At 42.7% G+C, this 119,647-nt stretch overlaps 3 protein-coding genes and 1 long non-coding RNA gene across 8 annotated transcripts; 1 reads left to right on the top strand and 3 right to left on the bottom strand.

Moving 5' to 3' along the window:
* Positions 1-10,464: 10,464 nt before the first annotated feature.
* On the bottom strand, positions 10,465-32,887 carry pitx3 (paired-like homeodomain 3). The gene is made up of 4 exons (XM_049008800.1): positions 32,685-32,887; positions 22,922-23,048; positions 18,421-18,626; positions 10,465-11,833 (listed from the first exon to the last, which is right to left on the bottom strand). Exons 2-4 carry the CDS (start codon positions 23,028-23,030, stop codon positions 11,267-11,269), a joined length of 882 nt encoding a protein of 293 aa, XP_048864757.1. The 5' UTR covers positions 23,031-23,048; positions 32,685-32,887; the 3' UTR covers positions 10,465-11,266.
* Positions 32,888-38,365: 5,478 nt separating this feature from the next.
* Positions 38,366-97,470, top strand: gbf1 (golgi brefeldin A resistant guanine nucleotide exchange factor 1). 5 transcript variants are annotated; one of them, XM_049008756.1, is made up of 42 exons: positions 38,366-38,643; positions 42,588-42,691; positions 42,905-42,971; positions 68,193-68,324; positions 77,062-77,180; positions 77,266-77,374; positions 78,112-78,172; positions 79,315-79,369; positions 79,754-79,840; positions 80,551-80,580; positions 81,390-81,534; positions 81,637-81,848; positions 82,043-82,211; positions 82,435-82,646; positions 82,867-82,965; positions 83,270-83,464; positions 83,816-84,008; positions 84,197-84,328; positions 84,439-84,527; positions 84,600-84,802; positions 84,895-85,018; positions 85,119-85,244; positions 86,411-86,493; positions 86,651-86,887; positions 87,253-87,346; positions 87,651-87,827; positions 88,145-88,209; positions 88,321-88,444; positions 88,552-88,623; positions 88,707-88,801; positions 88,933-89,086; positions 91,097-91,319; positions 91,464-91,621; positions 92,148-92,394; positions 92,521-92,711; positions 93,410-93,560; positions 93,679-93,809; positions 94,534-94,635; positions 94,775-94,888; positions 94,979-95,156; positions 95,287-95,427; positions 95,537-97,470. In XM_049008756.1, exons 2-42 carry the CDS (start codon positions 42,596-42,598, stop codon positions 95,788-95,790), a joined length of 5,646 nt encoding a protein of 1,881 aa, XP_048864713.1. In that variant the 5' UTR covers positions 38,366-38,643; positions 42,588-42,595; the 3' UTR covers positions 95,791-97,470. The 5 variants fall into 5 exon arrangements, with proteins under 5 accessions (XP_048864713.1, XP_048864711.1, XP_048864709.1 ...); XM_049008754.1 differs by lacking the exon at positions 79,754-79,840 and having other exon boundaries at positions 80,551-80,586; XM_049008752.1 differs by lacking the exon at positions 79,754-79,840 and having other exon boundaries at positions 80,551-80,586; positions 92,521-92,723.
* Positions 64,296-68,165, bottom strand: LOC125739071 (uncharacterized). Its single transcript, XR_007397042.1, has 2 exons — positions 66,883-68,165; positions 64,296-66,424 (listed from the first exon to the last, which is right to left on the bottom strand). It is a non-coding gene; the product is annotated as an uncharacterized LOC125739071 (long non-coding RNA).
* A 236-nt stretch (positions 97,471-97,706) lies between the features above and the next one.
* Positions 97,707-107,818, bottom strand: LOC125739069 (core histone macro-H2A.2). Its single transcript, XM_049008799.1, has 9 exons — positions 107,618-107,818; positions 104,105-104,277; positions 103,549-103,655; positions 101,773-101,967; positions 101,545-101,652; positions 101,253-101,352; positions 100,955-101,044; positions 100,016-100,190; positions 97,707-98,246 (listed from the first exon to the last, which is right to left on the bottom strand). The coding sequence occupies exons 2-9, from the start codon at positions 104,274-104,276 to the stop codon at positions 98,081-98,083; spliced, it is 1,113 nt and encodes a 370-aa protein (XP_048864756.1). The 5' UTR covers position 104,277; positions 107,618-107,818; the 3' UTR covers positions 97,707-98,080.
* Between the last annotated feature and the right edge of the window lie 11,829 nt (positions 107,819-119,647).

Genomic DNA, 119,647 nt, shown 5'->3' with positions numbered 1-119,647 from the left:
TCCTCATGTCAACTATTGTCAGATCTACTGTCAATTGCAAATATAAAACGAGATTTGTTTGTATCTCTATTTGGTTGTATCTCTAGGACTAATCCATGTAATTTAAATCATTAAACCATTCACTCACGGCCAATTAAAGATTGTATGAAGGTGCTATGTTTTAGGTTTATTTTATAAAGTAGTTCCTGAGAAAATGCATTTTTTCACACTCCTGAGGAAACTAATTTTTGGAGATACCTGTTTTTCACTGGAGCGCAATATATGTTTGTGTGTTTTTGTGTTTGTGCATCTTTGTATGTAAGCGTGAGCTTGTGTGTATCTATATTTCTGTGCATGTGAATGTTTCTTTTGTGTGTTGGTGTTAAGTGCAAGACAGGGCAAGCAGAGAGGCCTGAAGGAGGAGAGAGGACGCCATTTGCCTGTTTTCTTGTCTGGCCGCTGGAATGTTAATCCTGCTACTGTATTACAGTCAGAGGGGAGGGTGGCAGTTCAGCTTGGACCTGGAGGGCGGCAGTGAGGTGCTTTGAATGACTGACAGCAGGGCTTTTACCCAGGATTGAGAATAATGTGCAGGAACTTTGGTGTGCCATTTAGGGATTTTTGTAAAGAACGCCATTTGTGTTGCCTGCATTTTCAGAGAACAAAAGGTCTGCTGTAAAGGGTCAGTGTTTAGACAGGTTCACCTAATTGAAAGCCATAGGAATGCCTATGTCATGGGCACATATGTGTGTGCTGTGAGCAGCAGGTGAAATCTCTGTGAATTATGTGCATTAACTCTGCCTTTCTTCTCCATGTAGCTGTGTGGTCTGCTGAGTCATGCCCTCCTCAGGCTCTGGCAGCTTGCAGACTCTCTATTGTTCAGTTGCTAAATGAACACAAGCATACAAAGACATTTCCATCAAACTGTTGTCTTCACAAGATTTATACTCACTGCCATTTCCTGAGGGCCCTGCAAGATAGCATCTTTGCAGACAGGCCAAAGCTTAACTGGATGGGCCTAACCCAGGCTGTGGAATCAGTTACCCCCTGACCAGAAACTGGCCCAGTGAAGCTGGCAGCATGTTGCATGTTTCCCTGAGTGCAGTCATAGCTGCCTATCCAGTGCACAGATATACCTGCAAGCCCCCTCCTTTCCTGTAGACAGATTCCAGTAATAATTTACTGGAATAGTGTAGTAGTACACTCTTACTTAATGTATTAATTAACCAAACACTCAGTGTTAGTTAAGTACTGATCCCATTTTCATTCTTCATTAATCAGTCATAACAGTTCATTTATCTCATGCAGTTTTTTGTCCATGATTTGCACTTGAGTTACTAAGTTATTTGTGCCCCCCTCAAGTAAAGTGTTACTAAGATTCCCACTCTATGTTCTGCTCTTATTTCCTCATGTGTCTTTTTGTCCCTGGGCTACTTCAGTTCTCTATGGGAAAACCAAACTGTGGGTGGCCTTCAAACAGTTTCAGTCCAGAGTTTGGAATTGTGGGAAGCTGGCTGGTATCTTCGCAGACAGGTTGTGAATCCTGTTTAGACAGCAGAAGGTGTTAAGTTGGAGTGAGAGGGGGCACCTAAGTGTTTGCGTAGATGTGGGGCCCAGTTCAGGTAGATCAGGAAGTCGGATGATTACCACAAAGCTGCAGGTAGTGATGTAGTCAAGACCAAGACCAAGAGTGTGCTGAGACAGAGACAAGACCAAGACCAAGGCAGGACTAGATCAAGTCAAGATGAGAAACAGACTGCATAAAACAACACATTATAAAATGTGAAGCATAGCCACCATCTTAGGGCTAGGCAGTGTGGCCTAAATTTTGTGACACAGTGTAATTTGTACCATGACATTTGACATTTTTTCTTGAAAATTTGTATAAATGTATGGAGCACTGACGGGACCTGTGCAAAAAAATTAAATGCTCTTTGTGCACACGATAAAGTAAGAGCATTTTATTTAAATAAAGTGCATGTTATTGGTTGCATTTGAACTTTGAAGCAGGATGTTTTCCACTCAATCACAGCACTGTGTTAACCCTTTGAACCCTATACATTTTTGATCATTTTTCTGTCCCTTTGATTTTAGGCTTATTACATAGTATGTACATGAGTCAGCCACATGTGCTTTACGGTTTTGTTTTCTGGACATTCTGGGCTACTCAGATAATTTGATGTGTAAATTCTGACACAGTCCTGATATCATCCTTGTCATGAGGAAAAACTACTTGTGCCTGTTGAAATGTTGCAATTTTTAGTCTCTAATAAAAAAATAATTACAGAAATTGCAGGCACTACAACTATGTTCTATATGTTGAAATATGTTGAGATTAGAGTCTACATATGGTTAGTCCCAGATGGAAAGGATTATCTTTGATTTTTGCATTCATTTGATAACTTGAATTTCTCAGACAGCAATGCATAGCTTTATATGATATATATATATGTGCACACTGCTCTATATATATATCTCCATCCATTTTCTGAAACTGCTTAATCCCAACTGGGGTCACTGGGAACAACGGATGCAGGTGGGAACCAACCCTGGGCAGTCGCCAACACACTGCACACTGGAGCCCCCAGTGCGGGGGGGGGGGGGAGGGTGAACTCCACACAGAAAGGCCCCGGGATCGGGGGGTCGGCACACTTTAAATTGCACCGCAGAATGTTTCTCAGTGCAGGAGTTCCAGGCATGATGAGCGTGATGGGGAAGACAGTTCAGGTGGTAAGTGCTCCTGTGATAAGCAAACTCCTTCCTGCATAAAGTGCAAATGACAGCATTTTTGTTAATACTTCCATCTGGAAGTTTCTTATATTTAAATTTCCCATCCACCAGCGTAGTGCAAAACATGTTGGGGCTAGCGCGCAGGTTGGTAACGTAGCACTTTATCTTGAACTGTTGATCTGTTTACGCTCGTATTTTTGGCCAAGGATATTTGAGGGAGTTTTTAACTGAAATGGGATTGTTTGGTTTTTCTGGTTTTTCATACACGATGTTTGAAAAATGGGAACAGCTGTCAATCAGTACTCTGGCATTTTTGGTCAAAATTTCCTGTGTTCTGAAAACAGTTTGCTATGTGTTCTGTGCTCATCTAATGGTCTGTGTAGTAGACTGATGGGAAAATAAACAAGACTTTGAAGTTTAAGCTTATGTATATCGATTCATTCATCAACCAAACATAAATTTCTTATTTCTCGTGTCAAATATTGAAATGTGTTTTAAAATGTGATTAATTTCGATTAATTAATTACAAAGCTTATAATTAGATAAAATTTTGAAATTGCATTTCAAAAAATTATAAATTAGTTTACATCTTCATAAATGAAATATGTATTTGATCCCTTTGCAAAACTTGCTTTAGTACTTGGTGGCAAAACCTTTGTTGGCAATCACAGAGATTAGATGTGTCTTGTTCTTGTCCACAAGTTTTGCACACATCTCAGGGGGGGGAGGGGATTCTGTCCCACTCCTCTTTGCAGATCCTCTCCAAGTCATTAATGTTTCGTGGCTGATGTTTGGCAACTCGAACCTTCAGCTCCCTCCACAGATTTTCTATGGGATTAAGGTCTGGAGACTGACTAGGCCAATCCAAGACCTTAATATGCTTCTTCTTGAGCCAATCCTTTGTTGCCTTGGCCGTACATTTTGCATCCTTGTTATGCTGGAATACCCACCCATGACCCATTTCCAATGCCCTGGCTGAGGAAAGGAGGTTCTCACTGAAGATTTGACGATACATGGCTCCATCCATCCTCCCTTTGATGTGGTGTAGTTGTCCTGTCCCCTTGGCAGAAAAAACACCCCCAAAACATAATGATTCCACCTCCATGTTTGACGGTGGGGACGGTGTTCTTGGAGTCATAGGCAGCATTCCTCCTCCTCCAAACAGAGTGAGCTGCGTTGATGCCAAAGAGCTCGATTTTGGTCTCATCTGACCACAACACTTTCACCAAGTCCTCCTCTGAATCATTTAGATGTTCAGTGGCAAACTTCAAACGGACCTGTACTTTCTTGCGCAGGGGGACCTCGTGGGCACTGCAGGATTTCAGTCCTTCATGGCGTAGTGTGTTACCAACTGATTTCTTGTTGACTATGGTCCCAGCTGCCTTGAGATCATTGACAACTTCCTCCTGAGTAGTTCTGGGCATGTTTCACGCTGTTCTCATTATTATTGAAACTCCACGAGGTGAGACTTTGCGTGGAGCTCCAGACCGAGGGAGATTTGCAATTGTTTTATAGTTCCTCCATTTGCGAATAATTGCACCAACTGTTGTCACCATCTCACCCAGCTGCTTGGCGATGGTCTTGTAGCCCATTCCAGCCTTGTGTAGGTCCACAATCTTGTCCCTGACATCCTTGGAAAGCTCTTTGGTCTTGGCCATGCAGAGTTTGGAATCTGGATAGATTGATTGCTTCTATGGACAGGTATGTTTTATATAGGTAACGAGTTGAGAAGGCTCCCAATGTCACCTGTATAAAATAGCCAGAAATCTAGCTGATTGATAGGGGATCAAATACTTATTTCATTTATGAAAATGCAAATTAATTTGTAACTTTTTTGAAATGCATTTTTCTGGACTTTTTTGTTATTGTTCTATCGCTCACTATTCAGATAAACCTGCTATTGAAATTATAGACTGGTCCTTTCTTTGTTAGTGGGCAAACTTACAAAATCAGCAGCGGTTCAAATAATTTTTTCCCTGACTCTGTGTGTGTCATATATATATATATATATATATATATATATATATATATATATATATATATATATATATATATATATATATATATATATATATATATATATATCAAACCAATGCTATAGGACGTCATTGTGTTTACATGTAGGTGTACCAATTACACAATGGGCACATTCTATTTAAACTTTTGAGAAACACATGTACAAACTTTTGTGAATAAATATTGTGAAAATATAAAGCAAATGTCTTCCTAATAATAAATGCTGCATTTTGTTATTTCTAGTAAAACCAGCCCATTTCAGTCTTTTTTTCTATCCCTTGATTTATAGGTTTATAATAAATTCTAAAATACTTTGGTTCTTATGAAGTCTGTATTCATAAAGGGTAAACTATTATTATAAGTCATTATAAGATCCATAAAGTACTACGGACACAGCTATAAACATTTATAAAAAGGCATAACACATAGCCATGGTGTAGCGGAGTGGCGCGACTGATGCACTTCAACTAACAGGTGGAACAAACCACCAGAACAACCAACTATGCCACCCTGGGCCTTTCACCCAGGAATATTTGTGCAATCGCTCTCCTCTTAGCCTAACACTAGAGGCACACAGGTTCAGTGCACCAACAAGCAGGAGCAAAAACACACTTCCAGTACAAAAATAATTATTTTTAAAAGCAGTACACTGAATATGAGTCAGACTATGGTAGTGTGATAAAACTTATTAAAACTAGACTCCAGGTTCTGCCCCAACACTACATATTACTCAGGTTAATTTGTACCCATGGGAAGCACTAGTGGAAGAAAAACTACGAAAATAAATCAACAAAACCAAGTGTATGAGACACACATACAAATCACAGCACTGCAATCTAAACCATGCACAGTCCAAAATCCCACCATGACACCAGCCTCCCCAGGGTTCATCCCCTCATAGCTGGTAAAAGACAACCCCATACGTCAATTTAAGAGGTTACAATACACAACGAAAACTACGGATACAAGACATATTGCCCACTCACAGGTGATTTAACAGGACACTACATTAAATTATAGTCCAAAAGGCTTCTACAGTCACATACAGCAACTAAACAAAGGCTGTAGGAAGGCATGGTGATTCTCCAAGCTGGACAACAATCTTCAACTGATGATGTGTCCAGAACAGGAGATATATCCACACAAAAATCAGAGGCAAAAATAGCTGTGATATGTCCACTCCAAGAATAAAACATAACTGGGACTACAATTATCCTGAAAAATATAAAACACCAACTTCAATACTAAATCAATATTTAGCAACTGAAAACTGAAGAAAAACCCACCTCCACCCCATTTGCAGCAATAATAGTTGGGGATGTACCCAGTCAGCTACCCTCACTCCACCACACAATGGCTGATTAGGAAGTGCACCAATGAGAGACGCTAATATACATGACGAACAAAAGAGCAAACACGAGGCAGCTATGACTGGTTAACAGGAGGGCAGGAACAAGAGGTAAGACTAACGAGCCTGAGGTGTGGCTAGTTTAAAGAGTTTAAAATGAGAATATTAGACATGCGGGACATGCTGGACGTGACATCCGGGGAGTTTCTAGCTATTGAAGGATCAGGAGCTAAGTCAGATTTACCTGGGGCTTGACTTCTTTTCTTTTTTGAAGAAAGATTGGTATCGGTGCTAAAACATAGGGCTAGGCTTAAAATGCACAGAGTATAGCCCCAAGTGATCGGACCTAACGAGACCATCATTTATAATGCACTATGAATACCTTCATAATGCATAATAAGGGTCAGTATAACAAGGATGCTTTGTGCTCCATTATGAAGTTATTTATAATGCATTATAGATGAGACCTTCATAGAGCATTCAAAAGGCATAATACACATGACTATAATGTGTTATGCCTTTTTAGGAATAGTATGAATAGTTATAGCCGTATAGAATAGTTATATACTTTATGAATGTATTATAATGCATTATGAAGGTATGTAAAATGCAATGTAATGAGTCCTTTAAGTAAAGTGTTACCAATATTTTCTCCCAGAAGGATAGTGCATGGATCATTGCAGAAGAAAATATGTGCTTTGTTTTCCATCTAATGTGAATAATATCAATGTTTTATAGATTATTAGGGGTGCTTCTTCATGGAAAATGTTTAAAATATATGCCTCATTACACACAGGATTACTCTGGACTATTTTGCTGCAGAACACTGCAACTGGGACAACCAGATTGAGTAAATTCTCTCGATTGTGAAGATATGCGATTCATGTCTGCGTGTTATGCCTATTCAAATTTACAAGCCTGAAGTTAATGGGTTCGAAAATCAACGAATTTTGCATTTGTTGGGTTCTCAGGGATAACTAACCGATGAATAGTAAGCCATTGAGATAAATACTGAGACATTTTGAGGAGTGGTCTTGATTGGTCATGAAATAAAACTTCAAATCCTCTATGTCTGAGACCGAGACAAGACTAAGTCAAAGTAAAGTCAATTCCAAGACGAGACCTCGACCACAAGAAAGTGGTCTTGAGACCTAGACCAGTCTCGAGTACTACATCATTAGCTGCAGGGTAAGTGTGCTGGCTGTCACTGCAACACACACACTATAACTGAGGGTCAGCATAAGAACAGCACTTGCACAGTGTCCTAACGGCACAACACATGGTCACAGTCAAAGGGGTGTAATCGGTTAGCTGAGCTCCCATTCAGAAAGCCATGTCACCATAGATGTACTGGACCCCCGATAAGTCGAAAAAGTTTTAATTCCATTTTAAATTTATTCAGGTTTGCCAGGTCGTGCAAATAGCTCATGAACAGGGAATATATTAAGACATTTTCTTCAGCTCTCCTTCCGTCTGATTAATTTGTATTGTTAATAAGTTCTGAAAGCCTTTCCCCCAGTTTAATTTCTTTAATCCTCTTTTAGAACATATTGCAAAGAGCTCTCATTTTTTCCTCCTCTGTTTATATTTTTACTTCTAATTACTGTGAACAGACTCTCTACTCAAACTCCAGGTTCATTTATGAAGTTAAAATGTACACTTTTCCCCTATGAAAAACACAGTCAGAAGTGAATATTAATCAAGTCATTGTTTCAAGCAGTATGTGTAGAATTACTGTATTAGTTGGCATGCAGATGGAAAAGCAGGGACAATTATGAATAACTTAATGAGAGTTTGTATTTTTGAAATCAGTGCTGAAATTTGTGTACAGCATTATACCGATTTATTTGTGCATGTCATATTCATAAAGTAAAAATGTATGAAAAAAACAACTGGCAGGTGGGAATAAAGATTAGATCTAGTATTTGAATGTGATCTTCTGGAACAATGGTAACAGATGTCCTTAGAGCTGACATCACTTTGCCAATAATACTCTGGGCCAGATTCCTAGCAGTACACTGTCTTCAGTACCTTTGTTGCCCTTGGTTACCAGCAGTTGCACTGTTGGAGTGTCGTTAACCATGAAACTGTATCTTGACCAGAATTTGTTTGTAGCTCTTTAATTCAGTGTCCTGCTAATGTGTGACTGTAGTCGGCCATCTGTCAAGGGGAGATAAGCTCTGTGAAACGAGCAATGCTTTTGATCCTCCAAGGATGGACCTTATGTTGAGATTTCCAACACGCATATTCAGAAATGCCCGACACAGCAGCTTGCAAAGGTGTCAGGACTGTGAAAGCAATAATGTAAAGTGAAAAATGGTCACAGGAATAAAATGTGTTTCAAAAAGACAGTCACTGTGCAGTACGTCTCATCTTTGATCCCCTCTGGAGGTCCTTTGTGTTCCGGCTGATATGGGGATATAAAGTAAGCTGCCTGTTGTGGTGTGCCTCAGCCACTACTTGAATCCTTTTGATGGACAGCTTTTTAAACTGCAGACTCTCATTCTGCCTCTCTCTGTTGGCTTCTTTGGCTTATTTTAAAAGGCCCTGTTTCACTTTGTGCTTGTTTTTGCTGTCTCTGGGTTACATTATGAGTCACAAGATGATTTATTAGTTGTTTTTTTAATGTACCTGCATGCATGTGTTTATTACACTTTATTATGTGTACAATGGCTCTGTACAGTGAAGGCCTACGCAGACAGCATGCATACATTTTACACCTGGATGTTGTCTGTTTGAATCATTGTAGCAATTGCTGGGACTAAACAATTTGCAGTTGTTGATCTCAGGCAGTCTGCCTACATCCTCAGGGTCAGTCCTCGTAATGTCTATCATTTCCCCATTTATGTTCTTGTATTCCAGTATAGGTTTTTGTCTTTGTATCCTTGTTTCTGGTCATCCCTGGCTGTGTCTGGTATTGCAGTGATGTTTGATTTCGCATTTGTTCCAGTCCATAGTGTGTAATAAGTAATGACCCATATCTGTCCCTTATTTCACCCTTGTTACCTGTGCATTTAAGCGCCTGCCCTTACTCTGTTCCACGGCTGGTCATTGCGATTGTTTCCTGTACTTCCTGAAGGTGTCATTGTTGGATGTGTTACTTGTATGTGTTTAATTGTGTTTCCTGTGTTTTTAGTTTCTAGTTTCTGCAAGTTCTGCTTAACAATAAAATCTTCTTAAGCCGCACCTTAGATCATCCTTACTTCAAGCCCCCCTTCAACAAAGACCGTCAAAGTTCTTTCACATCTGAAAGTCAAAAAAATAATGTATAATTCTTGATGAATGAGAATGTAGACATATGGATTTGACAGCTGTGAGATTATATGGCCAAAAATATGCAACACCAGCTTGTCCAACATATTGTTCCAAAGCCAAGAGTATTAATATGAAGTGGGCTGGTCCAGCCTCTACTCTTCTGGGATGACATTCCATTAGATGTTTGAACATTGCTGGTGGGATCTGCTGCCATTCAGGTTGGGTATTGATGTTGGTTTATCAGGTCCTTTTCTGTGAGTTTGTGTTGCCGACCACTTCACACCTGAACTTGCTCCCAGACATTTTAACCTTCACAAATATTGTTGAAATCATGGTATGAACTGTCAGGATTAGACAGTAATGCAGAAATACATTTCATTTTTCACATGGTCACCTTAATAATGCTTTTCAGCTTTTATTTAATCTTTTGTTAACTGTGGCAACTATTTATATGGAAAACTGGATGGATATGCAAGAATACAGTAGATAAGTTTAAAAGTTCCATTAAAAATGAATTTAGTAGTGTGCTAACTTTTTATGGATAACATTACGTATGATGACAGACATGCTGAGAAGTATGCCCTGGTCTTTCTGCCTTAGGCTTTTATCCCCCAGTGACACCAGCAGTGTGTGCTTACATTATGTTTATGCAGCCCAGAATATTCCGAGGCTCCAGGGTACCAAGAGTGTTTCCCTGTGATGAGATAGCCCAATGTGTTATCTACAACAGTGTAGGTCAAAAGTATCAGTGACCAGCCAGAGTATGTCAGTCCATTACGTCAGGATTCAGTAGTACTAAGCCACTATAACTGTTGTTTTGATGGGGAAAGGGGAAACGGAATTTTATAAAAATCTCTGAATGCAATCAAGAACTTAAAAATGTCAAAAGTCTTGTATTTTTTTGGTTACTTATGATTAAGGTTAGGGCTGGGTAGCAGTTAAGGGTGTCATTGTTGGGATTAGGTTTTTTCCCATAGAAATCAATGGATGGTCCTCTAAAGATATGAACATAGACATGTGTATGTATGTGTGCACATGCGCATGTGAGATAGTTAGATAACTCTGAGGTCAGGGACCAGAAATAAAGACATCAGGAGGCCTGGTGACTTCTTCAGTAGTATTTTGAAATACATGTGCTATTAATAAAACAGATGTCTTATCTTTTAATGAGACAAAACAGACTACACCAGGAAAAGCATATTTTATGACAACTGCACTCTTACATACATTTTTACAGTCGCGTAGTCCCTTTTGGTAACACCACACAAATCTGTATATTGAATGGCTTTAGTTACTTATTTAAGGTCTGATGTGGAAAATGGTGTTTGTTTCTTTCTGTGGATTCGGTTTCAGAGGACAGTCCTTGGCAACATTCCTCTTTCCCTCTCAGTCACCTTTGACCTACTCGGGCAAATGGAAGTCACAACAAAGATCAAAATCCCTAACGGATGCACTCAGAGTATGTCAGTCTAGCTTCTGCTCTTGAAGAACATGCTTTTTCATCTTCAGAGTACTACTATATATACTTTATATCACATAGAAAACGAAGGAGTCCATTATATACATTGACTAGGCCATGGTATAACCAAAGGTCCCCTTTACATGGTTACAGTGGTGAAGGCACTCATGCCTCCGTTGACCACTAGCATCGTTAAATCATTCACTGTCTGGCCAGTTTGCTCTAGTCATTTTAGTGGATATTCTTTAGTAATCCTTTGTATCGGTTGGTCAGGCCAACAACGGTATCTTTTTGTTGAATTCCTTTGCAGTATGGTCCATCAGGATTCAGGCTTTGCGAAGAAGCCTATTTTTATTGTATGCATCACCTTTAAACAAACAAATAAACAAAGAAACAAACAAATGTGTTGTTAACCAATCCATGTTGACATGTGGTTACTCAAAGTCAGTGATCATGGCTGGAGAGGCTGGTGGAATTCTTCATACAGGCCGGTCCACTGCATATTGACAGGGGCTGAGGTTGGACACTGGGTTTTGCACAGTTGGGTATGCAAAGTTGGCGTGCTGTTTGGCCTTGAGCCGCAGGCTAGCTAGGCTGGAGTTGCACGTGTCCCGGTACATGTAGGGGCTGGCTGCCGCTGCGGCATATGGGCAGGCACTGGCAGACACGGCCGAGTTCAGGGAGGGGCTGTTTAGGTTGTTCAGATTGCCCAGGTTGTTAAGGCCAGAACCTGGAACGCCAGCCACAGCCGAGGGCACCATGGAGGACGCCATGTTCATGGAGGAGATGGAGCTGGGCGGGGAAAACATGGGTTGTGAGGACAGAGGGCTGACGTTCACAGAATTAAAGAAGGGGAAACTCTTAGCAGAGAGCGGGCTGCTGGCCAGGCCCTTAGTGGCCCAGTTATTGTAGGAGTAGCCTGAATACATGTCGTCATAGGGCTGCATGAGTCCATTGAACTGGGTGCCAAAGCCGTTTTTGCAGAGCTCAGCCTGCTGGTTCCGCTCTCTCTTCCTCCACTTGGCACGACGATTCTTAAACCATACCTGATGAAAGAAATGTAACAGTACACTTAGCCACAGACCCCAATGGTGGAAATCAGTATTATTTTCATTTTTTGTAATGGCATATTTCAAGGCAAAGCACTTTTTCTTGCTTTAAAATCCTGTCGAACTTTTTCATTTTACTGCTGAACGGGAGACACGGATTATAAGTAAGGGTTGATGCAGGACAAGCCATAGATCGCATGTTTTTAAATACACAACTGTGGAGGCGAAGAACTGCCTGAAAGTGCATTTTATGGTTGTCACTATGGATTATATCAATAATAAAGTTGTCTACTGATTTGAATCTGAGGATTTGTCAAGTAATACAATCTAATATAATTAGCATGAGGCATGAATCAATCAACCATTGCAGGATGCACACTCTTTTGGTCCCACCATTTTACTTAATTTGCATGGTTCTGCACACTGAAAGAAAACCGGAGGATTTGCAAGAAAACCACGAATACACAGGACAAACATGCAAACTACATACGGAAATCTGGGGGTCGCGGTGTAAGATGCGAGATGTTGATATCGACATGGCTTTTCATGCACGTGCGATCATCACATCGCAAGGACCGCAACAGGCTGTTTGGTTTAAACCATCAATCTGTTGTGCAAAAACTTTTACTCAGTCACTGGAAACAAAACTTAGCAAGCTTTACCATTTTAATGATGGTTCTTGTTCAAAATAATTTTGCATATGTTGAAAAAAAAAATCATGATCATACGATCATTCTCATCCTTGGACTCACTCATAGACTGTGTGGCGTGCTTGTGTAAAATTAAAGATAAGTGAAGACTGAAGAATGATTTGTTGGCACAACTCACGACAACAACAACTTATTTGACAGACTCTATTGGTAGACCATAAAAATTCAGTTTGGCTATATAGTTTCATATTTTTTCAATTCCTAAATATCGCCAACACTTAAATAGCAATTAGGATTTTTTGCAATACCATTCAGACCTAAAACGCAGAATATGTTAATATCCATATATAATAAATATTTTTTATGTACCGTATTATGTAACATGATGCAGCCAGGTGAAGGCACTAATCTGCGCTTTAGGAGCGATTATTTTCGACTCACAGTCGTAGAAAGTAGCCTATCCATCCATTTTCCAAACCGCTTATCCTACTGGGTCGCAGGGGGTCCAGAGCCTATCCCGGAAGCAATGGGCACAAGGCAGGGAACAACCCAGGATGGGGGGCCAGCCCATCGCAGGGCACACCCACACACCATTCACTCACACATGCACACCTACGGGCAATTTAGCAACTCCAGTTAGCCTCAGCATGTTTTTGGACTGCAGGGGGAAACCGGAGTACCCAGAGGAAATCCCACGACGATATGGGGGAGATCATGCAAACTCCGCACACATGTGACCCAGGCGGAGACTCAAACCCGGGTCCCAGAGGTGTGAGGCAACAGTGCTAACCACTGCACCACCATGGCGCCCCCAGAAAGTAGCCTAAATTAAGCAAAATAATTTAAGTGAATGCGATGACAAAGACATGCTAGGCTACTCCAACAGGCTAAATAGCACATATCTATGGGTAACCTCGCATTATTGGACAAGTCTGTCAAACACCTTGTCTCCTTTTACAATGTACAGATGCTCCTCTACTTACGAATGAGATATGTTCTGTACATTTCATAACTTCAAATGTTTGAAAGTCGTTATTCAACATCATTTTAAGGGTTTACGCAAGTACAAAAAACTAGGATGCTGGGAGTATGCGTGCTACGCTGCTGCGTGGCGGGAGTAGTGGCCAGAAGTCGTGCTAGGAGGAATTGGTGCGCAGAAAAAAAAATTTATGTTGCGGACAGGAAACGGGAGCCCAATGAACGCAATTTGGATGTACAGTCCACTTTATTTGTATTTCTGAGAGTTCGTTCACTATGATATACTTTTCTTTTTACAGAAACCAAAGATTTACAGCAAAGTGGTATCACAAGAGACCATTGATTTACAGAGAAGTGGTATCACAAGTGAGATATTACTGTACAGTTAAAATAATTCCTTTTTCTGTTCTGGATCATTTAAACTGTTGTCACTGTCAGCTGTGTGGCACCATGCCCTGTGTTACACTACACTGCACCTCATGGCTAATGTCAGTGCTGCTTTTTCTTCTAGTTTCTGCTAGTTTCACTGGACCAGCACCCATTTGTAATAGGACTTGTGGCTGTTCATCACCTCAGGAGTCCCACAATTTCATAGGGTCAATGCAAGTATGCGCCAAAGAGCCTAGGGCTATAAAACGGCAATCTGAACGACAAACAATCAAAGCTGCTTCTTGCTGACGTGCACTCAGCGCTCAGATTGCAGTAAGAGAAAAAAAAGAAAAGAAAAAAGTTGACTACAAACTCTAAAACAATTATTAAACTAACTTATTGAATATGGTTGCATTAAAACTAAAGTCATTTAAATTATGAACTCCTTCTGAAAGAAATGTCAAGTGAAAGCAGTTTGTCAATTTTAAGATCCTATTTTTAGAGGGAATAAAGGGGATTAAAGTTATAATGACAAATATAAAATGAAGACATTTAATTCAGTTCCCTTGGGCGAGGCGGAAGGTAGCGACTGTTATTTCTAATCTCCAAGTACACATTTAGGCAAAGGAGGAGTCTTCGGATTTTTGTGCAATCCAAGTAAAAATATATGGCTTCTATACATGTCTGAGTAAATTTTCTGCTAACTGAACAATACACTGGTACAAAGACGCACTAGATCGAAATTAACTGTGTTTGAAACAAGTCTTGTGTTTATGGTCTGTACTAGATAAATGGTTGATCTGAAGGTTATCTTACACAACTGTGGAATGACATCTGACCACATATTAACGTGATGACATATAAAGCAAAAATCAATGTACAGGATACTAATCTGTGCATTTTTGAAATTCAATATCAATATGTAGAACTGTTTCTTAAATGTCAGACTTTACATTTAATTACAGTTATACAATATTTACTGCCATACACAGCTCTGGAAAAAAAATTAAGAAACCACTCTATATTCTCAAACAAATCTGCATTTTTAAATCCTGGTTTAATGTTGGTTCAGCTGGCAGAAGTCTATACTGTGCGGCAGGTTGCTTTCAGGTTCAAAAATTCAAAGACAGCAGTACACAAGAATAAGGTGAAGCAGAAGATACTGGGAATGACCAGCCAGGTAGGGGGCGGAAGTCGCCTTTCTAATGGTAGAGATGACCGTCAGCTTACCTGACAGTTTCTCATCAATCGAGGGATGACCTTCAAAAGGAACAGGAAACATTTTGTGCAGGTGTGAAGTGCACTGCTAGGACAGTTCGTATCAGGCTCCTAGAAGCAGGACTGAAATCCCACAAAGCAAGGAAGAAGCCCTTTGTCACTGAGAAGCAGGATAGAACCAGGTTGCAGTTTGCAAAAAAATATATATTATGCACAGATACACACCCATAAATCGAGAAATTATTGAAACAAAAAATGTTCTCATGGTCTCATTTTTTTCCAGAGCTGTATTCACAGGTAATAGTTTTTTAGAAGCTGGTTGTGACCTTTATAATTTATAAGATGGCTATTTTTATATTTTAATGCACTGCATTATCAATCATTTTTGCAATATTGCTGATGAGATTTTTTTACACCGGTGAATATCTCTTTTAACAGTTATGATTGTAATGTTGACTTCTTACCACAAGAGGTAGCCAATGAGGCAACTTTTTACTACAATAATAGAATGTATTTTGTAATAGTACCCACATTAATAATTACAAAATCTAGTCTGCAATTTAACTATTAACCCTCCTTTCACGATAATATTGGGGATAATTGTGCTTATTTGTTGTTGAATTTCTTTTGAAATATCTTCGATTCTCATCTACACTGTTCAGCCACTAAAAGCAATACATCATGTAAGTCAGTAAAAAACTGTATAGATTAAAATCATTACCTTGTACATTTATCGATGTTGTACAGATATATTAGCTATGAGGAACAAAGGAAGATTGTTGTGGGGGTGTAAATCAGTTACACTATAGATCAAAAGCTGGCTACACTTAAACATAATGTAAATGAAAACAACGTTAAAAACCCAGGTGTCAGTGTAATTTGTGTAAAAAGCCCAGATTGTACTGACCATGCTTAGCATCCCATAACTCCAACTCAAAATTCCAGTTTGCCAAAACTATTTCTGCACTAGTTTGATTACAGGTCATGTACTGGGAGAGTGCAGTGCTCACGGGCATTTATTTATGCTGGTCTGAGGCTTCAGTACAGAATGGCTGCTCTCTGGCAATAGTTACATTGCATTTTCTAACTGCACTGTTGACCAGCGGTATAACGGTACACAAAAATCATGGTACCTTACTTTTGAAGTCACGGTTCAGTACGTTTTTGGTACAGCCAGGGTGAAAGAAACAAAACACAAATCGCTTGTTTTATTTATTTCTTTAAACAGTGGTTTACTGGGGAAGGTATGGTGGTGCAGTGGTTAGCACTGTCGCCTCACACCTCTGGGACCTGGATTCAAGTCTCTGCCGGGGTTCCGTGTGTGTGGAGTTTGCATGTTCTCCCTGTGTTGTTGTGGGGTTTCCTCCAAGTACTCTAGTTTCTCCCCACAGTCCAAGAAAAATATACTGAGGCTAATTGGAGTTCCCAAATTGCCGATAGGTGTGCATGTGGGAGTGAGTGAGGTGTAAGTGTGCCCTGCGATGGGCTGCCCCCCCATCCTGGGTTGTTCCCTGCTTTGTTTCTGTAGCCTCTGAGATAAACTCCAGACCCCCCCCCCATGACCTTGCATAGGACACGCAGTTTCAGACAATGGATGGATGGATGGATGGATGGATGGTGATTTACTTAACAAAGTACGACTGTACTAATAACAAACAAAAATTTACTTAAAAGTCAAAAAATATTCTGTCTATATAAATAAATTAAACATCCATTAAGATGCACATTTAGAAAATTGACTGTATCTGATCTGTATTGTATTCATATTAGCAGCTTTCAGCTTCCTATTCAAACTGTGCAACACAAATATTGTCTCAAAAAATGCAAGACAAAACAAAATAAATATCTATTATGGCGCATCTTTTTAAAAAATACCTGTGCACATTAGGACATACGCCCGCAAGCGTAGTGCCCCTTCATCTGCCCCTTTCCAAATGTTACTCGGGGGACACAAAGAAACACACAAAGGTTCTGGATTTGCTGCATTCCTTTGATACATATGTATACCGAACCGAAAGACCCGTACCGAAAACTTCGGTACAAACACGTGTACTTTTACACTCCTACTGTTGACTGATAACATTCTTCATCTTTGTGTGTCTTTGTTTTGTATTTTGTAGTTCCCCACTTCCCTTGCAAACAGCAAATTTAAAGTATATTTTGAATGATATGATTCTTTCAATGGTCTTTGAAGCAAACACTGAGTCATTTAATTAACTGTTTTATTTCTTTCAGTTGGAGATAAACTGGGGAAGTAGATTTTTCATCTTATTAAACTGTTTCTCCAAAAAACACAACAAATCTCATAATTCCACCCCTGGTCTATTGAGGCCACTGTTACTCAAGGTTTGAAAGTTCAATGAGGAAATTCTCATCCACTCTAAATTGCATAATTCAACCCAAAAGAACAGTATTGGGAATGCAGGGTTTATCCAGCCAATGCAACTTGATAAGTATGGAAAGCCTACTCAATTGACAATAGGAATCCAGAATCCTGCATTGTGTCGTCCTTTCAAAATAACAACTGAGACTTTAGTTATGTGACCTTTTATCTGGCCAACATAAATCTCATCCATCAGTTGTCAGGCAGACGGTGATTGCATTGTCCTCCACCACAATATTTTCCCCTGCTTCATGGAGCAGGTGTGTCCAAACCTCAGAACCGTAGTGGACTATTTCTGCGCACCACAGGAGCCTCGCAACGTCACTCCAAAGTGCACTGGCACGAAAAACATCCACTGCTGGTTTTACATCTGTAGCATGGCCAGGTTGGTGTGTTTTTCTTAATGCAAATAACAGATTTTCACTTTTCATGGTTTATGTTTCCACACAACCATAGTTTTAAATCAGAATTAATCAGCTGCACATGTGCTTGATGAAAATCTATCCCTGATAAGAAAATTAACTGACTTTTAGTGATGGGTAAACGGGAAATGATGCACTTCTGCTCTACAGCTAGAATGTATTTCATTACTGTAAAAAAAGGGATTTTGTCTGATTGTTAGGTGGCCTAAAGCAGGCTTAATGGCCTTTTATTTTGGTGATGATTTTCCCCAAGGTAACTGGATCTTCTTGTCTTTGCAGTAACCCAGTCTGACAGCATTGTGACCCTCATTAAGAAAAGCAACACGGAAACCTAAGTTTGAATCTAGACTAGTTGTTAGTGCCAATTAAATTAAAAACAGAATTTCACCCTGTAAACAGCAATAAAGTTAGCTTAACACACAGCTTTTAAATCTAAAAAATGTGGAAGATTATGAACCTTGCATTATTTGCTTGGTCTTGTGAATTGAAACCTTACTAAATGGTGCTTATGCACTTTAAGCTTGCCTAAATTACATCTTCATATTGCCAGTCTGCTCATCTTACCCTGACTCTGGCCTCCGTAAGGTTCGTCCACACTGCAATCTCCTCCCTGGTGCTCATGTCGGGGTAGCGGTTCCTCTGAAAGGTGGCTTCCAGCTCCTGTAACTGCTGGCTGGTGAAGTGTGTTCGCTGCCTCCGCTGCTTCTTCTTCAATGACCCGTCCTCGGCGTTTGATTCGTCCGTCTGATTCTGGTGGGATTTTTCGGTGTCTTCACAAATAAACGGATTTATTAAAAAAAATAAAATAAATGCCGTCACATTTTGGATCCTTTGTCCATTTTTTACTGTTAGGTGGGAATCGGGAAGTGTGTATAAATGAAAAATCACACCTTTGACGCATGCAGCTAGCAGATTAACCAGTCGTAAATTAGTAACCCAGGTTACTTATCAAAATTTTCATTCTTGGAATGGGGTGTACATTTGTAATTGAATGCAGTAGGACATATGTAGTCCTATGAATGCAAACAATTTGAGAAATCTACAACACTGACAGATTTTTCCCTATAAGACGAGCAAAAATAATCAATAATCCTAGATGCCCAAACAAGGCTGGAGTAAACACCTCGGCCAAACGGTAAATGTTATGTCTGCGAAATGCCTATCTCTCCTGATCCGAGCTCTGCAAATTGAAGACCCCACAGAAAGAGCTAAATTACTTCGGCACCTAATCCAGGGGATCAGGCATTTTTGACAGGATAGGTTTTGCACTGTTTGGCAGAGGCTTATCCCTTCTGGATGAGTTATAAGCGATTCGCGAGTTTAGATGGCTCTTCGGGGCCACCTGAAAGACCGATAACGTGCATGTCCTGGTTGTTATCGCCCGATAAACACTCTGACTCAGCATGGCCTTGAGCTAAAACGTTTGTTCATGTAAATTTTATTAGCATAGCAGGAAATAAAAGCGTATTCTGTAGAGATAACTGTCTTAATGGAGGATTGATAATACTATTTGATAACTCCTTCTGAAAGATTTCATAATTTTAAATGCTGTATATGGAACAAATCCTGCAGCTGGTTTTAAACGATGGATATGGATACAGGAACCTATACGTTTTTACAAGTGAATGCAATAATTTACATATTTTAGTTAAGCGAAATATGCCGAAAACGTTTATGATAGGCCTGATATTTATTTCTCATACGAATGTGCGTCCCAGTATCCAATGGACATAAAAAATATATTACGGCTATTACCGATGGGAAAACAGTAAAACAGTTATTTCAAGTAGTTTTAGGTAAATGCTTTCTTTATGAAGTTATTAGATTATCAGACTGTCGTCTTAATAGGGCTAGTAGTCGTTATCACCTCTCATTTATTTGTCATTTTGATTTCCCTGGTTAAAAAAATCCTTGTTAAACGGATGGGTAACTTGATTGATTTGTTATTTTTGATAGCATTAACGCATTCGTGATCTGACAAACTGCGCAGCAGTGAACACCCACGCGTGTCCGAGTAAATTTTATTTAAACATTTAATTCGGTCCCCGTTCTTCTAAGAAAATTTCACGCTGGAAGGAGTTTTTTTTCTGGTAAGATTCAAATCATTCCATACGTCCGCGACCCGTGCTGATGTGTAGAATAGTGGGCCAAATTATGTATTGCGAATTAATATACATTTTACATTAACGCATTTGTGGAAACAAAGAAAATGGGCTGCAATGGACTGGGGAAAGTAAATGCGGTAGTTAGATATGCTGTGTTTTTAGTAACTATATAAGTATTAGGATCGATACAGAATAAATTGTATTTAAAGATAATTAAATTAAGCTTTTTGATACAAGTTTTATTTTAAACGCAAAGTGCTGTACGTAGTTCTATCTTTATCTTGTAGTCGTTTCATAAATGTTAGGTATAAATGTACAAAATGTTATATAAAATGGTCTTTATATCGTATGCAACCCCACTCTGGACTGTAGGACTTTGCTTGAACATCACCTAAAGTATTGTTGTCCCATGAATTCTAACTGAGGTATAAGTAAACCACTATACAGATGATTATGAACAGGTGAGAACTGGATCACATTGTTAATCAAAATAATTAGTGAATAAAGTGAATAGGCTTCCTCTTTACAGTTAGATATACAGAGCTTGTTGTAAAGTGTTTTGACTGACATACTACGATGTTCTCGGCTCTGAATGTCTGAAGGCTCATTAGAAGTCGATTTACGAGCGCAGACCACGCGGCCAATCTCAGCTGGTTGTAATTAAACCTTAATTTATCAGCCTGAGCCTATGATACCGGTGTGTGGCAATATATTTTCAGGCACGAGCTGCAGTGAGGAATCCCTGGACTATATAAATGTTATGCTGATCTTGTGTAATTTTAGCACTTAATATTAAAATAGGTAGCATTAAAATGTACTTGACATAAAATTTACATTAAATAATCGCCAAGTCATGACTGATTATCAGATCTCCTGCCATATTGTGACATAGGCCTATAGATCTGTTTTTTTATTCAAGCAAGATATATGACAAACAGTGTTTACAAATAAGTGTTACAATTTAATTTCGACCAGTAGCCTATATATTTTTCCTCTGTCCATGTAATACTACACTGCTCGGCCCACAGGTGGCACACCTACTGACAACGGCTCTGCTATTTGTTTCTTATGTTTTAAACAACTAAACTGAAGTATTTTGACGGAGAGTAGTTTTACTGACTTTATCGTTTGTTTCCTCAGCTAAATGACATCCTGTCTTTAAATGATACACACTTACATCAATTACAGCATCAAATATTTTGCCCGTCCTTAATATTTAAAAACCAACAAGTACAATACAGTTGAACTTAACCTGTACTGACCTTTCGGTAACGAGAGTTATATACAGACAGCTACTTTCGTATATGCCTGTACTTTCCAGTTATTGGAGATTTAACCTATTCTCTCGGGACTGGAGACCTTTAAAACCAATAAAACTTGCACCTGATTTAGAAGCTTATCTCACAAAACTACGGAAATTAGAGAAAATATCTTAACTACCTTGGAAACCTTTTTTATTGCCCCATAATATTTTGTTTCTGCACCTCGTTATCATTCCATGTCGCTTATATCTAATCCCCAGTGCACATTCCCACATTCCCATGAAGCTGGCGAGCACATTTATAACTGTTCTTTTTGTACTCAGTTTACATTAGTCACACGTCTAAGGTTTGAAGGCGTCGTTTGGTTCTATGAAATGTCATCAGTTAGTTCGCAGGAACATTATAAATGTTTGCTCTTTCCCCTTTCGACTCAATTTGTCTTGTAGACAGACAGTTTTACAGACGGAAGATGTGATTTGGCAGTCATATGGGCAGAAGCCACAATGCGGCCCGTAGCCACCTTTCTGCTCTGGGTGAATACGTAGCGCATCGTGTATACATGTAGGCCAATAATAAACTACATTAGGCTACTGCACAATTTGCGGGATGACCTAGACTTAATTTCTTCAGAGCGAGGGAGCTGTTTTTAGTGGATACATTGCAACTACGTTGTCCACACTTATATCCGAAGCAGGGTTATGGTAAAACATTGAACATCCGTCTGTACACACATTTATTGGCAGATATTTGGCAATGTAAGAAAAATTTATCAGTAAGGCCTTTAATTAGTTTGATATCATTTGTTAAAATGAAATCAATAGATTCATTTCTGTTATTCATCATAAATGCCTCATTTGTCATAAAAAACATTTTGCTTTTTAGATGTTTTAAATGGGAAACGCTACAAATTTAACCGTAACCAAAAGTCAAAGCATTGCGTGATATTGTAATATCATACCCTGCTGCAGGCAAGTAATATAGACAAAGTTTTGGAGATATTGCCATATGAATGTACCCGCCATTTGACAGTTCGTTAATTCTGTTCAAGCGTAATCCATGAGCTGAGTACGAATACTTAATCAACCTTTCACGACTCCCGTCACTTTATAAATGCTCAGCATCTTCCATGAAGTCTATTTATTATTCCGTTTTAATTAATATGTCTATGACTTATTTGTTTAATGCAGGATAGACCATGTTTAGGAATTCCAGAAACGTAGTTTGTCGAGTAAATTGTGTAGCCTGATTTTTTTTTTACGTTATTGAAATACAGCATATTTTAGAGACATCCCGTTATAAATTCATAAACTTACTTATTGCATTATTTCCATGTATAATATTATGATACTTGTATCAAGTGGTTGTATTCAAGATTTATTTGTATGAAGCTAAGTGGGACGCTACCCAGCTCATTTCTACATAAATAATCCGTAATAAACCTGTTTGAAAAGCAAATTCTGAAGATGACAGTGTTACAAGAATACCAACTTAAAATGTCTCTCATTATTTAGAGTGCTCCAATAATAATAAATAATACTAATAATTAGTAGCAGTAGTAGTAGTAGTATACTTGTTACTGCTGTTACTATATAGCTAATGATCCCTGTTGGATAAAGCCTAGCAGTGGAGTCATTTCAAGTAGCCACAATGTAGTGTCCAGTATAAATCCAGTATAATAGTCCTGGCTAGAGTACTGACCGCTGTTTTCCTGGCCCTTGCATCCCTGGTCATGCTGGGGGGTCCCAGTGTCCGAGAGTGACAGCGCTGGGCTGCGGGTCTCGCTGTCAGTCAGCAGGTTAAAATCCATAACCCTGACCGCCAGGCTCTGTGGACAACAAAGCAACGTTTTCAGTGTCTGTGTGAAACAGCACAGAGTGACAGGGTGCAATCCGGGACACTAGATGGTCCAGTCTATGAAATCAGCATGGTTGATTCAGCTGAGGAAGTGTGTATGATCAACAGGGTTAAATCAGTCCTGAGAGAGGCTATATGATAAGTACAGTTCAATCAGATCGGAGGAAGTACATATGACCAGCCGAGCTGGTTGCCAGTAAGCGGCTGTATATGACTAGTACAGTTAAGTCAACTGAAGGGACATATACGCTTATTATTTAAACCAGCTTCGATGTTCTTGCCAGTTTTTCTCTGTAGTTTGCACAATGAGTCAGACACATATATTAACCCCCCGACTTCAATTTTCCACTCTAATTCACCTTGACAGTGTTTCTAATTATGGGGTAATTTGTTATTGGCAGGTTTCAGACCCACTGCCCATAATCTGGCCCTGAGGTGAGTGATATACCTTTATTCAACAACTCTGAATGATCACATTCCATTTGCAAGTGATGGTTTCTCATTTATTCACAATATTATTATATATGAACTTTAGTCATTGAGCAGAAAAAAAACTGCATTTCAGAGAATATAAATGGTATATATGCACAGTTTTAAGCAATTTTCAGGGAAAAGCCAACCCCTTCAAATAATATGTATGGCAGAAGAATGGGAAGCACAAATACAGTACATCTTAATGTGAAGTGTGTCTGAAAAGGGCTCTCAGTGGTGTGTCAGCTAAGTCATGGACGAAAGTAGATATTTAAATTTTTGTACAGGCGATATCATTGTCTCAATGGTTATAGGCCCAACATGGGCCTAATCTCGCATGCTGATGTCATTTCGTTTGCTTCCTGACTGCCCTTGTGGTCATAGGATGTGGCCTTCAAGACAGCATGTGCTTTTATGCATGAAGAGGTGTTCACACAGTCTCCAGAATCATCCATTTAAATATCATTATCTGGACTATTTGTTTTCTCTCTAATCCCCCCATTTCATTATACATTTAGAAATATCTGGCCCAGGGTCACAGTAATTAACTTTATTATTATTATATTATTATTATTATTATTATTGCAGTTGTTTTTTTTTTTGAGATGCTAAAATGAACAAATGACCAGCAAGTCATTCAAGACCAAATCTGACCAAATTCTTTATTATAGTCTCTATGGCTTCGACAATTTAAAAATGATTTTTTTTTTTTTGCGGATTACAAAGGATTAAGTTCATTAAGGGGTAAAAACAACTGGCGTTATTTATCACTCTGATAAACAGAAGGTCATAAATAGCTACTTTTTGTATATATCAAGAATTATGTATGTGTGTGTACTATTTCTGTCGTTCGTGGTACGGTATGACATACTGTACAGGTGACACTTCAAAGCAAAATAGCATCATCACTATCGTAAACGCGGCTGATACGTAACGGAGCCTAAAATAACAGGTCGTTTATTTATATAACCGCAGTTAACACCTCTAAGATACGGGGACACACACTCATTTAAAGCTTCTTAAGATTTATGATGCCGAGGCCAGGAGTGAGACCGCTATCCCAGTAACCCTATCTGACCAAGACCACCGAAACAACGCGTATTACTAGCAAATTGCAATATAACCATGTGTAACGGCGTCGTCAAACAACACGCCTACCTGGCGCTCCGTTCCTGTCCCTTAATAACAAAGAATAAATCGTTTTCTTGGCAGATCGATAAAAAAAAAATTAATTGACCTAAAAAAAGAAATGGTGATATTTCCCCGCTTCTGTTCGGAGGATTTCAATATGTTGTCGTTCTACACAGCCATCTTAAATTTCAACAGTCTTTTAAAACCAGTTATATGGTGCAGCAACGAATAATAATTTCTGCGTATGTCTTGTAAAACTCTGCTAGTAAAGAATATGTTATTATCGAATAATATCCCTTTTTTAAAATATGCAATTCAATAAAACAATTCCCCACTTTTACTGAATCATTTGGCTTAATATAAGCATATGTATGATGTTAAGAAAAATAACGCTATACAGATATTACTGTTTGTTATTATGTTAAAATTTTTACAATTTGTAAAAGATATATGGCATTTTCCCCAGAACTAAGTTGAATTTAAAAACTAGACGCAATTAAAACGTCATTGAACAAAGGGTTCTGTATGTCAGTTCAGCAAAAAAAGATAATTATATCACTGAGTAGTGTATTCACAAACACGTCGTTCATACGCCAAGGTATTTATTTATTTATTGTCGGAATATTAATCTTGATTTAAACTGAATTATTAAAGGATTGATTTTTCAAGGTTATAGGCGATGCTACAAAATAAAAACGTGTGTCCAGCGGATGCGAGATTCTCACAGAAATTTTAACTTAGTCCAGTGCTTTTAGTGGGCCAGTTATCACCGGTATGCAGTACCGGTACAATCTAATTTTTTTTTCAAAGTACCGAGAACGTTTCCGGCGTACTTGCACGTCTCGTATAGTCTACCGTTAATGAATAACGAAATAAATACTGGCACCTGCTTTTTCACACTTCAAGCATTGACTTGTCGTTTACTGGTGTAACAAATATTCATGTATAATTTAATTGATTGTTTATAAAAGTTATGATTAAATAGGCCTATAATAATGTCTTTTTAGTACAGGAATACGGCAATAGGTATTTTATAGACGCAAGAATCAAAACAACGCCAGTTACCTGAATGTTTAACGGTATAGGAGTAACGGCCAAACGTCGGAGACTGAAGAAGCTTTCTAAAGTGAAATTAATTCCGTGAAAAACAGATAAAGTGTGGTTAGACGAGAGATGTGATTAGTTTAGTATTGTCACCGTGCTCGAATTTTGCTATGAACTAGAAGTTGCGCAAAACCTAATTTCTGCATAAATGAACGTACAGAATTATAAGAAGCTCCAAAGAGCATTTGTGCTCTACTTGGCTCATCTCCATTTGTCAAAATCAAACCCGGGTCCGAAAGAGAGCCCTGAGTCTCCAAGGTAAGAAAATGGAGCAGCCCTCCAATAAAAAGTGTGCTGGGCTTGAATAAAATAAGGAGGTGAACGTATTAATGGTATTGCTTATTTTGCGTTTATCCACGCATTATAAAGGTTGTCAAAAGCCCTTTCCAGTAATAATAGTCTATTATGGTATTTTTCTTTACACGAAATACACCCTGAATATACCATCATTACAAAAGCAAAACAATGGTCTATACATTTCTGGGTACCACTTTACAATTAGGCTCCCTTTTGCCACTTGTAAATGGTAGTAACTCATTAATAAGAAGAAAACTGTGTTATAACTAGCTTAAAGTTGTCTATTAATAATTTACAAAGTCTTACAACCTAATTAATAACCAAATTATAAACCATTTATAAACCCTTTATATTGGTGGCCTTATTGTAAAGTGGCACCCATTTCTGATGGATGTGTATTAATGGGTATAAACAAATTTAAAAATATAAATTAAAAAAGCTTCACAAGTAGTTAACCAGTTATCAGAAGTTACAAATAGTTCAACTGAAAAAAATATGGTTTGCACAAAACTGTCTTATATCTTCGGGTTATTAATTTGATCTCTTGTATTAATTAATGTTTAATATAAATGGTCGTATTTGCATATAACATACATCGTTCCTTAAAGACAATTCAAATTTATACTTTAAAACAAGCAGCCTCCTTCAATGAGATATATCAGAAGTGACTGAGGCAGCGATCCAGAAGATCGTATTCTTTCCAGTCTTGTGTAAGCATGTCATCCAGGGCAAATGAGAAAACACACACAGGAAGTGTTATGCACTTTCATGCGAGTGTGACTGGACTAAATAAAGTAAAACTGCTGTTTCAGTACTACATTTATTATAGTAACAGTTACATTCTTTAGGGCTAATATTTACAAGCAGATCGACAGCTTTGTGGCAGATCCTGGATACTTTTGTTTATCTAACAGGAGCAGTAAACAAACATCTTACACAGGGACTGCTTTGGCTTTTCAGACTGTTTCCATTGCTTGATGCCTGACTGTAACTGTGCTGCAGAATAAATACTATTATAAAACACAAATTATGATTTTTGACATGTACTATAGGTGTTGTCTGTCTTTTATTGTGATGCACGAATTAGTAAGTTAGGAAAGCTTGATAAAGATTCAAACCCTAATTTCAGCAAAAAAATATTAAAAAATGCAGATTCAAACACATAGGTTATGACGCAATTTATTTTAAGTAGTTTGAATCTGTTACATAATGCTATGTCCCTTGATGCCATTTAGCTGGATCCCAAATTACTCTGGCCCTGTACCGCCAAACTCACTTTATTTTTTAAAAACGTCATTATTGTGCATGTGCTTAGGAAGTGAAATAGGCCACTTTGCAGTTTTCTCTGGCCATGAGCATATATGCAACAGCAACAGGGCTCCATTTATATTGCTATTAAGCATGCACTGCGGCGAAGGCTGCGCAGGCAGCTGGTTATATCCACACCGTGGGAGCACCATTCCATTTCACAGCCCAAATCATTCTGAAAGAGAATGCAGACAACTTCTGAGCAGGAAGCAAAGCTGTTAACATTGATAACCAGCTATTAGGAAACCTGTCAAAGGGACGACCTGCAGTTTAAGCCTGCAGACGTTCTGGTTCCACCTGCAGCTGCAGATTTTTTCAGCCACAAGGTCAACGGGGCCTATTACAGCAGGCCATCGTACGGTGGTACCACATGAAACAGCAAACACCTTAACTGCAAACATTATGATGATACCTGAATATACAAGTTGTTTGACATTATTATTATTATTATTATTATTATTATTATTAATAATAATATTATTTCACTATATGTAACTATAAATATCAAACTCAAAGAATCTTTTATTGTCAACTTCAGACATGATGTATAGGGTAATATACTATATGGTGAAATTTCATTCACAATGGGCAATGTTCAAATGTGAAAGTAATAAACAAACTATAGATACTGAGACATATAATCAGTATAAACCAGACATTTTAAGACAAAAGTATTAAGACATAGACCAGAAATGCATTGAAACATTGAGGTGTACATTTAGTAACGTTATTTGTCTTATATTACAAAGCAAGCAAAGCTTAGATTTCCGCGCAAATAATTTATTTAAAATCACATTAGAATTAAATTACAATCAAATTAGATATAATTTTACTTAATATCTATTTTTTGGCTTACACTACAATGACTTTCGAATACATTTTATTTAAAAGATTGCCCAAGCGTTGTACGTCTTTTTGTGTGTATTTTTGCTGCTGTTTTTATTTATTTTCTGGATTTACTACAATATTTTTACACAGCTTCCTAAATTGCGAACAAATTATTCTGGAGTCCTTTTAGGAATTATATTGATTATTGACGGAGTATGTGTGCGTGTATTTGTGTGTGTGCGTGGGTAGCGCGATTATGTGTGAAGATTATGTGCTGAAATGAACCAAGATTTGATTTTGTCTCTGTCGGCTACACGATGTAATGAAATCTGCTCGAATCCTAACATCTGTTAAATCACTACAAATGTGTTTTAACGGAAACAAAAAAACTAGAGCTTAGTTCTGAGGTTCTCTCATATATATGAAGCCGCTATCCTTTTATTTTTTGGGAGGCAGACGAATCCATCTGCTGGCTGGCCTGAAGGGTACTGCTTACTTTTCCTTGGGTTCAAGCATTATGTCTGGAATTATTCATAAACGCGTCGCGAATTAATTCATTGGATTAAGAGTTGATTAAGATGTGTGTCACTTTGCTGTCTGAGAATTTATTAAGGACCTCCTTGAGAAGGCGGCAGATGGAATTTCTGCTCAGTGTTTGAAGATGTTAATTTTTCCTCCTCTTACACCAATTTGCATACGATTGCGTGTGTCAGAGAGAGATTTTTCATTTATTTTATGCGCCGCATAAACACGTTGTATGGATTCCACCCCTTGCATTTCTGTTCTTGCGCAAACCTGAAAATCCAATCACAGACACATTTTATATGGATATATACATTTTTGATCCATTTGTATTTAAATATACCTAAATAACAGACCTGTTTATAATGAATTACCATATTTCATGGATATTGTGTTTTTCATAGCGAAGTAGTTCGCTTATTATATGGAGCCATGATACAAGTAATTAACGTTTAATAATGATTTTGCTACATTCTTTAAAATACTGAATAGTATTAGATGCATTAATCACAAAATTCGAAGAAGACTTCTGTTTTGTGGGTTGTGTATAAAATTTAACTAGAAACAAATTGGCCAACTAAGAAGGACATTTTTATTCGCTTAGTTTTTTAAGTTAACAATGAGCGAATTAAATATTTTGAGTGGGAAAACCTTGCCAGTTTGTTCCTATTTATATAATTAGTAAAAGAACTAATTAGACATATGGGACATTTTAGACCACTGAAAAATATATAATTAACGTTAAATGAAGAGAAACGAAATTAACATGGTAAGACGGGTACACAGAGGAACAAATTAGACCACACGAATAAATAATCTGCTGGCGTGTAGTCAGAGTATGGCATAGTCTTCCTACTAGTGTAGCGCTAGCTAAAACCCTGGGTTCCTTTAAATCAGAGCTAGATAAGATTAAATCTGAGCTATTAGTTAAGTTCTCCCCAAACGAGCTTGATGGGCCGAATGGCCTCCTTTCGTTTGTAAATTTCTTATGTTCTTATGACTTGTACAAACATGTTTAAGAATAACCTAGGCCCTGCATTCAATGTAGTTATTGCTTTACCACCTTTTAATCAGATATATTCTTCGGTATTCACGAGCGCAAACCTATTATGTGCTAATTAAAATTGGGATAATTCGGTAATACATTACCTGTATTTCAGGATTTACATCAGGACAAGGGAAAGTCCCTCGCGCCCGCTACCATTCTATAGCGTATACACACAAACTTAAATCAACGACGCAGAAATCAGAAATAATAATAATAATAAAGTTGTTTCATTCTTTGTCACATAATTGTGCAATCTATGGCGCCTGAAACAAGAAGGGATATTGTCATTTTGAGTAGTCGAGTCTGTTATGAATGATGTCCCAGCGTATAGTTAAAAGATGGCCTATTTGTGGAAATAAACGGACTAAGGTATGACATCAGGAGACGTAGTCCTAATGTTTGCATTGCCAAAGAAATTTCTGTCCACTGCCTCCGGTTTATGATGTTTGCTTAACCATAACGTGTATATGCAAACTCTTTTATTTTGTTTCCTGTGTTACTAGGTATTTTGTCCAAACCGCGACAAGGGACTGAACTGTCAAATAACCACCATGAAAAGAATCATCGTTAATTCAAGGGGGAATTTTAAATATACCTATTCTTCAGTTATTTTACAGGCGTATTTACTTATCTTGCTATTTAATCTAAATGTGTTATAATACCTATTATTCCCGTCTTTATTTTGTTCTATGTATAACCCACAGGATTCAGTCTTAGCAGAGCTTATTACTGTTTCTTTCTGGTGGCGCGATTACATCTTTCCAACCGAGTTATTTTGTGAAATGTAACGGCATTTTAATTTACGTAAAACATTACTTCCGTTTTATTTTTTAACAATTGTGTAAATAAAAACCGCCCCGTTGATTTGGTGTTTGGCCAGACCAGAGAAATCGCTTAAATAAATTTGAATCCGTTTTTTATGTGCACGTGTCCGGCAAAAATGGATGTTTCGAGCTAAATGCACTCCGATGCGAATACTATAGTCACAAGGCACTGGGCGTCGTGTTTATATTTTCCTTAAAAGTATATACCCAATATTTACGTTTGCTGCTTGGAAATCGAACTGTTTATATTTTGCAAGATACACACTAAAACACAGGACAGAAGTAGCCTATTTAACTAACCTCATGTACAAAATATCGAATACGTACTGAACTACTAAATATTCTTTAAAGAAACTTTTAGATTTGGAAACTACAAAAAGTAAACGTAGCTTTTACATCGTTAAGAAAGAAGCACACAGTGTATCTTCGAACAGAAGCCTATCTGGAAACTGTTCAGAAGTGTTTTAAACGATATTATCAGAGTAGAGTTAAAAGTAAATATTCTAGGAAAATCACTTTTTCTTAACAGTAGCCTACGTTTTATGCCTGCGCATTACTAACACAAGAAAATAATATATCATAAAATATATAAATCATTTATGTGGTTTTGCCTATTATTTAATTGATATTCGACCTATTAGAAATGAAGACCACTTGGGCATTTTTATATGGGTTATATTGTTTGTATGGTTATACACAATAAAAAAAATCAAGTCTTTTTAAGATCGTTTTCCTGTGACACCGTGTTTTTATTGTAATTTTTTAAGTGGTACTTAGAAATGTGCTACACACACATATAATATAATATAATATAATATAATATAATATAATATAATATAATATAATATAATAAAAGCAGTAAGAAGGAGGGAGCTGGTAGTTCTGTTTTTCACACAGTATAGCTAGTCTCCTGTGGCTCCGGAGCACCTGCTACCTATCAGTTTAGAGCAGATCCTCAAAAGTCTTACCTCTACAATGCTCTTTGCCGGCGGCTTTACAAACACACACACACACACATACAAACACACACACACAACTACGCGTCGCGGCCTCAGGAAGACTACTAAGCAATTTATATATGTGCAGTTACATTCCCAGCAAAGGCACGGCACGGCTTAGCTGTTACACAGGTCTAAGACTGACGACCGTTTATCCAGTCTAGGATAGTATCCTCTTCCATAACTGTGTGTACTACTGGAAACTTAGTCGCCTCTGAATGTAGGCCTACGACGTAGTGAAAGTACTTAACTCGCCAGGATGTCCGTATAGTATAGGCCTGACACCTTTAGATTTACGTAGGTCCTTTTATATTCCATTTAAATGGTCATAAAAGTTCCTTCTTAAAATATAAAGTCTTAAGGCTAAAAGTTCGAACTGGGACTCGAAAATGTTTAAATTATCACCCAATAATTTGCATATCTTTACCTTACTAGGTACCGGAAACCTAAATGGACCAAAAAGCTCAAACCGCGAGCGAACCGCACGGAAGGCATATCACTAAACCGTGTGATTATGTCATGTTTTTCTGTTTCCTCCCCACATACTTTATTCCATTTCTAAAATTCATATGAAATAATTAGTGCGTAACAGTGCCCTTTGTCACTTTTGATCAGTTCAACCCTAACCTGGCATCAGTCGAGTGGCCTACTTCTTTAATCGCCGCATACACTGCTATACGGACTTTATTGTGCTATTAAAAGAGTGTTTATCTGACAGTGAATGTAATGGACATGCATTGTCCACTTTTAAATTAATTAATCGCTTGAAGTAGTGCAAGTAAATGAGCAAAAGTTATACTTCACCCCCAAAGCGCACACACAAACCTGCCAAAAATACGCCCGATGATTAAGGGACACATTTCATTAGGCTACTGATGCTTAAGAATTGATTCGAGTTAGTTGACCAATTGGGCAGTACATCATGTGAGCACACAAAATGGTTGATAACAGCATAGTTAAGATGTACATATCTGATGAAGCACAAAATAACGTTTCTCTAATTTTCACCGTCTTTCGCTGAAAATGGACATATATCCACAGTAAGCGTTTGAGAGTGACAGAGTCTAGTAACTTACGTTAAATCCGAGTTAGAATAATCCTCGTAAACGATAAGACTTGTAGTTATAAGGCTGTCCTGTACAGTTGATGGTGTCGGAAAGTTCCCTTTTTGGTTATAAAAGAAAATATAATATGGACAGTTTCCTTCTTTCGCTGTTGTCTGGCATAAAGAGAGCCGAAGAGTGAGACCATAAGAGATCCCCATGCAGAGGGGATTGACTTTATGCTAAATATCTTGTGCGACAGGTTCGTCGGAGAGAAGGACTGCCCACTTCACGGCTCTCACTAACCCCACACCCCGCTCTCTTACCCCGTTTTTCTTTGCAGCCGTCCGTTGTTACTGAGCTGTTCTTAGGACAATTGCCGAGATATTCACTACTCGGTTTATTGCGGCAACTATGCGTGGGATACCTCACATCTGTAATTTCAGGTACCCTGACCGCCAGTTTGACCTGTCCTATTCATTGTGATTTACGAATTTAAACTACTGTGTGATTTAAATGCCAAAAGACATACGATTGTTAAATATAGACAGAGCAATCCTACCTATGAATGCTGAAGACGGGGATCGCTTTCAAACTCGTCGCAATAATATCCAAAGGGAAACAAAGAGAGAGTACTGTTACAGAGCACCCCAGTGATTCCCCAGTAGGGGCCAGTTACACACATGTATGCAGCTGTGCGAGAGAGGACAAGGTCGCGATCATTTACCTGACAGAACTGCCTAGAAACATAACGAGTCATCTGTGTCTTTTCGGATGACTTGGGTCCCGAAGTATAAATTAGGTGTAGGCTATACTTAACGTCAGTGATCATAATGTCTAATCATGCCAGGTAACATTAAAGGTACCTTGGTCAACAAGTATTAACCTGCACAATGCTACTGGATTATTAGTTTTATTATATATATATATATATATATTGGGGGGGGGTGAAGTTCTTTATGAACTTCTCCCATTGTTTTGTATTTGTATTTTGTATTTTCATAGATGAACCTCGAAGTATCATTCAACAGAACAGGACAACAGCACCGTGTCTCCCGGATGTGTGCTTTTGGACAGTGGTTCTCAACCAATTTTCACCACGACGCAGTTTTACTATGCCAGCTCACCCGCGACACTATATATCGCGTATCGGTTTTAATTAATTAATTAATGATTGCACTCTATTTACGCCAATCAATGCCTATCACACACATCTGATTGGATGTGCCCGTGAATTTTAAATGAATCATCTGTGGTTTGGCTTCTTGGATTGGTTGAGTGTTCACTAGTTTTGCCCTAAGCATTTGCAGACAAAAGACCCGTTTATTCTGGATAATTCTATAGCATTGGAGCTGGGAGATCTGATCGTGGATTAGCATTGGAGCCTGCTGGTTTTAAAATGCTTACATTTCCAACTCTGCCTCTCGACTCTTTCAGAACTTGCCGCGACCCAAATTTGGTTCGCGACCCATGGGTTGAGAGTCGCTGCTTTAGGACCGGTGTGGTGCACAGTTTCTGTTTTTTAAGCGTCCTTTCAGTCTTTAAACATATAACACTATGTCCATTTCTCGTCGATTCCCCGTGTTACGAAAGAAACACATGTAAAACGGAAGTAAATCAAATTCCCTGCACATTGTTTTGCAATGATACGTCAGGAAATTTCATGTTCGGTTTTTCAGTACAAAGAGTGGAACAGATTTTTGTAATGACTGTATATAGATCGTCTGGTGTTTATGATACCGATTTCAGAGAACAAATTATCTATTAGCAAATAAATTGTTTATAAATCAATTATAGAAATATAAACTGATGGTTACACTATAGTGATTGAGTGATTTATTAGTTAGCTAGCATACTGAGTCTTAATACTAATTTAGGATTTTAAAACCTCTAACATTTTGACATTTTTTTTGTTTGAAAGCCTTTGTACAGCATAGCTATATAGCCTAATTGTCACAGTTTTAGCCAGTATGACAAATTATGTATTTCTTTATTCAAACTTATGAATAATGATGAATGCTAATGATGTGTTGTGCAAAAATTATGGAGTGAGTTATGCAAAGAAAGTTATTATGAAATGAATTTGCGAATAAACAGCAAATAACCAATGTTTAAAAATTGGATGCACTACTGTAAAGTAAACACTTCTTATTAAGATAAAATAAATGTAATCAGCATAACCCCACATGTTCACAGTTTGGGAGATGCAGTCTGACAGACACGCTACAGCTGTCCAGAAAATATTTCTCTTCCGGCCAAAATTATGGAGTAAAACAAACGACCGCACAAAGCAATAGCATGCATTTGTCCAGCACTTTGGTGTTAAACCAATCTTCCTTCGTATTTTTCTGTCGTGTTTGAAATTTGTCACTTTGAGTAAGTCTGCTTTCAGGATGAAATGGGCAGTCACCCAAAATCGGTGAAACCCAGATTAAAATCAAAACAGGTTACAAACTGCTTATTGAACAGGGCCAGATTGCCCGATAACGGTGATTCCTAGCATCTTACGAAGACTCAAAAGATTTATCTTACGAAAGGTACTTCTTTTTCTACGTATGTTTCCCGAACAATCTCTTACGAGTTTGCTCAAGGGGGAGCTTCTTAAGTGCGACCTTAATAAGCGCAGAAACACCTGATTGGTTGACATCGATGACTCGAGAATTGATTATTTCCTACATGAAGCAATTGTTTGACTGCCGCGAGAGAGAAAGTGGTGCTCTTTATAAATTTAATACTGCAGGAATCCTTCAACATATTCCATTAATCAGAACTAGGGAGAAACTAAGAATAAAATACAGAATTTGCAAATTGGATCATCTAACCGTAAATATGATTTACACTGATTGCATGCGCTAACCCGCCTGCCTAGATTGTAGTATCACCATTTTATTTTTATTTGTTCAATAAAACAGCTGCGTAAACCAATATGTGTGTATGTCATTGGTATTGGGACGAGCAATGGCACAATAGCCAAAACAAAAGTTGCCATACTGTCGAAACATAAGAGAATGTCAGATGTGCTTCAATGCTGACTACTAAGGACTATTCCAGAACGCCTTTTGGGGAAAAGTATATTAGTCTCACATGTAGATGAACCTGCAATGTCGACTGTTTTCAACCTCATGAACCAAAGTTTTGATATACTGTAAATTTGGCACATTTACAGAGGTGTGTGCAATCCAGGGCCTTCTGAAATATGGGGAACCCCCCCCTTTCCTTCCCAGTTAATAAATAAATAGGCCTACATAATCAACACCGTGTTCCTTATCTTTCAATATGAATCCATTCGTTACTGAGGCCAATTCACTGCTCATTCAGAGTGCAAGGAGAAAACTTTATGGATCAGTATCCTTATCGATGTTAGTCTAATTTTAAACGAGCAGTATGAGTCGACAACAAGAAACAACTATGAGAGGCTCAGACCTGGCTTACGAAAGAACATCTTATAGAAAATATACTTAACTTGTTTTGGGAAACACGTTGGAGGGTTAAGAGACAACTTAAGGTGGAATTTAGGAACAACGTAGTTAAGAAGGTTTCAGGAAGACCGGGCACTGTACTTTTGATACTCATGTGGTAAGCATTTGGTAAAAAATTGTATTGAAATATGTTTTAATGAAATGAAACCCAATAAGATCAGCACTATGTCCATAAATGTATAAAATATTTATTTTTTTTAGAATCTGTGTACAAGCATGCGAAACAATTGCAGACTAACTTTGCACTTGATTTTTAAATACCATTTTATTGATAAGTACTTGGTTTGCACCAATTCCTTGTTATCCTGTGAAATGCCACAGTATCCAGAGCAAAAATATCCTCCCTTCCATCCATCCATCCATCCCTGCATCCATCACCACTTATTCAGTGGATGAGCCTAGAGCCTTTCCTTGAAAGCACAGGGCACAAGACATGGGGCAGGCTGGATAGTGTGCCAATCTATCATTTGGTCCACAGACACACATACACAACTGTGAGGCATCAGTTCACCGAAACCTTCGAACATGGGAAGAAACTGTCACACTAGAGAAGTAGGAGAAGGAGCTGCAGAATCGAGAAACGAGGGATTTATTGGGCAAACAGCAAGGCACACGGGGCAAAACAGGTATCAACATCAATGACAGGACTGGGGAAAGACTAACAGGGAAGCACTTAAATACCCGGACTCAATTAGACATGACTCAGAATAGCTGGTAACACGGGGATTCCACACAAGGTTAATGAGGGAGCATGGCCCACAAGAAGAGTGGCAAAATCAGGAAGTGATAGAAACCCACATAATCAATCATGGGGGGAACATGCAAAGTCACAGGCACACACATGGCCTGGCAAGAATTAAACCCACATTAAAAATGTACAGTAATATTTGAAAAATGCAATAGTACCAGGGCCAGAATTTGGGGGGCCAGTTGCAATTTGTGTGCAGTTTGTTTATGGTTGCATCACAGGATTCAAGATTGTTGAAAAAAAAAAGATATAGTTGGTATTACATGTCCATTCATGTTAAAAGTTGCATTTACCACTAAAGTCTCGTTATACAACAAGATATTAATTGAAAGGGGCCCTGGAGCGCCCCCCTCCCCCCAAGACTAAACATTTGCTCTGCCCACGAATGGTACCTTTGCATCTAAAATATTCTTACCAGCCAATAGATATACTATGCTTTTAGTTGCAAAAGGAAATCTGCACACCCCCACCCCAAAAGTCAAACCATGATTTCAGAGTGATAGCTTCTCATGTTTATCATTTGGCTAAGTCTTATGTATTTATATAGTTTTATGTGGCTGGAGGTCTGCTCTCTAGGGGAGAAACACACTAGATACCGAGTGTAGAGATAGTAATGCCTTTACAGTATGATATGGCTTGCTTTGATTTTTTTTTTCATTCCTGTCACTGCACATGCATGAGATAGCTTTAGTCTGTTTAGTATTGGCGTGCCTTTATTTGCAAATGGAATGTTGCAATTACAAACCCAGCAGGTGATCAAACAGTTTATAGAAAAGTAAATACAGGTTTATGATTGGGTTTACTTTCTACTGAGAATTTTAAACAAAATACAATATATTGTAAAGTTAAACGATGAATAGGATCTGTGTTATGGATATTACTGAAACCGATAAGAATTGTAAATGCAAAGCCTTTGAAGTTCCACACTTCAAACTATTTCATGACATCGGGTGAAATATGACATTTTCAATGCTCTGTCACAAGACATTACATATCTTCCAACAATATGTCAATCCATCCATCCTGGTTAGGGTCGAGCCTATCCCAGGCAGCATAACACGCAAGGCAGTGATACACTGGATGAAGACATTCCACATTAATTGAAAAATTCATCCGAAAACATACAAAATAGCGACGTATAATCTGAAAAAAGGTTTAATACCTCGCTGGAGGTATATGTCTTATAGTATGTCTAGTTTACATCTGCAGGAGGACTGCGCTGTGGCTCCCGTGAGATAGCCTTGTGTGCCTAGTACAGATCTTGCTTCCGGTTGTCTACGCTTCAACCTAAAGTGATAGCTGCAGTTCCTATGCCCCCCACTCGGCTTGACCGCATAGCACTTTGAGTTCCCCCGCCGTCTTTCCTGTTCTATATAACGTGTATCAACGCCGAGGCGTTTGAACCCGATCACGAGTCTTCCCGACGTTAAATAGACATTTGAAGCAGGGCGGGGGGGAGTGGCTAAGGGTGCCATGAGTCTCTTTCCGCCTCATGTTTGGTTGCGTCTCATCCACTTCTCCACGTCAGTGAGTTTGCGAAGCGCCGGCGTCAGAGATTCACTTCATCCAAACCTTACCTTTCAGCCCTGGCCTCGCGTGTTTGTCAGCGGCTGAAATGTGGTTGATCATTATCCATACTGGCGTGCATTAATCGCGTTTGTTTGCCCGTATGCAGTAATTAAACCATTTGTATTTTGCCTGGTGCTGGCTAGCGTAGGTCAGTGGGAATTGAACGAGCAGCCATCTTGGATTCTCCCCATCCCAGGTAGGGCTACAAGGAGCTGGGCGGTTTTGCTTGTTTTACCTACGCCGTGCAAAGTGACAGTTCGCTCTCGTTGCCCGTCACTGTCCTCGGTATCTTTCCGAGTAAAAGTAAGAAGGTTGTCAGTCTTTTTGGCCGGGTAAAAAGAGAAAAGGCACCGCACCGACCTGTGCGAAACGACCGAGCACTGGGCCGGCTCGTTAGCCTCGAAGCTAACAGGCGGCACTCTGCTCTCTGAAGGCTCCTGTCGCTCTGTGTTTACCCGCATTTCAGTTTTAATGTACCACTTTTAAATGCGTTTGTTATTAAGTAGGTGGTGCTTCAGGCTGGAATCCTGTTTTAGTAACGTTGGGGAACTGTTTACGAAAGACTGCTACCTCCTTAAAGGACCCCAGGGAGCTCTTCTAAAAGGGGCCTGCATCGATGTACATCTCTGCCCCCGCGGTGGTCTCTAATTTACAGTCTGTCATGGAAATCGTTAGTTACCAATGGTAATGGGCAAAGTTGGTCATGAAGGCGTGTGTCATTGATGGGGGAAACTGTGTCAGGTATCAGCATTGGACTGAAATGGTCGGGCCGCGCATTTGGCTCATTTTCATGACCAAAATATCCAGTTGACATTCAGGTTATCCATCCCAGTGTAATTCAAAAGAGCTCAAGAGCTCAAAAGAAAATGTTTATTTTGGATAACCAAAACATTTAGATATTATAATTCAGTACTGATTTTTAGTGCACACATTATTATAATTTTTTTTTTGCAGGAAGTATCCTTCAGTATCCAGTAAACTAACCGAAGTTACATCACTGGCCATGTTTAATGACCTGCTCATAGTTCAGTTATAGGCTCATTTCCCACTTTGGATCTGCATGTGTTGCATGCTCTCCCTGGGTTTTATGTGGACTTCATCCAGGAGCTGTAGTTTCCTTCCTTAATCTAAAGGCACTATTTAGATGTATTGTTATTATGAAACTGAGTTTAGTGTATGCATGTACACCTATGATATACTGGCCTCCTGTCCAAGGTGTTACCAGCTCATATACTGTTACTTTAATTATACTGAACAAAAATAAAAATGCAACCCTCAACCAGTTCAAAGATTTTATTTAAAAGAAATTAATAAATGGAAATGCATGAAGTAGGCTTTCTTGGGCATAGATACCCAGAAAAACAAGGTGGGTCTTGGTAATGAATTCCCTCATTTGTATCTCATGTGACCACTGTTTGTCTGTAGCAGCGACAGAACTTAGAGTTGATCAGGTTGGAGCTTGTGGCCTGTGGAATGTTGTCCCACTGTTTAACTTCAGGTGATGTTGTCTGATATTGTTGTACCTATCCAGAGCATCCCAAAGATGCTTAATGAGTGACATGTCTGGTGAGCATGCAGGCCATGTGGTCTGAAATTTTGGCGCTGGCTTGATGTACTCCCAGAAGCAGAAGTGCCTTATGGTAGAGAAATGGACATGTATGGTTAGTAGACAATCCGGTACCCAGCATGGCAGTGGTGCGGTCCTGCAGAACCTGAGGCTTCTGGGACATTGTGCCTTATTTGACCCCATAATAAAGAGCACCTATGTAGTGATGATGCTGCACACTCAGCGTATTGATCTGCCACACCTGACCAATGGATGGATAGGTACAGGGCTCCAGACTAACTTTTCCACTGGTAGCATTGCTACTACCAGCTCGGTCGCAACAGCATATGATGTGGTCTCTCCCTTCTTTTTGGTGCAGCATGATATTAATAAGGGACCTTGCATGCTGATGAATAGTTGTCCTACATTGCATACCCTGGTTTTTATTTTGTTGAATGATTGACAGTGACCCAAGACTTGATATAGTGTTGTTCTTGCAAAATATTTTAACCTGAACTCTCATTATCACTTGGGTCTGTCTTGGGGTCTCTCTTTGGCACTTCCCCCTCACCAGCCTCATCCTCTTTCTTCTCATTTTGTTTATTATAATCACCTATAGACTGCTTCCTTTTTGTAACACGTTAACACCACAGTTAAAGGGATTGTTCAGTGTGTTTCATCATTAGTGCGCATGGCTCCCGCGGGCAGGTAGGGAGAGACCAACTTGGCAAAACAAAAGACACACTGAACCAGGGAAATAGAAAAAAAAAACAACTTTCAATCAGAATTCATTAATGCAGCACTCATGCAGGAGCAAAACATCCCGATGATTATTATACACTGACACAGATGCAACCAAGTGAATTTTTAACTGGCCTACTCTCAATAAAAGGTCGCATATGTGTTTTGGTTGCAGTTTGGAGCCACTTTATTATTGATCCTGAAGGGAATTGTAGGTGTATAGTAACCTACGATACCTTTACACAATAAATAACATTTAGATGTTACTATTAACTTATAATTGACAATTTACAAGAAATTCTCTAGTAACAGCTCAAATAAATTCCACATTGAGTTGTCAGCAGACGAATGAATGAATGATGAATGAAGGGATATCGATGCATTAAAAAGAATGAAAATGATTTGGCAATGCTTGAAAGACATGCTCATTGTATTCTACAAAAACTAGAATTTTTCATACTGAGAAATGTGAGTAAAACCAAAAAAATCACATTTATATTTAATTTATTTTATTCAGTATTCATAGAAATTGCCAGCTTTATATTGAGAGTGGAAAAAAAATGTAAAATTGTTTTGGATTTATATCGCTAAAAAGAATTTCAGATGCAAATGATGCTTTCAAATAAGACACTTGTGATCTATATTTTGCCTGTATGTAGTTGTGCAGTACTACGTCTGCTGGGTCCATCAGTGTTGTATTGCTTTGTGAATTCAGCTGCCCTCTCATTATTTATGTTTGCACTTAGATTACATTCCATGTTGGTTTCCAGATACCTCCTGTAAAAATAACCAAATACATAAACTATTATATGGTTGGTGCATATTGGCTATATATTCTATTAGTGGATAATGTTATAGGCGTTAAACACAAGATAAAACTTATGGGGCTTAGTTTTCTCAGCTAGGGAGTTGTATATTAATCACTGCCTTACTTTTCCATGCCTGCAGGTTGGCATTTGGGGGCTAGATTGTGTGGGCTAGACACATCAGGATCTTTGGCCATGTTATATAAATTATTGCGTTCATGCTCCATCTGGGCTTACATGAGCCCAAGGACTCGATTGGAATTTAAGTTTCTGTTAAAGCTAGGTCCGCTTGATTATGCCAAAAATCATAATCATGGTGTTTTTTAGTCCATTTTGAGATTACAATTATTAGCACAATTACTCATTGACTTTGGGCATCCATCCATCAATCCATCCATCCATTTTCCAAACCGCTTATCCTACTGGGTCGCGGGGGGGTCCAGAGCCTGTCCCGGAAGCAATGGGCATGTCATGCATTAATTGATTTTTAAAAAATGTCTTTTTAACAGTGGATTTCCTTGAACTCTTAAATATAATTCAATGGAGAAATAAAAAGGAGTTGGAAAGGGGTCTGCTGGATTTATAACAAGACAAAATGGGGGCATCATTGTGAAATGAGATTTTGCACAACAATCGTTTTATCTTGACTTATTTTGATAATCATTGGAAGCCAAAATCCAGTTCAGAGTATAGAATTATAGAATATAACATGAGTGTTCCATGTGAAATCTAGGACTATGGGGGCATATCTTTCTCTCTTGCCTTGTTCGACAGGTTAATCCTCAATTTTCAGATGTGTTGCTCAATCCTTTTCAAATATTAAGTTGTTAAGATGATAATATTTTGTCAGTTCTATTTTCTGTCCAATGTGATACCTGGTATTATTCAGTTAGAGTAGTTTGGAATTGTACAATTTCCCATGTTTTATTTAAAACGTACATTCATTTATAACTGGCTTTTGTAGAACTGGGCGTAAAGTTTTCAGGTGTTGATACAGTGAAAATGTGACATTACTCATTTTTTATTCTTTCTTATCTTCCTCATTAGATTTCATCATGGTAGACAAGAATATATACATTGTTCAAGGTGAAATCTGTGCAGTCGTTGGAGCAATTAAGCGGAATTCCAGATGGAGCACACACACTCCCCTGGTATGCCTCTGTGCCTCATTTGTGAACTTTGGATTAGCATTAGCATGTTATCTCTTAGTTACATGTTCTTAAATATTTTGCTCTCAGAACACATGTTGTTAATTTGTTGCTTGCCAGTTAGATGGTATTTTGATGTTCCTGTCACACTGCTGTTTCTGTGAGGTTAGGGACACACTTCTTAAGGATTCTAATTTTTCTCTGCCATTTTATCAGGATGAAGAACAGGATCCTCTGCTGAACAGTTTCAGCCATTTGAAGGACCTGCTCAACACTATTAAAGGTGAGGCCTCTCACTCTGTGGCTGTGTTCTTTACACCATAACAGTCATTCGAACTTGGGTAATGGACCTGCTGCTTGGTGCTTTTGCTCACAGTGCTCTGCATGACCAGGCAGCTCTGTCTCCACAGTTCTAGGACATTTATGATTCAGATTTGTGTCTAGCACCATATTTTAGGGTTCATTTTTTGTCCCATCATCACATTGAGGCGATAAATCAGATTCAGGTGGGACCTCGGAATTAATACAGTCAGGGTGCCTCTGAGCTCGAGGTACCTTTTCTGTCCAGAGAAGGAGTGCATATTTAATCAGGTGTGCGAGAGATTTCCACAGAGAGAGGATGGCCTTTGGTGTCTGCCAATATTATCTTTCCGAAGTCTTACTGTTTGGGATTATTCAGTTTATCATAGGCAATCCCTGAGAAACTATATTAGTGTTTGTTCATCATTTAGTTAAATGCCTTGTAATGAGCGAGGAGGCCAAGATAAATGTTACGGTGTGTTCGCCAAGTGCGGGCCAACACTGTCGCATCAGGTCACTTCTTGTATCCACTGTTTGTTGTGCGACCATGAAATCAGCTGTCACACGGTGCCAGGTGTTATACTGGATGTGATATAGGGATTCATTCTCAACTGTATTATTTCTCTCTTTACATTGACACTGCAGCATGTTGTCGTTTTGTGCCTGAGAAAATGACAGCCTGTGAAATTTGCACCCCAATATACATATGTATTAGGTAGATAATAACACAAAGAAATGTACATTATTGATTGTATATCTAAGGAAACGTATAGGAGACACTCATTGGTGCCTGTGTCACGGGTGATGTATTGGTGACCATTGCTTAAGGGGTTTCGTTCCAACTGTCAACTGTACATTGTCTCTAACTGTAGCAGTTGACGTAATCAGGAGTTTGAAGCTTTGAGTGTCTGCTAGGATTTTGGGGAGGGAGCAGTACAGGGATCGCAGTAAAAATGTAGTTGCAGGTGTAAGTGCACTTGCAGGTGTAAATCACAAATGAAGCTCATTCTTCACCCCCTTACTGGAGGCTGCCTCTGATGTCAGGAGATGGAACATTGCAAGTTATGGGTAGCTTTCACTTCAGACATGGTGCCTACGGGTGTTAGCCGTGCTTGTTCATTTTAGAAGACCATGGGTTTGTTCCACAGAGGAGGATTTCTCAGTTGGAGAAGTTAGAGACTTCTAACTAAAGCTAGAAGTCATGATTGTCCAGTAGGGATCCTCCTTACATTAGCTCTTTTTGCACTATCATGACTTCTGGCTTGAGTTAACCCAGCTAACTGATAAATCCCCCTTTATGGAACACCCCCCTGCGCTCAGATAAGTATTTGTTACTGAAACATGAATGCAAAGGAAAGAAATATGGAGGTTATTGTGCTGCTCACATTATTCAGCTGTTTGCTTTTTTGAAGATCTGTAGAAATGCTGCTGATTTTATTGACAGGATTCGGAAGTTTTCAAAATAAATGTCCTTTTTATTTATAAATTGGTTAGCTTCAGCCAATCCTTGTGAAGAGGTAGGAGACAATTGGTGTGTGGTTAGAGCAGTAGCTAGTCAGTCTGTGCTTTTTGCCGCTGTTTTGAGCACATGGAGTGCCTTGCATACCCCACCATTCTGCCGGTCTTTGTAGTGCCCTCCAGGGAGCAACTCTAAGATGGACAGACGCGGCTGGCTGTGATGGGGGAGCAATCAGCTATGCTTTTTTTTCTTGTCTTGGTCATCTTCCAAAGACCTGGTTAGTCATTTGAATTCAAGAAGGAAGAATTGGTTCTTGTGCTTTTCCCCCTTACCTGTTATGTTTTGGTTGGTGTTCGCTGCTTTAATGTTTGGTTGAAATTGGCCTCAACCCCTCCTCAGATTTATTTTGGTTCCACATATGTCGAGACCTTCCATTAGTGTTGGGAAAGGGATGAATCATGGAACCTGGAGAGATGCGTCTCATGTTTAAATTCTGTGTAACTGCTCATTTATTTCCCTGGGGCATGTGTGAGAGCTCAGTGACAGCGGCTGAAGTACTGTGGTGGCCTGGCAAACCTCTCATCATGCTGGGTAACGTGCCCAGTATGTTCATGTCCTGGTGAAAGATGCAAGTCCAAAAAGCAGATCGGATAACAGGGCCACAATACAATCTCAGCTCTTGACAGATCAATCTCTCTCTTATTTTTTTCTTCTTCTCTGTTTTGCAGCAACATAAACAGAAGCTTAGCCTTTTCTCCCCTGTGTCTATCTGTGGTCTGTGTGGTGGGTTGCTGTGCTCTTTGGCCTCTGTGGCCCAGCTGTCAGCTAATGAAAGCACTGTAATTCCTGCCACACAGGGTATTTTATCTTCCCTTAACAACAAAGGCCCACTGCAAAGGAAGTGTGGATTAGCCATGAGTATTTCTCAGCAGCCTGCCCCGCTTAAAGCTTCCATTTTCTTCCTTGTGTTTTCCTGTGATTGACAGGAACATGTGTATAGAATGCAGCTGGAAGTATATCATCTGCAAATTCAGTTGGGTAAATATAGCAGGAGTCTTGACAGCCCCAGAGATAAATTGTTCTGGGAAAGGAAGTGTTGTCTCTCATTCGAAAAATAATTTCCTGCACTTCTGGAACATGAATTTCTTTGTTTTGAACAAAGAACATACAGTGAAAGAATCCTGCGACGGAGAAACATTTGTTGTGAGTCCCCCGCCCACCCCTTCCAGCATGGTGGGAATCGGCTGCTGCTCTCCCTCTGCCTAAGGTGCTAAAACACCTGTGACTCTAGCAGGTCACTGTGGTGGTGTGTTATCTAGATACCCACACATAGGCACTGAGCGTACTTCACGCGTGATCCTGCTTAAAAGTTGTATTACGTGTTAAAAAGTTTCTCCTGTACTTGATGCATTCCATACTTTGAGAATATGAACAGGGTGGTTGTTCAGGTGTCCTGACATTGTGATCTTCACCAGAGCTGGTGGCTTGTCAGTCATGTGAAACGACATTGTTTTTTTTGGGAGGCAGGGTGTCTTTAGAGTTCTGTATAATATGGCTAGTATTCATTAAATTTCTATACTAAATATTCATGGCACATGTAGAGCACTTGCTGCCTGATGCTAGCGATTGCGCTAGTACTATCTCAACCATATCGGTCCCCTTTTAAATTGCATTGTAATAATTTCTTGGGGTGCCAAGTACAAAATGCTCCTGTTTGAAGAATGGGGGAGGGGAAGTATACTGTCCATGTGCTTTTGCACGCTGTTTCCTATGGGGAGATATTTTTTTCCCCTTTCTCCTCATCTTTGCCCGACTTTGTTATGCAGTAGCCGTCTCCAGCCTTTGCTTTTGAAATCTTTAAATCTCCCCTCAGCCAACCTCCAGCTGCAAAGGTCAGATTTCTGACAAGTCTGCAGAGAAAGCTGTCCGACTAAATCCCCTCATTTTTATTCATACAAATATCGGTTTAGCCATTCCGACACTCCCAAGATTCAAAGAGAGATCAGGCTGTGAGTGACAGCTGGCCCCGCCAGCTTTTTAACAGTAACAGGATTCACAAGCACACTTCTAATTGAGTGGTGTATCTGGGAAGACCCTGTGCCTACAGTGGGGGCACTGAGGATGATCTGGCAGGGAGTGATGGGAGGTTTTCTGTTGGCCTTTTTAATTGCTTATTGAGGAGCCTCTGCTCAAGGTCAGTTTGATTTTAAAGCATCATTGAGCATCATGTGATTTGCCTCATTGCTGTGGCTCTGATTGTGTATGATGCTGTATCTGTACTGGTCCCTGGTAGGTACTGGCATGTGAAGCATGCTTCCCTGTGGTACCAGCTCTTCCCTTGGGTACTGCGGGTGCCATGCCGCTGAGGTGTCACACCTGCGCTTCCCTTCTGTAAATAGCTGTGTACATCCTTCCAGAGGAGAAATTGCCTTGATTGCTCACAGGGTTGGTCATTTGCTGTAATGTGCAGGCATTACCTCAGCTCAGTGTCCATCTGTGTGGTCCTCCGAACAGGTCCTGAATCACCTGAGCATGTTTTATCTTCAGTGGAACGCAACCTTGCAGCCCTGTTGACACTTTGGCCATTGATGAATTATGGGAGCTGACCTCCTTTTATGGCCTTTAAGCTTATAGTCATGCCCTACCTAATGACCGGGCACATACAAAGAATTCTACGCCGGCCTGTCGACGTTTTCCGTAGAAGGCTATATGGCTTTAATTGGCCTAACTTGTCTGATTCGGTTTTAAAGGTTGTGCGTCCAGCCAAGGCAGCTTGACCTCCCCAGTCATCACTGCACATGTGTATTTCTGTCCTGCAGCCCCAACTGTAAGCGGGCGCCTTGGTAGCAGTTCCTTGAGCATCAGGGTCTGGCTTCCACCACACTTCTAGTGAAGCTTGTCCAGTGCTGGCGCTAAAGATCAAGGTCAAGCTTTGCACTGAGCCAGGGATGTGCAGCTGTGACGTGTTCAGCGGCTCTGCATTTTGACACTGTGCCGTCGCCAAACTCAACCGCAGGAACGTGGCTGGCAAATGCATGGTGGGAGGTAGTGCCGTAACTCATGTCATCTGGTGGGCAGCCATCTCTGCAGTGTGTGTATTTGTGGGGAGGCTGCCCTTGTGCGCCCTTAACTCTACGGGCTGCTATAATGAGCTAGGCGCTTTCTGCTATTTTTGTTACCGAGTTAGTAGTAGGCTGCTCTGTTTATATTCAGCATTCTAACTGGTGAATGTGCAATTAAAAATATATTTTTCCGATCATGAGAATAACCTGTCCGTTCCAGGATTAGAAAGGACACTCTCCCACCATGTGAAAGAATCTTTTCTTATTGTTTATTTTTAAACTCTGTGTAATAAATGTCAGGCACCCAACCAAAGCGTGGACCCAAAGTACTGCAAGTGTGTGGCCCTTGAAGAATTTACAACTGCTCTCCCTTTGCCGGGTGGTGGTTTGGGTGGGGCTGAGCTTTCTTTTCCATTGGCCTAACCTGAGAGTTGGCTTTCCATTATGAAATATGCCTGTGTCTCCCCCCTGGCCACCCCCATCAGACCTTACACTAGAGCACAGCTTTATCTTCATTTTGAGGACACTCTGGATACTCCTCGGTCTCTCAGCCTGACTCTTGGAGTGCAACAGCTGCACAAATGTATAACAACTACACAACTTTTAACAAAGTAAGAACATAATAGGACTTTTCAAGGGCCTGATGTGCATCAAGAACATTCAACGAACATAGTCGCCTTAGGTTAGTAGAGGAATTCATGGGACAGATGGGTCTTGGCATTTCTTGAAGGTGGAGAGAGTGTCTGATGACCGGATGTGGTTCAGGAGCTCATTCCACCATTAGGGAGTCAAATGAGAACCACACAAGATCCTGTCAGCCTTTTCGTATGTGAGAATCCTTGCAGGAACACGCATATTTACATGTTTAATCTTGTGTTGACTTGTGAAGGATGTGTTGTGTCCTTGGGGTCAGGTTGGCTTTCATGGTCTTTCCTAAGTACCAAATATGAGAGCTTCCTCTAGTCTGCTATGAAAGCAGGCCTCTATGTGTTGGGGCTTTAAGATAATGGTCAGGTGGGGCATTAAGTGTTAAAGTCAAGCTGGTCAATCAGAAGGAGAGGAGCTGATTGGAGCTGGAGCTGGGACTTGGTCACTGGGACTGTGACAGGTCTACGCTTGATCATATTGAAAATGTCTGAGAGTCCCTTCAGATGAGCTGCCACCAAGCACTGGTTAGTAGCAGTAAATCTGCCCGGTTAATATTCCTCTAACCTGGGACTGACAGGCTGGGCTTAGGCCCAGTTTGAAGGGGGATGCAACTGCTGTGCCGTTTCAGAGCCTCTCAACGATGTGCTGAGTGGATGAGAGTCACAGCAGAGGAGCATTAATCAGGAGCTGTAGAGGTCAGCATGTGTTGACAGGAGCAGGGGGCAAGATGCAATAAAAACACCCCTCCCAACCTTGAAGCAGCAGGAGAGACAGGAGCTCCCACTTGGTCCCGGCAGTATTCACCACCACACCCCCCCTCCCGTTGGGATGTCACTTCCCTGAGTAAATCAGGCCTGAAACATGCCTATATTTCAGTGGTCAGCTACACACAGAGAATTTACCCCAGAAGATGTGTGTGGGTATGTGCGCCAAAAGCTGGACAAACTAACACAGCCACCGACTTTAAATGCCACTCAACAGACGTAGTTCGTAGACCATGGTAGGTATGGATGATTTCTTAAAGTGTAGTATTATTTTGAAAAATGGGATCGACAGTAAAATTATGGCATCTAACAATGCCCCCCCCGCCATATAACGCACCTAGCATTATAAACTCTTGAGGTTTGTAGTCACTCTAGGTAAATAAATCACAGCTCAATATTTTATTTGCAGATAATATGTAAGGGCTAATGCACTCCAAGGCGTCCGTTATATGTTTTTAAATGCACGGCTGCGGAGGTGAAGAACCCCCTGACACAGTGTGCATTTAAAAACGTATAATGCATGACTTGGAGTGCATTAACCCTCTTATAGTACAGTACCAGACGTTTCTTACTCGTTTGTACTTGAAGACATTATTTTCATGTTCATGAACCTAAAAAGGTAGGCTTGAGTTGTTTTATGGTAACAGCATATTGCAGTATTTCCTATCAATGAAACTGGTTCTTGGGGGATTTCATGATACCGGAATCATACTTTTTTTTTTTTTAAATTTTTTTTTTAATGCAGTCAAAATACTATATACCAAGGTGAATCGTCTGGACGCTATGAAAAATGCCCAAGCTAACTTCTGTGGCCGATATCTGTGAGCACCTATGTGAGGTGGTGGAGTGGGAGATTCACATCATGAAGGTGCAGCCGACAAATCTGCAGCATCTGCGTGATGCTACCATGTCAGCATGGACCAAAGTCTCTGAGGAATGTTTCAAGCCCCTTGTTGTATCTATGCCGCAGAGAATTAAGGCCGTTCTGAAATCGAAAGGTCTAAGCCCAGTACTAGCAAGGTATACTTAATAAAGTGGCCAGTGAATGTATATTCAGCTATTGTTTTAGTAATTTGGCATAATGCACCACCTGGTATTGAGCAGTATTAAGACTAAAACCAGACTTATTTCGTGTTTTATTAAACACAAACTTGCGTACGATCTTGTTTGCTTCCAGTTGAAATCCGCCAGCAGTGAACATGGCGACATTTGAGCATGCATGCCGAGTGGGTAATTTAAGTACGGGGCGATTTGCGTTCAGTTGGTCAAGCACCCGTCACATAGCTGTCGCAATAAGCATAAGCAGTCGAATAACAAGCTTGCCCTTCCATGTCCTCCCATGTGCTCTGGGTGTGCCCGGCCTCCTTAAACAAAGGGTTAATGGTGTTACAGGAGCCGATAACTGTACATGCGCAGTGTTTCCCCTCGGTTTACAGCTTTGGGGGGGGGGGAGCGCAGATGGGCGCGGGCAGGATTCATGGTGTTCATGTGTTTCTTTTTAATGACAGCAGCCAATATAACAACTGAACTAAACATCAGAACATTTTCTTTTTCTAACAGTTATCCTCTGCGGATAAGTCTGCAGATATTTTTGTGTGCTTTTCAGGTGGTTGACGCGGCATATTTTCTGACGTGCACACTCTGCCCGCTCTGTCCCTGTGCGTGTGCCTCGGGGCAGAACTCCGCCTTGCGTGATACAGAGATCAGAGGAGAGTGGTGAATGCGCAACCGTGTACAGACAAAAATGACAGGCTGTTGTGTAAATAAGATAAATAACATAAGGCTATTTAGTTTGTTTAATAAACAAACAATGTATAGACTTGTTCTATAGGAAAGGTAACCTTAAATGACTTCTGTTGTGATCTAGTGGTATATAGAAAATAAAATTAAATAAAATGATCTTGACCATCGGGGGGGGGGTGGGAGGTGTCGTTGGAGGGGGGTGGAGGGTTGTGGTGGGGTGCACCCCTAATATAATGGTAGGGGAGACACTGATGTGGCTAAGCGCCCTCCCAACATGTGCTGAAACGCTGGGCTTATAAACCCATACCTACTCAGCTGCTGGTTATTTCATGGCCCATTAGGGCCCTGCCGCTGCCACCGCATGCCTACGTGCGGCTAATACACACCCCTCTTACGATACCAGTGCTTACCTCTGGATAATGTTACCTCTGAATAATATGCGTCTTTCTGGCTCTGCCTCTCCCCTTATGTTCATGGGGGTTTATCGATAGTTATCGGTAGGGTGTGAATGACTGCTTTTGCCATGTCCAGATTGTTTCATGATTTTAGCCCTGGAACATGGATCATAGACTAGAGAATGACGACGTCAGCAGTTGCTTTATGTTCAAGGGATTTCGCACCTAGCGTGTGAACTGAATATGTTCACAATACTATAGCCCCATCGGATGTACATCCATTCTCATTTCAAGTTCCTGGGAGAAGCTAGTTATAAATATTTGTATGGGTCCATTTATATTCCTGTCTTAATCATGCTCTCATAAAGTGGCATGGAATGCACATGATTCAAGATTAATTCCGCCGATAAATCATCTTGCAAATCCTGCTTTTATGCATTCTGAACAAATTTGGAGTGATGTGTAACTCATCCATGCTGATGCTACATTCTCTACCAAATGTTTTGGTACGCCTAATTATTACCGGAAGAGGCGATTTATAATTTTCTTGGGCTTGTACCAGATTTGTGTTTTGTAGCTGATGGATATACAAATGAATAGTGATTGTGATAATTTGCTATGACCCAACATCCTGTCACAGTCTTTTTTGACAGTTCAAATAAATCAGCTAGTTAGTAATAATAATAATAATAATTCCTGTTTAATGAATTACCAATAATGTTCCTGTTTAATGAATTTCCATTAGTATTGAGAGCTTTCAAATTTCTTTTGCCTTTGTAGTTGCTAAATAATCATTAAAGCCATGATATTTTCTGCCCGTTACCTTAGAATTTCCATTGCGTTTGAGCGTTTGAGAAAATGTTTAGGGAAGAGTCTGGGCTTATTCTTTGATTTGATATCAGTGTGTGTGTTCATGTGCGTTGGGCTAAAACAAAAATGGATACTAAATAATAATAAAAAGAAACTATATTTACCAAAAAATTGACTTTAAACTGCAAAAAAGTACCGCCACCCACCAACATCTTATTACCTTGTTTAATCTCAATATCTCATCTTTTAAGAGATGAGTTGTCGTTCTTCACTGTGACTTCACTGCTTATTGCTTCCATGTTATACCAAAACTGCTGCATATGGGGTGCTCCACTAATTGAATTTATTAAGCTTAAGCATATGTCTAATTTATACAGATTACTAACTTTTGTGCACCACAATACATCTCTCATTAATATTTCAGGCATACTACTATTCTACTTATTGAATTGTGGGTGTAAGTAATGTCCATATAGTGCTGAAAAGCTGGCGTTCATTATGTAAATCCCTGCGATGATGCAGTTTGTTGTCAAAATAATATTAACTTAAATGGTCAGTTTGATTTTCAGGAGAAAAAATACTTTAGATGAATCGACCAATTGGTAAAATAGTTAATAGATTAATTAATAGAAGAATAGTCATTAGTGGCAGCCCTACTCTCCATAACTCACATATAGGGGAGAGCAAGCCTGGCAGCAAAGTGCAGCCACAGGCCATGGAGCTGGGGGTTGTGGAAGTTGGACTAGATTAGTCAGTCATCACATCGTTTAGGGTGAAGGACCCCGAACTGTTTCTTATGCTATTCAACATTTGAAAATTGTTTTTCCAGCAGCAGCTTCAGTGTTCTAAAAAAGGCCATCAAAACTGTAGGCCTCTAATATTTCACGATGTATTTCAGCACGAGAAAATGCCAAATTATATTTGGCCTCAATACGTGTGTGGGATCTAGTGTTTAATGCTAGGTATATGCGGCACTCCGGCTGGAGATGGACACCTCGCTCGCCTGCCACACGTGCCAAGCCGCTTCTCCCTTACAGCGTCATGGAAGCCTCCAGCAAAGGCTGCTCCTCTCAGCTCTTGTTCAGTTCTATTCAGAGTGTGAAGCTGCGCCAGTAAGTGGAACTAAAGGTTTGAAAAGGAAGGGCCCCTGTACGTGGGTCACATTTGGGTTTGAAGCACATCTTGAAGGGAAACGGGTCAGAACTTTCTTGCTCCAGATGAACTGTGGAGTTAGATCAGATTGGGGGTTGAATGAATACCTGTGTGCGCCATCGAATGAATAATGGTTGGAAGAGGTGACGTGGGGGCCATCTGAGCCGGTGACATTCCCTTCTTAAATAGAAAGGGCGGCGGAGCTGGCGTCCACACAGCTGCCTTGGAGACGTGCTAACAACCGGGACAACAAGGAGGTGTTGACTGGCCTGTAAGCCAGTGTCCAAGAGGCGCTGCCAATGGTGTTTACCGCGATGCGGGCGGACGGCTGGCTGTTCAGCAATCACCCAGTCCGTCATGTGGCCTGATGCCCTGGGCAAGGGGTGGCACTTTACCCCCTGGGAGCTTCACCTTGTCAGGGGGAAGTCTTTCCATTTACTTAAGTGGAACCTGATGAACTCAAATGTGGTTTATTTTGATGTGTGAGATGAGTCATATCACTGGGGCTGGGTGCAGTCGTGGGAGTGTTAGCGGGGTGCAGTAGGATGGATGCTGTGTACGCGTGATAGGGGCTGTCAGGGGCTCGCTGCACATTCTCTATATAGGATAGTATTTTATTCATAGTCTGCACCCTGCTCTGTAAAGTAGGCCTTTTGCTGTAAGGACGCCCTGCACTCTAAGGATAAACTGCATAGAACTCGCATGTAGTAGGAGTGTGTGTGAGCTGTGCTGCCTCCTCTCTACCCCCGAGTAGCTGCAGCCCCTCCTGCCATGTGCAAAGCCGCGGTGGCTTTAAGCGGCTTTAGAGTGGTTAGGGGTGCTGAAACGCCAGCCCTAAGTATCCCACCCGTGGGACACCGAACGGGTCGCCCTGCCCGCCCACCCACTTGCATGGCCGCTGCAGGGAGAGCTGAACTTCTGAACCATGCTGCTGCTGTCAAGTGTAGGTCAGGCTAATCCAACTCCCACCCCCTGCAGGCAGCTGAGATAAATAGGTCTGACTTTAATATAGAAACCGAACATTGCTTATCCAGCCTCTTGTCCTGGACCTTAATTTCACTTTATGCAGTTTTGTTGTTGTATGATAATCGTAGGCTGCTTGACGCAGCTCTGGCCTGTTTGAGTGCAGATGGATCCCTGCTGTTAGAATGTCCTTCTGCTAGATGAATGATTTAATCATCAATAACGCAGCAACTTCTGTCTCTCAGGTAGAGAAAGGGCTGGTCTCTTCACTGGGGTGAAGCATCATACAGTAACGACACACACTCCTGAAGAATGCTCCACCCATCAGAGGACCCCCCCAATATTTATATATGGTTGCTTTCTTTACAGGTGACAAAGATTTTGTTTTTCTGTTTATCAGAGGTGACATGGCCAGTGGTGCGAAGGGGGCCCCGAAGCCTGTGTTACCACAGCTAAATATACATGCCTGACAGTTCCATAGTTGCTTCCAGGAAGTTCAGTGGAAAATAAAACACAAAGCAGCATTTCTAGCTGAGTGCGTGTGAAAGGCCGCTTCTCCATGCTGAAAGGGAAAAATGCGGAGTTGAGCATTCCACGGCGGTGATGCCGGCCAATGGGGTCGTGAAATGGCGGGCGGCAGTAGTGGTGCAACAGCCCACAAAACTTACTTTATGGGAAAGAATTCTGCAGCGTGTTAAAAAAGCCTGAGGAGGGACTACCCTGCGCACCCCCCCCCCCAAAAAAAAAGAAATAGAGGTGCATGCACGCTGTCCTGCTTTCTGTAATTTCCATCTCTATTTTAGTAGCACATTAAGTAAAATTCTTTCCGCTAGTGAGAATCAGATATTGAGCTTTTGTTCTTCTGTATGATTCTAATGTTATCTTTAGGCACCCTGTGTTTTCATGCAGACACCCTCAGCTTAGTGCCTTTCTCTGTCATGTATGTGGTGCTCAGGCTTCACACGGTCAGCAGCAGCTGTGTCTCTTCATGCCTGAAGAGATCCTCCTGGGGACTGGCAACCAGTGCATCCCCACATCACGATGAGGAGGACGCAGACATGGTTCTCTGTGGACCCCGGGTCCTCAGCACTCTGTGGCTTGGGACGGGTGTTTAGACCGGAAGCAGGAGAGAGCGTGTCATGCCAGGTACCTGAAGTGTTCCGTTCCATGCAGCTGCACGGCTGAGCCGTCGGGAGAGGAATCCAAAGTTCCGCACAGGACCCGTGTAAATAGAATATTCTGGTGGGATGCCATTGGTCCAGACTGCAGTGTTTACAAACACCTGTCACACTGTCTCTATCTCGTCGACATTTTGTCGTGGCTTCATAAAGATAATGCACTCCCTGGACTGCATCCTGTGCACTCAGCTGTGTGCTGCTCCTGCAGTCTGGACGGGGTTGGGCCGTTCTGCCCCGCCGGTTACTGGTTAAGAGTTACGCCTCTGCGCTGTTTGCCTCAGCTCTGCTTAAGTGATGTGCTGAGAGACGGTTCTGGCCAAGCAGTGAACTCATGGGAAACGTGCTTGTTCTGTACAGAAGGCTACTTAAATGTGACCATTTGAAATGGATTTATTCCATTTACTCTGCGATGTTGCTCCTGAAAACGCACTTGGAGATTGCAAGCTTTGAACAAGATTGCTTTTTTGGTGTAATGCTGTAATCCAGGAAAACTAAAAGAGTTTTATTTAATCAGTGTACGCGGTGGCTCCATTTGTCCATTGGGTCCATTTGTCACCCTGTTTCACTGGGCTGGCCAATCACAGGATGGTGCTTTTTTCACTTTGAGAGTGTTTGTGTCGGTCGTTGGTTCCATCCCCACATGCGCTCGCTCTCTCTCTCTCAAATGGGTGGATGGCACCCAAAGGTTTTCTGTTGCAGAGGTGTCCCAGTGACTGAATAATGGTGCTGTGTATTGGGAGCAATAGTGATTCTCCCAACCGAGAGAGCTCCCTGTTTACACAGTAATCTGCGTTTACCACTGGGACGCCTCTTAATCAGTATTGATTTAGGCTTTTGTGTCGATTGATACGTCTCTTGTTTGGTGAGCGTATGTGTGCACTCTGATCGTGTAATGCCCTCCATAAACTTGATCATACCGTGAGCTGGTGAGCCATCTCAGGGCGGCCAGTGTGGGGATTCCCCTGGGCTAGGCCCAGTGCTGTTCATCTCGCTGGGTCCCCCCAGTGTGGCGGCCTCCTCGCCACGCTCTGCCAGAGCCCCTCATTAAAGTGTTCGGCTCTTTTCGAGAGAGGCCTCCTTCATCCTTATGCCCTCATGCAGTTGAGGGGAAACAGCCAAGATTAATGTGAATCCCCCTAATACTGCAGCTGGTTAGGTGCCTCAACAGTCATTCAGTCCACAAAAATCTAAACACAACTCAGCATCTGCTCTGCATGCTGTGTTGGAGACTGGTAGTGACTGCGCTCCCCTCCATTCGCAGCCTGGAGCTCTCTGCCCTGGCTGGGGCTATGGCTCAGCAAATGACTATGACTGGCCACTGCAGACAAAATCATCCACAGTTTGAAAAGCGTGCTGCTCGGGAACCCACATGGGGCCATGTACCATCTGCATGCTGTGGTGAGCGCAGAGCCCTCGTGATGCTGCTTTGTGCAAGGTTGCTGCCTCGGACTCGTTCTGAATCTGTAAAATGTTAGTTGGTTTCGAATCAAAATTCCAGAAGCTATGTGCTGCGAAAAAACCAGCTGTCTTTTCTTTAAACTACAGTAAATATTTAGAGAATCCTTTAGTCACTACTATATCACAAGTGGCCTCAGAAAACCCCTTTTTAAGTGACTTGCGTGCGTAGCCCAACACACATGCACATATCACTGTGTGCCTTATAATAATTACACTGTATTCCTGTGGCCTGTACCATGAAGCAAAATGTGTTGGTTAGCTAGATAACTTTTTTTTTTTTTTTTTGCTTGCAATGGAGACCAAAAACAAAGTAGTCCTCCGCAGAGGGGTGTGGCGGAAGGAATTAGAAAGAAAAAGAAAAAAAAATAGAACTTGTAAGTTTTAAGGTATTCTGGGCTGAATGTAGGGGAATGAAATTCATTTAAACTGAGGACATCTAGTTAACCTCCAAACCTTGGTTCATGATACTGGCCCCTGCTGGGTCTTTGATCTGGGTAAACATTTAGCTGGTTTACCTGGACAGATACATGGACGGTGTTTTTAAGTAGGCTGTGGCTGTCACTGAAGGTGCTCAGACCTGCTCTTGTCACTGTTTGGTTGTGGCTGTTAGCAGGGCTTACTGAGAGGGTCCAACTTCAAGCCCCCCCCCCCCCCCCCCCCCCGAATCACATTGCATCCTGCCCTTTGCATCACAGTTCTGTTTGTTGGTGGCGACTCTTCTGATCTGCTTTCATTGGTAAGTTGATTGTCCTGTCTGTCAGCGTTCTGGTCTGTATCGGGACGATGGAGGTTCATTGCTGTGTTAAACAGGTGTGTTTGTGTGGGGCCGGCTTGGGGATCTGGGCTAAGGGGGAGCTGTTCTTACAAACCTGAAGGCTCTTAGAGGGGAGCCTCAGTATGCCAATTTAAGAGTCAGCAACAGCGCGGGATGGTGATGCATTGCATTTCCACTTGGCCATGATGTACACGGCGCAGGGCCTCGCCGGGCTGCTCTCACATGCGCCTTTCTGCCGGCACCATGGTGTATGGCTGCCAGATTCTCTCAGGCCCTGGGGACTGCCATTAGCCAGCCCTGAAGGAACGCAGCAGGTGAGACAAATAGGCGGGATATTTTTCTATCCCCCAGCCCACCCCCCCATTCTTTCCATGCAGTTGTGGACGGCGGTACTCATCGGCAGGAGTGTGAAATTCATTCACAGTCCTAGCATGTGTGCCCATTTATTCTGGCGAGCTGAACGCCATCTGCAGGCTTAACCCTTTACAGTGCTGACGGGTGGCGGTCTGGGAAGGGGCCGCGGTGGGGGGCGCTGCCCGGGCACCTTCCTCAGAATAGACATAGTGAGAATGTCAGCCGCTTTGCTTCAAAGGGCCATGATCTTTCTCTAACTACTGTGCTCTCCAAAGCTGCACATGCTCCATAGCAAGGCTCTTACAAGTTGTTTGTCAAGATAAGACAGTACTGTGACTGTGTCATCACCTGTGAATGAGGCTGCATACACATATGCATATACACATATCATACACAGATCCTTTTATTATTATTATTATTATTGGTCCCTGGCCTGTCTGCTGTAGCAGGAAGTGAGGAAGCAGTTAAATATCCGTGCGAAACGGAACTGACTGTTGCTTCTCAAACCTTTAATTCGGCATGGTAGCACATCCGTTATTTGTAAGTGCAACGACCATAAAGTATTCCTTTGCCATCTATCACACAATGGCTGGGCCTGCAAAAAACATTACGCGCGCATCAGGGCGGACTGGCCAGCGATCCGGCAGAATAATGCGGCTTCTGTGCAAAGTATGCGGCATAACCAGAGTTTATGTGCAGGATAACAGGTGCGGCCGCAGCCCAGCGGGGTTTACTAATGAAGTCATGTTGGGGCTGGCAGGCAGCTCCCTCCCTTGGCTTCCTACTGGTGTGTGTGTGTGTGTGTGTGTGTGTGTGTGTGTGTGTGTGTGTGTGTGTGTGTGTGTGTGTGTGTGTGTGTGTGTGTGTGTGTGTGTGTGTGTGTGTGTGTGTGTGTGTGTGTGTGTGTGTGTGTGTGTGTGCGCGCGCGCCTCCTCTGAAATGTACATATATGCATGTGTAACGGTTCATGTAGTTCCTGAGTCAGCATGTCCCACTTTCTAATTATTGATATCTGATGAAGAACGTAAGGGCCGCCCCTCGATATGAGTGTTTGGGCCATCATTGTCGTCGTGCTTTTCTAATTGCACGCCTCACACCAGCCATCTGGGCCAAACCCAGCTTTAACACGAGGACCTAAATTATTCATTTTGAGGAATGCTTAGTTCAGAGTGAACGAGACTGGCGATTATCCTGTCTTGTTAGGGGTTATTTAATGAAGCTGTATGAAGCCATCTGCTGGGAGTGCATGCTGGTCATCTGAGGAGAGCCTCCTTAACCCGCCTGCATCTTTAATCCTGATGAAATGACCACTTTCAGGACCTTTTACTCCCAACATGCCTCCTGTGAAAGGAGCTGATCCCCTAAGCGTAGACAGCGGCAGCTCGCTGAGGGCCGGCTGCTTTTTGCGATCTGCTCTCCAGTTCATTTGCAATACTTGTAGTTTGTTCTGGTCTTACTCCTCAACCCTCCTGTTTTCACAGCCAAATAATAACAGCCCCTTCTGACAGGGCCACCTTCCCTCAGAAAAGTCAGCTTCCATTTGAATTGCTGGTCAATATGGTCCAAAGGGCAATTTGAACAAAGCCTTGGGGGTCAAAGGTGACAGGCATGCGGTGTTTGTTTGTTGGTCTTGGTGGTGCTTTTTTAATATCTAGCCAAGGTGTCGCAAACAAAACAGGGCCTGCCATTCAGTGACCCGCTAAAGACTGATAGGCTGATTATGAGGTAGGGAAGCACATGAAAGACTTGGTGGATTAAGCCAAGGCCTGACCAAACAGCCCTCTTGTTTATCTGAGTGAATTAAAGTTTGTGCTGGGCTGTCAGTTCCACCCCCGCCCACGAGACCAGAGGCCTGGGCCTCTGCCGACTTCACCCGTGTCCTGGAGCTGCTGGCTAATTCACGCTGAGTGGGGCGGTGTGGGCACCCCCTCATCTTGCCAATCGGGCTTTGTGATATATAAAAGAATCCATCCAGATAACCTTTAATAGTTAAATTAAAATTGGAATGAAACTACTGTTTATACTGTATGGGTGGACTGTGCATTAAAATGGCACATTTCCAGTAATTATGGTTATAATTATGAGTGAGATGTTTTTTTTTTTGCCCTCACCCTGTCCATCAGTCATTCAGTTCAAACATAAATAAAAAAATATTTAATAGTAAGATGTGTGTAGACTGAACTGTGTTGAACTAGTGCCTTCACAGTAAGCGGTCATAAGATTCAGCATGACTGACGTAGAGATCAGCCTCCCCATCCATATTTAAAAACATGCATTGATAGCTGGGGTCTCAAAGCTGTTCGCTATGAGCACAGCAGTAACGTGACGGCGGCAGCCTCAGAAATGCAACCATTTTCCTTTTTTTTACTATGGGAAAATGCTCTGTACTATGAAGGCACCGCAAACAGCTACACAGAGTTACTTCCAAGCTCCTGGAAAAGTTTTAATTTCTCAGGGGCTTTCAAATTGCCTGTTTAGGTAGTGGCGAGCATTGTTCAGAGCGCCTGCGAAATACCGCTGCGGTTTGTACAGAGCCACCGTATGGACTTCCATAGCATTGTTACAACCTAATTGCCCTCTTCGACAAGTGCCAATTTCCTTCAGGAGCAGGGGAAGGGGGAGTGCGTGGGCCTGCCATGCGTCAAACTCTTCCTGACAGATGGATCAGCCCGCCATCCAGGACCTGCCAGTGTGAAATGAAAATTCTCCCTGGATTTCATTTAGCCTCTGCCGGCCTTGTTAAAATGTCCCCGCTCCCCGGCATGGCGGCTGCACCGCTGCCTCAGTCTCACTTTAATTCCAAGCCAGGGCGCCAGATCAATAACTATTAGTGGCTGGTTTTGGGCGGCTGCTCCGGTCGGGGGCCACTTGGGGTTGGGAAGTAATTTTGCCGTGAGTTTGCAGAGGATGCAGTTAAGGCAGGGACCCCTTCCACCACCGAAGCTGCACCAGAACCGTGTTCTCTGGTCCCGCTGTCGGCCTGCATGCCAGTGACTTGCAGGGGCAGATGTACCTTTCAGCTCATAAAAGGCGCTATATTAACTGGGCTTTCCTGCTCCCCAAGCCAGGGATGCCAAAATGCCTGGCCATGGGTAGAACAAGCAAGTATGTGCTCTACTACGGTCAGAGAGGCCCGTTGAGCTTTGGGACGCCTCTTATTCTGGACCTGGGGAATTCCTATTAAGTTTTTTATTGAAAGTGGCCTGTGCCTTGCAGGAGTTTGGCAGCTTTTGCGGTGAGAATCCTCAGGCCTTCAAACCATGGCTGCCGTTTGAGGGTGGGGGGGTGTGTGTGTGGGGGGGTGGGGGGGTGGACGCGTGGCGACTCAGTATAAATGCATCCTGCCAAATGTGTGATTGAGACCTGTCACATGAATCATTGAAGGTCTTCCTGCCTCCGAGGCTGAAATGTGTGACACAACAGTCTGACAAACTGCCCTTTTTATTTCTTTGTGATCGAATTAGGCAAATACAAAAGGCCCAGCGCTTTGTGCTGCTTGTGCTGTAATTGTGTCCCACATTCGATGGCGCCATCTCTGTCCCCATTTGCTACATGGCATCAGTAGAACCAGTGGCTTATGTTGGCTTGGCATGTGGTCTGGTGGGCATACTGACCTCCTACAGAATGATAATGAAACATGAAAATGTCATGGCAGAGCCTCCAGTAGAGCTCAGGGCATCTATGTAACCGGTCCTGGTGCACTGGAACTGTTCCTGCTGGATCTGGGAGGCCTGATAATCTGACATCACGTTAAATCAGAGCTCCCTTTATGTTCGGCACTTACCTGTATCATTATACGTGGCAGGACTGGTTCCATTGGTCTCTGTCACCTGGCATGAGCACTTACTCTCCTTTTATTTTTAGTGAAGCTGGCTGAGGGTCAGGCTCGGTTATACCTTGATCATTTTGCTCTGGCTTTCATTTTAGTGTAGACAATTGGCCTGAAGCTGAGAGTCGTGTTTAGCCTTTATTTAAGGGGGCGCTGAGGCGGGCCTGCCCATCACGGCCAATCGATATGTCTCTATTGAGTTCTCCGTTTGGCGACTCTTTGTGGCCCGGCTGGGCTGGGTGGGTGCCGTGCTACTTATGAGCTCATCGCACACCATGATGTGTCTATTAAAGCCTATTGACAGATTCATTGTTGTCCCCTCCCCCGCCTCCACTCTGCTTAAACAGTGCTGTCCAGTCAGCAGCACCAGGGGCCTTTCTCTTTCTGTTTGTTCTTCATAAGAACGCTGTCCTCGTAAATGACCACATCGCGTATTTGGAGTAAATTCACACATGGTTTTGTGGAAAAAACCTCTGATTAGATGTTAACAAGTTTGTTTGGTTGGGGAGGGCTTTGGCCTCTCAGGCCACTTTTTGTCTTTGGTCATTTTGACTTGTGGCCAGCTGATCGCCCCCCCCACCCCCCCTTCAAAGGGGTGCATGACGGTCATTCTATGTGGTTCCTGTTCCCCCATTTCACCCCTGTTGTTTTATGTGGTTCTTGTTCCCCCGCTCCATCCCTGTTGTTTTTCCTGGTTTCTGTTCTCCTGTTCCACTCCTGTCGTTTTACCTCATTCCTTTTCACCCATTCTGCCACTGGTTCCTATTTCCCTGTTCAACTCCTGTCATTTTACCTGGTTACAGTTCCCCTATTCACTAGTTTTTCCTTTCATGAGGCTTGTTACTTAAGGTTCAGCAGACTGGCCATGGCCCTGGGGGGTTCCCATCGTAAGAGGCAGAATCTGCATTATTCTGCAATATGGAGTGGGGGGGGGGGGTCTCATCTGAAGTCCCTCCACAATGTTTTTGAAGGATTACTGGGGTTACTTTGTTATTCACAAAGTCACGGCAGGAAGTACAGATATTGGCAGTGTTTTTGTAAACTTTTTACCCATGGTGACTGCGCACTGGGTGGTTTGTGGGTGTGCTCCCCACTCTCCTGTGTCTCTTCTTCACCGGCGCCCTGGGTTATGGGCTTTCTGCATACTTTGGTATTACATACGTTGCATACGTTGTTCAAACCCTTTAGCAGCCCCCTGGCCCATTCAGAGAAGCTGTGCAACATTTTCTTGCTTTTCCCTCATTTAAGATCCCAGTATCAAGTAGGTTACTTGCATTTATTTTCAAACCCCCAGCTTCCTTTCATGTCATTGTTGCCTGGTCTCTGAGTGTACATGGTCAACAGTAGTGGCACCTTAGTGGACCCGCTCCTCTCCTGGGCACCAACAGTCATGCGCTTTATTGTAAAACATAGGTAGTCAGTGATTTACAGTTGCAGGTTCCTGAGCTGAAAGTTTCTGCTTATTTAATGTCCCAAGCTAAGGTACAGTACTGTCCAAAAGTCTTGCGCAGTCAAAGGAAAGTTTTAAAGCTACAGTGGAATCTGCTTATTATTGTCATGGGTATAGTGATCGACTGCTTGGGATATGGATCAAAAAGCTTGGGACAGAATCATTCCTGTACAAATACTACTTAAATAATTCACTTATAGTGATCAAGTAGGCTGCTTACAGTGTTCATTTTGGGTCTTTTTAAACACAACATATTGAAAAAATTAAATGCACAATTTTTTTTCTTTCTTTGATTGCCCGACTTTGCCTTATGGTAACCCGTCTGCTCCTGGTTAGCTACCTGAGGCTAATACTGTGTGCACGGAAAACATGACGGGAAAAAGAAAGTCTCTCAATGACAAATATAGACTCATCAAAGCTTATGATTAACCACCAAAAATGAACCACCGAGGTGCAGCAATAAAACTCCAATAAATACTTTGAGAAAGCGTAACATTGTGAAAACACACGGTATAATAATATTAGCCTGGGTATTATTGTGTATTTGAATTATACACAGTTCTGTAATTTAATTTGTACTGTACTGTCATTTGAAAAGCATTTGTAACTACTGTTTTGAAATTGTCAATAAAATTAAAGTAAAAGTAAATATTGACGCTGTCCATTTCATCACCTTATATGTAATAAATAAATGTAAGTTAGATCAAAATAATAATAATAAAAAAAACTATTTGTCCTCGGGGCATTTTGAGGCACATAGAGCAGTGTTGCACAGACACAGAACCACACATTAAAGAAATAGAGCAAATAAAAAAAAAATAATGCGGCATGGTGGTGCAGTGGTTAGCACTGTCGCCTCACACCTCTGGAACCCAGGTTCGAGTCTCTGCCTGGGTCACATGTGTGCAGAGTTTGCATGTTCTCCCCATGTCATACTCCGGTTTCCCCCCACAGTCCAAAGACTTGCTAAATTACCCGTAGGAGTGAATGGTGTGAGTGACTGGTGTGTGAGTGTACCCTGCGATGGGCTTTTCCCCCATCCTGGGTTGTTCCCTGCCTCGTGCCCATTGCTTCCAGGATAGGCTCCAGATCCCCCGTGACCCAGTAGGATAAGCGGCTTGGAGGATGGATGGATGGATGGATGGATAATAATAATAATAATAATAATAATGATAAAATAAAATGGTTCTCAATATATACATAAGGTGCAAAATTGCAGTTGCAATAGACTAACATAAGATGCAAAAATGGGGAGGTCAATAGGTAGTGGGGAATGAGAATGTGGTTTATACCTTTATGGGGTTTGGTGCGTAAAGGCAGAGGATGATAGTGGCTTCAAGTTAACAAGTTGAACAGCCCTTGGAACAAAAGTGGCTCTTCTCCTTTGTGTCCTACAAACCGGGCAGCGGATTCGGCGCCCAGAAGGAAGCCATTCAAAGGCTGGAAACAGCACATGTGAAGAGTCTTGTAGGATTTTGCGTGCTGTTCTCAGTGTTTAGAGCTCACAGAAGGAGGACAGAGTTCTGACTAGGGATCCAATTATTTTAGAGCACATCTTGACTCTCCTCTGCAGGCAGGCTCTATCATGCAGAGTTGTGGTATGGAACCAGCAGGTTATTGAGAATGTTATGGCACACTCAATGAAGGAGTAGTAGAATGTCCTCAAGATGTTCTTGTTGACTCCAAAGCTGCTGAGTTTCCTCAGGAGATACTGCCGCTGCTGGAATCTCCTTAGAACCTCCTCAGTGTTGGAGGCAAACCTGAGCATACTATCAAAGAGTGCCCAGATGTCTGTACTCCTCCACAAGTTCCGCAGTCTTCCTATGGATTGTGCTGGTGACTTCTGCTGCTAGTTCCCTCTGCTTGTTGGAAAAGGTCACCAACATCACTTTTGTCTTCTCCACGTTCAGCTCTAGTGAGGTGTGGTCACACAACTACATAAACTTGTGGAGCATTGTGTTGTGGTGGTGAGAAGGGCCAGAGAGCAGAGACAGAAGAACAGTGTCATCCGCATACTTGTTCAGATATCGGTCAGGGTGGGAAGACCTGCAGTCATCTGTGTAGAGGATGAAGAGCAGAGGTGAGAGGACACAGCCTTGAGGAGAGCAAGTGGAGGAGAAGGAGAGGTCGGAGAAGATTTTGTTAACCAGCATTCTCTGTGTTCTGTTGGCTAAAAAAATCTCGGATCCACAGAACTAGCTAGTCATCCAGGTGGAAGTGGGTGGATAATTACTCTGCAAGGATATGTGGCTGCATAGTATTGAATGCTGATGAAAAGTCAGCAAACAGAAGTCTAGCTGAGGTGTTGGGATGTTCAAGGTGCCTGTGCATGGTGTCCATGATGAATAAGTTTGTGTCATCAACCCCTCTACCTGCCTGGTATGCGAACTGCAGAGGGTCCATCAGAGCATTAGTCATCTTGACGATGTGCTTCTTTATGACTCTCTCCATGGTCTTCATCACAAGTGAGGTCAGAGCCATAGGCCTAAGGTCGTTCAGAGCCCTGACTGAGCTCTTCTTAGGGATGGGGACCACCGTGGAGTGCTTCCATTACTGGGGAACTGTGTAGCTCTCTACTGATCTTTGAAACAGGAGCTGTAACACGCCCCCCAGCTGCCCTGCGCAATGACGTAGAACATGGCTACTAATATTGTCTGGGCCAAGTGCTGTGTTCTCCTTGGTATTCTTGAGGGCTCTCATAACCTCCTCTGATGACGATGAGATCTGTTCCAGTAGGCAGTAGGGAGTAGGTGAACACAATGAGGCAGGAACTGTCCGTCTGACCTGGAGAAGGAGGAGTTGAGGTAGTTGGGGAGGGATGCTGGGCTGCTGCCTGCCACCTAGATGGTTCTGTGGGTGGTGGGGGCAGTGTTCACAGTGGCCATATTCTTAATTCCTTGCCAGGCTGAGCGGAGGCATCCTTGACCAAATTTTTCCTCCACCTTGTACTTGTATGTCAGCTTGACGTTTTCTCTGGCTCTTTTGACCTCTTTGTTAACCTCCTCCTTCTCAAGATTGTGTTTTTATTGAGAATTTCTTTAAGTTCTTTAGTTACCCAAGGTTTATTGTTGGGATGCTTGATGTTTTTTTACAACCATCTCTGCTCTCCTTATGACAGGGGTGTAGGCTGGAGCTAGCAGGATAGTGTGGTGATCAGCATTGCCAAGTGGGGGAAGAGCAAAGGCTTTATATGCACCAGGGACAGATCCATAGCATTTGTCCAAAGTCTTCCCCTGATGGGTGGGGCACGTGATGTACTGCTGAAAACCTTTTAGAGACTTTCCAGGTGAGCAGTGATTAAAGTCTCCAAGGATTCATTTGGGGGAGTCAGGGGATATGATTTCCAGCCTGTTGATTGTTTTCTTGATGATTTCTGTGGCTGTGGTTGCAGTTGCCCTAGGTTGAATATAAACCAAAAGGAAAAAGAGTTGAGAGAATTCTCTGGGAAGATAAAAGGTGTGGAGAGAGACGGCAAGACGTTCTATGTTGTTGTTGCATAGCTCCTCTCAAACGACGACTGTGGAGCACCAGCGTTTGTTTACTTAGAGACACACACTGCCACCATGTTGTTTGCCAGTGCGCTCAGTATCTCGGTCGAGTCTAAGGGGGGTGCCGAATCCGTCTATTTGCAGCGTGTCATCTGTGGTGTTCTTATTTAGCCACGTTTCCACAAAGGCAAGAATGGAGGCAGTCCTAAATTCATATGTGTGGTTAACATTAGCTTGGAGCTCGTTTGTCTTATGGCGAAGTGAACGCACGTTGGCTAGAATGACTGAGGGGAGCACTCGCTGTTTACAGCCCTCCTTCTTCAGACGAGCTCTTATTCCACCTTTTTTCTTCCCCCTCCTCGTTACCTTTTTTGTTGTTGTGAGTTTTGTGGTCTTGTAGTATTTCCTGCGGTATGCCATCTATGGGAGTGGTATGGAAGTGGCGAGGAGCAAACCGCTGTAGAAAGTCTCTGGAGTAGGCGATCCGCTGTACATCGGGAAAGTTGAGTCCGTTGAGGTTGGCTGAGAAACTCCACAAATAACCAGAAAAGCAAGATGATCAGCACTAAGATGTCCTTGGCTGTCCATGCTGTAAATGTAAACGCATGTAAATTCCAGGCTCCGTTTTAGTAGTCCATACAGCAGCTGGCAAGAACAATGGCGGAGTCGGTAGACGCACCCGTACATTAAAAATAAATAAATAACATGTGAAAGAGTGCAGTTATCAAGACTGTGAGTATCACTCCTCCTAAAGAAATGCGTTGACAAACTATGCACAAAATAAATACACAAAATATACAAAATAAATGAAACGGCTACTCTACAAGCCAACCAGTTGACTGCACGAGCAGTGACCCGAAATCAATAATATGGCCAATCTACCTGAGACATAAAGAATAAAAAATTGGTTATAATGATCATCTGCTTATAGTGATCAATTTTATCCCAACAAACATGACTATAAGTGGTATCTATTATACTTATCTGGGTAGTAAGTGCACATTTGCTCAGAACAAAAATGACAATTTAACATAAGAACATATGCAAATTAACAGTAACAATGAAAACTAACAATTTCCTCAGTTCTTTGAATAATTATTGATATCTAATTGGATGACTAGAAGAACACTTCTTCAGTTTCCAAACCTCTCATCAGGAGCACCTCAGTCATTCCATATATTTGTCAATTTCACCACCAGTTCACTTAATTGATTAAACTAGTTTTAAAAGTCTGTGGGGTGTTGATTAGCCATACAAGGGGTGCTAGTGGTCATGTCAAAAAAATGTGAGGCTATATTGGATGGTTGCTGCAAATACTGGGGTGATTTCAGGAGAGGTTTTAACATGGTTACGCTAGCACTTTTACAGACATGGTTTTACACCAACGTGAAGATCATTCAAACATTGTTTTCTTTGACTGCCTAAGACTTTTTCACAGTACTGCACTTTGCTCTGAATGTGTGTATGAGTTCTGTGACTATGACACCTGCAGAATAGTGGGTTTTGTCATTACTTTGCTGGTTGCAAATGCCAGTGTTTATCTGCCATTTGGTATTAGTGCCTTTTAGCAGTAACTTGTATGTTGAAGTATCTTGTCTCCTGGGCGGCGTGGGTGGGTCTTCTTGTCCGCATGCTGGCCTGTCTTAAGTTCCTTTCTTTCCTCTTTGTTTCTGCAGAGCTGCCCCAGATAGAGCCCAATGTTTTCCTGCGACCCTTCTTGGAGGTGGTGCGATCTGAGGACACCACGGGCCCAATCACTGGCCTGGCGCTGACCTCTGTGAACAAATTCCTGTCCTATGGCCTCATAGGTAAACAGTACAACACCGAACTCTACTGCTGCCCTTGCCGTGTCTGTCTGTGCGTGTGTGCGCGGGTGTGTGTGGGTTATGTATATATTACAACGTGGGGACATATGTGATTAAAAACCTGCTATTTTGACATTGTGGAGACCATTTTTTTTCAATCAAAAAACTAAAAATGCCAAAAGTGTTGTATTTTTGTTTATGTTAAGGTTCGGGCTGGGTAGGAGTTGTCAATGTTGGGACCTGGATTTTTCCCTTTGAAATGAATGAACGGTCCCCACAAAGATATGAATACAAACATGTGTATCTGTGTTAATTTTTAACATTTTTCTGATCCCCACAGTATAAACCTCGATTTTATAGAAAAAAAATCTGTGAATGCAGTCAAAAACTAAAATAGTCAAAAGTTTTGTATCCTGTTTCCTTTCTCATGGTTAAGGTTTGGACTGGGTAACTGTTTGGTTGTCATAGTTAGGCTTAGGGTCATGAATGGAGAGTCCACACAATAATAGGAATATATGAATTCTGCGTGAGAGTGTGCACGAGAGGGAGATCAGTGCAGCGTCATCAGAAGGTGTTCTAATCCCTTTCTATGTGCTCTCGCCTGCAGCCTATTAGAGGGCAGTGTTGCAGTGATTGGCATTGTGATCCCTACCATCCCATCTATTGCTCGATCTTTTTGGTTCGTTGTTTGATACCTCTTAACAAGGGTCTCCATTAAAATGAGCCGCTGCTCTCTGCTTGCGCTTTTAGTGCCTTGTGTCTGAAATGGTATGAAACTAAGGCCTTCATTCCTTTTTATTACCCCTATATCTGGTGCTGCATTCTCTGTGTTTAAGATAGGAAAAGGTTTTTAGGGATGCAAGTCAAATGTGTGAAATGAGATGTTTGGTCCAGGTATCAGACTTCCTGACATTGCTGAATAAACAGTGTCCTGGTCCAGTGAGGCAGCTGCTCTCCATGTGGCAAAATAAGAGCAAAATGGGACATTCCATGAATGGAAGCCTGACTGGTGCCATGCTATGCGTTAGGAATGGGAATCTCCATTGACCTCCCGATACGATATTATCACGATACCTAGCTGCTGATTCGATATGTTTTGTGATTCTGTGACTATCCCGATTTGATACTACGATTTTTTTTTAGATTTTTATTTTATTTTATTTTATTTTATTTACCTTGAACCATGTAAAAAAATGTTGTCATAGTGCTAAAGTTTTATTTAATAGCTGCACAATTTTCCTCCTCAAAAAACCAAAGCATTTAAACAATGCAAAACAACTTCAAGTACAACAGTATAGATTTTAACTTAAATTTAGAAGCTAACAAAAACCTACATTTGCTCTTGGACCTGAAACTACATGAACCTTTTATGCTTCTCTGTTCTTTTATGCCTTGTCTATCTCAGGGTGATGTCTAGCAATATGTGACAATATGTTCATCATATTAGCACAATACTTAACTTTCACAGGACTTTTGCATGCACATTTTTCAACACAACTTTTGCATACACATGGTTCATGTTCAACTCCTCTTTACCGTTTAAATTTTGAAAGCCAAAGTTTCTCCAAACATTGGATTTAAACTGTGGAAGAGCAGCATAAATCTCTGCTATGTCATCATCCATTCCTGTTATTACCAAACAAAGTTAGAGAATAATTGATTCGTACTACATGGGATGCTGCCCTGCCTGTCAATGTGGGAATATTTTAGAGTGCGCCACTTGTAGGACTATAGAGGAACTGTGAGTTTCTCCACCCCCCGTCTTAACATTTATAAATAAATAAAAAATCGATATGGGACTTAGTGTGGCGATATATTAATTATCGCACAAAAAAAAAAATCGCGGCTCATAACTGAATCAATTTTTTTTTTCCTCATCTCATCCTCAATGCTGCTGGCTGTGCGCGTCTGAGCACAGTGCCTACATGACATGCAGAGCCTGTCCAGCTCAGAAGCCTCCTCTGTTGTTGGATCGGGTGACATCGAATCGCTGAACTAGCAGCTTGGCAGCCCTCCGAAATCCTCCTTAATTCAGTGCATGGACACTTGCTAAATTGACAGCCAATGTCTGTGATTTGAAGATGTGCCCATGCTTTTGCCCGGTGCTGGATGCCAGTCTTTGGAAGGAGGCATACGCTCATGTTTTGTTTCACATTCACTGAGTGATCCTCGGCCCAAAGGGAAGGAGCTCCTGCACCGTCAAGTGCATGTCATACACAGCCATTGCCGAGGCTTGGCTTGGACCCATGCTGCATCTTCAAACTGACTGTCTGCTTTCTAATCCAATAACCCATCTGTATCTCATCAAGAGGGTTCAAAGGAATGGGTTTCCATGGAAATGGGTCTGGTGACATACACGACCACCGTTTTCTTATAGAGCGATGAAGAACAACAACAGGCAGAGGAACCCCTGTAGAATGAAGATGCTATTTTGATGTCATATGAGAGCGTGGCTTAAGCACTTGGTTTTTGCTTACATTTTTGGGTATAATGTCGATGTTTTCTGGATGTGAGAGGTGCTCCTGTGATTCAGCTCACTCAGCTGTGACTGTCAGGCCTCCAGGTGGTGCTCTGTCACTGCTAGGGCTCCTGTTCCCCTCCAGCAGCCCACCGGCCTGCTCACTGCTCCATCAGCTTTGTGTGTCTGAGGAGCAAAGTGCCAACATCGGATATTGTGCTTAAATGAAGTGCACGGCCCTCGGCTGGATAGGAGGCCTGTTTGATGGTGAGGTGTTAAATACATGGTGTTTAAAACGTCAAGCTACTTTGTCCTCGCAGCCGGGGTGTTACCCGCTACCTGATGGACGTGTGGACGGGGCTTGTGCTCGCACCCCCTCCTCTGGCTGCCCCCATCAGCCCCTCCCAGCTGGGAGATATTAACATCATTGTGTATTTGAAATGGGAGCCGCTCCGTGACGCTGCTGGCCTTGCAGGGGCTCCCCTGCCTGCTCCTAGTTGCTTCTCCGATGCTCCTGTTATCGCTTCCTTTTGTCTGAAATGATTTAAGGACCCTTCGTAATGACAGTGCTGAGGTTTCGTGTTAAGAGTGACCATCTCCTGACGCTCCTGATTTGCTTAATGTTTGGTCTGCGTCATTAATGTGAGTGAGTTTCTTCCATTTCAGTATGACTCCGTGTTCAAAATATATAGATGCTGTCAAATACTGCCATCCACTGGTAGGAGCTGGTAGAAGCAGTTTGCCTTATACATTGATGTTTTTACGTTTAATTTCAGTGGCATACAGTGCAGTGTGTAATGATGTTTCAGTCTCTTAGAAGTATTTTGGAGACAATTGTGTGTATATATTACTGAGGACTTCTCAGTCCATGTTAAACTCATTTTCATGAGTTTCATTCTTTACATTATGTAGAGGAAGTTTGGCGGGACTGTTGCCATGAGACAGCCTGGGAAGGAGGCGGTAAGGGCATGTGTGAGGGAGGCCTCCTGCGTGGCTATGTCCTGCAGTGCTGCTTGGGCTTCATAGACCCGCTGTCCTCTGTGCCTATTGCCTATGCTGGAGCCGTTTTACACTGCATTCTGCCTAAGCACCTAGGCTTGGTGTCGGGGAGCCCCTGTGAATGCAGTGACAGCGGCCATGAGCTGGCTAACATTTTCCGAAGGACTCTGGCAGCATTTAAGGCAATTGATGTCATCTAGGCTATATTTGTAGTATCCAGTCAGGGACAATAATCCCATCAGATACTCAGAGGGGCAGCAACTTTCATCCCGAGATCAATAACCGACACTTCCTGAATAAGCTATGCCGCTGCTGGATTTGTTTGGTGATGCGTCGCGGTCCTGAGCTTTTTGTCCGCTGATGGTGATATGAGAGTGTGCGGGATAAACAGTGTCAGTGAAATGCTGTGCTCATCTTCCATAGTGTGAAGATGTGCATGTTCAAATGATATGATATATTGAGTTGTGACACAAACAGGGACGGAGAACCGGCATGGCCTCTCAGTCAGAGTTGAGCTTCTGGCTCATTGACTAGGTAATTGATCTTCATTAAGTTCAGCTAATTAGGGACTTGGCTGACTTTCTAATGTGGCATAGCATGCACTAATCTCTCGTGTGTCACTCTGTTAGCATCTTTGTCTGTAATGGGCCTGGTCCGCAGCTTAGCAGGGGTCCGCGTGAGAAGGGAAGACCCCGATTTGCTTTGTGAGGGCTAATCCTCCTGTTGCAGGGATTTGGATTGGGAGCCTGTGCTCTGACAGATATCACCATCGTGCCTTGGCTCCGCTGCTGTTTGGAGCCTGTGTTCCCTGCTGACTCTGCCGCCTGTATTGCTGCTGCTGTCACTCTGAACATGTGCGCTCCGTTGCCTCGATGGCACCTGTACCGCCACACTGTGACGCACTGATTGTGGTAGTGAAGTTTGTGCTGAGGGCCGGCTCTAGGCTTTGAGGGAGTGCTGCTGCGGCTGGAAGCCCACCCCCAGCACAGAAATGACTGTCCAGTATTACAGTATGCTCACTGCATGTTCCTTTTATAACCTCTTACTACAGGACAGCTGTCTGCCCCCGCCCCTTCAGCTTATGCTGTTATTTTGACAATGGTCCCGGTAGGTCCCGGTGGACTCCACCAGGGGGGATTAGTGTTTGATATCACTTTGAACATTCCAATGGAGATCCCATGGCTCCAGTTTCTGAGACGATGACAGCCCCCCCCCAACGTGAATCCCAGGGAATTGTCTTCTATGCCTGGCAGTGCCGCCCCCCAAACATTTTGTTTGTGGTGCCCACATTGTGTTTAGCATAGTGTAGCTGACTAAGGGCTAACAGCCTGTCCCATCTGCAGAGGATCTGTCAACAATCAGCAAGCATTGTGCTCCCAGCATGCTTTAGCACTTCCCAATTATGTCAGTTCAGGCCTGGCCCAGCCCCCCTATTTAAGAAATCATATTGAATGAACAATGACGGGCTTATCTAAACGGCACCGATTTGGGTCCTTGTGTTGCTTTTTGGAAACTGGCCATTTTCAAAGATACCCCTTTTCACTCATGCCTGTCAGCTTTGTAGGACTCATCTACAAAGCATATGATCCTATGATCGTATGAGCTGTGACAGTGGGATCAGGCTGCTGTAAGGGGCACCTTGGTGTCCCTATACAGAGAAGTAATAGCGTATTTCTCAATATGCATACTTGACCGTACTTGTTTTCTTGTGTACTCATTTCATATGATCTTCCATTGCTGTAGACCAGCAAGACCAGTTCCCATACTAAAAAACAGAAGTACAGAGCACAGTCACAGATGTAATAAAATTCATAATAATGGGTGTGTGGACAAATGAAGTGACACAAGCTTATATTCCAATCTGGTTGGAAGAACAGATATAAGAAGATCAGTATTGCATAGCAAGATAGCATGGTATTGGAAATGTAGTTATTATGATGTGATTTTGTTGTATTAAATATATAAGTATTTATTAAACCTGCCTTTAAATCAACTTTAAACTGATTTTTAAACATATTATAGATAATTCTGAAAATGAATAATCATTAAACTTGCAAAACCTTTTAGATTTTTTTTTTCTATGACACAATAAAAATGTTTTAGTGAGACTTAAACTCCCTGTGCTATAATAATCATGCCAAATTGAAGGTAAGAAAAGGCCAGATCTAAGTCAAGCTGGCTAACGATGTAAGAATTGAATGTGCATAAAATGCGATGTTCAGTCCCACTATAGTCATTTTTCGAATTCAGTCCTTAATACCCCGCCTCGCGTTGTCATGTCATTTGGCGGTGATACCAGCTTTTACACTAGTGGGAAAACAAAAACCTTGCAGTTCCATTCTTCTGGTACCTTCAAAAGTGCCCTTCAGTTTAGCGGTGATTTGGACAGCTTTACAGCGCTGTACATTTTATACGTATGTTACCTTTTTTTTTTTCCACACTATTCCTTGTGGCTACGGTGTTATCCAAAGGCAGACGACACTGCTCTTTGGTGCTGGTGTGTGCCAACAAGGAGACCTCTGCTGTGGTCCATGCTTATTCTGTGTACTGGCATCTTCTGTCACTTCTGGGCCAAATCCCAGGGGGGAAACTGTGGAGCATGTGCAGAACGCCTAGGCCAATTTGAGTCCGATTGAACAAATACGTGCCGGAGTAAATTGACTCCCAGTTGCATTATCTGGGTGTCTTAGGCTACGTTCACACTGCCAGCCACATCGTTCAATTCCGATTTTTTTGCTGGGATCGGATTTGTCTATCTTGACGGTTCACATTCATAACTACAAGTGACTTGTATCTGACTGCAATGTGAATGCATCGGTCCTCCGCAACGTCACGCATTTTTACACAGGTCAACTGCGTCATTGAAAATGGAGGCGTCAGTAGCTCACGCATGTATCGCACTTTGCTCTGGAGGACGACAAACAGTCCTATCAGCTGTACATGAGAAGGTCAAAAAGGTGAAAAAAAGTCAGGCGGCTAGCTTTTTCTGTTTTCGCAGTTATTGCTGGAACCCAAGAGATGTGTGGGTACGAGCCTGCCGGTGCAGGCTGTTGATGTCAGCGCATGCGTATAAGCAAAAAGCCACATGAAGTCCGATCTGAGTGTTCATATTCAGGTCACATGGCCGCGAATTGGGTGCGTATCCGATTTAGTACCACATATGAAAGTGACACAAATCTGATTTGAAAAGATCAGATTTGCGTGTCCACACAGCCCTGAAAAGATTAGATCTGTGTCACATCAAGGTAAAAAATCCGATTTGAGTCATTCAGCATGGCAGTGTGATGGTAGCCTAAGTCCGACTTCGAGAAATTCGATTTAGTACGATTTCAGTCCGACTAACATGTTACATGTACTTTAACAGTTCGGTTTTAGTCGGACTAACACAATAATTTGACTTTCGTAGTGTGCATGTAAACCTACTGACAGTTCTTCCCAAGACCACAAGTACAGTCTTCGTGTTCTTGGTATTGAGAAACACTCGGAGTGGCTCGTATCACAGGTGCAGGCATATGGCTGGCCCCGTGTGCCTCTCTGCTCCCACTTCCTGCAGCAGTGAACAGTAAGACCCCTAAGGAATTCCCACAAGACCACTCAAACAGAAGCACACCTCTAAGATGGCGTTCAAATCACCAGCCCTCTGCAAGCCTTCCTACCTGCCAGTCGTCCCTTTGTCCTTCCTCTCCCGGGCCAGCCCGGCTTATTCGTTAATGAAATGCCACTCGGAGATGGGAAAGCTGGGCTGCCTGGCTCCGCGCCGGTATCTGCTCTGGCTCAGGTTTCAAAACACGGCCCTGGTTGCCTAGGCAGCCAATTTGTCAGCCTTCCCACAAAGGGTACATCTGGTGATTAGATCTCAGAACTTGAAGGACCTTCTGTTTTGCAGGGTGGGGGGGGGGGGGGGGTGCTCGTGTGTGCTTAACCCTATAAGGCCTAACAGCAAATTAGCAGTGTTTTAATAAAAGGAGAGTCTGGGCAGATCCTGGCAGCTGTATTAGCCACATGCCGTACAAGTGAATGTAGCTCTGGGCTCCTCTGGCTGTGCATTTCTGCAGGCCTGTGGGTGGCACTGTGATTTAAGCTATCAAATACATTTCAGACATAGCCAAGGGGAGGTCATCACACAGAGGAATAACAGATAGTGGCTGCCTCCCTTCCGGCCCCCGTGTCACACCACACACTCTACTCTGACCTGCCAAGGTCATGTTTTGTTCTGACTGGTTTATCAGAAGGATGATTTGACTTTTTTTCCGGTCATTTAATATGCTGCGATCGGGGAAAGTGTCATGAAAGGGGTCAACAGGTGACGAAACAAATTGGCCGTAGGGCTGACGACGGGGGCTGGGGGGGGTCATGGCAAAAGTGTCAGCCATGCTGTGCAGTGTTGGCAGCCTTGTCACTAGGCTGTGTGCTGCCTGGGACTCTGCTCTCCTTGTAGCCATGGGACTGCACTGCGTGTCAGGCTGCGTGAGACCCACACGCGTAATAGCAGCTGCTCCTGCTCAGGCATTCATGGGTCTCTCTTCTGAGCTGTTGGTGTTTTCTGACCTGTTGGTGCTTGCACCTAGTTCTGTGTGGTCAGAATCTCCCACTTGGGGTCATTATGATGTTAATCGCGGGGCACCTTCACATGACCAGCAGGGTGTGACCATTCTCACTGTTAGTACTGCTCAGGTATCTGTGTTCCCCCTTCATGGGGAAGATGGTGGCGCAGGAGGTAGTGCCATCGTTGGGTTGCAGGTTCAAGCCCTGGTTCCTCCTGACCTCATCAAAGTGTCCTTGACAAGACACTGAACCTCAAATTGCTCCTGATGAGCAGGTTGGCGCCTTGCATGGCAGCATCCGCCACTGGTGTATGAATGTGTGTATGAATGAGTGAATGTGAGGCATGAATTGTAAAGTGCTTTTCATAGGAGTAGAAATGCAGTCCATTTACCATTTACCATTCATATGGGCAATTCTGGGCAATCCCTCAACTCCAGCTTTTCTGGACTTTAGAATTTCTTGTGAACTGGCTTGTCATGGATATAACATCCCTGCCTTATGTCTAACAACATCTCGGTCCATCCTTTCCTTATGTTTCAGGCTGACCCCTCTCTGTGTGAATCCGTCCCTCTTATCGCCATGTTTAGCCTGCTTGTGTAAACACGTGGTGAAAGGCTGCATGACCGCAGAAGTGGTTTAATAACCTGTGACACGCACTGCCATCCAAGGCTCACTCTGTGCCTGTGTGCTTATATTCTGGGCTGCTCTGTCAGCACCTGTGTTTGTCAACCCTTGCAGACGCCAACCACGAGGGGGCGGCGGAAGCAATCGAGAACATGGCGGATGCCGTGACGCATGCCAGGTTCGTGGGGACGGACCCTGCCAGTGATGAAGTGGTACTCATGAAAATCCTGCAGGTGCTGTGCCGCATCTCCTGGGGGGGGGGTGGCCTTTGGAAGGCTAACTTTTGCATGGCTAACTTTTTCATGTGGAACTCTGCAGGTACTCAGGACGCTGCTGCTGACGCCAGTGGGGGCCCATCTGACCAATGAGTCCGTGTGTGAGATTATGCAGTCCTGCTTCCGCATCTGCTTTGAGATGAGGCTCAGTGGTAAGTCCTGGGACCTGCATGGGCAAAGGGGGTGGAATCCCAGGGCCCTGCCATGCTACACCCTCTAGTTTTGGTTGGGTCCTGCTCCTCTCCCCCAGCCCCAAGCCTGTCACACGCAGCCATGCACCTCTCTACCGCTGCCCCGTGCCTCTCCCTTGCAGTCGTAGCTTTTCCCTTTCGCCTCCCCCTCGCAATCCGGCATCTCTCCACCACAGCCTTCCCTCCACTGCCTCTTCCCCTCAGCCCTGCACTTCTCCCCCGCTGCCTTCCCTCCACTGCCTCTTCCCCTCAGCCCTGCACTTCTCCCCCGCTGCCTTCCCTCCACTGCCTCTTCCCCTCAGCCCTGCACTTCTCCCCCGCTGCCTTCCCTCCACTGCCTCTTCCCCTCAGCCCTGCACTTCTCCCCCGCTGCCTTCCCCCCACTGCCTCTTCCCCTCAGCCCTGCACTTCTCCCCTGCTGCCTTCCCTCCACTGCCTCTTCCCCTCAGCCCTGCACTTCTCCCCCGCTGCCTTCCCTCCACTGCCTCTTCCCCTCAGCCCTGCACTTCTCCCCTGCTGCCTTCCCCCCACTGCCTCTTCCCCTCAGCCCTGCACTTCTCCCCTAAGCCTTTCCCCAGTGGCCCCACTCTTCTCTCCAGCGGCCCTGCTGTAATAAATGTTTGCCTGGTTGTGAGCAAACAGAGCCCCAGTGGGCACTTCTCATGCCTCCTGCGCTCTTTGTTTTCCCTCCCGCTCAGAGCTGCTGAGGAAGTCGGCTGAGCACACACTAGTGGACATGGTGCAGCAGCTGTTCTCCAGGTAGGGTCATGCCGTTGCTGAGCCTCCCCCTATCTCTCCGTCTTGTTGTTAGCACTCTGTTCAGTTAGACGCTTAGTCATTTTCTCCTTTAGTGTCTGATTTATGCTTAAGCACTTTCGTGCTTCATTCATGAGCGTGAAGTTGTGCCCAATTAAAATGTTTCCGGGTCTCTGCTAGGCCGTGTTTATCCCGAGCGCCCTGCTGTCATATGTCACGCCTATGGAAGAGCAGACTGTTTGCACTGCATATAGAAAGACAGCTCTTGACTGAGCTCTGTGGGCCTCCTATGAGGAGGGAGGAGCTTAGTGCGGCTCATACTCCTGCTGGGATTCATTCACTGGCATGTTACAGGCTCTGCTGTGCGTTTTGTTGTCAGGGTTTAATATTCTGTTTGATTTTTATTTTTATTCTGTGTGTTGACTGGCTTTGGTAACGATGCAGTGTGGAGCAAATGCAGTCACCCTGCGCTGTAGCCAGGACTCATTCTGTCCCTGCATGCATGACGCCTTTCTCAGGTCTTTTGTTATTTTTACAGTTCCTCAGCCCTTCTCATGCTGGGCTTAATTAAGAGGCGCCTACTCACCGTTGTGTGTTTCCCGCACACACACGCCGCCCTTATATGCCCATCTCTTTGTCCGGCTCATTATTGGGTGGCTCCTCTTAAGCAGAGACCCCTCATAAGACCAGTCTTTAGCTTGTGTCAGTCAACTTGGGAATGGTGTGTTTTCAATTCAATCAAGTGCTTCAAAGAAGGCTTAACTTGGCAGCAAAGGTATTACGCATGTTAATCTGTTGGGCCCACGGATCACCCGGCCACCGAGCCTGTGGGACGACACGATTATCGAGTGGTTAACGCCAATCTTGCCCCAGTGACATCTCATTTGCTGCAAAGCTGGAGAGTCCACAAAAGGCGTGACTCTCTGCTAATGTGGACACAAGCTGCACTTCCATCGCAGTCATTACGCTTCACCACAGGAATGTTTGCTTTCTGCTTCATTTTCTCTCTGGATTAAATTAGAGTGAATTACTCGCATTGTCGTCACTGCCGGCTCTGAGGTCCCTTTGTGCCTTGTTGGGGGGGGGGGGGGTGCTAGGACAGCCTCAGAGTCCCTAGCAGGTGGTCATTAACCTTGCTGTTTCAGGTTGCCCCAGTTCAAGGAGGAGGCCAAAGGCTTTGTGGGCACCAACATGAAAAAGGTAAGTCAAGCTGCTGCATGAGCGCCGTCACCCCAGGCCCCGCTCTGGGGGCTTTTTGTACTTGTGTCCCTTCCTTGTTCCCACCCCTCATTCTTAGGTCTTCCTCTGGGGGCTCTCCGGCTTGCACGGCTCACCTTTCGCCCCTCTCAATAGTATTCCGCTTATTTCTGTTAAATTACAGTAATGAAATGATAACATTTGCATCTGAAAGATACCGTCACTGACAGGCCCCCCAACCAGCTCAGCAACATGACCCATGACCCCCATCTGCCCTACCGCCTCCTTTGTGCCTATAGCCATGTACTCATGTCCTGTTTACCGTGTGCCAGTCCTGTGTTCTCTTCCTCTTCCCTTATAAACGACACATTTGCCTGTTTCCCACAGATCCCCAGTTGTGTCCTGGACAAACACGATGTTATTTGGGCAGAGCAGCCTATAAACGGCAGTCAGAGTGGCTTAGAGAGGGTACCTGTGGACGAGGTCGCTGTCGCGGCAGCACGCTGACAGCCCCCCCTTAATGCATTCTTAAATATACACTGGCATGGCTGCTCCGGCATAGAGTGCATGTGGGGGGTGTCTCACACCACCGCTGACTGGCCAGCTCTGCATTTTCTCACCACTGATGCCTTGACTTGCTGTAAACATTTCACAGAAATATTCTTGCATATGGGTTTTTTCCCCCTCAGAATCTCCTTGTGGTCAGTGCTCAGCTTAAGCGCCTTCATTATATCACATTCATCCCTGTGTCTCCCCTTGGCTAAGTGACACTGGGGTGACGTGTAGCTGTCAGTCTAGGGCACAGGTAATATCTGAAAGAGAGACGCGCTTCCCTGTTTCGTTAGGATTGTCATTCTGTGTGACTTGGAAGTCTTTGTCTGTTTCCCATTGTCATTTCATTCATGGGGAAGAGCTGAATGTGTATGCTGACAGACTCGGTGACTCTAGCCACTTCTGAGGACCTGGACTGTTTGCTTGAAACTATTCCAACCCATTTGCATCCTGTGCCCTCCCCTAAATGTCTTTATGGAGTGTTTGTGTGGGAGTCCCCCCCGCCTGAACTTGGAAGGGGTCCTGCATGGTATTCAGTCTGGCTGCACCCCCCCCACCCCATGAACTTGTCTGTGTGCACCGCTGACCTGTCCCCCCTCACTAATTGCTGGCACCTGCCCTTCTCTTTCGAGGCTTACAATATCTTGTGGAAAAACAAACGTGTGCAGGTAAGGTTAAGCCGTAAGCGGGCCGATGGGCGATCCCTGGGACACGGGCAAGCAGTTGAGCTCCTGCATCCTGGAGGTCCGCTGACTAACAGGGCTCTTTGGCTGCCTTTGAAGCCCTTGTTCATTGTTTACAGTATCTGAAGTCAGGTTGGTCCCATGTGCTCAGTGCTGTCAACCTGCAGGCTGGGAGTGTGAGAGGCCAGTGAGGGAAGGGCTCATCTCCTAGACTGTGGCCCTCCAGGATCAGGACTGGCTGCCTGTCAGATGGCATTAGTGTGATAGAGGCCAGTGCCCTCGCATTTAGACTAAGCAAACCACACCCTTGATTTTACACCAGTTTAAGTGGTTCTCGGACGTCTGATTCGAACACGTGCATAACCAAGGTCTGTACGCACAGCTGTCAATGACCTCACTCGAATCGGCGATAGTGAGTGTGTTAAAATACCATCAGGAGTTTAACATGCTTTATACCTGTTTAGGTGTTTTTATGTTCATAGATGCAGATGTAATGCCTTGGCTTTCACAAATCAAATGTATAGTTTTATATTAAATAAGTCAAGTGTCAGACATTCATCATTGCAGCGGCATACAATAGACGCAGACTAGCTACCCCTCCCGGCACGAGTGTCATCCAGCACTCTCTGGCCTTGCCTAGTCGCATGTGGATTTGCCTGCACTTCTCCAGTCACGTGTCTTGGCTGGAATACGTGGCCACACCTGTAGCTCAGGCTCCTACTAGAGCTGGCGTACTCTATGGCTGCACAGACGGGCGCTTGGCTCAGAGCCTGTCCCTTCTGTTGCAGCTTAAGATGCGTGCGGGGGGAATGTCAGAGTCATCCAAGTGGAAGAAGCAGAAGCGTTCTCCGCGGCCCCCCCGCCATACAGCGCGTAACTCCTCAGGCCAGAGTGAACCTCCCCAGCACACCACGCTCAGCAATAACCTCTCAGGTGAGGACAAAAGCATCGCTTGTGTTTAAGCAATGAGCAGTGCTGCCGCTCTGGAGACCAGCAGTGAGTGTGTCCTTTTGCTGCCCGTGGTCGTCCGTATAGGAGGCATGCCATTCGTCGAGGAGCAGCAGTCTGCCCTCCCCGCATCCGACAGTGCCGCCTCCTCAATCTCGAGCCCGGTCCCCGACAGCGGCCTGGACACTTCCTCCAAGGCCACCTCCCACGAGGACCTGACGGACCTGGAGCAGAGTAGCTCCACGGCCACCACTCCAGGCACCATGGGGCCACCCGAGCTTCCTCGGCCTGACCCACAGGTACTGTGAAGTGTGCCTGCTTCTGTTTCAACTTAGCTGCTGTTCATGCTACAACTGAATGGGTGCCTTGCTGGGGGGGCTGTGTTTAGCCTTGCCATGACGTCTGAGCGGTTCAGATGGAGCTGGGAGGTATATGCGAGCATGTCAGGCTTTGTGTTTTTTGCTGAGAGGGGGATCCTGCCTTGTTCTTGCAGTGTGAGGGCCAGCAGGTGGAGCGTGCTCAGTCGGCCTCTGTGGAATCCATCCCCGAGGTTCTGGAGGACCGGGACTCAGTGGCAGAGCAGTCAGACAGTGCCTCTGTGCATGACATGGACTATGTGAACCCTCGCGGAGTGCGCTTCACACAGCCCAGCCAGAAGGATGGTAAGTGGAGAAGCATTTTGCTGTCTGAGGCGTTGCGCTCTTCCATGGCTCAGGAATTCATGTACCCTGGAAGGGGTTGGAAGGGAGACTGCTCAGCACTGTAGGTTTGTCTGGGAGTGATGTAGTGAAAGGTGTCAGAGACAGGAAGTAGACGGTGCAGGGGATCTGAATACGAATCCCCCAACAACCACTTGTAGATGACGTACACATCTCATACTCTCAGGTGTTGCCCCTCTACCCTATGGCCTGCCCTGCCTCCGCGAGCTCTTCCGCTTCCTCATCTCGCTGACCAATCCGCACGACCGCCACAACTCTGATGTCATGCTGCACATGGGTCTGCAGCTGCTGACCGTCGCCCTGGAGGCTGCCTACATTGCCCCTTACCAGTCTCTGCTGGGCCTGGTCAAGGATGAGCTATGCCGGCACCTCTTCCAGGTTCGTGGTGCCTGGTGCTCCAGTGTGTTCTGTTCCTGCTGTCACACCTGCATGATTTCTGCTGACCTTTGTAAATGTGTCTTATTGTGGTGGGTTCGATACCGGAAAATCCCATTAATATCTACAAGTTGTTAAAAGGCGGTGTGATGTGAGGGCTGGTTCATATGCTTATGGAGGGAAGAAACCAGGCATGGCAGGTAATCATTCCTTTCTTTTGCAGCTGCTAAACATGGACCGCATAAATTTATATGCCAGCTCCATACGAGTCTGCTTCTTGCTCTTTGAAAGTATGCGAGAGCATCTGAAATTCCAACTGGAAGTAAGTTTGAAAAATTGGTGCCACTTTACAATAAGGCTACCCATATAAAGGGTTTATGAATGCTTTATAAGCAGGTTATTAATTAGGTGGTAACACTGTAAATTATTAATAGACAATTTTAAACAAGTTATAACATGTTTCCCTTTTTATTAATGAGTTGCTACCATTTACAAGTGGCAAAAGGGACCCTTATTGTAAAGTGGTACCGAAGAATCTCCTCTTTCAGTTCCCAGGGTGCATTTTGTGTGAACATTTTTGGGGTGTATCTGCAGGACAACCTTCACAGGCTGTGTTTCTTTTGTAGATGTATCTGAAGAAGCTGATGGACATCATTACCTCTGAGAATGCCAAAATGCCCTATGAGATGAAGGAGATGGCTCTGGAGGCCATTGTGCAACTGTGGAGGATCCCAAGCTTTGTCACTGAGCTTTACATCAACTATGATTGTGACTATTACTGTTCCAACCTGTTTGAGGACCTCACCAAGCTGCTATCCAAGGTGGGCTGTCGTAGGTTTGGGAAGCTGGGCCGTGGGTCTTGATAGAAACGGGTTTCCTGGGGTCACTAGGAGAGAAGCACTACCTCAAGTCGAAAATGACATCTTCATTTCACAAATCAGCGTAACGAGTATGTAGGCTGGGAAAGTCAGTGCAGTGCGGTAAATGCAATTAGGAGTAATTAACCCATAGTCATGAAAAACAGCTGTCTTTTTGAAATATGGAGAAAGACCACCCATTCAGCTGTAGACCCAGTTATTAAGCTGGCATGTTAAGAGTCAAAACAGTGACTAGTGCACTGAAAACCACACCGCTAATGGCCACCTGGTGACTTCTGTTACGCCATGCTGCAGAACGCCTTTCCTGTATCTGGGCAGCTGTATACCACCCACCTTCTCTCCCTGGAGGCTCTGTTGACCGTGATTGACAGCATAGAAGCCCACTGTCAGGCCAAAGTGCTCAACAACACGACGCAGCAGGACCAATCGGAGACCCTGACGGCCGAAGGGGAGAGCATCGTCGGTGATGGCACGCGCACGGTGACGGGTGAGCAGGCCGGGCTCCTCTCACTATCAGGTGACGGTAGCCTTGCTTTGTGTACTCAGCAAAGACGAGTTCAGGCTGCTTTAAGGACTCCGCAAACACGAGAAGGTGCAGGCTGCCGCATTTCCCAGCACTGAGCTCATTCATCGGCACAGCCATGTGCTCATGTCTCTCTCACTGTGCTGTTTCAGAAGCAGAGAGGCTCCCCAATGTAAAGAATGGGCCTGAGGCCGAGGTGAGCCCTCTGTGCCCCACCTCTGCCGGACACCTGATAGGTGACAGGCTGAGACAGGCCCAGCAGGACCAGGAGGAACCCGACTTGGGTATTGCCAGTGTTCGCTCATCCATCTGCCTTTATTGCTGCTTATAGTTTTCCTGTAGGAATGGGCTCCATGTATACAGTGTAATAGTAACCTTTTTTCTCCCCCCCCAGCTGAAAAGAAGTTGCCCAAAAAGCCGCAGAGATTCTCCAGCTGTTTGCCAGGCTCTCAGGAGCTGCTTGACATTAAGAACAAGAAGAAGGTACTGAACTTCCCCGCTAAGTCTCCCGTCTATATCTGTCAGGCCACTGCCATTTGTTTGTTTTTCAAACAGCTCCTGATCACAGGCACAGAGCAGTTTAACCAGAAGCCCAAGAAGGGCATTCAGTTCCTGCAGGAGATGGGCCTGCTCAGTAGCCCCATGGACAATGGCGAAGTGGCCCAGTGGCTGAGAGAGAACCCCTGGCTCGACAAGAAAATGATCGGGGAGTTTGTGAGTGACCGCAAGCACATGGAACTCCTGGACAGCTTTGTCAAGTAGGTACCAAGTTCCCTCCCTGTCCCGCAGCCCCCTCTCTCCCTCCAAAATCACAGCAAGTTCCTCATGCTGTGCTTGGTTTGGATTCCAGCACCTTCACTTTCCAAGGCCTTCGGATTGACGAGGCCCTGCGCCTGTACCTGGAGGCGTTCCGCTTGCCGGGTGAAGCCCCAGTCATCCAGAGGCTCCTCGAAACCTTCACTGACAACTGGCATGTGAGTTGGCCAAATGCAAACCGCCTCATCTGTAGCCTGGGGCTCCGCCTTCCTCACTGCTGTGTCCAATGTGCGACTATTCCTATTGCTATCCCATCAGAAAGTGAACGGCTCCCCCTTCATGACGAACGACGCGGGCTTCGCCTTGGCCTATGCCGTCATTATGCTCAACACTGACCAGCACAACCACAACGTGCGCAAGCAGAACATCCCCATGACTGTGGAGGTGAGGCCACATTCACGTGTGCTCATGTAAAATTTAAAAGACCCTTTGAAGCTTGCCTTGGTGGAGGATGTGACTAAGTGGGTCATGGGGGCATCCCAGTCTTCACACTCCAGCCAGTGTCTGCCTTTCGCATCCATGTGGGCTGCAGTTTAGACAAGGACAGCAAAGCCATTGTTCTGATTCGTCATGCCGACGGACAGCAGCAGCGGAGGCCTGGGGCTGCCAGCTCCGCTTGATTGACAGGGCCTGCAGACTAAACACATCGCTAAGGGCAGGCATCAGAGAGCAGCGGCGCCCACAGTGCACCGCCATCGCCAATCCCCAACACCCCCGACCCAAACATGCAGGCTGCAAAGCCCAAACGTAGCTATCAGTTCTAACAGAAACATCCAAGCTACGTGGAAATGCATGCCTGCTAACAGCTAGACGTGTGCGGGTGTCAAATTTATTTTTACTTATTTTTTTCCACCTCTTCCAAATGAGGTCTCGTTGAATTAGTCAGAATACCAATTTATTCTGACACTACCCTAGGCTTACCTTCATGTGATTACAGCATCATGTATCTTAGTGGCTAGCTTTAGCAATCTGAATCCACATCAGTATTCCTCTCATTCTGGACTTGTTAACTGGGCATACTTTGTCCCAGCCAAGGTCGTCATCTAATCCTTACTTTTTCGTATTAAAGCGACACAAAGCAGCCGTGTGCCTTTCGCTGCCTGCCGGGTGCCTTGCAGATAAGCAGCCCTGTTGCTGGTGTAATGCGCTCCTGCTTTACGGGGAACTGCAAATCGGACAGCAGCCCAGCTGCTCTGTCTCTGCCGGTCTCTTGTTAATGTCTCTTTGGGCCTGGTATGAAAACACTGGCAGAGCAGATCCCAGAGCCGTCAGCATGTTTATTTCTCAGTCACCTCATCCTGCTCTTTGGAGGAGCTCACATTTCCCTTTTAGCCACCATTAAGAAACCTGCTGCCAGCTAATCAGCTTACTTGATCACTTGGCTGATAAAACCATGTTTATTTGTTGGGTCTCCACTGGATTCCTGCATGATCAACATGGCACCTACAGCGGCACCCAGGAGCTCGGTCACAGCTGCTGTACAGCTCATTCGCTCTTTATTTGGTACCTTTTCTTACCCCATGCTGTTGAAATTTGTTTAATTTTCCTAGCAATTTAAGAAAAACCTTAAAGGGGTGAATGGGTCTAAGGACTTCGATCAAGATATGCTGGAAGACATCTACAATGCAATCAAGTAAGCTACCTTGTGAACATATGGGCCTGTAGCCATCTTGGATAATGCACTGTAATCCAGCCTTTAATCTTCAGAGCCACTTGACAGTGGTTGTTTGTTGTGGGGGTGAACATTGTGTTGACGTGTCATTTCTGCCTACTCCGTTCTACCCGGACAGGAATGAGGAAATCGTGATGCCTGACGAGCAAACCGGCCTGGTGAAAGAGAACTATGTGTGGAGCGTGCTCCTGCATCGTGGGGCCACGTCCGAGGGCATCTTCCTGCACATGCCTCCAGGCAGCTATGATCACGACCTCTTCACCATGACTTGGGGACCCACCATTGCCGCCCTCTCCTATGTCTTCGACAAGAGCCTAGATGATGCCATCATCCAGAAGGCCATCGCTGGCTTCAGGTAAGGAGGTCACATTGCCCCTGTCACCACCACTGGGTTGTGAATAAGCACTGTGTCTGGCCGCACTGCAGTAACCACAGTGTATGGTGGTCAGAAGAATGATGACACTCACCTGAGAAGTACAATCAGATCAATATGTATTTGTGACTACAGAGAATATGAATGACATTGTTCTATAATGTATGGTCTATATGCAGAACAAGGTCACTGAAAGAGATAATTTTTTCAGTAAATGTGTTTAAAGCTTGCATATTTCCAGCTATACTGAGCTAGAATTTTAAGTAAGTGTGTATCCATGCAAAAACGGTGCACATTATTGCTGCTCTGTCAGTGGAACAGCTGCAAATGGCTGCTTTATTTTGCAGGAAATGTGCCATGATATCTGCCCATTATGGATTCAGCGACGTCTTTGATAATCTGATCATCTCACTCTGCAAGTTCACAACATTAAGCAGCGAGGTGATTCGTGAACACTGTATTAGCAACGTTTGCCACAGACACAGACAGAATTGTAGTAAAGCGTTGCTTCATTTGCTCGTCATTTTCATTGTCAGAGCACCAGAAATTTTAATGGTATTTTCCATTCTTCTCAGCAGCTGGGAAAGTAATGTTTCTCCTCTATGAATTTTTCATTTGACTACATAAATAAATTACTGTACAATATTACATCGCCATGGGCTCCTGCCTTCTAATTCTTTGGTTGTACTGATCTGCAGGCCTGCTTGTGCTGTCAGACTGATAATAGCCTCTCCTTCCACTGCAGTCCATAGATAATCTCCCCTCAGTGTTTGGGAGCAACCCCAAGGCCCAGGTGGCAGCCAGGACAGTGTTCAGCCTGGCCCATCGGCACGGGGACATCCTGCGTGAAGGTTGGAAGAACATCATGGACTCTATGCTGCAGCTGTTCCGGGCCGAGTTGCTGCCCAAGGCCTTGGTGGAGGTGAACTCTGCGACCCAAGCTCTGTGTTCTCTCAGCATCTGAGTTTATATTAAAGCTAATATGAGTCTTGATCTTTTATAAAGACACTGCCATGATATCTTAAAGTAGCACAGTCTTGTCTGAAGTATGAGACACAGAGGGACATGTTCTTATTCTGCAAACACAGTTCATAGATGGGATGTGAATTCATTTGAGATGTCTGCATCACCCCAGCTGACATTCGCAGATTGCTGTTATACTGCATATATGGAGTCGGACTGCCCTCTACTGTCAGTAAATGGTTATGCCGTTAAACAGATATTATTTTTCTTTTCCAGGTTGAAGATTTTGTTGAACCCAGTGGAAAAATATCACTCCAGAGAGAAGAAACGCCGTCAAACCGGTACTGACTATGGAATTCTGTACAGGTTGTGTGTGAGATGGCTGTGCTGTGTGTGGTGGGATTAGTGTTTCCCTCCTCGTGTATGTGACCAGAGCTCCTGGTTGTTCTCAGGGGTGAGTCAGCGGTGCTGAGCTTTGTCAATTGGCTGACTCTGAGTGGAGTAGAGCCATCTGGCCTGAGGGGGCCTTCCACTGAGAACCAGGAGGCCAAGCAAGCCGCCATGCACTGCATCAAGGTACCGGGCCCCAGCACACACGTTCCAGGCATCTCAGAAGAGTACCGTCCAGTGCATGATGTGCAGTTTTTATTTAATTTGCTTGTGTTCTTTTGTCTGGCACTCAGCAATGTGACCCTGAGAAGCTGATCACCGAGAGTAAGTTTCTCCAGCTGGAATCTCTACAGGAGCTGATGAAGGTAGTGGCCTCTCATACTGCGCTTTGTGTAGTAGAGTCAGCGCATCCAGCGGCCTTATTGACCGGTAAATCTGTGCTGTGCAGGCTTTGATCTCCGTGACTCCGGATGAAGAAACCTACGATGAGGAGGATGCCACTTTCTGCTTGGAGATGCTGTTGCGCATCATACTGGAAAACAGGTATGATGGGATGCCTGCATCAGCATCTCGGGGCGCAGCACATCCTGGGATGCTGACAGATACCACTGACGGCTCTGAACTTGGCACATGTTGTATGATTGTTTCACATGGGTATGCACCTTGCTCCACAGGGACCGCGTGTCGTGCGTGTGGCAGGCAGTGCGTGATCACCTCTGCCATCTGTGCGTGCACGCCACGGAGAGCTGCTTCCTGGTGGAGAGGGCAGTGGTGGGGCTCCTGAGGCTGGCCATACGCCTGCTCCGCAGAGAGGACATCAGCTCCCAGGTACTGCCACATAGCCTTACAGTGTCCTTGGCCTTCTGGTCATTATGGCTCTGTTACCATGCACTATGCTGTCATTAAGAGCAACTTTGAGATATGGTATTTGGGGCTTCATCTGTGAAAAGATATGTATTTGACAATGCTACCTACAGGGTGTCTTAAAATATTTGAAATTTGTGGTGAACCAATTAAGACCTTGAAAAGACTTAAGTCTTAAATTGAAGTTTTCTTGGTCTTTATTTTCTGAGACCATTCTCAGTTACTTTCCACTGTTTCAATTACCCAGGGTCTGAAAATATTAAATGGAAAAATCAAGAAATAATTCACAAGTTTTAAATTGCACGCCTTTTTGGGTAACATGATGATATCTTGCACTGTCATACCCAGAATGTGCATCATCCCTTCATCCAGTGTATTCATGCTGTATATGTTACCCACCCATTAGTCACTTAGCAGCTGTCTTGGTTATAAGATATATTCATCATTCATGAATAAATAACTTAAAAAAATACTTGTGAAGAAGGGTGAGTACAGTACAGCACAATATTTTTAGAGACACCACATTTACATAACTTTTATTATGCTGTTTTGTTATAAATGTTTCATTGTTATTCTTTTATTGCCCTTAATACTTTTCATAGGTATGTATGTATAGGAAAAAGCATAGTGTATGTATCGGGTTCTGTACTATCCAAGGTTTTGGGCAGAGGTGGTACCAGAGATTTTCTTGCCAAAAGAGCCGATTGTTTTAATCGCTATTACAGTGGGTATGGGCGGTCTTATTTCGAAAAGGTATAAAAAGTGACACAATGTTTTGTCGTATTCCTTTTGTATTTGTCAGAGTAACATCACAAACGGAATGACAAGCTATTGCTGTCAGAATCAGTGCATTTTACTTTTCATTTCAAATAAAACGCTGGGTTGCCAGCTTTGGTCAGCTGTCTGGAGTGAGGTTTTCAATTCGATTCAAGTCTGCACAAACCATGCAAATGCATTTACATGTATTTAATAGTTATATTACCTTGTAAATGAACTATATGGTTTGCAAACTACCCCAGCACTTTTGATGTAGCCAGTTTTAGGTTCATAATGGAATAATATGTGTATTTGCCGTAAGATTTCTTGTCTGAGCTTCTGAAAGAATGTCTTGCCAGATGTGTGAGAGCTGGCAAACCTGAAGACGTCCATTTTTAAATGTTAATTTGTATTAAAAAAAATAACACTTCTTTATACAGTATAAAGCGGAATCTTCAAACATGAAATCACCAATAAACTGTCTGTTTATTCAGCGTTTTATACTGTAAAATGCATGCTGCGTTTTCAAAACTTTTCAGTTGTACGATTTCAGGACAGAGCAGCCACTCTGTCGGGAACCTTTTTGGTTGAGTGTTAGATTTCGCTGCCTTCCCAGCCACATACCCACACTCTGTGTGTTATGGATAAAAGGATATTGAATGAGTTTTTAAGGGTGCATGCTAATCTTGCTATGTAGTATATCCCTTAGTTTTGATAACGTTTGATACAGTTAACGCGATACTATTTTTCTTTTTGAGAAGTTACTTTTTGAGCAGCAGCTGTCAGAACTCACGTTAGCTAGGTAATTTGTCTAAGGCATTGTCTTTAAAGGAGCAATGTGTGGCATAGTGTTAATTCAGATATTGAGGAATCTGTTAAATCTGCTGCTTTATGTTATCGTAATTTTGGGGAATGTGAAACTGAATGTTTTAGTCCGTTCTTGGTATGACAATTTCTCTGAGGCACCCATTCCTTGATCATCCCATTGTAAAGTTTGATTTATTATTCACGTATCAATTATTAAACCGTTTTTAATACAAACTTGAAAGAACAGTGGGTGTGGTCACCGTAGAGTAAATGCATGCGTATTGATTTTGGTAAAGCATCATTCTGCTTACATTTTGGTCATAACTTTGGCCTGACGTGGCATTAAAAGTCTTACATCTCACATCAGCACTTCTGCAGACACCCTGTACCTATCGCCTTGCCCATGCACAGGTGCTGCTCTCTCTGCGGCTCTTGCTGATGATGAAGCCCCATGTTCTATCCCGCGTGAGCCGTGAGGTTGCCTACGGGCTGCATGAATTGCTGAAGACCAACGCTGCCAACATCCATTGCAGTGATGACTGGTTCACGCTCTTCTCTCTTCTGGAGTGCATTGGGGCTGGTGTGAAGCCCCCAGCCTCTCTCCAGCTCACCTCTGGACCTGACAGCGACACAGGTACTACTAAGTTTTCTCATGTTTTAATATCCAGTTATAATCCTGTTACTAATGAACGAATACGTGAGTGACATTTCTTATGCCAAAGAAGAATGTTTTTCTCAGCTGACTTTCACGATTCACCCTCTCCTGCTGGTGTTCCAGGTGCCCAGTCGGACAGTGAGTTGTCATCCTACCACCCCAGCGAGGTTAGCCTGGACCGGGGCTACACCTCCGACTCTGAGGTCTATACGGAGCATGGCAAGTCCAGGATGCCGCGCTCCATCACAGACGTGGACGTGGCCAATAGCGGCTGGTTGGTGGTGAGTATGCCCATATGAATATCCTTTTAAAGTCTACATGTTTTAAATGGGTTGTGTAGGATAACTAAAAATATAGTCAATCCTTCCACATTATGGGGGTTTGGGGCACAGGTCCCCGTGATCTGGAAAAAAAACAGATCTGGTCCCTTTGCCAAGTGAAACGAAGAAACTCCATATACAAGGATCACTGTCAGATCACTTTAGAGGCCACCCTTCAGACCAACACTGTACATATATTTTGTGCAATTATGAGTTACTAAACTTTTTCTCTCTCGTCTATGGCATTTGCAAAACTCACAGAACAATTCCCACATAATTTCTTATGTTGACCCATGATATATGGATATATGAATCCGCAGTGGGGAAAGTTGTGATGCAGAAGGGTTGGCCTGTATATGCAAATGAAATGCATAACAGTTCCAATGTTACAGGCATGTAAAAAAACATTGTGAGCTAAATATGCGTAAAATCTCGTATTTTTTCAAGTTATACGTTCGCTTTTTATTTTGCCTGTATTTCTATTCAGGTTGGAAAAGATGACCTGGATGCTGCCAAGTCTGTGGCCCCCAGCACCAAGCCACCTACCCCACCCCTTGTTAACCAGTACAGCCTGACTCTAGGCCAGGACATGGGCCTACATGACACGAAGTCCCTGATAAAGTGTGTGGAGTCTCTCTCCTTCATCGTTCGCGATGCCGCCCACGTCACCCCAGAGAATTTTGAGCTGTGCGTCAGGACCATACGCGTGTTTGTGGAGGCCAGCCTCAATGGAGGTATTCACAATGTCGGCTTTGCGTCAATGGATTTTTGAGCCTTTTGGGCTTGATCGGCTGTTGTCATGGATGGCTGCCTAGGTGACTGCGTTTTCTGCTGCTATAGAGGTTTGTGTTCTCTTACAGGTTATAGGAGTCATGAGAAGAAGAGGAGCCATAAGTACGACGCTAAGTCCAGCCGGATGCGCAGAAGGCCGAGGGAGAAAGAGGGAGCTTCACGACGGGCCAAGGCCTCCAGCCAGCGGCCCTCCCGGCCGCACAGCGACGAGGAGGAGGACGAGGGCGTACCAGCCAGCTACCACACGGTGTCATTACAGGTTAGTCAGGACGTAAGTACAGCAGCTCTTTACCTTCCCCTGCCCTGCAGTACTGACATATACTTTACTATAAATGTTCATCTATTAATCACATTGTTTCAAGCTGTCGATACTTTTGATTTTCACACCTGTGTGAAGCGTTCAGGTGCCTTTCATCATGTAAGTGACTGTAGGCGCTCTCTTGGGGTCTAAACACATTAACATTAACCATACAGATATATTTTGATTTGGTAAATATGAATCTTGGTTCTTCCACTCAGCTCTGGGTCTTCAAGATTTGAAAAACTAAGCAAGGCTGCAATATATATTTTTTATAATTCCTCTCCTGTTCTGTGGCTATACTATTAATCATTTTCAACTGTGAATTCTGACTAACCACTGTAGTTTGTCAAAACTGTAGTTTAAAGGGGTTAAATTTGTACTTGCCTATAAATATAGGCAGGATACGAGTTCAGGACTAGTGGTACAGAGGACAAGGAGAAACTACATCACATGAGCTCGGCTGTCATATTAACAGTGCACAGCACGTATCCATAGCGATAACGGTGGAACATAGGGAGCCTGTATGACTTCATAGCTCTTAATTTACTGCGTCATTATTGCAGACCTGCTGAAAATATAGTTCATTTTGATTGTTCAGAATGTTATTAATAAATAGAGTGATTTGGTGACATCATTGCTTATTGCTTCCGGCACAGTTGTTGGATCTGATGCACACACTACACACACGAGCAGCCAGCATCTACAGCTCCTGGGCAGAGGAACAGCACCACCTGGAGGCAGCAGGAAAAAAGGTTGAAGCAGACTCCCAGACCCTGTGGTCAAGCTGTTGGTGTCCACTCCTACAAGGTCAGTCCTTGAGGCCTTTGCACAGAACTAGTTGCCATTATTCAGTGTCACTGAACTATGTTTTTTTTAAATCGTGGTGGTTTTAATAGATCACAAATCCAGTGGTTCATTAACACAGGGATTGCCTGGCTGTGCTGTGATGCGCGGCGTCAGGTACGAATGCAGGCCCTCACTTACCTGCAGAGAGCGCTGTTAGTGCATGACCTGCAGACCCTGGATGCTGTGGAATGGGAGTCCTGCTTCAACAAGGTAAGAAAGATCCCAGAGGCTGTTGACCCCAGCGTGTCTGCGTATGCATGAAATGGGTCTGCCTTTGTCTGCAGCTTACAGGGGAACTTGTCAGGGCGTGTGATGCTCACTGGTGTTAGGGCAATATCATGATATTGTTGGTAATCAGTGAGAACCCTCTGGCACTGACTGACCGGCGATTATCACCAATTATCAGAAAGTAGGCAGGGCACACATAGCAAGAGAGCAAAGACTTATGATTTAGCTTTTGGCTTAAGCCTTCTAGCCTAAATTTGAAAATCACTTAAAAAAAAAAAAAAGTAATGTGTATTTTTTTTTTTAACTCCTTGTCTTAAGTTTCTATGTACGTAAACATCAGTTAGTGGTTTACTGCTAATGCTTGCCTTGTTTGTAAACCACTGCTTTAGACTTAAATCATGCTTTCACGTTTTTCTTCCAAGTAAAAAAAAAAAATGTAAGAATGTAAATGAAAAAGTGTATATCATTGTTTATATAGATATTTTAAATTAAAATATTGCGCTTTTTTGAGAGCTCCCAGCCCTAATATGGGAAATGACAGCATAGAGAAGCTGACTGAGCCCCGCCGACTGTGCAGGAAATCTTGATACTGGTGCTTCATTCATGTTTCTGGCTCAGCCAGCTCAGCCCCGCCGCCTGTGCCAGAAGCCTTAGTGATACTCGTGCTTCAGTTCTGAATAGTACTGCTGTTTTCATGGGACTGCAGGTGCTGTTCCCACTGTTAACCAAACTGCTAGACAACATCAGCCCTGCAGATGTGGGTGGCATGGAGGAAACCCGCATGAGGGCCTGTACCCTGCTGTCAAAGGTCAGAACCTTACAAAGGAAATAGAGACTTGTGTGCAAGAACAACAAGCTGGAAAATAATTAAAACGATTGGTCCATAGCGAATACGCAGGGTATTTTTAATCTGTGGTGCATTGTCTTTTTCCTGCGCCACACTGCAGGTCTTCCTACAGCATCTCTCTCCTCTGTTGTCACTTCCTACATTTGCTGCTCTGTGGCTCACCATTCTGGACTTCATGGACAAATACATGCACGCCGGATCGAGCGACCTGCTGGTCAGTAAGCCAGTTCACATGAATGACTGCTCACTGCAGATAGTCTGCAAGTGGCTAATAATTGACTGATGTGTTGGATGTGGTCACCAGCTGGAAGCCATCCCAGAGTCCCTGAAGAACATGCTCCTGGTGATGGACACAGCCGGCATCTTCCACTGTGCCGACTCACGCACTGGATACTCTGACCTATGGGAGATTACCTGGGAGAGGATTGACTGCTTCTTACCACGGCTACGACAGGAGCTCTTCAAGCAGGCTGTCATGCCAGGTAGACCACAATACAGTTTCTGTCACTCATTCTAAGCAAACCATTGTTATAATTAAAATCTTGCCAAAGGCCATTCACAAATGCATTTTGGGGAGTGACTGGATGCCTCTGTGGCTTGTGTGCTGTGTAGAACCTGTTTCTAGTGTGCCAGTTGAGCCCTCCCCAGCCCCAGCTCCTCGTACTGCATCCCCAGTGCCAGCGGTCCCCACTGAGCCAAAGATCCCCAGCAGGCCAGAGTCACCCCAGGAGCCTCCCCCTCTCAGTGCCAATGGTGAGCTGCAGCTAGATGCACTGTCACTGTAGTACCCAATGTGTGCGTGTAAATACAGGTGTTCCACTTCCTGTCTTAAACATTTCCTGTTTTGGTGTCACCTGAACAGAGCGATCCTCTCCAGTGCCCTCTACATTGCCAGTGCCCATCCCTGTGAAGATGAGCCCCAGTGAGGCTCCTCCTACCATCAATCAGTCATCTCCCCTCATCCTGCAGCCTCTGGCTTCGCCGCTGCAGGTGGGCGTACCGCCCATGTCCTTGCCAATCATCCTTAACCCCGCCCTAATAGAGGCCACTTGTCCCGTACCACTGCTCCCTGCTTCTCGGCCCACAGAGCCCAGTGACATCTCTGAGGTAAAGTAGAGTGCCCACACCCAGTGCCTCATGGGAAAGACAGGAGGGAGTCCAAAATGAACATATTGTGTTAGCTCCTGACCCATTGTTAGACTGCGGTTTCCCCAGCATTGCCGTGCCTACTACAGGAAATAATGACTTCTTCTCAGAGAAAACATATGCTAGCATGGTCATCAAATAAGAACTGGGAAGTTTGACGTCTCATTCTGCTTCGTAAATTCAGTCACTCTGGTGCTGCACTCTGTGCTAAACCTGTTATCTGGTCACTTGGTGATTACTGTCCTGGAGTGTTTCATGCAACACTATGGAAACATGCTAACGAAATTCAAGGGTGATCTGATGTTAGCAAGTCAGATCTTCCCAAAACAGCATTGTACACTGACACATTTTATTAAGTATGTCTGAAATTACAGGGAGGGCTCCCCATGAACTCACCTGGAACCTGCATGCTGGTCGTTGTATGGAATGTTCATGATTACCATGAGTTTGTACCTGGGTACAGTGGCTTTGAAAAGGAGAGGGCAGAACTGTATATTAAACTGTCATTTGTTACGACTTAGATTACACTTTAAATGTACAGAAAAATACTACGTTGGTATATCTCACTCTCTCTCATAGAAAAGAGATTTTGGTTTTTTAAGAATTTTGAAATGGACCGATTAATACTGAAAGACTATTACAGAAGAAAAACTTAAATGGTGAATTCTGCTTGCAACATGAACCTAATTTGTTGCTGTTTAGAAGCAGTGCCTGCCAGACAGGTTGCTTATAGTCATCTTAACAACAGCGCATACTTCAGTAGTTAATGATTGAAAGTACATTTCAGCCCATGTCTTATATTCTAAAAAGAGGATACCACTGGTTTGGTTTTTGGTATTGTTTTAGGTCTGGAACATTCCAAACATAATAAAACCATCTGTCCTGATGACTGATTGGTTGTTCAGTGTATAGAGAAGTAATTTCAGAAATAACTGATCAAGCTGCACTTTCCCAAGAGGTCTTACTGAGATAAGAATACATTGATAGATTTATTTTGCCATGTGGAGCAGGTGTGGTTTTCATATGCTTGTACATGGTGGCCATTGAGAACTGCTGTACTTAGACTGATGTGGACCAAGAGCACAGTTAATCTTGTTTAATCTAATAAACAACACAAGTCGAGGTAAACTGTAAGAAGAAAACCTCTAACCAAACCTTCATGCTAAAAATTCAGGTGAACTGTTCATGCATATCTTTCATCTTGGAATAACTGATACACCTGCTATAGATGCTGCCCGAAGTAGCACTCTAGTATAAATATTGAACCTGTTTAATGCCCTATCAGTCTTCTCAGCCATGAAACCAGTATCCCTTCTTTGCACATGGGACTGACGTTTGGGGTGTTACTCTTTTGGAAATGATACGTTGAAGAGACACATCCAGTTCTGGGGGATCATTTGCCTTATGTCACACCATGCAAAATGGAATCAAGCTTGTGTAATGACATGACTCTGATAGCGGCTGCATTCTGCAGTGGGTGTAAAGATCATGTGGTCAATATTTGAATCTGTTGTACTGCATTATTAGAAATATCAGGAATATGTTTTAGGTAACAAAGAATGACCTGAAAGTAATGTGTATATATAAATGGTAATGTAATTTTTACAATGTAATAAATAAAAAAAAGCTATAATTTGTCTTGCTTTTAAACCAGTGTTGTTGAGCGTCATCCTACCGGTAAGTTTGGACCACTGTGCTTTACTGAGACATGGAAGCCAGTTCCATCATGACCTGCCCCAACTCTTAAATCCATCAAATGACTTATGGACTGCAGAATCCCTAAGAAGAGAAAATGTACAGTTACAATACCACAAGCAGCAAGTAAACAGAGAGGAAATTTAGAAATCTACCCCTGAAAAATGGGGGGAAAAAATCCAAACAGTGTGTTTAAGATCTAAACATCTGTTTTTTATTTCAAAGCAGAATGACGTACAGTTACTAACAGTATCTGAAACTACACAGAAAACTGGCAAGAAGAAAAAAAAATTCTCAATTCATCCTTATGTGTAATGTAAAAACATCCGTGAGGAGAGATGGCAAGCGATGGGATATTAACTCTTTCTATCCTATACAAATGTCATATTTTAAAAGAGGAAAACAGTGTAAAGTGAACTTGTACAGTACTTGACTCACGACCATTTTGTGTCCCGCACAGAAACTATCTTCACTGTTAAAAACTTCTACTCACAGCTTTCTGTGCATCGCACTATACCAGCTGCAAAAGAGATCCACCTGAACCATGGTCAGAACCACTAAGTCTTCACTTGGCATCCATCTTGGCCATTTCCTGAAGATAAATGCCAATGCTCTCGCTGTCAAACAGTACGAAGTAGATGTTTTTCAGAGAGGAGGCTGTGGCAGACACAAAGTGACTGGAAATGGCCTTGAGGATCAGCTGGGCTGCAGTCTGCTTAGGGAAGCCATTCCTGAACAAAGACACACATATATATGCAGGTACAGTGGGTATAGAAAAGAATCACCCCCCCTCAAAATATTCAAATTTTCTTGCTTGCAGCCCGAAATGAAGACGCACACCATAATATTTATCCAGCTTTATTTACTCAATGCGACTTATAACAGCCAAGTGAAAGATATATTAGCGAAAGTTCAGAAAAAAAAAATTTAAACAGAATCACTGAGATGGTTAAAGGATCACCCCCCTCCTAAACAATATTGTAAACTCAGTCAGATGTAACTAATCACCTTCTCCAATGCACAAGAAGCTCACTGGCTTCCATCTGTGATCACCTGTAATCATTCTGATGAGTTCACCATTAAAACAGCTATTCCTAGAGCATTCCTATCCTTGGAAGTGCAACTGAAAGCAAACAATCAATTATGGATAGCAAGGCACTGTCGACAGATCTCAGGTCGTGAACAGGTACAAGTCAGGAGATGGATGCAAAAAAAATTCAAAGGCTTTATCAATCCCTAGGAGCACAATAAACTCCGTAATCAAGAAGTGGAAAGTGTTCGGTACTAAAAGAACCCGTTCTGGATCAGGCTGTCCCTCCAAACTGGATGGAAGAGCAAAGAGGAAACTGATCAGTGAGGCTACCAAGAGGCCTATGGCAACTTTGAAGCAGTACAGGAATTTTTAGCAGAGAGTGATCATTGTGTGCATGTGACAATGATATCACAAATGATCCTGAAATGTGGCTTATATCTTATTGGCAAGAAACAAGACACCAAGAATGACCACAATATCTCTCAATCTAGCTTTTCCAAAAGGCACTTTGAAGATTCTAGGCCATATGGAAAAAGATCTTATGGTCAGAGGAGACCAAAATTGAAGTATTTGGCCTCAAGGCCAAACGGTGTATCTGGCGAAAAGCCAATACATCTTACCATCCAAAGGACACTACAGCATGGAGGTGGTAGCATTCTGTATGGGGGTGTTTCTCTGCAGCAGGGACTGGGCACTCAAGATAGACAGGGAAATGAATGGGACAAAATACTGTCAAATTATTATGGAAAATCTGCTGCCCTCTCCCAGGAAGCTATCGACGAAAAGAAGGTTCACCTTTCAACATGACAATGACCTGAAGCACACAACAAAGTTCACTGCATAGTGGCTGAAGGAGAAAAAGGTGAATGTCCTTGTGTGGCCTAGTCAGAGCCCAGACTTAAACCCTACTGAAAATCTGTGGAATGACTTGAAGATCACAATCTACCAATAGTTAGGGAAGTTGATAGGGAAGTATCCCAACAGATCATAGTAGGAATCAAAGCAAAAAGTGGTTCTACAAAGTACCGCCACAGAAGGTGATCCTTTAACCATCTCTGTTAGCTTTTTAATTTTTTTTCTGAACTGTTGCTATTATCTTTCACTTGGTGTTATAAGTTGCATTCAGTAAATACAGCTGGAAAAATATTTTTGTGTCTTCATTTCAGGCTATAAAGCAACAAGATGTGAATATTGTGAAAGGGGGTGATTCTTTTCTATAGCGGCAACGTTCACGGGTGCTAAAGGTCCTGTTGGATAAGCGTTTCATATATTTTGTGTGAAACTTTGTGTTAAGCACTGTTTGTTTTTCTGATGAAATGTGTGGACCATAATAGCCGCACCTCCAGCTAAAAGCATGCACACTGTATAATGTGGCCAGGCATGGTGATGATTTGCATGTGAAGCTCACCATCAGTATAACAAAACAGGGAATCTGTACAGAGACCAATGTGTGAATTCCTGCCTTACCGGCCTGCAGGGAGAGAGGGAAAGGCCACTGACTTAAGCTTCTTCTCTTCTGCAGCAGAGAGGCAGTTCTTAACTGTTTTCTCCAGCTGGTCCTCACACTTCTCTGAACCCCACTGAGGGATGTTGCAGTGGATGACAAAGCGAGCTGCCAGGCCACTGGCTTGGCTCACCGCAACTGCAGATGGGTAGAGACAGGGAGACAAATTGCCTTTACAACTCTATTTGTCTGATGGCTGGCTGCTTATTGAGTCAGGCTCGGTGTCACGTGAGATGCTGTTAAAATGATGTTGGAAAAGGGTCTGTATGATTTCCAAAATATTAGGCTTTTTTGATCACTTCTATCAATAACACATGCCTTCACTTTTAAAAAGCTAATTAAGTGTACAGTAAAATCCAGTTATAACAGACTTCAAGGGACCTGGCAAAACTGTTATATCCATTATATCCAAAGTCCGTTATATCCATAGTTGCTGTATGCCCAGAATACAACTACAGGACACCATTTACTCATGTCACACCCCAGCAGACACACTTGTGGTATAGATTATTATAATGTACATGTAATAATCCAACTTTACCTGACCAGATGCGTGACTATTAATACTCCAGACTACGTATCTACGCTGGATAACACCAGCACACCACGTGCCTTGTAGGCGGAGCTACAGCTAAAAGTGGCCCTGGGGACCAAATCGATTGTCCGTAATAAGCGGAATTCCATTATATGTGAGTAGATGTGCTACATCTGATGCTTTTTCTGCATGTTCTTAAAGGCGCTCGGCCGGGACCAGCGGACCTCGTCCGTTATAGACGATATTCCGTTATAAGCAAGTCCACTATAATGAGATTTTACTGTACTGTGCTCTTTTATATTTGCACATGGGGTTCAGCTTGTCCTTGTGTTGCCGCATTCAGTATCACTGCTTTTGCTCTCCTCACCTGCGGCGACGTCCAGAGGGCCTTGGGATTTTCGTAGTTCTTTTACTCCTTCCAGGAATTCTCTCCCTCCAGCCTTTTCAAGAGCATTGCCTAAAACCACAGCCAGTCACAAAAGTGTTAGGAAGAACCAGCAACAGCAGTTGATCTTAGTTCCTACAAGGTAAGCTTGACATTTTTAGCCAATTAGCTTTGTGGGCTTTGAGGTGCCCACCCTTCGATCACATGGCAGCACCTTACCTACTATGCTACTGAGAGCCCTGCCTTCAGGCCTCTTACAGTATGTGGAAGCCACACTCACCAATGCCCTCTTTCAGGTCTATATCAGCATTGGTGGGGTTGATGATTCCCTCCACTTTGATGGATCCAATTTTGCTTATTTCCGTCTCTGTCAATGAAAGCTGAGAAAAGCAAAACAGTCTATCAACCTCTGCAGATAAATTCTCACTCGTACACTGAAAAGGCCAAAAAACTCTCAACCGGAATAAACCTATGAAGATCGAATAATGTATACACACATGCTATGCCATGGTAGTGTACAGAAAAAAAGCAAGTAGCTTAGCAGATATAAACATCAAAAACGGGATGCCAACCTTCTGACCCAGGAACAAACTCTTTGCTGAAAGGACTGTAAAGCCATCACCCGGACCATCTTCTGTAGTGGAACTGGAGGCCCCTTCTTTGTCATGTTCTGCATTTTTCTGTTGAGAAAAGGCACGCATCAGCTTCTAAGCACAGAAAACCACTGGTTTCTTTGTCACTATAATGGCTTATCTGTGTCATTGTGTCATAAGTGAACCAAAGACTTCCAGTCCACACACCCTTGGTTTCCGGCCTGGCTTTCCTCTTCCTCTTTTTGCTGAGGGCTTCTTGATGCTCTTCACTCGACTGGTGCGTTTCTCTGGCACAGTGACCTGAGTATCCACCTTGACACGGCTGCCCCTCTTCTTGGACAGCAGCTCGGGATGAATTCTGGGTAGGACTCCTCCATTAGATATGGTCACACTGCGAAGAAGCTGCAGGTGATAAGATCAAACATCAGCGATGATAATAATGTCCCACTCACACCTCGTCATTTAGGGACAGAGTGGTGAGCAATGGGGGGAAAAAACTTCAAAATGAGCACAATTTTTATTTTAATTTATTTCAGTGATATTCTAAGTAATCTCGGGGAGATGAAAAAAAAGTTTTGAGCAATGTTTTAATGTCCAGCACTTCAAAAGTGCACATAAAAATGCGAACACCTTGCATTATTGGGGTCACTAGTGCTCCAGTACATTTTTGGCAAATAAAACAATATATTTAAGATATTTTACTTTACATTTGTTAGCAAAGTATTGCGGATGAAAAGTATGTGTCATTCTATGGGAACAGCGACTTGAGATGTACAGACTTGCCACGTAAATGTAAACTGAAAGAATTTTCTTCTGAAAAATTACCATGACTAATTTATTCTATAAATATCTTAAGCTGATTTATTTTCACATAACTACATACCTTCTTGTGGTTTATCATTTGTATAATATGCTGTGCTGAATAACCAAGTTTTTTTCCAAAAAAAAGTTTTATGTCTGGGTAGTAATGTTCATCGGTACCACTACTATGATGTATCTATTTCAGTGTGGTTAATGTTTGACTAATGAAAAACCATTGCTTAGTTTGCGTTTATCTGTTCTTGTGTGTAAAAATATCAGATAATCCTCCGGAATCAAAGTTAATCTTAATCTTACAGCCAATGCTTGTACAAAATGTTGTATAAATTAAAAGCAATGTAGATACATCAACTGAGGATAAAATGTTTGGGATGCTGAACACCTGTATATTTGGCATTATATGTTATAAACAGTGACGAGAACCATCCATCCATCCATCCATCCATCCATTTTCCATACCCACTTTTTACCCACTATGCAGGGTCATCAAATTAATTTCTGCAGGAGAATTTGATTATTTCATTACTACTGCTGTATGAGGTCTGTTCAAACTAACAGCAGCACGACAGAAATCTGATGGCTTCATATTTTTTTTATAATGTGGTGCACAAGAGAATATGCAGGTGGACAAATGCCCAAAGAGCTGTACTTGAAAGACTATACAACATGGGGCCAAGTGAGCTGCTACTTACATTTGATAAAAAGAAATATCATTTGATTTCTCTGGAAAAGTATGTGATGTTAGCCAATGCTATACCATGACACCAGTACCAAAATAATGGGTAGAGATTTTCCACAAGTAAATGATAAAATTGGCGGAACATGCACTTTTACTGGCTTTTCAAGAATCACAGGCCGTATGTGGCTCAGCAGGCTGAGCCTCAGTGCCCGTGATCGGAGGGTTGCCAGTTTGAGCAGAAAAACCACATGTCCATGGGCCCTTGACAAGGCCCTTAACCCCCAGCTCCATGGGTGTTGATGCCCTTTCGCTACTAAGCTTGTTCTCACCTATATGTGTGTCATGGAGAGCAAGCTGGGGATAGGCGAAAAGAGAATTCTCCCATGGGGATCAATAAAGTGTCATCATTATAATTAATAAAAAGGTTATCTGTGATGTCCCCTTGTGTAAATCTCAGTGAAGTGTCACTGACTGTTCAACTGCACCTGATTGAGCTCCTCATCATTGGCTATGGCCAGCTTGATGTGTCTCGGTGTAATACGGCCCTTCTTGTTGTCCCGTGCCGCGTTACCTGCCAGCTCCAAAATCTCAGCTAGAACAAAAGGTACCGGAGGGAAAGAAGTGTTTGGAAAACATACAAAAGCAACATCCAATTTTCAGCCCCCTTCCAGATACAATTATCACCGTTTTAAAGTATAAACTAAGTCAGTGTAATAATGCTACACAGGTAGTGACTGACTTGTGTTACTCAATTATGTTCTCAAGTATATTACAATCAATTGCTTTTCAACTATTAGTCTTGCATTTAAAGAGCCCAGTGTCATCAAAACTATTTTAACACATACAAAAATGTGGTGTTTGTATCATTATCTATATTAGTAAATACTCGTGTTGTTTATAAGACCACCAAAAACCTTGGCCAGAAAATATGTAGCCAAATGACAAACTGTCTATTACTCAGTCCACCATATCAGTTGACCTGCTAGCTAGCACACATCAACAGCCACTTGGCCAACAGGTATGGGCAGAGCCCATGCTTACCTGCAAGGTACTCAATGACAGCTGCCATGTAGACCGGGGCACCCATGCCAATGCGGTACTTGTGGGTACCAGTACGTAGATACCTCATCATCCTGCCAACAGGAAAGATGACCCCCGCCCTGGCTGAGCGAGACAGTTTAGTGGTTTTCTTCTTGCCGCCTCTGGCAGACATCCTGCAACACAGAGTGACATCAGGAGCAAACAAGTCATCTGAAAGTATACGAAACCCCATAACTATAGCGATTTTAGTTTTGGTTTCTACTCAATATTCATAGAGCTGGTTTTTCCAAGTGAGTTTCCACACTAAATGCTGCAGTCCAAAGACCATTTTGCGAGGATCCTGCTACTCCTGTCGTTCATCACCTAGCAACCTTAACACAAAGCATTTTTTTTTAAAAAAAGCAGACCCAATGAATGAATACACCTGCAGCTGCAACAAACTGCTGCCATCCACACATATTTACCCATCTGCCAGAGCCCCCGGATGAGAGTAGTGCCCAAATAGATTACTTTGCATCTGAAAATCTAAGTGCTTTTTCAGGCTATTTCGGGTTTTTAAAAAGAGTACATGCAATGCCCTAGAGGGCTGTTAATATTTCACAAGCAGCAGCAGACCGAAGCTCAAATGTTGCTTCTGTGAATTATGTGGCATTGTAGATCAGTGAACGGTCTTTGTAGTTGGACAGATTTTCTTCGGTGCTATATAGCATTTGATATTTACTTGTGACGTGCCACGCACTGAACAATTTATGGAGTAGCAACTGGGTGTTGCATTTATATAAAAATATAAAATGATTTATTTATTTTACTGGTAAATGGTGGGGAGGAGGGTTCACACAGCCCCAAGAAAGAAAATCTCATGCATAATCATTAGCAGTGCATTCAAAACCGTCAGGCTGAATGTGTGGTTTAATACTGAAAATGATCTGAATGTAATATCTGAATAAGTCACTGGCTTCGGTGCGGCTCATATTCATGACTTTGCTAAACATGCTCATTCACAAGACTTTTATACAAAGGCTGCTGAACCCTTTAATCACTACAGTGAATTATTTGGTTATCAGAAAAAAATATTTGTCTAACATGTCAGATGGCATTATAGGAACATTCCTTTGTTTAATCATGTTAAAAGAAAATTAATAGCTGGATTGCTGACAATGAAATTAAGGTTATAGTACACATCACTGCAAAGTTGTGTAAAATCAGTTTTTGTTTTGGAAGTTTTGCATGTGTCATGCTTCCTTTTATTTTTTTTATTACTTCTAAGTCAATCTTTTTATCAAATCTTAAAATGATTTAATACAATTATATATCAATATGTAACTGGTCCACAGAAACTGGTGGCAAAATGTTTTGTATTGTAATAGCACTTTTAGGTACAAATGAGCAGAGAAAAACAACCGAGCTATAGAGATAATTTAAGAATAATTCCAAAATGATCTGATTAAAATGGCATAGAAAGACTACAGGGCATTTTCCAGATTTACCTTATCTTTCCTAGTTTGTCTGTACAGACTTGCACAGATGTAAAACATATGATATGGACAAGAGCACCTTTATTTCACGCCAGTATTTGTGTATGACATTTCAGTCAGACATGAGACAGGCTCAGCACAGCTTTATTCTTAAATTCAAACTCCACAAGAGGGCAAAGCCGTGAGAACAAACGGATGACATAGCCGTCATTTGTAGTGGGTACTTCTCACCGTAAAACAAACCTTAAAGTTTTTGTAATAAGGCAAAAAGTAGATGTTTTCTGTGTGCCACTCTGCTGCAGGTTATCATCTACCAGTTGGTCATTAGGGTAGGGCAGACTGAGAGGGTCACTGCAGTTACTGAATCCACATACCAAAAACAGAAGAGGTTCCCTGCTGCTGAGAGGGAAAAGTTTTTTTTTTCTAACCTACAGTTCTAGGTCCTCCTTGCAAAACACGTCTTTGAATTAGACACATGCTGTATGATTGGGCAGCGTGCACGTATTCCCATTTTGGGCTGTCAGTGGAAATACTGGAAATGCTGGTCCCACTTATGCCCAGGTGTAGCTGCCCCAAATATTTATCCTTTAAATATCTGTAAGCAAAGGTAATTAAAACATTAAAAACATTAACCTGTCTGGTCGATATCGTCATCGGTAAAGTATATCGCAATATAATTTTAAGTAGTTTTGTACTGGCGGATTCAGGAACTCAGACATTCTGAAAACCATCCTCACAACATTTTATTACTGGTTTCACGAAGTCCGTCATTCGTGGAAAAAGTGTACAATTATCACAGGCGTTCCTGCGTGCAACATGGTTAGAGCCTTAACTTTTTATTAGGTTATTAACCGGAGTACAGCTGGTTAACAAGAACCTTCATGGTCATAGATTTCAACATGCGATTCCATCTCTGTCGCTCCTTTTTTCGGCGCATCCAGGTCACGTAGTCCTATGCCGTTCACCTGAAGCTTTGCGACGCAGATCTGAGAAAAGCCTTCAGTGTTTCTAGTTGGTATGTATAAGGTATAAAATAAAAACACCGTACGAAGCGTTGTGCTCTACAGATATTCGATTCATCAGCGTCGGTAACATTACCGAAAGCGACCTAATAAAAATGACACGAGTCAATTTGCTAAGCACGTTTCTAAGCTTACGGTTCACCTAAATCCGCTAGACTACAGAGCCAACGAGAACAGATGCCCATTCCGAAAGTCATTTAATGCATTTTTAAAGGGGTCGCGCTTAGGAAATGCGACTACTACATTTGCCTGCTGACGGATGCTGCGCGCCCAGCCAATGCAGACCCGAGCGCAAAAAGGAGCTACGTGTACGCGAGGACACACAGTAAGCAACGCAAAGGCCTCGGAGACATACCATTGTGAAAAAAAAAAGCCTTTTACGAGGTCTGTGCATTTTACACCAGCCTCATCGCACGACGGCTCAAGTCCTTGGTTTTTAAAACCACTATTAATCAATGCGGTTTTATTATTATTATTTTTACTTAGTAGCTAGTTAAGCAGCTAGCAGCCGATCAAAGCTACCCGACCGAGAATCGTTCGTACAAACTCAGCGCTGTAGTCCGCCGAAGGCTAGCTTAAAAAGGCTAATCAGCGAGTACGTTTAGGAAAGGTGAGCCAGCATGAGTACCCCCCTGAAATATATACACTGCAAAGCAAAATCGAAAATGCAAAACGAGCGCTATTTCACTATTAGAATATGCCTTACAGAAGTACTCTCGGATACAAACCCCAGGCTGTATTAGCCGAATAAAATGTACAATGTTGCTAACAAATGACAAATCATAGCTATCCAAAGCAATGTCAGACGAGAGCATTATACAAAACAAACGGCCGCCTAGTATTCAGGCGAAAGATCTGAAGCAGGGCCGTAGCCTGGCTCCCTTCCTTCCTGTACGTGTTCAATCCGCCGAATGTGTAGGCTAACGTACCCTGCCAGACATGGTATCATTCGAAAAGCCTAATATGACGCCAACCGCGAATAGCCCGATATATTTCTGTAATTCTCTTATTTGTACCTGTTTGTTCTCCTTTAACGTATCAAAGCAGGCCCGGGTTTTCCCGTGAAATCCCCTAGGAGATTGTATTTATTCTCTTATTCTCTGTCCTGGTGTGTATCCCGATCTTTTACAAGCTAAATGCACGGCCACCGCTCGTCGGAGGCAGGCTCTATACTACTGATGCTGCCAAGGGGAAAAATTCAGTACGGAGGAAAACACGCCGAAAACGCCCCCGGAGAAAGACTGACAGACAGCGGACAGACGGAAAAAGCGCATGTTTTAACAAAATGAACCGTTTGAGACACAAGCGACGTATTTAATTCGTTGGTAATTTTGAAAATACAGCGACAGCCCTAAATCTTGCAGTTTTCAGTAAACAAAATTTCCTTTTAAATCTGTGTCCGGCATCCCTACCGTGTGGTCTACAGATTAACAAGCACAACTAACACGCAACTCTCGGTTTCACAGGCTGAGAAAAATAAGCTGGTATGGTAGCACCAATTCGTCATTTTCCTTCGTTCTTATCAACAGTTAAAAAAGCACATAATTTTCTTACCTACGTGGAGTTGTGGGACTGTCACCACAGATATAAATTAGACTGTGGAAGAAGACCGAAGGGTTCAAACGTTTAATTTTTAACTAGTTTATTAGCAACATGTGGGTACATCCATAACCACTTAGGGGTGAGATGACAAAAAAAAACTTAGTCTAACAGCAGACTTTGTGTGAGAATAATTTAATCAAATAGTCAGTATGCTACAACATTCATAATCTTTGATATTCATTCAAATTAACACAATCAGAAACCTGCCTTTGCACGAAGAATTTACAACAATGAGTCCATGGCATAAGCCCTGATCTAAAGGTCCAAGGATTATTATGAGCTTTAAATGTATATATTCTAATTATGAAAACGACATGGGGTGAGTTTCCCGAAGCCTTCTTAACGCCACGTCATTCCCAAGTTCTATGTTAAAAGACAGAACTTACGAACGACGTATCGATAAGCAAATTTCGGGAAATTCACCCCTCATCGTTTCCAGTGAGTATTAAAATGACCGAGAGAAAAGCACATGAATGTGAACAAACACCAAAACGTACAGGAGATGCAATCTAAGCATGGCATTTCACTCTAACCTTTCAAACACTTCGCAATAGGGAAGTGAATGTAAAACTGTAGTTTTACATGAGAATGTGACTACACTAACCACCAGGAAACTCGGCTATAGTTATAAATCAGAAAAGATGGTTACTTTGCTTTATGCAGCTGGTGTGACCTATGCCAGTTCCCCGTGCCCCTTAATACCCTAGATAAGCTGAACAGTACCTGGTCAAATTCTGCTAAAATGTGGATCATAAGTTTTGAAATGACAAGTAGTGGTGGAAAAATATTTTCCTCATTAGAATATATTCATGCATATCTAGTAAAAGGTTACTTCTCCGCCACCTAAGCGCTTATCTGTGAGCTGAGGCACCTTTATGTGAAAACAACTGCTGCAATATTTTTCCCTTCACACATTGCAATGGCACACATCAGAAAGGTGCAAGCTCCCAGCCCACCAATACAGCAATACATCACTGTACTCTAAGCAAAGAATATAGCAAATGGTGCCATTTGCAGAGAATATCATGGGCTGCAAACTCCCTCTTCTTGAAGTTCTGTACTCATCATGAATATGGGACAGGTCTAAGAAACTCATCTTTAACCATTCTCACCCTGGTCCATCCCTTTTCAGACATCTTCATTCTCAAAAGCTGAGACTAAGAACACTGAACACAAGGATGACTTGCTACCTGAACAGTTTCTTCCCCAGACAATTGCCGTCCTGAGTGAGGTCCCACGAGAAGCACACTGGCCCCTGTGAGACCTTTCCTCACTTAGTCACCCACTGTATTTTATACTCCTGTTGACTCTAAGTTTATCTCCACATACCCCAAACTGTTTGTATCCTATCCATCTAGTAGCCATCTCACCCTGATTTTTATGGCTGTTTGTTTATTTAGTAATAGCACATTTACTTATTCACCATCTCTCTATTATATTTATTGTTTTGTGTTTCTTTGTATTTGTGTATTTTTTGTCTTGACATTGTTTAAGTTGCACACTCGTTCCACTACTAAAACAAATGTCTTTTTTTTACATGGAGAATAAAAGGATTCTGATTCTAACCATAAATTTAACTACACTAAACAAAAAATACTGAATTTAAAAATTGAAAAAATGCCCAGCAGAGGGCAGCAAAAGATAAACTAAATTCAATAATTATACGGAAGTTACAAAATTATCAGCGGCTGAACAAGGCTGGTTAATTGTACGGGCCTTCAGTCACAGAAGTAAAAGAACATTTTTGCAGTGAACTGTAAAATAATTAGATGTAAATTTATTAAATTCATTAATTCTGGTTAGTTCATCTGAACCTTCACAACCCAAAATTAACCGCTTTCACAAACAGCATGAACAAAAGGCTGACTGTCAGTTCCTGGGTTCTGAGCAGACCACTGAAGCCTGAAATGTAAATACTCAGCAATAACACTAACAGCCTTGCAATGAATCATGTCAAAGTATGGTGGTATATCAAATGTGAGATCTCCATTATTTACAGACCTTCAGTATGTACTTTATTTATGGTAACCACAAACTAATATGCTCATCTTAGATATACACACCTTGTATATATTTTTATGTTCTTGCATTTACGTAAGATGTCAGTATACTGTATACAAATGTTTAAGTCATCAAAATGACCATTGACCAAAACAAAGACATTGCACCTCATCAATACATGAAATATGGTGTTGAACTACTAAACTTCTAGCCAAATTGAAGATCATGGAATTTGGCCTGTTATTGTCATAATATCTGCACAGCAATAGAGACCATCAAGCAGAAAAGACAGTTTTTTCCGGTCTTCTTCCATAAAAGCAGAACAGATGGCAGCAATAAAAATTAAGTTGGAGAAGATGCAGACACTTTGTAGACATATGTTGGCTTTGGTCACCAAAAATGTTATATCCGGCCTAATAATTGAACATTTTCAGGAGTTCTATACATACTTCTAACTGAAATATGTATTCCAGATGCCCATAGCCCCATTGAATGACAGCGAATGACTTCCCCAGCTTTTTCTGAGTTGGGGGAACTGCAGGGAAAATTCTTCCTTGAAGTCCTGAAGCATCTCGGGAAAGGCAAGCCCCTTTAGTTTGAGGTGATGTCCCAACTAGGGCAGTTATTAAAACAGCTGTTCCCATAATTGACACAAAGTTAATGTCAACCTTGTGCCCAGTGATGTGCAGAGACTCACACTATCTCTGCTTTAGTTTCCATCCATCCATCCATCCATCCGTCATAATATGCAGTGGCCTTATGTTGTGACAAAAATTTGCATATATGTTGAAATTAAGAACACAAAACTTTCCAGTGTACTGTATGTCAACTCAATTATTTGTTTCAGATCTAACACAAAATCAAGACCATAATTCATACCCCATTAGTCCTTATATAGTCCTTATTATAAGTCCTTAGAAATTAGGTGAAAGCATATTCCACAACTGATCAACAGATGTATTTAATTTACCTGAATCTGTGCAAATATCCTTTGTGTGTTGTTATTTGTAATGCCTAAAATCTGTATTCCTGGCGCCCTCTTGTGGACCATTCTAACAAATGTATTATAACTTTGTATAAAAGGAGGATATTGGCTTTGTTTCCACGGTTTTTCTGTCTAAAGTCCTACGAGTTTGTGTGTAACCATAGCTGTGAGTGACTACATGAAACCTTTTGAGCATCTTAGTTTAGCAAAATGCTTTAACCACATCTCAACATGTGAAGTAGGAAATGTGGATGTAAGGCCAGTATTAGCAGTGGTCTTGCTGTCTGTGTGAGGCATTCACTTCTGAGCACAATGAATGAGTAAGAGTGGTCCAGTTTTCTGTAATCATTCTCATGGGAAAGCGAAGTCCTTGGCGGCAGGGTGGAGCTTCCTTGTCGCTTTACTTCCCAATTAATATGGTCAGGAAAACCTGGAGTTTCCTCTTGTCTCTGGGTGATATCAGTTGTTCTGTGGTGACAGCATAGAGAGTTAGCTGTGTTTACCCGTGCTGTGCTGTGTTTACTGTGGAGAGCAATTAGCAGGAAAAGCATGGTGGAAACCTGCCCAGTTTGTCTGTAGATGTCAAGTTTTTTCAGAGCTGGTCATGTGCTGCATTCTTGTCTTGTGCCAGAAAGCTATTTTTGGAACTGATTTAAATGCATAACACAATAGCAACTTATAGTGACTTGATAGTCAAACAATAGAGACAATAAAGCACACACAGCAATCCAGGACTTGGGGTCAAGTCTCAGATACCATACAACCTAAGCGGAAAGCAGAAGCTTTCTCTGCTACTCTCATTCTGTTTCCTATTCTGGTCCCAGTTACGTTATACATAAGTGATATATACTTTGGGATTCCACCTCCATCATTTCTTTAAAACCTGTAACATTATCTATTCCAAAATAAATTAATATTTATTTTCCCTTAAAGCATTTCTTAACCATTAATCTTGCAACTAGAACATCATCCACCATTAATAAGTAAAGACCTACAGTATAGCTCCTTAAGCAAGTACATAAGAACATTTGATGCTGGAAAAGTTAGGTTTGTCATAGAGCTAATCTGTTTTGCAAAGCTTTAGGCACCCCTGGTGAAATTTAAGATAATTTATCAATTGTAACATGAAATGCAAACCCCACAGAGCATATCCATCACCCTTCAGGCTTTGTACAAACACTTGTGTGCACAGCTGATTGATTTGTCTATCGAAATCTCCACTTCAGAGCTGTTCAAAGACTAAGCATCACCTGAAATATTCAATACATATTTACTTTTAGAAACAAACACATACAACATGTCTGATAACAAAATAACTGGTACAAATTAAATGTGTAGATGTTCCTGGAAAACCCCAGAAAGATTCTTCAAAGCTAAGAAAGATGTCAGCAATGATTTTTCAATACATAGTTTTTTGTTTTCAGTTAAATTGTCGGGGGAAAAACCCCTGCAACTTGGCCCACACTCCCCGTACTGCTTTCTTTAGATATCCATCGCTTTTAACAAGCTGATAACAAACTGGGACAGGCCTAGGTCAGAAATCAAATAGGCCTGTTTAAAATTAATTGCTCTTTATTTAAAAAAGAATTGCTAGTAATTCACACAAATGTACAGAACATATGAACTTGAACAGAAAAAAATTATTTAATTTATGTCCAATTAAAAAAAGAAGTATATGCTAACCACTCTGAATTTCACTTCTGATTTGTGTTTGATCTGCCTCCCGATTGGCCGTGTCATAGTTTGCCGTGTCATACTTTCAATATCAAGTTTGACACAAACTATTTGGTATTTTTTGTTTTACTTTAGTTTCACATAACTTGCTTTTTTTTTGCATTTTTCTTTCATCATGTGAAAAATGTCTTTAATCAATAAAGAGAGATAAAGGGGTTCTGTATAGTCCAGTACCATGGCAAATGTTAATGTAACATAAATGTAATATACCTGTAAGTAAATTATTCATTGGTTACCACATTATGTTCTGTCTTGATGCTGATATCATTTCAGATAAGCAAATGAAAACAAGTATGCTCATCCTTTTTAAATTCTCTTGGAGGCCTTTTAAGCAAAGACCCTCTGCCTCTCAGCAAATGCTGCAATCACAAGCTTTAAAATGCAACTGAATATGCACCATTTTTTTACTGAAATGAGATATAAGATGTAGCGTGCAGTCCTATCCACGTACATACTTAGTACATTATTTTATGCATGGAGCCAACCAAACATGAACTTTTAAAGGAGAAATGGCACAATAAAGACATTAACCATCGCTGGTCAACATGTGGATTTTATAACACTTAAGAAGACTAAAAAAAAAAAAACCTTGAGTGATCACAATTTGATCACACCAGTGGAGAAATCAGTTTTTCCATAGGATACTTAAAGGACAGTATGTACCACAAAGCATTATCACTTAAATACTTCATTCTTGTCTATACATTAATAAGCACTGCAGTAATATTAGACTTACTGTGGCTCTAGTATCAGTGTAGTGTTCTGGTCCACCTTAGTTGTGTCCCAGGCATGACCATAAACTCAATTTTGAGAATTTAACACAAAGCGTACAGCACAAAGTGCAACTAATGTATATGGGTGTGTTCAAATCCATTTTGCTATTTTGACGTCGGAAAAATCAGATTTTGCACCAGTGTAAGGCGCAAAAATGTTGACCTAACTCTCTTAATTATTCAGAGGCGTGTTTTGGGCATAACATGCAATGAACCAATCAGAATGGCACATCACCTCACCTGGGAATGGGGACTTAATTATTCTTGTGTTTTTTATTTTAATTTTGGGTCTGCAGTAAGCAAAATAGAAATAAAAGTGGTCTTCAAGCAAGACACAACCTACAGTTTTATAAGATGTTTTGAAATGTTCAAGTAAAAGGCAATAGGGCTGTTATATTTCTATATGTCACAATTTGGCTTCCGTTACCAGGCTACAGACAATTCAGCTCTTCTGCCAGCTGACCCCTCCTTGCCCGTCCTTGTGTCCTCATTTATGTCCAACAGACATCCATCACGCATGGCAAAATATGCAGCATACAACACCCCACAAAGAACGCTGGGACCTTTTGAGGACGGTGTTGTAATTTTCCACCTGACTTATCAAAAACCTCTGAAGCGCATTTTCAGCAATACAAATGTACTTGTAATTACAGTATGTGCTTAATTCTAATTAATTCAAATTATTTTTTTGTTTAATGATAGGGTTTATTCTTTACTCAGTACAAACTACCATTCAAAAGTTTGGGGTCACTTAGAAATTTCCTTGTTTTCCATGAAAACATATATTATATGAATTTGAATAGGAAATATAGCTAAATATAGTCAGGTACATGCAGTGGTTTTAATGGCGATGAGGCAGCTTGTAGTCGAAACAGTCCAAAATCAAAGAGCCAAAAAGCTAATCCAAGGGTACAGACATAATCCAGGTCAAGGGCCAGGCGAAGGTCGGACGATGTGCAGGGTTGATCAAGGGACTTGGTGGGTGTCGTGGTCAGAAGATAAGTGATGGTCAGACGAAGATCGTCGTTAGTAAGAAAGGTAGGACAGAATTCAGAGTCTAAGGGCAGGGAGTGGGTCAGACAACTCAGGAGGCAGACAGGATTTGGGAATGCTCAAACTCATGGACAACCCAAGATGATCTTTCATCTGAGTGCAAGATCAGATGAACTAAAAGAGACTGATTAGAACTACTTGTAATCAGCTGAGAGGACATAGCTGCAAAAAAAAATGGAAAAACCAGAAAACCGGTGCAGAAGCACGTAACCAGGGCAGACACTGTGTTCAGGAGGGTAAGACTGGTCTGGGTTTCCCCAGGGGCGTGGGCTTCGTGATGTCACTTAGAGATTCCCGGGGTTGATCCATGGTAGGTGTCAGTGTGTTGAGATAATCTGATGAAATTCCGCCCCATGCTTCCTGAAGCCTCTCCCACAAGTTAGACTGGCTTGATGGGCACTTCTTACAGTATGTACCATTCGGTTAAGCTGCTCCCATAACGGCTCAATAGAGTTGAGATCCGGTGACTGTCCTGGCCACTCCATCATTCACAGAATACCAGCTGACTGTTTCTTCCCTAGATAGTTGTTGCATAGTTTAGAGCTGTGTTTGGGTCATTGTCCTGTTATAGGACAAAATTGGCTCCAATTAAGTGCCATCCACGGAGTATGGCATGGCATTGCAAAATGGAGTGATAGCCTTCCTTCCTTCCTTCCTTTCCTGTATAAATCTCCCACTTTACCATCACCAAAGCAGCCCCAGACCATCACATTGCCTCCACCATGCTTCACAAATGTAATCAAGCACTTCTCCAGCATCCTTTCATTTGATCTTTGTCTCACAAAATTTCTTCTTGGTGATCCGAAAACCTCAAAATTCATCTATCCATAGCACTTTTTTCCAGTCTTCCTCTGTCCAGTGTCTGTGTTCATTTGCCCGTCATCTTTTCTTTCTATTGGCCATTCTGAGATATGGCTTTAGCTTTGCAATTCTGCCAAAAAGGCCAGCATCCCGAAGTTACCTCTTCACTGTTGATATTAAGACAGGTCTTTTGCGGGTACTATTTAATGAAGCTGCCAGTTGAAGACCAATGAAGCATCTGTTTCTCAAACTACACACTGTAATGTATTTATCCTCTCATTCAGTTGTGCACCGGGGTCTCTCTCTCCTCCTGTTGTGGTTGAAACCAAATTGTGCTGCTTTGTGAAGGGAGTAGTACACAGCATTGTACAAGATCTTCAGTTTCTTGGCAATTATTTGCATTGAATAGCCTCCAGTTCTAAGAACAAGAATAGACTGATGAGTTTCAGAAGAAAGTTCTTCGTTTTTTGAGCTTGTAATTGAACCCACAATTGCTGATGTTCCAGATACTCAGCTAGCCCAAGAAGGCCAGTTTTATTGCTTCTTTAATCAGCACAACAACTTTCATCTGTGCTACCATAATTGCAAAAGGGTTTTCTAATGATCAGTTAACCTTTTAAAATGATAAGCTTGCATTAGCAAACACAACATTCCACTGGAACAGGGGACTAATTGTTGCTGATAATGGGCCTCTGTACACCTATGTAGATATTCCATTAAAAACAGCTGTTTCCAGCTATGATAGTAATTTGCAGCATGATCAATGTCTTCACAGTATTTCTGATCAATCCAATGTTATTTTAATGGACAAAAAAAGTTGCCTTTTTTCAAAAGCAAAAAAATTTCTAAGTGACCCCAAATGACCCCAGAGACCCACATATAAATAAAATAAAATAAATAACCATTAGTGCACCTTGAGGCGTACCTGTGTCTGTAATGAGCGATGTGCCACATGCACGTTTCTAATATGCGGCACTTAAATACCATTTAACAATGCACCACTGACTTTAGACTTTATTTTTTGTTGGTCAAAAGTGCAATGTCATTTCGCTGCTTTAAACCGGATTACGGTTTCTTTTGAAAATACCATCAAAATACAGTATACCATGGTATAACGTCATGATGGTGTAATGGTATAAAACATTAGATACTAACCTAATTACCCTGTTCATCAGTTACCCCCAATCTCCCCTAAAACCTTCAAACATAACTACTCCAGGTAAGATGAACACTGACTGACTGTGTCTCTTTGGAGACCAAGGTCTTCGATGTGTAAGATGTGTATTGTAAGACATTGGCTTCTAGCTGGAGAGCTATCCATCCCTACATTAGTATTTAAAACAAGAGTCGCTGCCTCAACAGACTTCACTAGAGTTCACTAGCATTAGCCTACATACCTGTCTTTACTGTATGTTTCCTTTCCAAATGTCGATAGAAATTGGAAGTCGTGCTAATCACTTCAGTATCTATGGATGAAACATAAAACTAACGTCCTGACTGAGGTTCTGAGGTCATAAAAAATCCCTGGGTATCTTTCAAAAGATAAAGATAAAAAAAGCTAAAATTCTCCACTGTGGCCCTTTCAAATCTGGCCTCCTAATCATTCACTCTATCTAACTAGTGAATTCTTTCCTGCCCCTTCACCACCTGAGCTACTGTGTGGTGAGCATACTGGTGCAGAGTGTCTGCTGTCGCATCATCCAGGTGGGTGCTACACAGTGGTAGTGGTTGAAGTATCTCCTCATTGGTTCCATAAAGTGCTTTGGGTGTCTTGAAAAGCGCTATATGAAGTGTAAACAGAAGTAGGTAATTCAGGTCCTCTGTACTCTGTGACCGTGATTCTTCATGCTCAACTGGCTGGTTGAAACAAAATCTTGATGTGGACTTTTACTCTCTGAACCTGAACTATCCATCTCTGAATGTAACATTCATTCATTCATAACTGATTATTTGCAATACTGAAGTGGTTAAAAAAAACTCCACGGTGGCCGGGCCCCAGGGGTGGATGAGATCCGCCCGGAGCTCCTTAAGGCTTTGGATACTGTGGGGCTGTCCTGGTTGACACACATCTGCAGCATCGCATGGACATCAATGTCCATGGCAGCATGGCAGTGCCTCTGGACTGGCAGACCAGGGTGGTGGTCCCCCTCTTTAAGAAGGGGGACCGGAAGGTGTGCTCCAACTATAGGGGGATCACAATCCTCAGCCTCCCTGGTAAAGTCTATTCAGTGGTTCTGGAGAGGAGGGTCCGCCAGATTGTCGAACCTCGGATTCAGAAGGAGCAGTATGGTTTTCGCCCTGGCTGTGGAACAGTGGACCAGCTCTATACTTTCAGCAGAGTCTTGGAGGGTTCATGGGAGTTCGCTCAACCAGTCTACATGTGTTTTGTGGACTTGGAGAAGGCATTCGACCGTGACCCTTGTGGGGAGTGCTCCTGGAGTATGGGGTGCCGGGCTTCCTTATAAGGGCTGTTCTGTCCCTGTATGACTGGTGTCAGTTTGGTCCGCATGGTCGGCAATAAGTCGGATTCGTTTCTGGTGAGGGTTTGTCTCCGTCAGGGCTGCCCTTTGTCACTGATTCTGCTCATAGCTTTTATGGACAGAATTTCTAGGTGCAGCCAGGGCACTAAGGGTGTCCGGTTTGGTGACCTCAGGATTAGGTCTCTGCTTTTTGCAGATGATGTGGTTCTGTTGGCTTCATCGGACCATGACCATAGGCTTTCACTGGGACAGTTTGCAGCCGAGTGTGAAGCGGCTGGTATGAGAATCAGCACCTCTAATTCTGAGACCATGGTCCTCAGCCGGAAAAGGATAGAATGCTCTCTTTGGGTCGGGGATGGGGTCCTCCCCCCAGTGGAGGAGTTTAAGTATCTCAGGGTCTTGTTCACGAGTGAGGGAAGGATGGAATGAGAGACTGACAGGCGGATTCTTGCGGCGTCAGCAGTGATGCGGGCGCTGCATTGGTCTGTCATGGTGAAGAAAGAGCTGAGCCAAAAGACAAAGCTCTCGATTTATCTTTGTTCCTACCCTCACCTATGGTCATGAGCTATGGGTAGTGACCGAAAGAACAAGATTTCGAGTACAAGTGGCTGAAATGAGTTTCCTCCACAGGGTGGCTGGACTCTCCCTTAGAAATAGGGTCAGGAGTTCAGTCATTGAGCAGACTCAGAGCTGCTCCTCCACATCGAGAGGAGCCAGATGAGGTGGCTCGGGCATCTACTTAGGATGCCTCCTGGTCGTCTCCCTGGTGAGGTGTTCTGGGCATGTCCCACTGGGAGGAAGCCCCAGTAGAGACCCAGGACACACTGGAGGGACTATGTCTCTCGGCTGGCCTGGGAACACCATGGGATTCCCCTGGAGGAGCTGGATGAAGTGACTGGGGAGAGGGAATTCTGGGTTTCCCTGATGAGATTGCTGCCCCCGCGACCCGACCTCGGATAAGCGGAGGATAATGGATGGATGGAATTACACAGAAACTCATATTGGTTCATGTATGTCAACCAGATAATTGGTGACTCGGCAGACATGATGAGGGGTGTGAGTGGTTGCAGTACCAGTCCTAGCTGATATGGTGTCCTTGGCGAATTTCACTGCCAGCGTCCCCCGTCCAATACAGAGTGAAATTGCCTGGCAAGTCTGTGCCCCCTCAGAATTTGGCACCTATAGAATTGACTGGTCCTGAGTGGGTGTATGCGCATTATTCGAAAAACATTGAAGTTAAAGTCAAAAATAGGGCCTTCAGACATATTCAAGTGTTCAAATCCAAGCCAAGACTAAATAAAAATTCATCAATGTGTGTGACCTGACCAAATCCATTTACATGTGGACCTGAGTCTGGACTGGAATAGCACAGCTCTATATAGTATGTCTACATGGAGAAGCATGTTGTATATATATAAAAAAGGCTGCAATTAATTCCTGATGTTTGGGTATAATCATTGTTGAAGTGGCTGACTAGATAGCCATGGGAAAGACCTGGCAGCTGACTAAATTGGTTAAACAGCTGCCTGAAACTCATATCACTGTTGATGTTTATTGCCGCTGGTAACGAATTACGCCTGAATCCTTAGACAGCATGAGGTGATCCAATCCTCTGAC

The sequence above is a fragment of the Brienomyrus brachyistius genome, chromosome 3, assembly GCF_023856365.1.
Source record: "Brienomyrus brachyistius isolate T26 chromosome 3, BBRACH_0.4, whole genome shotgun sequence".
NCBI classification, from domain to species: domain Eukaryota; kingdom Metazoa; phylum Chordata; class Actinopteri; order Osteoglossiformes; family Mormyridae; genus Brienomyrus; species Brienomyrus brachyistius.
Note: the sequence above shows the minus strand (reverse complement) of the source record. Positions and strands in the feature narration are given on the sequence as shown.

Bases quoted from the DNA above. Each gene is read 5' to 3' on its own strand.
- LOC125739069 (XM_049008799.1), bottom strand. From the start codon at position 104,276: ATGTCTGCCAGAGGCGGCAAGAAGAAAACCACTAAACTGTCTCGCTCA. The intron at 100,191-100,954 runs GTGAGGAGAGCA...ACCCATCTGCAG, and splicing joins CCCTCTGGACGTCGCCGCAG to TTGCGGTGAGCCAAGCCAGT. The intron at 98,247-100,015 runs GTAAGGCAGGAA...GTCTTTGTTCAG, and splicing joins CCCTCTCTCCCTGCAGGCCG to GAATGGCTTCCCTAAGCAGA.
- gbf1 (XM_049008756.1), top strand. From the start codon at position 42,596: ATGGTAGACAAGAATATATACATTGTTCAAGGTGAAATCTGTGCAGTC. The intron at 77,181-77,265 runs GTGCTGTGCCGC...GGAACTCTGCAG, and splicing joins TACTCATGAAAATCCTGCAG to GTACTCAGGACGCTGCTGCT. The intron at 85,019-85,118 runs GTGAGTTGGCCA...CTATCCCATCAG, and splicing joins CCTTCACTGACAACTGGCAT to AAAGTGAACGGCTCCCCCTT.
- pitx3 (XM_049008800.1), bottom strand. From the start codon at position 23,030: ATGGATTTTAACCTGCTGACTGACAGCGAGACCCGCAGCCCAGCGCTG. The intron at 18,627-22,921 runs GTCAGTACTCTA...TTATTTGTGAAG, and splicing joins CAAGGGCCAGGAAAACAGCG to ACACCGAAAAATCCCACCAG. The intron at 11,834-18,420 runs GTAAGATGAGCA...TTCTTTCATCAG, and splicing joins TTACGGAGGCCAGAGTCAGG to GTATGGTTTAAGAATCGTCG.